Here is a 143,742-nt window from a genome sequence, read left to right on the forward strand (position 1 = left end):
CTAGGTTAGACTTCACAAGATAGTACAATATTTTCCAGGCTCCATTCTTTCCTGGGAATTTTACCATAGTCCACTATGAAAGGTTTAAAGCTTGACAGGGTTATCAGCAGTAAATCAGCTTTTAAAAAGTTAAGTAAATCAGCTGCTATCCCTAGGAGAGTGGTAAGTGTTTATGGCCTTGAGGCATCTCAAAAATGCATCACTCCGTCAGTGTGTACTGCAGTGGTGCAGCTGTTGGTGCTCGCTGTCTCCTCTGCTGGCCTCTTCTCCTTCCTGGTGCCCTTTGAACTTCCAGGGAGCTGAGAGTGCATTGACAGCCATCTGTCCTTCTTATCTTACATGCAGGAAGGTTGGCCTCTGCTTGCTGCTAGTGCAGGCTTTCAAAGCACATAAGAGTTTGCACGGTTTCAAGGTAGCTTTTCAGGGCCCATGTTGTGCATGGAGAAGCAAGGCATTGGGGGTTACTGAACACACAGAAATTACTGCCAGATGTGGGAAAAGCTGAGAACCCTGTTAAGAAAACCTTCTTCCACAGGAATCTTTGGGTGGCTACTGCTACAAAGATAGGATGCTGGATGACAAGGAATTTTGGCATGGTCCAGGAGGGGCTTGGTGTCCAAGTTGTAACAGGACAGCACTCACCTGAGGCAAAATGTAGAAATGGTGTTCTGCTTTCCTGCGCAGACAGCAATCACTAAATAGAAAGAAAAAAAAAAAAAAAAAAAAAAAGTGGGGCAGGGCCCTGATTGCCCAATAAGCCATGCCTAGTGCCCCAACCCTCTGGTGTGACTAGTGAGAGTCACTGCCAGAAACAACTGCACAAATGTAGCCAGTGGGACTCCTGAACCACACAAAGTGGTTGCGGTCACCAGCTCCCAGTTTCCCCTTGTGGCTTCACCCCAGGAGCCAGCACTGCAGGTGGTCAGATCTCCCCACCATGTCATGTTGCTCAGCACCTTGGCAGCCAAAAATCAAATGCAGAGCTAGATATCTGTTCCCTATTGTGTGGGGCTGGTATGTGGGGGAAATTATCCTCATTTTTACAGTGACCATTTGTGGAGCCACAGAGGCTATAATGAAAGGGGACATTTTATAATAAATGGAGCCCACAGCTGAAAATTGTATTTTTATGTAATTCTAAGCAAAATTTTTATATGCCAAATGGTAAAAGTTTCAACATTATCTTATGTATTATTTAGGGAAGCCTAGGGAGAGAGGGATTCACACTGTGCAGATGTTTCCTCTTAGTTCATTATTTTCTGTTAGATACTGATGTGTATGGAGTGGTAGCACTGGTTTTAAAATTGCCCTGAAACTCATTTCCTTGAAATATATAACAGAAAGTGTCTTCAGCCATATGGTAGGACTGTATCCAGAAGGTGCTGTGGACATGCTGGGGGAAAACCACATGGCAAAGTTTGTTCTATGGGTGCTGGGGAAGCAGGAGGGTTTATACCCTTCCCACCTCAGCTCCAAGCTTGACCTACGTTTCAAATGTTTCATCAGACTATTTCTCTTAGATCTGTTATCTGTTATTTGCTAGAGCAAATAAAACTCAGAGATACCACCTCACAATGATTACGTAAAACCAGCATTGATTCCCTGGCATTGATTGCCTGGCTAATTCCCTGGCTAATGATTATCCAAGATCTTTGGAGCATGGCTGAAGTTTAAACCCTGGGGGAAAGCAGGAGTTTGAGCAGACAGCGCTGGTACCAGCTGCTGGGTCTCCCTCAGGCCTTGAATCCAGCCTCCCAAAAAGCTGTGGGGCATGGGATGGCAGCAGACACTCAGCTGCTGGAAGTAGCTGAGTGGCAGGGAAGTAGCTGAGTGGCAGTGACGTGGCACTGCACAGCAAGAGAGCACAAACCCTGGGCTGGGTACCAGGGGCAGAGCTGTGACAGCTCAGGACAAACCTCCATTCCAGCTGAGTATTTTTGCCACCTTCTCTTGCTATTCACTCAAGGAAGACTGGTGCCTTCCTTGCTTCCCTAGATTTCTTTCCCTTATGAAAAGCTCTCTAAGACAGATTTACTTCATTATTGTTATTAATCCGTAAGTATTACCAATTACTTCTTTCTTGAAAATAAGACTAAAAGCAGAGCTTCCAACTAGAAGGAGTTATGTACTTACAGCATCAGCTTTCTGATGGAGCCAAATTGCATCTCCCAGGTGATGCATCTCACCTGATCTATCACACACCTGTCAGTGGCACAGCTCGTACTGATGGGCAGATTTGCCTTGTGTGCCCTGTTTTGCTATTTATCATCTTGCATTACACTTCTGTAACCAGCAAGCTTGATTTTTGCAATGCCAGAAAAGACAGGAAGCGTCTCACACCCTTTTTGAATCAGAGCCCCAGGAGAGTTACTGTCAAAATAATAGATCTGTGAATGAAAAGTTTCCTTGATATCCATTTCTTGGTTTTGTGGGAACAAGGTGGGAGAGATTAAATACAAAACCATACAAATATTTAATTTTTCATAGTCCTGGTATCTTGGAACTCCCTATACTCTGCCTTACTGGAATAAAATAGTTTTCCCTGACACAAACAAACCAAACCATTTCAGTCAGGGCTCTGTGAGAGGTTTTTCAGGCATCTCTTTAAGCAAGCAAGTAAATTACACTTACTGTCAGATGGGTAAAAAAATGCTTCAAATACCCTTTTCCAGGTGGTGCTAGTGGAATAGTAGTGGTGCTACTGGTGTAGTAGGTGAGCTTCCTGCATTTTGGATAAATAGCTGTCACCTGGGGCAGATGAAGTCCCTACTACAGCAGGTAAATAAGGTGTAACAGATCTCAAGGACCGTGTCCTGAACAAGAAGCACAGGGGTCATTCTCTCACACACTCCTGTTCTTTGAATTAATGAGCATTTAAACATTTGATACTGTGTGAAGCAAACTGTAAACAGAGTGACCTTACAGCACCCTTGATGTTATTTAGGATGCTCTTATCAAAGAAAGGGAAGATAGAATGGTACTGAACAAGGTCTCTCATGTGAAAATACCGCTTACAACTTGAATAGAGTCAACCATCATTTTAAACTCTACTAAATTTCCTGGCTCACTCTGCTTTTATTACTTCAAAAGATTAGTTCAAAATACTTGTGAGACACACAGGATTTTTTTTTTTGAAAGATAGGGTTAAAATAAGGAAAAAAGTTTAAAATTTAGCTGCCTTTTCCATTATGTTCTTCTCCTTTCAAATTCAAGAAAATTCCTGCAAACCAATGTCAAATTAAAAGAAGGTACAAGTACAATAACACCATAACAGGAGCTGGGAAAGCAGCCATAGTAAAATTTTACTTGTAAATGAATCCAGGTCAGTATAGAAGTGTAGTTGGCTGTTAAGGATTAAGGAAGTCTTTTGAAGGAGGTATCTAAATGAACATTCTGGTAAAAAAAATCATAAACTTTCAAGACATCCACTAACACACTTGTAAGATGTATTTCAGTATATCATTTTCCAAAGATCTCACCCCTTTAGTGTGATCCCTTTTTGGCAAATCACACTAATAATTTTTAGTGCAGTCTGGCATCCCACCGTACTGCTTTTGCCTGGGATAGAATTAATTTTCTTCATAGAGCACCTGTGGTGCTGCTTTTCATTTATGACCAGAACAGTGTTGCTAACACAGGGGTGTGTTAGTTATTGCTGAACAGCACTTGTAAAGTGCCAAGGCCTTTTCTGCTGCTCACATTGTCCTGTCAGCAAGCAGGATGGGGGTGGGCAAGGAAAGGACAGAGCCAGGACACTACATTCACAGGGCAAAATTCAAAGGGAAGGGCAAAATGTGACGCTGTCCCAGAGTGTCTTCACTTATTTCTCAGATATCTTATTCAGGTTTTTCACTGAGTATTTCAAGGAGTATTCTGACCTATGACAAAAGAAGAATACTTTTGAAGCACAGGAACAAAAAGGTTTTTGATGTGATGTGGTCTGAGGAGCAATAAAATAATTTGAGGTAGAAAACCTCCCAACAGTGAGCTTCTGTTTGGAGCTTCTGCTTCTCCTCAAACAAAATTTGAGGCTCTCTTACTGCATCAGCTGAAGTTTGAGATTAGCAGAAAAGGACAGTGTGGCACAATATGTGTCACAATATCGTGTGGAAGAAGAAGAGAAGCTGTTACGTTTTAAATTGTTTCTGGAAGAGAGTGTGCTGAACATACTGCTTAGTCTGAGTTTACAAAATTATCTGCTGTGTGTTAGGGAGAAATACTCTGTGAGGAATGATTGCTGCCCTGGAAGGAATTTGTACCACAAATAAATCAGCAGTTAGTACCACCAGGGTTCATTTCAGAAAGAGCCTCCTTTGGAAGGCCCTGCCCCTCAGATAACCCCTCTTTGTTTCTCTCCCACGTCTACCTTTTCCTGTGATGCTCTACAGCCAGATTAAAGGATCGATGGGAATTTAAATACTCCACAGTGCCGCCTACTCATCCAGCAGACTGGGTGGGTTTTTTGTTTCGAGGAGTTGGAGTTTGACAATATCTAAGTGCATTAAGTTTGTCTGCAGAGCATTATAGAAGAAATTCAGGCTTTCAAAGGGAGATGGAAATCTGTCTTCAGCATGTATTTTTTTGTTTACTTTGGTAACAAAATTATTTTGGGGTGGATTTTTTTTATTATGTCTGGCTCTGTCTGACACCACAGATAAGCTTCTTTATCACAGCAACAGAGGAATGGCTGACATTTTTCCTGGTGTCAGTGAAAAGAAAAGAAAAGAATTTTTTTGTTATCTTTATTACCAACAGATGACCAGCTGCTTCCCAGGAGGCACTAAAGGTGTAACACATTTCACAAAGCAGGACCATTAAATCTTTCCTTCATGGAATTACAGAATTGTTAGGGTTGTAAAGGATCTCTGGAGATCATCTACTCCAACCCCCCTGCCAAGGTGGGGTCACCTAGAGTAGGTTACACAAGAATGTGTCCAAATGAGTTTTGAATGTCTCCAGAGAGGGAGACTCCATGACTTTCCTGGGTACCTGTTCCAGTCCTCTGCCACCCTCAATGGAAAGAGGATCCTCCTCATGTTAAGGTGAAACGTCTTGAGTGTTAGTTTATGGCCATTACTCCTTGTCCTGTGTCTGGGCACTGCTTTCAGGGTCTGGCACCATCCTCTTGACACCTGTCTTTAAGATATTTATATGGATTAATGAGATCCCCTCTCAGTCTTCTCTAGACTGAACAGGTTCAGGTCCCACAACTCTCCTTGTAAGAAAGATGCTCCAGACCCCAAATCATCTTTGTGACCCTCACTGGACCCTGTCCAGTAGCTCCTTGTCTCTCTGGTACTGAGGAGCTCAGAACTGAGCACAACACTCCAGATGTGGCCTCATTTGGGCTGACTAGAGGGGGAAGATCATCTCCCTCAACCTGCTGGCCACACTCTTCCTAGTGCATCCTAGGATTCCATTGGCTCTCCTGCTGGGCAGGAAAGCTCCCGCCCCACTGCCTCGGTGGCAAAACCAACCAACAAAAACAACAACAGCAACAAGTATTTTTCCTAGAATTGGAGGAAGATGCCCAGGGGTGTGAGGAGGAGGCGAGCAGTGCCCGAGGCCACCAGGTGGCAGCCCGTGACCGCGTGTCCCCTGCGTGCCGGGGGATGCGGCAGGCGCAGCCGAGCCGGGCTGCGGGAGGGTCACACGGCGACACTCGGAGCGAGGTGCCACGGACACCTCTGCCAGGGACGGGCAGCGGAGCGGCTGCAGAGCTGCCCTCACACCACACGCCACTGTCGGCGAGACCGCTCCAGCCTCATTGCATCTGAAAGGTTTTTGGTTCGGTTGCAAACACATCGTTAGTGGCACTAAGCTGTCGCCAGCTGCGCTCGGTAAAGCCCATGGGAACAAAGGACCAGGTCCTGGGCTGCAATACAGCCTCTCTCTTCTAGTGCTTCCTTTCATGTCGGTAACAAATCCCTTCCAAATAATAACGGGGTTTTTTCCAGCTTTGTCATTGATCTCTTAAATAAGATGTTCTCTGGCAACATACCAGCACATTCCTGCTCTCAAAAGATGAATCCCTTAGGACTCTCTTACAGCATTTTTCTTTCAGAAGTTTTGACGCATGCTGTAATGAAAAGAGAAACAATACACGACCTGATTAATTAGAACTACAGCTAACAAACAGTACCCTGAGGGATCAGCACTCTAATCAAGTATTGCCAGAGCAACATCTCTATCCCCATTTCCATCACTTTTTTCTTCTCAGCTTTGCGTAGTTTTAACCTGAGATAGCTCTACCCATGTGCTAGGCTCATACAGGTGATGAGTCAAGCTACAGGAGACAAAAAAGCATCCCAGCACCTCAGTTTACTGTGTGGTTGCTTCTGTATGGCTATCACTCTAAGTCAAAAGGAACAACCTATCAGTGGCATCTTTAGAAAGGGACCTATTATGGATGTGTTGGGGGTTTTTTATCAGCAAAAATTAGGAAGCGGTTGATAAAAAATATTGCACAACACAGCAGAGGATGTCCCCTCAGAAAAAGAAAAATCTTATGTGCTTTGCAATAGGGCATGTTTTCCACCCATTTTCTCTGTCCATTCTTTATAGTTTTTCCACAGAAATCAGTTTTTCTTTTATCAGCGCTTCTTTCTTTTTCCACCTCACTATTCCGGAAGATTTGTAAAAGGAAACTAAACTTGACCTAGGGTCAAGACTAGACCCTTTTTGCCATGAAGGCACCATTGTGTTTGCTTTATCAGGATTCTCTTGGTAGTCTCCTCAACATCTAGGCAGGGACACCATGAGAGGGTCCAGAAATTTCTTTTCCTTGTGAGCAGAGCTCAGCCTGGCATGAGAGGCAAGTGTCAGTCTAATGTTTCTGTAAATCACATCAGTCATATAGGGGAACTTTTGTAATTACAAGGTGAGGGATAAATTAGTCATCCTGTCATAACTGAATACTCTGGCAAACAGCAAGGCTGACATAGTCCTAGTAATTTATTTTTCATGGGTACAAGCAATTTAGTGTTTGATATCTCTGGTTAAAGTTGGAGTTTAGACAGCAGATGACTAACCACAAAAACAGCAGGATGTCTGTAGGAATGAAAAGAGAATGCTCTCTATTTTTGAAAAGTATTTTTCTTCCTTCCAAAATGACTTCCGAAGAAAGGGCCCTACCAGATACTTCCCTTTTTTTTTTTCCCCCCCAAAAGCAGGCTGCTCATGGGGTCAGCAATCACAAGCTATATATCACTGCTCAGAAGTACAAGCTGGTTTATCTGCCTGCTCACTTCTCTGGTTTCCACCATCTCCACATGGCAAGCTCTTCCAGGCCCTTACTTCTGGAGTGATCCATGGGCCATGGTCCATGATGAAGTCAATGCTACCTCTTCAGACTGAAATTCAAAAAGCCATGTCTCAGATCCTCATTGATTCAGATGAAGAAAGAAAGGAAGTAACATCCTGTCCTCATCCAGGGTGCTGTGGACCCTGGGCAAACCTCAAGGGCAGCAAATACCACCTGCAGTTTGCCAATTCTCTTCTTTGAGTCTGAAGGAGACCCATAATATACATGGGAAAAATCTGTTCTGGTGTAGGAGCCACAAAGTGAATGTTTACCCTGTCTTTGAACAGCTGACTCATCCCAGCAAGAGGAATTCCATTTTTTAACCCACTGCTCTAGGCAGTAGCTACCCTGCTCCGGCCACTGAGCTAAAACTGATCACAGTGAGCATGGTGTCCTGTTTGGAAACAACACAGTTACCTCCAAAGAGAAATTGCATGCAAAGCTACAGCAGAATGGGTTGTCAGGAGAATTACACAAGCTCTTGAGAATAAAAGGACAGTGTGTATTCATTCCTTCTAAAATTTGAGACCAAAAAAACCCAGTGTCTCCTTTGCAAAAGAGCTCTGTAAAACAGGATGTCCAGCAAACCGAGTCTTGAGTAGGCATAGGGGTAGCGCATGTTTAATGTCAGTTACAGTTTAAAATACAGAGACTGACTCAGAAAATATTATTTCAGCCTTGTTTGTTCTTGAGTTGCTGCTTCCCTTGGAGACTTGAGCCTAAGACTTTGAAAACACCAGTCCCCTGTAAAGCAGGTATATTGAACTGCCAACAGATTTGCTTTTCGATACATTGCTGCTTTCTGTTTATGTGTTTTATTTGTATGACAGTCTGGGGCCATCACCACCTGAAAGTGTATCCTCTCTCCCTGCACGCAGCCTTCCCTTCTGTTGTTTTTGCAGCTCTTGTTTCTCACCATCCCTCCATGCCATTTCTTCCTTTCACTTGAATTTACACCAGGTGATTCCTCCAACCATCCCCCTTCCCTGCTCCTGTTAAATGCTTAGTTCATGTTTCCTCCTGCTTGGTTACAGACATGGGTCCCCACACAGCTCTGCCCTTCTTCTGTCTCCTGTTCCTTGCATGGTTCTCCCTGGTGCAGCTTTTCTACTTAAAATAATCATTTTTTTTTCCTACAAAGGAGGCCTTTGCTCCTCACACTTGTACTATGAATGTACATGCTGTGTATTACCACCTTCTCCTCACAGCTGACAAACTACATCTCCTTCCCACACTTCTCCTTCCCTTTCTGTCTGCATTCCCAACATTAGCCAGATATGCTGTTTCCTGATTTTTCTGTGCCCTTTCCACTGTGTTCCCCTCAAAATCCACTCTAAACAATTTCTGCCAGAGGTTCACCCGTAACATTTAATAATTACCTCAGCCACTCACTCAGGCTTGTCTTCCTCCACTTTTTGATGCTGCTTGGCCACTTTTGCCTGAGGCAGTGGAACGTATTATCTTGGAAAAGAGAGAAAAAAAATAGGGAATTTATTAGTGGAGGAAGCAAATGGCTAACCTCTGAAGGTTCAGAACTCTTTAAACCATTTTATATGCTCTTCCTGCTTTCTCCCAAAATAAATCATTCCAAAAGACTAGAGTAGGACTTTAGTTTCTGAGACCCACCCTGAGAGCAGAGACCCTTGGGGTACTCTTGCAGGCAGAGCCACCCCAGGGTGCAGAGGCTAAGTGTGGAAAAGAAAGGCCAGTTTATCAGAATCCTGATCAGACCCTGAGGATAAAAATCTCTGGAGGGGTGAGGCTGAGGTAGGAGCGCGGAAGCTAAAGCTCAGTTCTCAAGTAACTGAAATGTATAATTACACACGAGCACTGAATAGAGGCTTCTGTTAATCTGTGATCCAATAATCTTCTTTCATTGCCACTTAGCAACAGAATTACAAACTGAGGATGGAAAGCCAGGTTGACTTAAAATTCCTCTCTTTGCTGGGCAGAGATGAAAAAAGGTCCCTCTCCAAGCAGGCACAAAAGGTTTCCCAGCTACTGGGAATTGTGCCTTTCAGCACAATATAAGTACAGACACCTGAATTTCAAGTTGCCCAAAGAACAGCTCAGTTGGGCGAATAACATGGTCAATAAGAATTAGTAACTTTTACTCACAGAAACACAAGATTAATCCAGACACACATGTCCACAAACTCCATTAAAATCATACATCTTCAGAAGGGGGAATGTGGAAGAAAAGACTGTTGGGCCAAAACTGCTGCACTGGAAATTACTCTTAACTGGTGGGTCAAACAGCAATCATCATATTTTTGGGAGATTCACAGTGTCACAGAGATGCTCAGGAGAGGTGCAGGAGGGTGGTAATCTTTTGCAATGATCCCTACCCACTGGAGCCACTGGACCTCATTGTCCTTTCTTTGAGAGGCATTTTGCACCCAACAGAGTGCCAGCGTACCTGAGGCCTCTCATAGGTTTGGCTATTTTCATAAACATCAGAAAAGAGGTAAATTGAAGTGCCTGCCACCATGCTCTTTTTTCTCAGCCTCTTCTTTCCATTTCCTTCTTACCTTTTTTTTTTTTTTCCCTTCTTTTTCTTACCTTTTTTCTTTTCCTGTTCTTGACTACAGAGTTGAGCAGTCAGATAAGACATCATCTTTCACAGTGCTGCTGTGAGTCTGGGACAGAGAGAGAACTCAAAGACATGCTAAAAGCTGCTTAACAACAAGGCTCAGCCACATCTTGGAGTGTCTGGTGAGACTGCATGGCCTGCTTGGCATTCAGCAGATTCTTCCCATAGTCCAACTTGGATGCCTTTTCCTTTGCATGTGTCATGATCCCCAGAGACAAGACTCCTATGAGGACAGCTTCCTTCCACCTTGAGCAATTTGTTCCCTGTACTGTGGAGAGGATGGGCTCCCATCCCAGTAGTGCTGCCCAGCAGCAGAGGAGAGAGGGGAGGTATTCCAGCCAAAGGGCAACAGACCCAAGGGTGCTGTTAAAATTAAAGTTTAAATTAATATTTACATTTTAAAAGGATTGAATTTGCTTTGCTGGGTTTATCTTCAGCCAAGGACATGGCTTTCTTTTGTTTGTTTTCTTTTTACAGTACTGTTTTGCTCTGAAACTGAGCAGCCAAGACCTGCCTTTGCAGACCCATGCACCCTGTTTAAGAGAGGCTCTTTGTACCACAACATGGCTCTGCTCCAGATTGCCGTAGTTCTTCATTCCTGACCAAACAAAACACAGTGGCAGGGGTCTGTCCAAGGGCCCTGCAGAGCTCCATGGCTGCTGGGTACCCTGCCATGGGCCACAGGACTGTGTCCCCTCAGGAAAGTGTTGGTCAGCAGGAAAAGAGGAAGAGCAGAATAGGGCACTCTGTTACCTCTTCTCTACTGTTTTGGGTGGCTGTGTGCATGAAACAGGCAGAAGAGTTCTGGCTTTCAAAAGAGCCCAGGGGGTGATTTCTCAAGGCAATCACACCTGTGCTGGTAGATGTTACAAGAGAGCTTAAGGACTGGTGCAAGAAATAAATCCACCATCCACAAGCCAGCTGGATGTACACAGCACACAGTTTTCCTTGCACTTCAGGCAGAGGAGGTAAAGTCTCATAAGCCATGTGTAACTCAGTGCTTTCCTGCACTGAGATCTCCCCAACTTCTGCATGGCAACTCTGGGTGTAAAAAAAAGGCAAATTGCTCAACAGAAAGGACTAGCAATTGCAACCTTCCTCACATAATGGCACAAAGAAAGAGCAAAATTAGTATGTGTTCCTCTTGTCATGTGACTTTCTGTACTTTGTGGAGAAACTTCAATATACTCATCAAGCTGATACTAATAAAAGATCTGCAGTTCTCTCTATAGTCAAATATTCCCCAGATAATAGTTGTGAGCTAGAGTTATTTGCTGGTTTTTCCCACCTCAAGCTATGCTGCTTTCTTCATTTTTCAAAGACTAAACTAACTACTTGCTGAGTATCATCTTTAAAGAAAAAGCTAAAATTTACTTTTTTACTTTTTCCTTGCCACCAGGAGCCCAGTAGGTAATGATGTCAAGCTCATTGGAAATCATCAGTACAAAGCAGTAGCCAACAGTGTTGTGAAGGACAGAGGGAATCTTTTAAATTGCAAGAAGGAGAGCAGAATAAAGAAAGACATTCAGAGTGCATGAGTTTTTTTGTCCTCTATTGAGGGAGAATGCTAGTTAGCAAGAGTGGATAAAGATTTTGATCTGACCTTTCAAAGCCTTTTGAAGCATCCAAGCAATTCTAAGGACTTGTCTATTTGGCCATATTTGAGAGTTTGTTAAGGTAGAATGGGAACATAAAGTGTGGCAACAGCTCAGCTAGGTGTGGACAAGCTGCTGGCCTCGATGCCTTCTCTGGCCTGCATGAGAGGGATTAAAATTCTTTTGACTCGCGCTTAGAGGAGAAAAGCAGAGAGATGAAGGGGATTAAATGAATTTAGTTTACAGTACATATTTACCTAAGCTGGTTTCCAGTGACTCCAATATTATGGGCTGTGATGCACTTCCAGGAAGACATGAGATGCTGTGCACTGCTTCATGTAGTAGTGAAGGGACCATAGTGCTGCCCTACAAACAGGGAGGCACTATCTGGCCCCCAGGATCAGATGTGGCTCCCAGATCAGCTCTGCATGAAGGCTGGGGTACGAGGACCAGGAGTGGTCTGCTCTGGGAACTACTTTTAGAAGGGCAATACAGCAATGACAATTCATACTTGACCTCCACACCTCATGAGAGTGAGGAATGGCAATAATTCCCCAATAGCTCCATACTCGTCCAGCACTGTGGATCACTCCCCTTGCAGAGTGTTTTTTTTTTTTTTTTTTTTAATGCTTAAAATCACTATGTGGACTCCAGGTTTGTAAAGCAAGCTGTGGGGAGTCAGAAACTCAAACTTCCTCCCTCTTGGACCTGAGTACAGGCAATAATCATTTTTCCTAACTCTAGCAGTGACATAACTGGCTGCTGTAAGCCAGCTACTGGACCCCTGGACACTACAAACTGCATGACACATAGAGATCTGTTGGATAAGATGGTGGTTGTTCTGCTTGAGTTTGTCTTAAAGACACAACAGCCTCTGCTTTGCTACGATTATTGACAAATGCAGAAAAAGTTGTGAACAGTCCAGAGACTGAACAGTTTCTCAGCAGTGGTATGTGGGGGCTTATATACTATGCAGGCGAAGAAAGAGAAGCTAAAGGCTCCCCAGAAAGAATACACAAACACAAGGCAGGGATAAAATGCACTTCGACTGCAAAAAGCAGATTCTGTAATAGCTATGACTGTAGGTCTAGAACAATAGTAGATACAGCTAAGTTGTAGGCTCAGCTGATATTTATTTTATTTTTCTGGTACAGGAGGTGTTCTGAACCTAGTTCAGAGATAGTGAGAAAAGAAATTGCTATTTTTATCTGCAGCAAGTGTTGCATTGACTTATTCACAAGTTTGCACTCTATAAACCTGAACATATATCTGTTACATGATTGGAATTCAGTCTCCCAGTTGGCAGCAGGTAAAGGGGGATATAACCACAGAGGCTTCATCATGGAAAAGTATACACACGTTGCCTTTGTCCATCCATTTAAGCAGCAACCTGTGTTTGCCACAGCAGTTCATGCAGAAAGCACACTGGAGAGTTTGTGAATTTACATACACAAGCAGGATTTTTCCTTTACAATATACCAAGGAATAACAGCAAGTTAATCTGTTGACTCGTGTACCCCACTGCATTTCAAAGTGTGTGAATCATTTTTGTCTGTAGAGCTCAGTGTATGGATAACATGCTGAGAAGCACTACCTGAAAGCTTCTCCTGTTTTGTTTAGCATGCCTTCACCCAGTATTTCCTAGCTGGTTCACAGAGCTAGCTTTCACTTCTGCTACAGGCAGAACTAGCAAGAGCTTTTGGCTCAGAAAGCTAAAAAAACTATGACCAGTGGCTTGTCTAAAATAGCTATTAACACTTTTCCTTTGCTGGTTCCACATTACAAAAGTGTCTAGCCCTTGGGCTTTTCTCCCAGAAATACTGTAGTATACTCTATTCTTGTCTTTAAAATTTGAAGAAGAACAAAAAGAAAAAAAATAAATAAGTAAGGAAAGACAGATGTTATTAATGCATTGTACATCGGGTCATGATCTGTTCTGTCCCTTACCTTTTGAAATACTTTTTTCTTTTTATCCCTTACAAGATACAAGGCTGTTTCCTCTCAGATCCATTTTCATGAGGCACTCATTGGGTTTTGTCACTGTTACACTGGTAAATGTGCTTGGAAGCTGATTCCAAAGTTCAGTGAAGCCTGTGGTGGATATAGGAACTCTGTTTATAAGATAAAATGATTAGTATAGCATTTCCTCAGAGCTTTTGGCAGGAAGCAGGCACCAGTTCAATTAATAAAAAGAAAGGCATAAATGTGTCACTGTCACTGTCACTGTCACTTGGTAACTTCCCACTCAAGAACATGCCCGGGGAATTTTATTGCAGGGCAGATGGGGATCTTATTACAAGGTGGGACAGATGGACAGGAGGAAGATGTGGTCTGCATGGCCCAGGACACATGACAGAATGCAAAGACACCCACAGGCACACCAGCCATAGTTCACATGGAAGCTGCATCCATGTGAGTCCATGTGGTGATCTACCTGTATCTACAATGATCTCCACTAAACAGAGACTTGAGTAATTCAAAAGACATTAACCAATGGCTAATTTGGCCCTGTGCAAATTTGCAGAAGCTTTTCAAGACCCTGCTCAGGTGGCCCTGCATGATGGAAAAACAGGCATTTCCTCACACCTATTTGTATTTAGGTACCAGAATGAAGTGCCCTAGACTCAGCATTTTACAATCTTAAAGAGCAAGATGATGAACAAAGTACATAGCTGCAATAGCTTAGCAAATATATATAACCTAAGAAAAGATTATAATTTAACCCTACAGAACCTCTTTTGGTCATTATTGCTAGAGGAAGATTTTGATTGTCATGCGTGCTCTAATTAATCATTTGATATCTGCAGTCTTCTGAGAACAAATGGATAATCTATGGAAATTCACTTAAAAATATAATACACTCCCAAAAGAGCCTAGCCAAGACCCAAGGAAAGTAGTGACCTGTGTTAAGGTTTCTTTTTGCTATTGAAACATTTGCATCGTGCTGTAGATTTATTGTGTATGTCTTCCTGTAAGAATGGCACAAAAGCTAAATTTAAAATATAAACCAATTTCACTAATAAATAGATTGACCTTTAAAAACATTGATCTCATGACAAGTTCCAGCATCTTTCAAACACAGGAAATATTAAGTCTGGCACAAGGATATTCAGTTAGCTTTGTGCATTAACTGAATTAGTTTTTTTTTTTTAATCACTTGTCTAGACTGATAGATTAGTATGTAGACATGCATACATATTAAAGTTGAATAACAGAAGTTTGTTTTTGAGAGCTCACAAGACCTATAGGGGTAGCTAATGAAGAAGTAATGATCAGTGCCCAGTGACCTTGGAGTTTAAACACTTCAGAGCCTGCTGAGTAGGTGCCAGGTTAATTCACACATTACAAATGCCCTAAAGCAAGAATCATCTATTCATATGTTTCTTTTTTTGGACTTTGAGCTATGTCCCAGGATGCTCCTTGGACACAACCTTGGAAATGATAAAAAACTGTGATTTTATACCTCAAGACCAACCTGACCCATCTGTCTTCAAAATTGTTTGCTAACAGTATCCACCTCTTCACTTTTGAAGTAACTGGTTTTGATTTAAGATACAAATTAAGGATATTTTTCTTATTTTTCTGCATAAGATCAGTAGTGTTTCCTTACTTCCAAATAAATAGGCAGTGTTAATCCTGTGAAAATCTGATAATGACCATTAAAACTCAAAATACAGACATATCCCTCAGCAGAAATGAAAATTAAAAAGGCTGATAAATATGCAAACACCATGCATACCTGGAATGCCACCATTTTTAATACCATTCTTTACAGACTGAAATTCAAGCTCAAACATGAACCACCCTGAGCACATTTATTAATTAGAAAAGCATTATCCCTGGCTTTGCAGAGAGGGGGAATGTTATATAATTAGCAAATAGTGAAGGAACAGAAAATTTCTCACTGGCTTCAAGCAGTTACTGCATTGAACACACTCTTTAAGTGCCAGAGCTCTGCCACAGCAACTCAGCTGGCAGATACCTGAAGTAAAACTCACAGAGTTCTTGACTCTTTTTTCACTTAGAAAATTTAGGTGAACTCCTTTGAAAGGTAAATCTCAGTTTTTTTCCTGTAAGCCCCTATGGAATGTTACTCCAGAGAAGTGAAAAAAGGTGTCACATTCAGGTCTCTATATTATAGAAAGGATTTTTTCAGAGCCCAGGAATTCATTAATTCTTCAAACAGGGAGTTTGGGAATTCTATCCAGATTACTAAATGGCTTACCATCTTTCAGACCCTTTCATTCCAATGTCACAGGAGAAGCTTACAGGTTTTTATGGTCGAAGTCAGGTATTCCAGCCTGTCTGAGCATTTTGCTATGTAGAAGCAATTGGCTTTCTAAATAAAGTCAAATAGAAGGGAATGCTGCAGAGAATAAGGAGATTATCTGTGTAAAACAAGCCTAAGTGTGTGAGACTACACAGAAGAGAGAGAAAAATACTGTAGCATAGTGGGAAAAATCCTTGACATAAACAAGAGTATTAGCCATAGGACATGTTTGCTCTTGACCTGAACACTGTAATTCTTCCAAGAAGGGAACACACTTTCATTAGAAATAGGCATTAATCCTAATTCTTCAGAGATGAACTTCAATTGATTTGGAATTCAGATAAGCCTCAAAGCATTCACATATTTGAAGATTATCTAAATTTTTCCGTAACTGGGGGTCTCACGCTTGTTGGCTTCCATAAAGCTGAGGTTACTGGGAACACCAGGGACTCTTGGCCATTCTCTTCTCCAGCACCCTAATAACCCTGTATACTGGGTGAGCACCCCTTCTTCTGGGTTTCATGAGTCACCTAGATCCCAGATGCTTGCACTATATAGCCTCATACTACCTCTGTTTTAGCAATGTTACCCTACAGCTTCTTCCACACCAGGATTTCTAAATATCTTTTCTGTTGAGTTTTCAGTAACTTAATTTACTCTTTTCTTACAAAAGGGCATTTATGCTACTGCTCTGTGCTAAGGCTCTGTGTTGCACCACTTTTCCTGTCACATGTATCCTGCTAGCAGTCTCCTGGAGCTGCCCTCTTTTCTGCTCTTCATGGTAGCTTCCTTCCTCCTTCAGAAGGCCCAGAGTTTGCCAGCCCCACTTACATCTCAGAGCTCAGCCCCTTTTCATTTCACCTTCTCTTATTTTTTATCTGGGATAAGTTATTCTGTATGTAAGTTTCAGAATCCCATTGCACAGTAAATGTTTAAGAACATTTAACAACAGACAGACAATAGTCAATCAGCACCTGCTGGGTGCTCAGCAGTTACCCATGCTCTTTCTTCTTTTCTGTCCCACAGTCATGTTTTGATTCTCTACCAAGGGAGAACCATTCTTCTCCGCCAGCTGTTCCAAATCCCTGAACCTTCACATGCATTTTGTGGAAAATATTACTACAATGTGGTACTAAGTTGAAGCTGATAATAGAAGGGGGGAGATCAACATAGCATTGCTTCACTAGGCTATAGTAATTTTAAATTAGATTCACATGGATTTTAATAGAATTCTGTATAAATTCTGGATGCTTCATGATCAGAGATACAGTAGATACTCTTTTTTTGCCATCTCACTGAGTCCACCTGTATGTTAGAACTTATAGAAATGATCTAGTTGTGTGAAAAATGTGTGAATGGACATTCACAAACACACAAAATCTTATTTCCACTCAAACTGGTGTCCCTGCTGGTAGTCAAAGAATCCCTGTCTGGGTTATGTATGGGATGCTGAGAGTTGAAAAAAACAGCAAATGAAGGACAAGGAATAAAAATCGTATTTGGGTTAGAATTTTTCATGTTCATTATTCACTCTAAGAAGCAGCTGCCAAAAGGTCAATCAAAGTTTTAAAACAGGGAAGCAAAATAATATGGATAGCTGAAATGTACTATCCCTGTACACCCGATTTTTCAGAAACTGCTACTTTGCAGGAAAACCTAGAAGAAAAATCATTAGGTAATTGTCACATAGGAGAGCAATTTCTCATGCATAGAGTGCCAATATAATTAACTTTTTGGTGTTATCTCCTTGCAGAACAGCTGACAGCAAAACACAAGACAGCCTACTTGCCCTAGAATACAGATCATTTCTCTTCCAGACGTACAAAGCTTCATTGCTTCGGAGAAATATTCACAAATAATGAAAACAAAATAATGAGGTAATATGCTTTTGAATAGATCTAGGAGCAGCATTTAACTTTCCTAGATCTGAATACAACCCCCAAACATTAGATTGCAGCATGGTTTGTTACTGCTGGGCACCTTGTACTGACTTTTATGTGCAGGCAAAGTGTGTGTAGAATGTTACACGTATCAGCCTGCTTTGCTGTAAGGACAAAGGGCACTTTGATCCCAGTGCAGGAGATTACTGTATTATAGATTTTTTTTCTCACAAATCGACTTTGCAAAGAGAGAAAAACTGCCTAAAGCAGCCTGAAGGCATGAAAGTCTCTGAAGAATACCATCCGTGATTTCTCTCTAAGACTTCCATCATAATCCTATTCAAGAAAACTGCTTTTTGTTAGAATACTGTGAAATCAGTAAAAAAATAAGTGCCAGGTCCTGAAAAGTGTAAACTCGGGGTTGTTTAGGACGTGAGGAAGAGGACCTGCTAAACAGGGCAGTTTCTTTGTCTCTCAACTAGCACAAGGTACGGTATGGACAGTTTATGTGATGCAGCTGAACAAAACCAGTTATACCATGTCAAGTCTCCCAGATGACTTCTCCCAGCTTAGGCTGGGGCTGAGCTCATCCCTGAAAAATCTCTGAAATGTACATTTGTACACTTACAAATGTGGAAATGTACAAATGTACATGTAACAATAACATTCCCAGCATAATAAAGATTTGGCAGCTAGAATCTTTGTCAGATTTTAACAAAAGCTACTGGTCTTTGCTGGCTGCCCTGGCTCCTTCTGGGGTACATGGTGCAAGAGAAGACTCATTTCACTTTTCTGAGACCTTTAGCTTCCCAGGGGGACATCTCTCTGGAGGTCTTTTCCCAGTGATTAAGAGGAGACCTCAGTGTCTCCCTGAAGGTTGGGCAAGATGAATCATTGCAAACTTCTGGTGGGTGACAGGTTGTGTCAGATCCCATTTAAGTTGTGTCTCAAGACAAAGACATTTGCTCCTTTCCAACAGCAGGGAGACTGATTGGAAATCCAGCACTGCTTGAGCCAGACAATGAACAAACTCCATCACCCATGTACTGAGTCTGCATCTGTATGTGGGATCTGATCCTCAGAAAGCACTGAATATACTGAGAAGAAACATAGGGCAGATGCAGAGAAAGCATTGGGGCATTATCATGAACAACCTGAGGGCAAGATAAAGAAGTTATCCTAGAACTGGTTGGATTTCTGGACGAAAAAAAAGGTCATTTGTGTTAATTTGTGGAGGGCTTTCTATGAGTGTAATCTCCCCAGGCAAGGGTCATGTTTGTTTCCATTACTTATTTTCTTTTCTCTAGTGATCCTGCAGTCCTTCCATTGACTTCAATGGCAGTGCCATGAAGCAATGGACTGACTCTAGGATTGGGCTATTTACTAAGCAAATAATCAGAATCAGCAGTTTTGGAGTCATATGGGCACCCAATAAGCAGCCTGTTTAGTTGTTGGATTGGCTATAAAATCCCAAATCCCCTCAGCTCCTGGCTGCTGGCACCAAGGCTCACTAACAGCGAGCAGAATGGCCTTTCAGTCTGCGCTCTTTGTTTTCTTAGCTGGACTGGTATTTGTCTCTGAAGCTGCACCACTGGTGAGTTTCTTTGTATTCAAACCCAATCATTACAAGAATGATAATCTAGATTTTCTAGATGACTAGCATCCTCCTCATCCATGAAATTCTGTAACCATTGGGCTTTGTCAGAATGCTATTTCTGGGGTTTTGTTATAGTAGCATCTTCAGAGTTCTTGAAACTTTTTTCTTTTCTTGCCATTTACCTACCTTTTTTAAGGTATTATGGAAGGGTCAGGGATCTAGGTGCTGTGACCTTTTATTTTCCTTTGTTTCAATCTGTTCATGACTCACATCCTCTATCCTCAATTAAGAGGCAGCTTCACCAAACAAGTGCTTTTCTAAAGCACTAAAAATATTTTTGAGGTATGACTAAGGATTCCTTATAATGTAATGAAGCCTAAGAGAGGGATATCAGCCTTAGGATGTTGTATGTATTTCTTTGTTGGTTTCCCTAGATAACACACTTTGTCTGCACTTAAAAGAATTTACTATTTTCATATTTGTAATCTCATTATAAAGGTATAACATTATACCATTTTCCTAGAGCCATTTAGAGCAAGTCCAAATATTGATCAAGCAATCAGTGTGTGTGTAATAAAGTATCAGTATAAAGCTCTAAGATACTCTGCTTAAGAAATAAATGTTTGGAAATTAGCTTTGAATGGCATTTGTCAGAGAACTTGCTTTTAAGTTAATGATAATTCTGCAATTAGAATCAATCTATTCTTTGGGAGAAGGTTTTTGCAGGCTTGGTGAACAGTTCCTATACAACTTCTCCTCCTTTTCCCAAGGTCTCCCATGGCTCTGTTGATTCCAAATGCCCTCTTATGGTGAAAGTGCTGGATGCAGTCAGAGGAAGCCCTGCATCTGATGTAACTGTTAAAGTTTTTAAACAGGCTGAAGATGGAAGCTGGCAGGACTTTGCTGTTGGGTAAGTTGTGTGGTCTTCTGGAGTCATTTTCAAGGTGCCTTGGGCAAGCAATTGAGCAGTTAACATAATGGAGATCTGATCAAAACAGAAATATGTTTTCTGACATGTACCACACTATCAGTGTTTACAGCACATGAATTCTGATCTCAAATCCATTAGATTTAAGTGGAACTCATCTGTGACTGAAATGCTAACTGCAAAAATATGTTCAGATGCTCATCTTATCTTTGTAAGGGACTAGTTTTAATGCTTTTTTTTTCTCTTAGCTTCAGTATTATCTTTCCTTTCTATAGAAAGAAAAAAAAAGCCTATTTACCAGCATTTTGTAGGTAATCCAGACTAACCTATCTTCATATGCGATGGATATAGAGCTTTATTTGCAGCAGTCACATGCAAAATCTTCTCTGTAAGCTTTGTCTGCACACATGCAAATAATAATTGCGTTATTCATCTTCTGCTGTGTACCAAATGTGCTGGTTGGAAGAAACTCCTTGACTAGAAAGTTTTAAAGAGTCCTATTGTAACACGACATAGAAGCAAAATCTCAGCAGTTTGAGGCCATTTCTCTAGCTCCGAATGTCTTTTTCTAGAGTGACAGACCAATACCAACAGATACCTAGCATCCTTACAAATACCTTAGGTTGTCACAGAGGGTCAGACAATAATACCTTCAGTCTGTGACAGGTGTATGAGTAACAGAAGAACACAGTTTACTAAAATTCAAATAGCTGAGGTATTCAGACATTTAACTTTCATTGCAAGAATTTCTTGAATCAGATTTTTAAAGAACTCAGAAGTGTCCAGTAGCAGCAGAATATTCAAGCACAGAATGATAGGCACAAGAATGGACAGGAGTCAACTGTACATTTAACTGTCTAATACTAGGATGTTTTATAGCGTGATTTACATATAAGCAGCAGGAAAAAAAAATGGGAAGACTGTAAGGAGAGATAACTTTCTCTCCATCTGAATGGTTTCTTTTTATATATTGGGAAAAAAAACCAACAAAAACAAACAAACAAACAAACAACACTTTTCCCCATTGAAAAGTAGCAAGAAAGTTTACAAGAGTGAAAAAAACAAGCAACTCCACTCCCAAGTGCTGAGTGTTAACCTAAGAATAAATTACTCCTAAAATGGATTTATATACTTTAATGAACAGAAAAACTCCATGAAAAGTGACACATTTTTTTCAAGGAAAGCAGAGGCAAGGATAACATCTTATCCCTAGTGAGAATTCCTTTCATTATTAGAAAACCAAATTATTTCAAATATTTCATCAAGTACTGTTTAACAGCTAATACAAAATACAATTTACAGAAGAATAAGAGAAATGTAATGTCATTATTAAATGGCCTCACTTCTGGGGCATAACAATGTTTTCTTGTTCAGTTTGCAACCCTGCTCTCAACAAGCCAATGGAGACAAATCCTGTAGTTCTTAGGCAACCTCTGCTGACACTTTAGGTTAGTACACTTAAGAAAATTTAATCACATCTTCTTAAACATAAATTGAGAAGATTAAGCCTAGGCAAGAGAGAACCATTTTGCTGGGGGATGGCAGCGAATGAACATTAAATGACAACTTTTATTGCAGGTAAAGATTTTGACATTTTTCTTGACTTGCATCATAACCAAGGCTGCTTTCAGTGATGCCATTGACTTTAGGTGATGACAGTTGTTTGACCCAAGTTTTCATACACAATTAAAATTTTATTCTTTTGGGGAAGCCAGAATTTCCCTGTGTTAAAACAGCTGAAAATATGAATGAAGTCTAGGAACACAATCTGTAAATACTCCTGTCAAGTGAATAACATTTTGAAGTTACAATACCTAGCAGATACATATGGGAAAGTTACATTTTGTACAAATGTCTGTTGTAGTTATGTTTTTACCATTTTGTTTTCTTATTTTTACTTTGCAAGCACACTTCATGGAATTAAGCAAATGTACTCAGCAACTGTTGAATTTGAGTAATGGTTTTAAGGGGCAGTGGGAGAGTTAGAATAGTAGGAGCTGACTTTATTAAGAGGCTTATTTCAAAATGATTCCAGCTAAAAATATGCGAGATAACTTGAGCTAACACATACCGGGGGAGGGTTTAGGGCATGGAACATGTGATTTGGATTCTATATGAGCTCCTCCTATGACTAGCTTTGATCTTCAGACTCCTCACAAGATTTTGGAAATCTAGTCTTATCATGTGGTTCAAGAGTTGCAGTCAGTGAACACAGTTTTCATGTGACCTGGGTTACAAGTCATGAAAGAAAAGACTTCTGTGTATTTGAAGTGGTTCCCCAAACCTCCTTTTTTTTTTTTTTTAAACTCCAAAATAAGAGCTTGTGTTCCTGAGATATTTCCTCATCAGTCTGCATCTGAGAGCACAGTTTATCTCAGTGCAGTATGTCCTAAGAGTTCATAAACATCATTGTAAAGACATTGTAGATTTAACCTGGCCACAATATACAACTAAGGTCTAGATAGTCAAGAAGAGGATCAGGATCACAATATGGGCTGGCACTGTAGTAGCTTTACTGGGAAAACACAGCTTTTTAATTTAACTGTCTATCTTACAGCAGATGCTGGCAGTCCACATCCTGTTAAGAATAAGGAACCATGTTATATTTAGTCCCCCACTCAGACAGAAATAAAAGTGCTGTTCAGAAGCAATCGCAGCGCTTTGCTACCAGTGCTGAGCATCCTCTGCCTTGTGCTAATCCCTTCCAGGCTCTGAATCACACACTGTACTGTTGGCTGACAGTGCAGCAGTAATGCTGAAGGGTTTCCTTGTGAGACCAGTTGCATTGAATGGCTACCACTTAATAATTAAAATAAAGAAAGTGCCATTAACTTCTGGTAGTGGGCATGCCTTTTCAAGTGAGCTCTTGTTTCCAAGTTTCCCAGCTGTTCTAGATGGTTAACATCTCACACTCTGGAGCAGTAACCCTTAGGGAAAGCTCCATTCACACTTTTCTCAAACTAAAACTAATTTGTTTTTCTGAACAAAGATTTTGAGGCAGACACAATATTTCCCTTTAATTGCTTATCTGGACTATCCAGATTATAGGCAGAAGTATGTGGATTGCTGGGTTCTCTCTTCTGCAGGATCTCAGTAATTCTGTTTCACAGCTTCAAGGACACTCACAATAAATTCTTTCTTTTTTTGTTAAAGCAATATAGATCAAACCAGGAATTACTAATTAAACTAAAAGAAAACAGATGCATACATTTTACAAACTGACTGTGATAGTTGTTTCAAATAGGACTTTGATTCTCTGCAGGTTTGATCTGCCCTGGATACACTTGACTACACTTGTATTGGACCAGTGAGATTGTGTCAGTCTTGAAAAATAAGAAAAATTAAAATTAGCATGAGATTTTCAATCCTGCTACCTCTTAATTTAAGCAAAATCTCTGTCGTTCAGTCCATTTTTATTTACCATCATTAACCAAAGACTATAAATAAGGTGAAGGAGGAGAAAGAGACTGGGAAAGAAAAGCCCAACAGCACAACTGATTCTGTCCCAGATAAACAGCATGTCACTCCTTTCTCCACTTCCTCTCCTCCTCAAGTTTGTTTTCTGCCTAGGCAGTTACTCCTTGCCATAAGACAGGAAAGCTCCACTAGTTCTCCCAGTCAAGGCTTTCTTCCTTTTTCCTTCAACTAAATCATGTGGCTATGAAGTGCTATAAATATCAAATAAATATTTTCAGCAGAAAAATACCCAAACAAAAACAAACAAACACAAAAGGTTAACAAAATCAGAAACTAAGTAAAAGGAGGGAAAAGAGATAAATGGGGTTTAGGAGATAAGTATGTAAATATTTAAACAGCTGTCATACAAAGCTTGAAAAGCCTCCTTTTCAGACAAATAGGATGCAATGCCAGCTATACTTCCTTCTTACTGCTGGAGTTTCTTCATCCACAGTTTTTTGTTCTGAGCTGAGCACATAAGCTCTGAGCTGGAAATTCCTATTGCTCATTTATATGGTACTCAGTGGAAGAGGCCCCTGCTCTTTGACCAAGGCATTGTAATTCAAATTATTAAAATCTTATGACACTAAACTGCTTTTCCAAGACATTACCACTAAAGGTCACATAAAATCACATCAGTGTATAGGCATAAACTCCAAAGCCTCAGTGCTAATAACTAGAGAACAAAATACTTTTCCAATAAAATTTCTCTTCCCTCCTTAGTTTTGAGTTTTTGTATCTTGCCTCTCATCATGACATTCCTTCTCCTAAGACAATGACCTTTGGTTCCAGAGGACATTTGGTACAAGCTAAACATGATACTAAAAGAGGGACCTTAAACCAGCCAGCTTTGATTTGTGATGTATATGGGTGAGTTGGTAGCAAGGATAGACTCTGAAATGTATGGAAACATACACTACATAGAGGGAAGGAATTATTTCAGATGATTAGGCTGCTCAATGGCTGCTAATTTGGCACCTCTGCTATTTAATATTCCACACTGACTATTTCTGTTTAGTGTCTAAATGACAGTATAAAATATTTATATAGGTATTTTATAATTACAGGAAAACCACAGAGTATGGGGAGATTCACGAGCTCACGACAGAAGAACAGTTTGTAGAGGGAAAATACATGGTGAAGTTTGAAACCAGCTCCTACTGGAAGGCGCTCGGGCTTTCTGCATTCCATGAATACGCTGATGTGAGTAGTGGCAAATAGCCTTGATAACCAGTACACACTGCCTGTGTAGTGGCATCAGGTGGAAAAAGCAAACACAGCCTTTTAATACTGAAGGAGCAGCAACACATAGTGAAGTGGTTCATTGCCACACAGCACTGGGCAAATAAAGGCAGTAAATATCCAGCTAAGCCACGGGAAGGAGCCAAATTCCCTGCAAATGCTGACACAGCTCTTTCAAAACGTAGCTGTGCCCATTCACCCACTCATACCATTAGGGAATCTTGCTTGAAAAGAGATACATTATTCAATAGTAGACAATGTTTATAAAAACAAACGAAAAAAAAAGAATGAAAAAAAAAGAGACTGCTTTCACTGATGCTGAAGGAATGGAGAGATTTGGAAACCCTAATTTTATAGGAAATAAGCTATGCTTAAAACAGAGGTATTTCACCCATATCAGTCACATGAAAATCCCTGAATTCTAATATGACATGTAATTACAGAAAAAAAACAATTATTTCTGGTGTGCTTTTTTTTTAAATTATGTTTAGTACCAAAATATACAAGTAAAAAATAAAGAATGTATTAAAAAAAATTAAAGAAATAACCATAATGAGAAAGGAAAAGTTGACTATTTTGTTGATATTGTGTACTCTATTCTACTACATTTACTTAGCACATCCAAAAATCTGTTTAAATTCTTCAGGCTTAATCTGTCATTAAATTTAAGTTTCCCAAATTTAAGTAGTCTGGAACAGCTACTGGTGGTGTAGTAGAACATTTAAAACCACAAGTTCATGGAGCTCCAGTGAAAGACTAAAACAAATGACTGAGTCCCAGGTCCATAAAGTCTGAGGTGCCATTTGGGTGAATTAGGTCAAAAAATGAAACCTCAAAAGTATTCCCTAACTATTTAGATGTCTGAAAGTTGTAAGTGCTACACCTCAGAAGGTGCTTAAAAGTGCCTGACTGAGATTGTTCCAGCTAGGCTGAAGAAGCTTTTCCTTGACATAATAGCCTATAGGCCAACAAGCTAGCCTGGGAAGTGGGCAGAGTTCAGGGACTGACTGTGTACAGGGTAACTGAAGCCTACAGTCCTCAGAAGCTTAGACTTTGGTCATAGAAGAGAACTCTCTAGTCTACTTATAGAAAGTGCCTCATGGTTTAGAAGATAGATCAAATAGTAGGCTAAGGAAAGCTGGAATTTAACCCAATACTTCCCTGGGAATTGGGTGTCCCAAGTCCCATTGGACTAATTTGAAGAGCAGCAGATTTGAATTGCCTTAGGGTAAGGGTCTCGCCTTGTTCTGGCAAATCCAGCTACTCAGTTCTTAATGTAAAAACTGACTCATCACCAGTTGTCTTAAAAGCAGGAGAGGGCACTGAAGTACAGAAAATAGCTTTGGGCTCCAGCTGCCTGCCTTGTTTGGCCACATCACACAGGAGTTGTATTTAAATTCCCTAGGTGGAATTTCACCCCGTCTTTCTTACTGGTCATTTGAGATACCTCCCCCTTAGCCTTCTCTTCCACATCACAAAGCAGTTTGCCTGGCTCAGGTGTGGGTATTTCCATCCAGCTTCACCACATCTGAGGCTCTCTGTGGACCTCGGCCCAAATCTCACAAATATCTCAGTCCCTGGCAATCACAAAGTAACAGGAAGTGTTACCCTTCAGAGGGGTAAAAGCATTGAGCAGAACCAGCAAAGTGCCCTGCAGCTGAAGTAGGATGTGCTGCCTAGCTGTTAATAAGGTAGCTTTGGCTGTATTGCTGTTCATCATGACCATGAGTTTTCCCTTTTCCAGGTGGTGTTCAATGCTAATGATTCCGGTCACCGCCACTACACCATCGCTGCTCTCCTCAGCCCTTTCTCCTACTCAACCACTGCTGTTGTCACTGATCCCCAGGAATAAACATGTGCTATCTTTTCACACTTTCCTCCACTAGAACTTTTATGGGAGTTCCACTAGGCTTTTATGGGAGGAAGGTTTTTCCTACTGCTAACGCATAAATTTTTGCTACATTAGTCGGTTTTTTTCCATTTTGTAACCTGGCAAACTTCAGATAAGTCAATAAAATATTACTTCTTTAAAACAATTTTTGACTCAATTAGTGGAATTTTATTGTTTTCTAAAGTATTATGATTTGCATTAAAGTGCAAAGGGCATCTGAAAAACTCACATGGGATGACACTTGATTTAGTTTTGTTATCTTCCTCCACTGCCTTAAGGAAGTCTCACCAAATACACTGGCTCAAAACAAGAATTCATATAGTTGTGTTACCTTAAAAAAAATACCAAATAAATGTACTCAAAATAAAAAAGTAATCTGTGCTACTCCAAGTTTACACACAGAAAATATGGTCCCACTATCAATCAGGTCACAGGGTGAATAGGTGAAATTCTGAATACCTAGCAGCAGAACAAGCAATGCAGAAACCATTTAAATAAGTATGTCCAGAAAGCTGAAAGAGTTAAAATCTGTGTACCTTTACTTAAAACTTCAGGTAAACCTCAACATGTTGATGTTTCAAGAGGAAAGTTGGCTGCTCAATCAATCTAAGAAGTACTGAAGTAATTTCAATTAGCACATTTTTAAACATCTTTGATTAAAGTAATTATTTGACATCACACAGCTGGCTACCCTGTATAGGTAGATTCCAGTTAAATCCCTAATAAGTCAAATCTATAGCCATCACTTAAAAGAAGTCCAAAAAGAGAAGCATCATCTTAATATTCTCCTCATATTTTTAGAAATAGGAAAAAGGTAAGCTTTGAGTGACTGTGATTCAAATAAAGTTGCTGATAACCTAACTAAAAACTTTGAGGGCTTTAACAGTGATTTCTGTAAACCTATGGCCTATTGTATTTACAATATCCTGAAGGAGAGGAATTGGTTTTAACTGGATTACATAAATTAGAGAGAAAGAAACTGAAATCATGCCAGCCAGAAACCTGCAGCACTCATTTGCCACTGACCTTGGAGTTTATACCCAGAGCCTGCTGGGGTGATGGCATGGCAAGTGAATTCACAAGTTACAAAAGCTTGCTTTTAATGTTTCACTGGTTACTTTTTCACAGATTTCTAGATGCTAGCATAGTTACACAACTCTTGTAAGCAGTGCAGTTTCAAAACAGCACCCATCATAAAGTATGGAGATTTCATGGGATCCTGATATTCCTGAAGTTTGAAAACGGGTGGGTTTCATTTGAAATGTGTTATGCTAAGCCCTCCAAATAGGACTTAAATTTGCCCATACAGATATACTCGGAAAAAAAAACTAAACTAAGAGAAAAAAAACTGCTCTGCTTGTAGTCATCCATCTGATGAGAGAATAAACCGAGAAAAAGAGTGTATGTACATATGTCTGACCAAATATCAGAAAGACAAAGTTGAATTTCCCTCAACTGAACCAGCATCAATGATGCTTCTGGTAGGAGTTGACTTGCAGTTAGAGGGGGAAAGTCCTGAGCTTGTACTGAATCTAAGGGACAAGAGACACAAAATACTGTCAAAATGTGCTTCGGAAGTTGGTGTGTAGGTATCTTGATGCCATGCTGAAAACCAAAAGTAATATATTTTTCTTCCTAGGGAATGAGCAAGATAACGAAGTAGGCCACAGATTATGCACCTATCTTTTATTAGAGGTGGGAAGGGGAGCAACACAGAGAGAAATCTCTTAATATATCAGCATGGGTGACTCAGTTAAACCAAGCCATAACCACAGAGAATTTCTCACTGAAATTGCTGAGTTGACATAAAATTTGTATTTCTCTCAGTTATATGAAGTCAATACAGCGTTATTCCTCAATAAAAAGAGAAAAATACAGAATAGACATTTCTTCCAAGACAATTGACACGGTAGTTGAACTAGCCAATGTTCATAATATTTCCACAGACAAGGATAGAAAAGACTTATTTTCACAGACAAGGTTCATGTTTGTATGGGTTACTTATTTTCTCATTGTTTACTAAGTAAATAGTATGAATCTACGTGTTGAAAGTCATAGGGATTTTCTGATAAGTAGCTCCATGTCAGAGGTCTTGATATAAAAATCACAGCTCCCACCATTTTCTGCTTGCTGACACAGACCTCTTAGTGGTAGGCAAAATGGCTTTTCATTCTGTATTTCTAGTTTTCTTAGCTGGCCTGGCACTTTGCTCTGAAGCTTCACCATTGGTAAGTAAGTGTCTCAGCACTGAAATCCTTCTACTGATGCAGTCCCAATTTTTTTCTTTAACTGTTTTTTATTTTGTCTAAGAAAAAAAATAGAATATTCAATTTTTTTAATTCTAATTTTGATTTTACAGTATGTACTGACTGTACTTCTCTGCTGCTGCTCTTTTCTGGTCCTTCTTTCTCTTTCTCTAGTGATTAGTGAGAGGACTTTATGGGTAGAGAAGTAGCACTTGTCATTAGACACAGCAACTACATGAAAAACAATGTAAAACAAGAAAGGAAAAACTATCATATTCACTAGACAGAAAACCTTGAGCATTCATAACATAATGAATAAGCTGTGTCACGAGGAATTTCATCTCCTGTTGCAAAACCCATGCTGGAGAAAGGCCTTCTCTAGACTTCTGCCTTACTGCTCTACCCATTACAGCTTAATCCCATGTAAGTAAAGAATAGAGCTAAATCAGGATTCTTCTTCCAGAGGGCTCATTTATCCCAGGAGAGCAAGCTAAAGACTCAGGTGCTTCATCCTGAAATTCTCCTACAACAGCCTTTTCTCTCTCTCCTCAACTACTCATTTTTCCTCTCAACTCTGATCTTTGGGAAAATAATACCTGACTAACACTGTTGAGGAATTAGACTTTCATTGAGTTCCCAGGGTGTAAAAGTCAGGAAAATCAGCAGTGGCAGTGCAGCCCTTCTTGCCAAGGCCTCACGAGTAACACCAGTGAGGAGTCCCTGCATTCCAGAAAGGGAGCATGAGGAATCTGGGCATACAGGCAGTATAGATACATGCTGATACACTGCTATGATACTAGACAGGGTTCCTGGCCCATGGAACATTCCCAGATTGTAAGAGGGCATGAAAGAGAGGGCTCTCAATTTTTAACCATCTACATCACAACTCATTTTACAATGATTAAATGGGTATCGGTGACTACTATTTTGAGATCATCCCTGATTAGCACGTTCTACAAAGCTCTATTTTCTCACTCTTCATCTGCAGAATTAGCTAAGGTCAAAGCCCTGATTCAACTCTGTTTTTGAAAAGGTAAAACATCAGGCCATAATCACTCCTTGTGATGAATATATTGGGATGAAACTATAGCTATCCTGTATTTGAAGGAAAGTTTTCCTCTCCTGTCCTTGTGTAGCTGCCAGGGTTGACAAATCTGATTCAATATGCTGTTAGGAGAGAGTCAGTATGTGGTCTTATCATGTTTACAGTAGAACTGTAACTCTGTGGCAACAGAGGTAACTCTATGGCAACAAGGTATCAGAGGTTCTCAAATCCAGAAAGCTGCGCTCAAATTGTCAGTCCAAAATACAGGGGAAGAGTTGGCAGATATTTAAACATTCCTACTACCTTTGAGGATGTAATTATTTCCTGTTGAGGCCACAATTTAGTTACAACTTCATGCTGGGGATGATGTGTAGCTAAGCCATGCCAAAGAAAAAAATAGAAATGTGGTCTCACAGCTGCAGTGCCTCCTTGGTCTACATGGCTACATGCCAAACAGCTCCTGAAGTCTTCCTTCCTGACTCTACCATATTCAGCCCCCAGAAAGCTTCAGCTTATGTTTCCTCAGTGTACAGCAATATTCTTGTGGAAAATATGGTTTCTATTGTGGATCTGAAGAATAATATTCCTTACTGTTTTATGATGCAATGTCACTTACCCTTCTTGCAACATAAAAATTCTCTCTTCCTATTGCAGGACCCTCTGGATGCCAAGCATCCTCTTTTTGTAAAAGTTGTGGATTCCGTCCGAGGAAGTCCAGCTCCAAATGTTGCAGTTAAATTATATAAAGAAGCTGCAGATGGATCTTGGGAACTGTTAAATTCAAAGTAAGTCACACTAAAATAATGAGTGAAAGATGGGAAAGGCCAAATAGTTGAAAGAGCAGTTCCACATTCTCTGAAGTGAGATGTCTCTTTTGCCCAAAGATAACATACAATTGAATTAACTTGCTGCAGACTGTCTTCTAAATGTACTGTAGTTTCAACTAAAAAAAATGGTTTATAGCGCTTTATAAATCTTATGAACACAAGAAAGTATTTTAAGCTATCCTTTAACTCAGTCATCACTTCTCTTTAGTCTCATTGCAAAAGTCTATATTACCTTTATGTACTCAGCAATGAACTGCTGCATTGTTACCAGAAGAGTCACATAGACTCTTACATTTTGAAACCAAGACTCTTGTTGAGAATTCTACCTTTATTGGCCATTTTTCATCTTTCTAAATGGATTTTCATTTCTTACAACACCACAGTTTTAAAAAGAAATAGTTTTGAACATATACCACATCATATTTGATAGCCTTCTTTTCTTCAAGATAAAAGACTTAGCCAAAAGGAGAAAATTTGGGGATAAATCTTTCTCACCTTCTCCCCCACAGAGAAGCAATCATACCTCAAATAATAAAAACAAATCTCCAGATATATAAACATTGCCATGTCTTTTGAAAAACATAATTGTAGAATTTACGATGCAGATGATTTTTTAAAATTGTCCTCTATTTTAGTATATATTAACACTTAAAAAATATAAAAAGCAATTTTTTACTTAAAGTATAGCCTGAAATTAAATTGGAAAAATTCTTAGGGGATACACAGAATGAGCATTCTTTATTCACCAAGCAATATTCCACTTCCACAATAAGCTCCTCATGATAGTTGCAAAGTCTCGCCTGAGATCTTTCCAGGGATGCCAACAGTCTATTACACCTTAAAAAATTAGTGAGAAAGGGCTCTCAAGGGCTAAAGCTGGCATAGCCCATGAATTTCAACAGTGGAATCCCGGACTCAGATGTATTTCTAGAAATTTCTGCAGAAGCTATTCATACGCCTCTTTGGCGTCACGGAGCAGTGGGCCAGCACACACAACTCTCATGTGTCCTTCAAAAATACAGGTACAGTGAAGGCCACACATCCTTGTACCATGTGGGGAAAACAATCTATTCATGTTGTCTGGCTTAAATTGCCTCACTCCCTCAAGTAAGAAGACAATTTCACACATATTGTATCACTGTAAATGCGTGAAATTTTCCAGTAAGAGGGTTCAGTTCACTTATCTTCATTTCTGAGCTTAAAGACTCTATATAAAGATACTCATAGCAGCTGGATGTTGAAGTCTTAAAAACACGTTTAACATTTGAAACAAGGACCAAAGTAACCTCAAGATAAGGTAAGCAAAAATCATGCTAATGCTAAATCAACTCTCCTGCCTTGATAATTTGTAAATAATTGAATGCTAGCAAGAGGTCCTGTAACAAATGTTCTCAATCAATGCATTTGGTATTATCTGAAAAAGCTTATTAGAGAAGGAACCTAGCAATGATCAATCTATGACAAAGAAAAAAAGAGACAATTGAACAGATATAAAACTTCTGATAACTGACTATGGAGCATTTTGTAAGATATAAATGGCATTCTAGACTTTATTTTCTAAGCTACATGGAAAAAACAAGTCCTAAGTAATGCATTACACAATTACATTATTTTTCTCTGCATGCAATTTGAATAAAATATGTTCAGAAAAGAATTGACAACTAGAACAAAAGACAGTGGTCTTTACATACCAAAATCAGGTACTGGCAGCTCTGTTATTTGTGGATAAACTACCCAATATGAAAACCCCTAGTATTATAAAATTTATTTCACAGAAAGGTGTTTCAAAAAAGAGACATGTCTGAAAGACAGCATTCAATATTGCTTCTGCACCCCCAAATGGGTTGGTGTTCAAAGATGTGTGGTTTCAAGCCAGTACTAGGGCTTTAGATAACACTGATAATATCTTCAAATCAAAAAAAAACTGCCTGCTTGTTGAGGCCAATGCAAACCACAAGGAATTCCATGAGGCTACCCTGCTAGCTGACCTATGGTCATTTCAAATAGCAGATCTCAAATTTCTAATAGTCAACTGTAAACAATATTTACACTGATAAAAGAACTCAATACATTTAATAAGAAAGAGACCCATGGAAAAATCAGGAAAGTTGACCCTACTTAGTTACACAGTGAGTGCATCATAGAGCTTCCACGTTGCTTACAACAGTGGTGAAATTTTCCCTCTGAGTGGGTTCATTTAATTGAACTCCAAGACTCTGCCAAGAATCTATGAACAATAATGCCAGTTTTTGGCTTGCCCCCAAACCATGCAGAGTTAGTGAGATGGCAGGCAGCCATCTGCTGTGGTCACTGTGGAAGCAGCAAATGCCAAGATAAGCTCTGAGGCATCCATAATACAGATGGACATAAGCCATTCCAGATCAATAGAAGTATTCATCCTATTACTTAAGCCACACACCACTCAAGTTCAATTGCTAAAATCTGCATATTTCTCGGGCTTTTAACCAAGCTATAAAAGTGTGTTCTTCTACCATTACACAGACAAACCAATGACAAAGGAGGCCTCCCAGAGCTTACAACTAAAGAACAATTTGTAGCAGGGTTATACAAGCTTGAGCTTGATACAGCCTCTTACTGGAAGAGTCTGGGCTTGAATCCCTTCTACCACCATGCTGATGTGAGTATTCCTTTTTTCCTCTACTTCAGTTGCAAAGAATAAAGATACTTAATATGTGTGGACTTCAGTTACTAACTGTGTATGTTGAATTTAATTCTCACTTTAAAATATTTTCACACTAACACTTTAAATCCAAAGTCTCAAAGCTTTGTAGGAACATAGTCATGACAGAACATAGTTACTAGCTCCCCCACAAATCTCAAAGCTCCTAGATGCATTATTTATGGAGAGGTTTTCAATCCTTCTACCTCTACTTAAGTCCATGATTGTTTTTGTGATTATTCTAAGTGTTTGAAGGACAAGTGGAGTAGTCTGTGAAGTCCCCTGGGAAAAGCATTGATTTGTCTTTTAGAGACAACATTTGTATGGCTACAAAGTTCGTAATTTAGATTTTTATAGAAACAAAAGTATGTACTACGTTCTGGATGCCTGGAGCCCCAGTTTACAACAGAAAAAAAATGTACAACATGCCTCTTTAATTCGCATGGGACAAACTGGTTAGAGAAACATGTTCCAAATCAGGTACTGCTGAAGGATTTGGGGACTGTCTCCTTCCCCTCAACAGCATTAATATTTTCCTATGACCTTCCAGTAGCAGCAGCTTTTTATTAGATTGTGACAGATCTGCTTACTGTTCCCTATCTCTATGAAGAAAAGGTGGCAAACACCTGGATGAAATTCTTTGTCTTCCTAAAACAAATGAAATATGACTTTCTTACACTAAACAATAATGAAGGTTAATGCTAGATAGCCTTGCCTTCTGTGGGAACTGAAATAAAAAAGGGAAGATTTACAGGATGCAAGCAAATTGATTGTATATCAAGATAATGGTTGACTGGAAATTAATTTAATCTACAGTGCAAGAGCCTTCTTAAAAATAAGCCTCAGTAGGGAACACATTTTGCTCAGTTCACTGGTTGTTTAATATTCATCTTTTTTATTAATGTTGAAAGGAGCACAAGCTGTGCATCACAGAATGCTATTAAACTGTCTATTTTAAAAGCTGACACCTCTCATCTCACAACACAAAATAATGTATTATGTGGAGTGAGAAATCAAAGGACAGGATGTGCTGGTCAGGGAGATGCTAATAGGGCTGTGATAAATCATTCATATGTAAGGTTATTAGCATGCTGTGGCCACATAACTAATGCAGTCCTTCTCTAACTACCAGATTTTGAATCAGAACTTAAGGAACTCATTGTTTTATACTCTGTCCTAATGATAGCTAGTGTAGCACTGTTTAATTCTGTTCCTTGAAGTACAGAGCATGGTAAGAGCAACAAAAACATTCCAACTCTTGAAAGAATGGGCAAATGGGCTTTTTTTTTTTTTTAAATAAAGAAAATCAATGGGGTTCACAGAAGACCTTCATAAGGAAACAAGAAAAAAAGTCTTGTTGCTATTTATGAATACCAACAAGGAAATGCCAATTTGGATAATAAATAAATTGAATAAAGTCTTAAATAATGTGACATTTATACATTTAATAAAGGGTATTTAACCAACAGAAAAACTGTGTTACAAGCTGTTACACTTCAGAGTGAGAATATTTCTGAAGTTTCATGTGAAGTTACATACAATGATCACAATGGCTCCATCTAGGCTTTTATCTAGAGATCACTCCTCATTTTGTCTCATATTTGTTTTTTCTTTTTACAGGTGGTGTTCACAGCTAATGATGCTGGTAATCGGCATTACAAGATTGCTGTTGTACTCAGTCCCTTCTCTTACTCAACCACAGCCGTAGTTAGTGAGCCAGTGGAATAGAAGCTGACAATAGGCATGAAAATTCAGTTGTGTAAATTAAAATTTCCATAAATGATAAGAACTTAATATCTGAATGTATCGACTGCTTTAGATTTCACAGTAAATCATTAAGTTTTTTATTCACTTTGTTAGCTTTAGGAAGAAAGTGTATTGACTTTGTTTTCAGATACTCCTTTGAATAAAAGTATTCTGCATTTCTGTATTGTCAGTATTGCCCCTCTGAGTAAAAGTTTAGGATTTGATAAAAACACATTAACCTCAGGAAAAAATGTATTGAAATTTCATTATGGGGACTCTGAGAATAAACCAGTCTTCATGATGTTGGTAAACTAAATTTCTCCTTGCAAAGGAATTGAACAAAAGCTCTATGAAAGGTGTCTCACAAAAAGCAAGCAGATAGAAAATACAATCCACCACTACCATCTCTTATGCTTTATTAATGAAGTCTACAACAGATGAAGTCACATGGGATTACTTACTCAGGGCCCCACATAATTATCAGATAAACTCACCTCTCAATTCTGATTTTGGAGACATAGAAGTGAAAGCAGGTAAAGGTGACAGCATGGTAGAACAGCATCTAAAGATGCTAAGCAGGCTACACATACTTAAAATGCCTTCTTTCCTGTTTTCCAATATATCATAACTGGTGACATTTTCAAGGACAGAGCAGAAGCCTGTGTTTCAGAAAAGTATATCACTCAAACATGCCTGAAGAAGCTTATACATGTATTTGCAGAAAATTCTGCAAATATTGTCCCAAGTTAAAGTACTCCCCAGAATTACTTGCATACCTCAAACAATCAGACATTTTCATAATAGCTGTAAAATGCAAATAAAAATAAGGATAACTAATGAATCCTGAGAAAATCAGTTTCCTATTTAATGCCAGCAGAAATATGGATGAATCCTTCTATTCCCATTCTAGTAATTCCTATATAGGGAAGAACCATTAGGGGATTCAACAGAATAGCAACCCTGTATTGGAAAAGTATGCAAAAAGGTTGAGTCACTTAGCCTAATAAAACTAAAAGGTGAAAGCCTATAAATACAAAAAAAGGGAAAACACCCTGCTACCCTAAGTCTTGATCCCATCACAGCCTAACCTGATGAATTTCGACAGGTGTGTTCTTTCTTTTTGCTGTTACTTTGGGGTACTGAGCACTAGAAAAATGAGCAATTTGTCTAGAAACAAAACACAAAGATAATATCTTTTCCACAGAATCTCAGAATAAACAAACCAACACAATCTTTAGAACATTATATTTCATAAAAGACAATGATAAAAAAGTACAAACATTTTCATGAACAACAAAAAAACCCAAAACTATGATAGTACACAGGAAATTCCCAGCATTTGTTTCAGTGCATTTTTTCATTAAGCCTATCTTACATACCTCTACAAATAAAATAATCTTAAGTACACTTCTGCTTGCTGATATGCAATGGATCCTTTTAATTTTTTTAAACAGCTGGCTCATTAGTAACCCACTACAACAATCAGTAAACATAACGATAGAAAAATAGAGTGGCAAGATCCAAGAAAAAGGACATTTTGCACTTGCTTTTCAATACACCATCTATTTGCAAAATTGACTTTATATTTCATATTCCCCTACTTAAATTTGAAATATAGAAAATGGGCTTGAGAGTATCTTAGCATATTAATCAGATTCTACTCTTAATATTTCTGTAATGCTTTTACTTGCTAATTTGCAAGACCTTCAGAATCTTGTAAAATACTCTATTCTTCTCCTTCCATGTTCACTCCTTGAAGACATCCCTTATTTGCCTTGTCAGCAATACAAAAGCCAATGTGATTGGCTTGTCTCTACATGTTTCAAGAACCATGAAATTACCAAAAGGAATGTGCACAACTCTTAGTTCTGCATTGTATTTATTTTGTTTGAAGGCACTGTCTATTTTAAAATTCACTACAGAAGAGTACTGAGTTCAAACACGTAGTATACAAATACTATTTTGATGTAATTTAAGATGGCAACTTCTAAAACTTCCCCACAAAGTGATAAAAGGTATTTAGAGAAGAGTGTTGGTCAACAATTAATAATTTAACACCCATCATTTTGGGGCACCAAAATGCAAACTTTTTTAGAACTCAGCTATATGTCACAATCCATTCACATACTGGTTTAATTCACAGTTTTCTAGGACCATACATGATCAATCACTTTAAGCTGTAAAGTTATTTTAGTTCAGCCACAGCATATGTGTAATATAGTATGTATATATGTAAGTATATATGCATATATATGCATTAGATTTTTTTTAATTGCACATAGATTTCACAGAATGCCTAAGACATGGGAACAAAAGCATGCTTCAGAAAACAGTACAGACCTACAGTACCAAAGGATGTTTCATAATTGTAGGTGTGAAATTGTAGGTAAACCTGTACTGAAATCAGAAATCACTTCAAAATTACATGAGGGATTTAAAAATTTATTCAACTGCTCTTAAAGAACTGTATTAGTCTGCTATGAAATAAGACTAATTTTATTTTGAGGATATAATTGTTCATACAGTGTATTATCTCACCTTTCTCCATATGCTTCAGAATGTTCTACACACCCAGTTATAGAAAAATCTATCAGGAGGTGAGTAAACCACTTAAGCATGCTTTTGAGGGATGTTTTCTTCACTTTATGCTTCTAGTTATTTTCATTGTATTACATCATTCCTAAAGCATATTAGATTAACTGGTAGATATTAAGGTAATTCCAGTATGGTATAAAATATCCCTTACAATTGTTCTCAGCTACTAAATGAAATAATAATATTTCTACTAAATATTTGGGATGCCTATAGCTAAGCTCATAGCGTTACTGAAGGATGACTAAGGGCAAAATTTGCTGCTGGGATGCCAAAGAAATAAAAGGTGTTTATGGCAAACAAAATAAAATATACAAAGCACCACATCATCTGTGGCAGCAATTCAGGAAACCAACATATAGTAAAGACTTAAAGTTAGGATTCTTTGTCAACACTCTTACAGAACACTCTATGGATAAACAATCCTTATTATATATACTGCTTTCCATTCTTTATGGGAGCAGAAGTCAGTCTTTGGTTCCTAAAGAGTTGAGTAACTGTGACAAACAAAACAGTTGAGTATATCTTTGTCACTATATTTGCATTAACATAGAAAATAAATGACCTGGTCCTTTTCCGTTGTATTAACAAGGGATGTAAAAAAATATTAGGAAAGATAATAATGCTTAGCAGTGGGATACTTTTAGGTAGCATAACATTACAAGCAAAAAGAAAATAAGAAGATAAGGAAAGAGGCTAGTTACTCATACATTTAACACCTATTAAAAATAGAGAAACAGACAGGACCTATCCTTAGTGGGACTGTGCAACCTCAATCTCATTGACAGTCATCGACTTGAGGATCCTCAGTGCATCATAGAAGCACTCAGCACTCTACCAGAATAGGCCCTTAAATAGCTATATTGAATAATATATTCCGAGTGGGATTTTAAAAAGCACTTGAGATTGGCCTGCTTTCTGTTCTGCTTATGTCATTAACATCCTCATCAGCAGAACAGTGAGACCAACACTGTGCTTCTGAGAATCCCACACTGCAAGCATTTGAACTATCAGAATTATGTTTTATTAGTCTCTTAAAATCTAACTTTAATATTCTTCCAATGAAGACACATTTTTGGCTCTTCTGATTTTGGAGGAATAAAAGTGCTGTTTACTAGAATTAAAAAAAAAAAAAAAAACCAAAAAAAAAAAGAGAACAATACCAAAATACTGTACGCACCCAGACACATCATTTTAGGCATTAAAATCCCTGACATTGACACTAGTGGCACACTTGGAAACAGTTAAGAGTTCCTGTAGATCATAATATGCAACAACTGCAAGATTTTCTGTAATACACATGCAATATGCATATAAATACGATTCAGATGGCAGGCAGGGTATCATACAATTTTGCTGGCAATAAATAAAATCAAAAGCTTTCTTTCTAGCAGGCTCATATAAGAATTTGATTTTTCTAAATAGATATGCAGAAGGCCTAGAGCTCAAAACTAGTATAACAGTTTACAGTCATAGCTGGCCAACAATTAATATTTCCTTCATTTCACATAAGGTATAACCTTTTTATAAGCATACTTACATTTTACACTTGTTCTTTCATGCTAATATAAACATTCCTATAGAATTCAAACAAGAACACACTCAAATACATACTGAAGCATAAAATATTGAACAATTGAAAAGCAATGTACACACGTTAATTTACATCACATATTTACAAAACACATTTTAAAAAGAAACAAAAGCATTCATTTAAATATGAGGAGGGGCAGTTTAGTATAAAAATTCCTGGAAGAGGTCTCTGTCCTTACTTCCAGAGAAGCTACAAGTCTGTTTTCTGCAGTTTATTTAGTTGAGTAGTTAAGATAGAGAGTGTGAAGAATGAAGGCTTGAACAGTAGTCTCATGCTGTAAACATCTGAGTGGTAGCTGCTGGCTTTTCTTTCAGATCAAAACGCATGGTACATACAATCACTTCTCATCCCAAATATGCATCATCAGTTGGTCAAAAAACTCTAATTCTAAGCTGTTGTTTGTTGGTTTTGTTTTGTTTTACAGTGTTTATCAGTAGCTTCCAGTGTTAAAAGTTTATTCTGGTAGGATATCTTGCCATTCCACTTCCATCAATAGTCTCTAACAGGAGCAAGTTCTGGTAGGAGATTAACAGTTATATTTTTATACAATCTACTGACAAATATTTTAGGAGTATATACTAAATTGTTCAACCCATCAATATACTGACGTTCTCTGGAATACCTCAGAAGTTTGTATCTGCAGAAGGAGTTAGGAGAAGAAATATGAGAAAGATTTGCAAGAAACAATTCGGTTGATGTTAAACATGATACTGTGACAGTAATTTAATTTTCAAGTATACCTTAAATTATGAAACTACTTTTCAGACCCTTGAAATTACCAAATAACCTACCTTAGGTTTAAAAGCAAGCTTCTCAAGATTTTTAATACAATTAGAAATGGTCACATATACAAGTTAACATTAAGACTAAATAACAAAGGAAGCATTCAATAAGTAAACATTTTGTGGTCACAAACTAAATAGATTTTCAAAGATTATTCAGTTTCTTCATGTTCTTTTGCTATAACATTCAACCAAGGAGTTCAGGGAAGATTTAGGCATCTTCACTATTCTTCATGATACATTTAAATGTCTGAAATTATTTTCGTTTCACTCTTGAGACTCCTGCATTTGCAAACATCTAAATTTGAGGTGATTAAAAAAAAAGTTCCCCTCCCCCAGATTATCCATATATATATTTTAGTTTCCTATAACAGATTTACTAATCTTTACTATGCATGTCTATAATTTTATTCATAATTCAAAACTATGAATAAAAGAGACGATATGTTCCCAAAAAAGACATCCACTGATGACAGAATTGAGAGGGAGTATTTCTAGTTACCTGAAAACACATATCATAAACCCTTTATTTTGTGCTTCACCTTCTAAATTTTATGCGTAGCTCATCTGCTGCATTCTGGTTTCTATTCCATTCCAGGTCACCCAGAACCTACTGGCCAGTTTAAGTGTTTTGTATTTTTGTAGCAAAAGAAAGGGACCCCAAAAGAAAAGGTTTAAATCAATGTATGCAGGAAATGAGAAGACCTGTATCTCAGAAAAGAATTAAATACGAGGGAAGAAAGCAATCCTTGAGGAGTTTTGAAGTCAGTTTTCAGGCAGGAGTCCTTTGCCCTAGCTGCACTGCTTCCTTTTGCAAAATATCCAAAATAGCCAACTAATGGAGCCCTGCCAGAACTAATGCCCAAACTATCATGGAACAACAACATTATGGATCAAAGGTCATGATCCATAATCTTCTGACACACAAATTTAGTCTAATTTAGTTTAGCAAAAAATATCTGAACAGCAAATATAATGTGTTTAAGAAAATACAAATTTTAGCACCAAAGAGGAAATAACACTGATAAGAACTGACTTTATTCATATGTGTGGATGCAAGAAAAGAATTTTACATCTTTAGCTGCAGTATTTGAATATTTCTTTGTTTTTCTTACCGTCCTAAAAACTGGACTTCACCTCTGTGATGATGAGGAATGGATTTGTACTTCCCTAAATCGCCTTCTGGTCTTGTTACATTGTATCCAGCATATTGAACTCTGCAGTATAACACATACACATTTGTAAAAACATCTTCTTACTACTTGTCATACAAGGTAAAGCAAAAGTGAAAAATACACATCAAATACTTTAAAGCTAAGTCTTTATGTTCATTGACATTCCCTTCCTAAAAAAAACCCACAACACTCTAAACCCAACAACTAAAATAGCTGGCAAAATAATAATAATAATTTCCTAATTAATATTTCCTGCTTGTTCCAGCATAAAAGCATGAAAATAGCAAGAAAAAAGTATAAAAACTAGCTCATCATTTAAAAGCTTTATCTTTTAAATTATAAAAGCAGACACTTTCAACAGCTCTGTTAGAACAGCTTAGACTCATTCACTGAGCAGTTGGTAATGCCATGAGAAGGGCTGTCTGCTGTCCAGTCTGGGACTATTAATATATTCACAAATTAACCTCTCTCTCAAACACTGCCCCTAAGATATGAAACTCATGTTTACACTACATGTCTGTGGGATGGTGTTTCATAATGCTAACAGTAAGAGTGGTGCAATATGCTTAGTATGGTTAGCTGTTGTTATACCTGCTGTTACAAGACCTAGCTCTTAAAAACCTACTAGTTGTCCCCAGACCAAGAAAAAATAGCATCATACTTATTCCTTCAAATGGTATATTCTGATATTTCTGAAGCAAACTCTGTAGAATTTGTCCATTTAAAACAAATTACAAAAATGTAACAAGTGACAGAAAAAAAAGCACCTAATTGGTCTCAAAGAGTGGATGGTACAGAGAGACCTAAGCACTCCAAGCTCACCTGTTCCAAAGATCATCATCTTCTCCACCCCATCCCCAAAAGGCATTTGGAAAACCATTGATCTTCTTGAACTGTTCCACTGTCAGGCCACTTACACCACCAAAGAACTCATTGTATGGAAGGCTGGAAACAAAAGACAAATACTGTATTGTTAGCTGAATTTTGATAGGTAGCCCTCTCTTTGAACAATACCTTTCCAAAAAAGCAAGACCCCCAAGGACATGATCAGAGGCTGAATGTATTCACTAAGGGAAACTGATTCACAGATTGCCAGCATTAAGTAACATACACCAGGCTGAAAAAAAGGTTTGCAGTATAGTGTCTGATTTCCATAAAAGGTGCTCCTAAAACTGTAGCTGCAATTAGTACCACACATATGAAACAAAAGTATACCAGGTATTTCAGATCGCTGATTTACACCCACAGCTGAAATGTGAAGACCTCAAACTATTTATGTTGACACTACTCAACTGAAAAAACCTCTCTAATCAACAAAAAAAAACTACAAATCAGTAATGAATCAATTAAATAATTTTAATTTATGGCTACATTCTACAGACCTGTTAAAACTTGAGAGAAGCAGTTTAACAGTACATATTAATAGTGAATGACATGCTGATTTAAAAAAAAAATCCATTTTTTAAAAGATAAACCTTTGAATCAAAAGAATCTACAGGCTTTCCTGTCAGTATGCCACAGTATTTGCTAACACATATAATTAAGAAATAAGCAGTTGGCCAACATGAACAGCCTATCCATATAACACACTATGCCCCAGACAATGTGATTTCCAGTCCTCCAGACACTGTCAATCTAAAAAAAACTTAAAACATTTAAGTATCTATATTTACTTCCATCAATATTAACTTGCATCCTTAACCCAGAAGCTGCTACAGTAAAGTAACTTTCTTTCAGAAGCAGCACACAATTTCATAAAACAAAAGTCTCTCAGGAGACCCTTCCAAATCTGGAACCTTCAAGGAGTTAAGAACATCTACAAAAAGATTTACCATTGCTTAGGACACAATTGCAATACTGAATAACTCCAGAATGAAAGGGGAAAGAAAATAGAAATAGACAATCATGTAATTTCAGATCTCTGTGGAAACACAGGATTCAACCAAATCTTAATAGCATGTGGAGAATGTTGCAATTATATTTGCCTTTCAACATGTAACTGAAAGAGCAAGTGTTTTAACCCCCCTCCTGCCTCTCAAAAAACCCCACATACACATCTCCAAAATAACCAACAAAAAAACATTGCCAACCCAAAACCAGACCACCAACCAAAACCAACTGGAATATGACAGTTAATGGGACTTTTTGAGGTTTGTTTTATTTTTTTATTTTATAAATCTGGTTTTGTTTATAGAAAATTTATCAATTTTGTAAATACTCACCTATTTAGACATTATATAAATGCTTAAAGTGCTTTATAAGTACATACAAAGATATATGAAATCTCTTATTTATTCATAGGTGCTAATTTAGTTATTTTTAAACACACATGAAATCTTTAAACATTTAACAGCTGATTGGTTGACAACCTGAAGTCCAGACACAGAGCCATGGTTTCAAGGCATTGCTTTTCATCTGTTAGCTGACCAGGTTGTCAAGTTGATTAATTTCACAAATAAAGTTCAGGATAGCAAATACATACATGTAGCAAGCAATAAGCTACAGCTTTCTGTGAAGTGATTCCAAGAATGCCATGAGATAGCAGAGTGTTAAGAAGCAAGTGACACATCATTAATGTAAACTGACAGAAGAGAAAGAGGTAAGAAAACTGCAGGTCCCACTACATTCACCAAATGTCAACAGAGACTGAGAGACAATATACAAAATGGTCTAGCAGTAAGAAATCTTCAGTTGAAAAAGCAGTACAAAACAGAAATAAAAGTGTACATTTATCAGAAAATAAAGACTGGCTTTTCTTTTGTAAAAGCCAGCACAAGTGTTTATGTAGCCAGAAAACATTTCTATTAAGTTAGGTAACTTTTTCCCCCTTGACATACAAAGGCTTCTTTTTTTGAGATCAACCTCACTGCAACAAGCACAACACTGAAAATCATAAATAATATCTTCTAATTAGTTAACATATCAAATGTAGAAATTAAATTTAAATCTTTATTTTATTAACTATTCATCTCTGTAAATAGCATACTAGGAGGCTGCATTGTTGTTTTCACCTACTGTATATATAGTGTCACAAAATTCATACTTTTAAATATTTCTGAGTATTTAAAAAATAATGTGAATAAAACTATTTACTTACATGTACATGTACTTGTCCAGCTTTGCTGCAAAATGGCGTGGCATTTCTCCACATCCATAGTAATTTCTGTCATTTTCAGGTAAGTGATCCACATCATGGAATATTATGCAGTCCCAGACAGCATCCTTCATAGCCTCTTTGAAGCCAACATTAAAGAGCATTGCACGATTAAAAGGTTGTGTACCTGTCTTCACACAGAAAACAAAGGAGACATTGTAAAAATAAGAGGAGACAAAAATTGCCGTTCTATGAGAAAAACATATTTTAACACACACACACAAAAAAATTGATAATGATGCCTCTTTTGACCAGCAGCTCATACTGGGTTGGCTGCACCCAAGGATGGGGTTTGCCCTCCTGGCTGCAAGGGCATTGCTGACTCCTGTGGGCCAGGAGTGAGCCTGGCCCCTGCTGCCAGGCAGCACCCCCAGATCCCTTTGTGCAGGGCTGCTCTCCAGGCACTCCTCTCCCAAGTTTACACTTGTGCCTGGCTTTATTCCATCCTAGGTGCAGAGTCAAACATTTTTACTTATTACATTTCATCCCATTAATCACTGCCCAGTGCTCCAATTTATCTAGAACCCTCTGCAAGGCATCCCATCCTTTAAAAGTCAAACACAACCTCCCAGCTGGATATCATCAGGAACTTGCTGATGGTGGATTCAGCTCCTGCATCCACTGAATGTAAGGCCCTGGAACTGAGCCATGAGGAACACTGCTGCTGACCTACTTTTATGCCTTGAAAACTTACAACTACAATAGATTCTAAGAGGCCATCTCATTACCTACAAAATATCAGCTTATATTTGAAGAAAAGCATCATGTATCTGGCCACTGCTCAAGCTGAGGAATGAAAACAGACCTTTCCTTTTTCCTTTGAAGGAGTAGAAGAGTAGAGTAACAATTTTTAAATTCTGGATTCATCCAAATCTTGGTAAGAATATCAAATCCCTTTTAGTAAGGAATCTTGAAAGTCACTTTTCAAGTACATGCTGTTACCTGTTCAACAACATAGAAGGCAAATTCCAGCCGCTGCTTCTGCAACATAGGTATCAGATGACGGAAAAAAATTGGAAGATGCTCATGACGATTCCGAAAAGGAATAAGGATAGCCACCTTCAGGAAAAGAAAAAGCTATGCTAATAGGTTTAACCTAATGCTATTAACCTAATGAACCTAATGCTATTATGTAAGCATTTTAAAATTTTGATTTTTCAATACAGATCATGTTTCCTGTGGCTTTTCAACTTTTACATTTAAATTGGCTCAGTGTTTTACATCATGGCTCCCCCTAGGAAAGTGTGCTGAAAATTTGCTCAAATAATTAAGAAAAAAATTTTGAGTAAAACGTAAATAAGATTTTCCTTTTATAGTCACTTGCTTCTAGTTATACTTCAAGCAACAGACTCATAGGACAAATCTGCATCCATATGATAAAATGTTTAGTTACTACAGCTAATGAACCTTTAAAAGTTCTTGATGATCCATTTCAAATTTTTCTCCTAGCTGAAGTTTCTTCTTGAGCACAGATGGCATACTACAAATACTATAAGATACTATATATGTAGCACCAAAGACTGAGTGCTTGCAATGGTTAATTATTCTTATATACCAACAAGAAAAAATAAAACAGAAAATCAGCATCTAACCTTCCACCGTGGCTTACAGTCATTTGGTTTCCAGTGTCCTCCTGGTTTAATGTCTAAATCTTTTGAAAACAGTCGTTGAATTTCATCAAAACTAATTTCACTCATATTAACATCAATAAGGCCTCCTAAAGAGAGGGGAAAAAAAATGCATATATTAATTTCAATTATGAAAATTGACCTAATGCTACAAGGAACATAATGGACAAATGGCATCAGAAATTCGTAGTTACACTACCTATAGGAAAAAAGAAACAATTTATACTATCTTCCTAATATTTAATTCTTACAGAATGAAGTTTTAGTGTTTCCAAAAACAAACCTTCCTTCAATAAAACTGATAAACAAAATACTCATCTCAAAGGACACAGAAAAACCAAAGTAATTTGAATTCTGCATCTCTTATAGAAAATTTGGGTTGCCTTTCATTTCAAGTGCCACTGTTAACAATTCTACATCATCTGCACTACTGAACCTTTACTCAAAGTCTGTGTCCCTTCCTGCTCCACTTCCACATTAAAGGAAAATGTATCATCACTACACTCAACAAACTTCCTCAATTTAGATTTTAGATGATATGCACATTTGATGTAGAGTCTTCATCCACTAATTCACCACGATTTGCTTCAAACCAATTCATAGCAGTGGGCTGGATTTGAGAATTACCATTAGTAGAACTAATGACCCCAATGGGAAAAGCATTTGCAGAAGAATAATACTCAGGAAGTTATTGAATAAAGACCACAATATGATTTGAAAAAAATCATGTCAGTACCTACTATAGGAAAATATTAACATTAGTTGACAGCTGAAAGTTGTCAGTCATTAGCTTATGCATGAGTAAAAAGTTCAAAACTGGAAATAATGATTCATAGTAAATACCCTCAAAAGCAATAGAAAGAACCAAGGCAATCTGGGGAGAAGACTAATGTAATACTCATTAACCAGAAGCTCAAGTTTTTCTTCAGCAACTACTTCACTCTAAATCATCACATAAAAATCTTGCAAGAACTTACTGACAAACACCGTAAAATATTCTTCTTATTTTTGTCTACAAAGTTAAGTATCATCGTGAGGTATGGTTTAAAGTCAGCCCAAAAATCACTCCCATTTTCTCTCATGTGTCCATATGCAAAAGATCCTATTTGTACCAAACAGATTATTTGTGTCACCAAATTGACTAGTTAGTCTTTTGAAAATACTGACAATTTTGAACATACTAGGAATAATTATCATTTTCAGAAGAAGGAAGAAGATACTGCAAGAGCTATTTTAGTTTGGGATATGATTAAATATAGTACTACTTGCAAATGAAGAAGGTAACTTTTTTTAATGTAAAATCATAGGTGGAAAATTATCAATAACAGTACACTATGGAGCTATTTCAAGAGAAGATTTAAAGAAACCCATATTTATTTATTTTAGGAAAAAAAGAAACCTGGCAGTTGCTAAAAGAACTGTACAGATAGATACTAATAAAAATAATTATTTCCAAATAAGCTTAGATTACCATAATGGTTGAGTCTGAAACTCTTCAATAACCCAAAAAATAAATGCTATGAAATATAGAATCAAGGTCAATCAACAAAGGACTAGTATATAAACGTACAAAATAAATTTAAAAAAATTAAAAACTAAATTAAAAAAATCAATTTCAACTACCAAGAGAAAGAAAAGCAAGAAGAGCCTTTCAGTTCAAATACAGAATCTAAAAGGAAAATAAAGATAAATAAAGGTCAATTACTCCACCAGAAAGGGGAGGAAATAGCACATGATGTGATTCAGATACCTCAGTATTCTGAGAAAAGTTCAGATGTGATCAGATGATTACAGAGTTTAAATTAGAAAAAAAAACCTCAAATGTTAGAACAGAATTTAGATAAATCCTTTAGATAAAAGTGCTTCTAATTCCATGGGACATGATGAAATTCCATCCAGCGTGTTTAAAAAGAAGCTATAGTAAAACCTGAAGTATTGGTACTATCAAAAGCACACAGGAGATGAGTGAATACAAATCAGCATTTTTTTCCTCTGTCACTGGTGGGGGGCAGGAGAAATAACATCTGTAAATAACATCTCTGGGCTTATTATTCACTAGTTCCATCAGTGTCTAGCAGCCTGCAACAAAACATATTTATACAACCCCCAAAATAAGAAAGTTGAGAAAGCAAAAAACATTTTGAAGAAGAAAATCAGAAAAAAAAATTATTCAACAAATGAGATAGATACAGAAACCAATAAAGTAAAATCAATTTAAAATAATAAAAGATGGTTTGTTACTGAAGGAAAAAATGAAGCATGCACAACAAAACAAGCAATACCAGGCTATGCTGCAGTATGCAGAAAGATAGTTTTACAGTTTATAATGGATTGCATATTAATATGAGCCAATGCAATGTAATTGTACAAAAATAGAAAATCTCATCCTGGAATGTATTAACTGCTGCTATGTGAAAAAAAGATAAGTTTTCCAAAACAAACTTGTTTTGTAACCAAGATTTAAGCCAGTTATGATGCTTTAGAAAGAAATCAAAGACAGTCTACAGTGTAAAAAATTCAAGAATGACAAGAGCTTTAGAAATTATGCAGTCTAGAAAGGTTGGGATTTTCAGTTTATATACAAAGGAAATGACAGACAAATTCTTGCACTGCTTCCACCTCAAAGAAGAGGTGTTTTGCTTAACAATTACAACAGCACTGCTCAGCTGGTGGGTTATAACCTGTTGTAGTGAGTCACACAAAAAAGGCAATAGCTGTTCCTATTTTAAGAGCATATGTACTTGGGAGCAAATATGACTTTACCATGCCCCTTTCATGATATAAATTTGACAAGGTGATGCAAAGAAGAAAAGTTGACTTCTATAATAACCTTAGACTAATTAAGCATGTCAAAGTACACACGATTCCAGACTCTCTTTCCTGGCTATCTCACACTTCCTACAACGTTTCATTAAATTAAAAGATCTTCAGAGATGTTTTATTTAGATTATAATTAGAAAGAGAGATGATGATTAAAATGTCATACATAGAAATCAAAAAGGGAAACACATCCCTTTGTCGAAAAGCAACTTAACCAGTAAATTAATTTTCTATCAAAATTATTATTTCTCTATTGAATTAAACAGGATAGAAGAAATACAGAGTAACTGCTAACCAAAAAAAAAAAAAAAAACAAAACACACCACCAACAAAAAAAGATGGTAAAAGGAGAGCAGCAACAAGGAGATCTATAGAGAAATTACTGGAAGAATTACTTAGTTTTGAACTAATCTGATAGAATTCCAACTACCAGATCCCTTGAAAGTGACATTAAAAATACTAATTTATATGCATTTTTCAATCAGCAAAATCAACACATCTTGTTTCTCTGATTATCCAGATTTGGCATTTGTTGAACTTTTTTATTTTTCCAAAAGTAGCTAAAAATTTTACTATTGAAATAATTTGGTTTTATTAGTTTAGATGCTCAATAATATATAAAAATGTGATTTTGAAAGTCAAACCCTATGTGTGGAGGGAAAGAGGTGGAAATAAAGATATTATCACACCATGGGGCTAATTACCACCTGGCTTAAGACAGTTTTCTGTATGATTTAGTTTCATAAGCAACAACAACTGATCTATACTTTTGGCTCCATATCTGCATATTTAAAATATAAAACAAAGTTTAGAATCTGACATTATTGAAAAGAAACACAGGTAACATGCACTGTTTCTGTTTTCTTCAACAGATAAAATCAGTTAAGATTTAAAAAAGTTATAATGGAATCTAGATTATCCTAATAAAATCCACTCATTTTCTTTGAAGAAAAATTGATCAGAATTCAATTCAGCTGCCAGATTCATTTTTTGCTATTATATGAATTTGAACTGCTATATTAGATGTTTAATTATTTGCTCATGCTGAATGACAGCCCACGGATTAAGTCAGGTGTCTAAAAGACAAGAGGTTAGAATTCTGCAATGCATCACAAATGACTTCAGAAACTATGTGAAATTTTCTCTCTTACAAATCAGTAGCTCAATTATTTGATTTAAAATTACTAAAGTTGATTAGTAAAGAGACCAAAACTTCAGTAACACATCAGTTACAGGCAAACTTCTGCTAGGCATCATTGTGCATTATCAGACGTGCTTTATTCATTAATTTCTGTTATATACTTATAGACTCCTTACAATTATCTTTTATATTAAAATAACTCTGTTTTGTTTAAAATACAATTTAATTTACTAGATAAACATTAGGTTCAGTTTAAAACTTACTCATGTAAGGCAGCTTCTCTGGACAAGGCTGGTAAGGAGAATAGGTGAAATTCTCTGGAAGATACATTGTTGTTTGAGCAACATAGTCACTAGAATTGTTTCCTTCAGGATAATCTTAAAAAGAAGAATTGATTTTTGTAAAAAGCTATGTTACCCACTGAAACTGTAACATATCATCATGCAGGTGAGAGCATTAATTTTTAGTTAACAAATTCCTAGCAGCATGATTTAAAAAGCATTTTGTTGCTCTAGAGGAATAATAATTAAATACAAGTATCATTGTTACAGCTAATACAAATATTTCCTACTGAAGTGAATGGATAAATATTAACTATTTGAACTAGACTCCAATTTCAGAGAAGTAGGATTTGTGTCTAAGTTTTCATAATCAAGCTATGTCATTAATGATTGGCTTTTTTTTAATAATAAAAAAAAGTCTTTTAAAAATTAAATAAGAAATATTCTTACCTGTGCCATTCAGTGTAGTATTTTTGTTAGTGTACAATCTTATCATGTGTCCTATTGTTTTCACATTTTCTCTCAACATTATACCACGAGCTTGCACCATAAAGAGATATGTGTTTGCTGATAAAACAAAAAGCAATTTTGAATTTGTATTAAAATAATGTATTTCCAAATTATTCTTACATACATCTACAATGCATTCAACATTTTTTACTGTGTCTGAAACCATGGTCAGTGAACAGTAATTTTTTGAGATGAAGGTCCACACAGTGAAACCTAACAGCAACAGAAAAGAATAAAATAGATTCATAACCATGGCTCTATTCAAACCCAAAAACTACAGACTGTCAATAGACATTTTATATGACGCTTTCATTTCTCTTTAACTAACAAAAAGCAACTGAGAGTGACAAGAAAATTTAGTTTACCGATAAAAACAATTTCATATGTAGACACATGTCTCCTATATAGAGCTACAAAAACATCACTGAAATATAGGACAAAAAAAGTCTAGAAAATCTTTTAGACCCACATAATGGTCCCTTTTTAATACACTGGTTAACACAACTTCCAGACAAAATGTACTGTTATTCATTCACTCCAAACAGCTGCTTTGTTATACAACTGTTACAAATCTCTGCCAATCTCAAAGTATTAATGTTTTATAATTATACATGAAATATTTATTATAGGCATCAAGGGTGAGTAAATCAACATTTTGAGTAATTAAGTGACTCACTAACAACAACAGCATGAAATAGTTCTCTGTCTCAATCATGCACCCAAAGCCCCAGATATGATCTCAAGACATTTCTTTGTATTCAACGGAAGTTAGTAAGGTAGAATTGAAGCTGCATTTATATCTGAGTGAGCAAATGTCTACCAAGAACTCAAGAGCTAAAAAAATATTGCAAAGGGAAGGACAAATTCCTTTACAGAAGGCAGCAAAGAGGGTCAAAGGGATCATCTGTCACTTCACCTACATTAAGCACCCAGTTGTATGGGGGATATTTGGCTACCTGTAACTAGTAACTACCCTAACAACAAAAAAATGCTCTGCATCTTTGGAGGAAAGAACTAAACATACCAGAGATGAAAAATAAGTAAAGAGATTAAAGAGAAATTAGAAAATAATCACAGGAACTCTATCAGATGACCCAGCACCAATGGCATGCCACAAGTAACTCCAGACCAACCAATAACTTATAGCCCGACACAGAGAGTCCAGAGCTACAGAGAGCTGTGTATAAGGGACTGGGGGCATTTCCAGAAGAAAACACAGTGATTAATTCCACTACAATAGCAAACAATACTACCAACACCTACAGAGATAAACACATCAGCATAATCTTCCAAGGAATAGTATTTTAAAGTCCTACAATAATGTCTTCATTTTTAAATAAATGAATAGGGGGTTGTCTTGGTATTCAAAGAACTCATTAAAACAAGGAATATTGACAGCTAAAAGAGAGGCTCTGAACATGCCAGGTGCCATGCATGGCATGTAATTCTCAAACCCTTGGCCAACATGACTAACTGCATGTGTTAACAAGAGTTTACATAAATGTAAAAGTTACTCAGCTGCTAGAATCCTCAAGTTGTCTCAACACTTTCTGGCCACCTAAACAGAAGCAAAACAAAACAAAAAAGGTACAACCTTGGCCTGTCAACAGGTAGGAAATCCCAGAAGAAAGATTCTTACCAGGATCCCAAGAAAACAGATAACATTCAGATTTCCTTACACAAAAACTTCTCAAAATTTTAACCCAATTCACATAAAGTAACACACTGTGGTTCCAATTGTTTCATTCCATTTGTAGTTTTCCATTCAGATACTGGGATTTTTAGGGTGTCTTTACTAAGCATTTCAAGGAATCTGTACAATTCGTGAATTCATATATGAAGCTACCTACTCAAGAAACCTTCTCTTCTTGGAATCAAAATAAAGGCAATTTGATCTGTTCCTCCAAGAACAATTATTTACCTTCAAACAAACAATTTCAAAGTTCAAGGTTTTCCTGAAAGTAAAACCATGTGTATATTTGCCTTTCAAATAGGACAAAAATTCTTAACTAACAAAAATTTTCTTTCTTCAAACTTTAATATATTTTAAATTGGTATAATCTTTTCCCCCAAATAAGTTTTTTTTTTTCTCTCATAGGTACAGCTCTTCTCTTCAATATCTTCTTATTCGAAAATAAAATAAAGTGGGTTTTTTAATATAAATCCGTTAGTAAATACTGATTTCAGAGCCAATCTCTGGAAGACTGTGTGCTTTATTCTTCTTTTTAATGTGATACCAAAAGCTAAAGTCACTTGAATTTTTAACTCTGCAGAAGGTCTATAGAGCTTTCAGCAGGTTTATGGAAGGATAATCTCAATTCACATAAACCAGGTGTGGTAAGTTGATATGGCTAACAGCTAAGTCCCCACCCAGTTATTTGCTCACTCCCCTGAAGTGAGATAGAGGAAACAACAAGAAGGGCAAAAGTCTTAGTAACCTGATATAGTAAAGAACTGAGAGTAAGAATTTTCAAACAAGTCCACAACAAAACCAAGAGGCCATGTAAATGGTCTCAATTTTTATGGGAAATGTTTTTGCAGTCCAGATAATGTAGACATAAACCTTGGAAAAGCAAGATTTTCTGCAAAAGCACCTATTTCTTCCCATTAGTGAAGTACTTACCCCTTCTGACACAGAGGACAAAACTCGAACAAACACACAAGACCTTTGTGAAAGTTAGAAAAGGCATTTGTTTCAAGAATAGACATCGTGAAAAGACAATTGAAAAAAAATCCAACCAGGTAAAGTCTGCTGCCACCTTGGCTTAAGTATGCAAGAGCTGCTCTTTCTGCCAGGAAGATTCAACCTTGTCATGTTTTTATCAAGTAATTCCTGTAGTCTACCTCCTCTCTCTTGCTGAGCTGCTTGTCAACTCACTATCCAACTCTACACAAACACATCAGGAATTAAACATTCTCCTTTCTGGGCAGTCTTTTTCCCCACTACCTGGCTCTCCAGCACAATCACAGTTACAAGGAGTACAGATCTGCTCAGTTTATTCCACTATCATTCAGCAGCTGCTTAGGTAGAAGCAGATGCTTGAGCAGCCAATTAATTAAGTCAGAAGCTAAAACATCAGGCAAAAAATCAAAGATACTAATTTAGTCCTAAAAATAAATCTCATCTACTGACACAGGTTTGTTGGCAAAGACCTGTAACAAAGATTGCAGTTCACGCATCACATCAACCAGCAGCAACAGCAACAAAGTATTCAACCCACACAGGCCAAAACAGCAACAGAGAAACAGAGCTTTTCTCCAGTGGGGTGGGGGATGACTGACTGCCCAAGGCAGCCAGGTAAAACTCCAGAAGGTTCCTGGTGTGCCCTGATGGCAACTTCCTGCCACAAGTGCCAGAGTCAGTGAGGGGAAGTGATCTGCAGAATCTCATACTTATGAAGGAGGAGGGGTTCACTGGGGATATGAAGATCAAAGGCAGCCTTGGCTGCAGAGATCATGAGATGGTGGAGTTCAGGATCCACGGGGCAGGAAGATGCAAAAGAAAGCTCACAACCCTGGACTTCAAGAGAGCAGACTTTGGCCTCTTCAAATATCTGTGTGGTGAAGTCCCATGGGATAAAGCCCTCAAGTGAAGGTAGGGGCAAGAAAGCTGGGTAATATTCAGGGATAATCTTCAATTCAGTCTTAAATCTTACGAGAGATCCATCTCAATGACTATGGAAACAGGTAAAATGAGAGGAGGCCTGCATGGATGAACAAGGACCTCCTGTGAAAAAAATCAAATGCAAAAATAATAAAGTAGCAGGAAGCAACCACAGGGAATGCAGGAGGAATACAGAAAAAAAACCTGAGTATCCAGGGATGCAGTTAGGAAATCTAAAGCCCAAATTGAACTGATTCTGGCCAGGGATGTCAAAGACAACAGGAAGCATTTCCTTAAGTACAAAGGTGACAAGAAGAAAACTCAGGATAACGTGAACCCACTGCTCAATGAGAAAGACACACAAAGATAAGTCTGCAATACTGAATGTCACCTTTTCTCAGTCTTTATTAACAAGACCAGTCTTCAGAAAGTCCAACTCCCTGAGACCAGTCTGGAGTAAGAAGTTGTACTCTTGCCCTTGGTGGAAGACTTAAGCAAACAGGCACAGGTTAAGTCCGTGGGCCCTTATGGGATGTGTCAAGTGCTAAGGGAGATAGCAGACATCATTGCACAGCCACTCCTAACCATCTTTGATTCCATCATGATGAGTGGAAGAAGTGCCTGAGGACTAGAGGAAAGCAAATGTCACTCCTATCTTCAAGAAGGAAGACCCAGAGAAGTACAGGCCAATCAGCCTCAGCTTGATCCCAGGGAAGGTGATGGAAACCATTCTTCAGGTACATAAATGAAAAGAAAATCATCAGAAACAGTCAACCAACTGGGTAACCTTCTCTGATGAAAGACAGATGAGGAAAGAACAGGGGGCATTGTCTACCAGGATTTCAGTAAGGCCTTTCACAATGTATCCCATAAGACTTTCATAGAAAAACTGTTGATGTACAGTCTGGCTAAGCAAATGGTGAGCTGGATCAAAAGCTGACTGATCAAGCCCAAAGGGTGAGGTCAGTGACCAGTGATGTAGCCCAGGGGTCAATACCAGGTTCATTCCTGTTTAACACCTTCATTAATTATCTGGATGACAGGCAGAACATAACCTCACAAAGTTTATTTATGACACAAAAATGGGGTAAGTAGCTGATATGCCAAAGGGCCATGCTGCCATCCAGAGGTACTTCAGCTGGCTGGAGAAATGTGCTGACATGAACTTCATGAAGTTCACAAGGAACAGTGCAAATTTCTGCATCTGGAGAGGAACAACCCCAGATGCCAAAATATGCTTAGGAGCATCCAAGTGGAAAGCAGCTTGACAGAAGAGGCTCGTTGGAGGTCCTGGTGGATATCAAGTAGAACACAAGCCAGCAATGTGCTGCAAAGAAGGCCTACAGCATCCTGAGATGCATTTTGAAGAATGCTGCCAGCAGGTCAAAGTGATCCTTCACAGCCTTCACTCAGCACTGTTCAAGCCACACCTGGTATAGTGTCCAGTTCTGAGCTCCACAGTGGAATAGAGAACATGGACATCCTGGAGAACATCCAACACTTGGCCATGAAGAAGACAAAGGGACTGAAGCATTGCTCCTATGAGGAATGGCTGAGAGAGCAGGGACTGTTGAGCCCAAAAGAGAAAGCTTAGGGGGTCACATTAATGTGTACAAAGGGCAGGTGTATGTATACACAATGTATATGAAGGGAAGGTGCAAAAAGGGACAGAGCCAGCTACTTTTCAGTGGTGCTCAGGGACAGAACCAGAGGCAGTGGGCACAAACTGAAACACAGGATGTTCCACCTGAACACCAGGAAATGTTCCTATACTGTGACGGGGATGGAGCACAAGTTGCTCACAATGGTTGTGGAGAATATCCTCAGAAATATTCTAAAGCCTTCTGGACACAGTCCTAGGCAACTGGCTCCAGGTGGCTCTTCAGTAGGAAGGTTGGACTAGATAATCTCCAGAGATCCCTTCCAACCTCAACTAATCTGTGATTTTTCGACTTTTGTCTTTCTGCATTTGTACCAACCATCACTGTCACAGTTCAAGGCAAAGCACAAAGTGGGAAGGCACAATTTCACATGTAACCAAAGAAAACACCTAACAATGTAAACCACCTAGAAGCAATTTTATCCATAGTCTTCTTATTTCACTGTGCATGGTTCATAATAAGTAAGAAAGAGAATTTCTGCCTCCAGAAACATAGAATCCAGGCTGTCACACAGTTTACAGGTTAATCAGATGGAAAGTGCAGTGAGGAATATAAAACAACACACACATATAGTACACCTTGGAATCAATACTATACTCAGTGTTCCATCTCAGGCAACTGCAAGTGTGAGCTCAGAGCTCATAACTAATTCAGATGAAGTTTTCCTATCAATTGATCCAGATCTGCATCGGCAGTCATGAACACACAGCCACATGTCAGTAATCAAAAGTCCTGTTTTTTATTTAAAACTCCTTCTGATAACACGCATTAGGGCATTAAAGGGATCATCCTGTATTTCAGAGGACATATTAAAAGTATCAGATGAATCATTTTTTTGTCTCGAATTTTTATAGCTCACTGGTTATTAATAGTTTTATGTGCTAGACTGTTGGGGGGGCAATGCATTAATTCCAAAAGTATAAAAAAATCCATAAAAATGGCTGAATGTTTTATATTTAAGTATTCACTTGAAGACTATTTACCCCTTTTTTTTTTTTAAAGAAAATTATATCATTCACAGATCACTCTCCATTAGGGAATCAAGCTCCTTCCAAGCAGTACAAAAATCAAAGCACTTCTCACAATACTGCATTAGTTTATCATCCCACAACTTCACAGGAAGTGAAGCACAAGGAAAAGCACAAGACTCATTTTTATATAGAAACTTAGTAAGTTATCATGCTGTACTTGTACACCAAAGCAAAGCCAAAAAAATATGCCACACACTTAGAAGAAATCAATGTAGTAAAATATGCAACAGGACAAGTGAATTTGAAACTGGGTCAGTGACTGACATTCTGAACAGGATTAGAAAGTTAGAAATGTGATTACTGTAAAAACATAGAAAAGTATTAATTATTACCGAAAACTATTTTTAAATGCCGAACAAGAGATGAATAAACTTGGAGGTCACAAATTTGATTTTAAATTGCAGCTTTTATTCTGCCAAAGCAAAACCAGAAAACCAAGGCCAAACAAACCCAAAACTTGGAAAAAAAGCATTATGTCAAGAATATTTTCAAAGCAATTAGCAAAAAGTTAACATGCCCAGACCTTAGGAAAAAAAAAAAAGAAGATGATCTATCATCAGAGCAGCTATAGCAACATTATATACTTAACTTTCCAGGGGAAAAAAAATGCTGAAATACTCAGATAGGAAATATTTCATTAACAACCCATGGATTCTGCAAGATTCAAATGCAGTAAACATGGCTTTACAGAGAATAGCTCTTGACAAATGACCATTGCCCCTGAAGTTACTCATCTGCTAGTCAACACCTGTTTTCACAGGACTTCTGAAAAGCACGTTCAATATGTTGCATAAAAATTGGTACGGATTCAAACAGGTTAACAGAAAGTTCTCCACTAGTAATTGTAAATGAGGAATCATCTCATGGGGGCATTTCTAGAACAATCCCACATGGATCTTGTCTTATCTCAAGGTTATGTGATATTGTTCTCAGCAATACTAGAATTAGAAATATGTTATTGGCAGAGTTCATGCATGGCAAATTAACACAAAAGTGTTAAAGATTAAATTCTATGATTAATCTAAATATACAGTAAATAGAAGTCAGCTGAGATTGCTTCTGAAATATCACAGTTCCAATTCTAGGAGCTAGAATATTTTCTGCAGGATAATCACTTTAGTCTGTGAAACTGATCCATTAAACAATTTAGTGGTGAAGGACAATACCCCAGGTAAGGTAAGACTGCTGTAAAGTGGTTCCTATTCAAAAATGGAAATCTACAACAAACATCAATAAATACTATTGCAAGTGTTCAACTTCCTTAGCATTGTATTTATTTTTACAGATTTGTTGTTAATCAGAAGTTGCTTTTAAAACAGATACAACAGCATAAAAAAAAAAAGAAAAAAATGTGTGCCTTGAAATATATTCTTTACTTGATTTGTTTTTCAATATCCAATAGAGGTTTTGCACTATTTGTTAAATAATAATAATAAGTGGCTAACACTAATCATTCAAATGGCGCAGGTGGACAAATCTGTATCAGCTGCAACAGAGTAGCTTCAAAATTGTTTTTTTAATACTTCAGACAACCTCCGTATACTCATTGCAACAATGGATATGCCAAATGTATGAGTTCTCTGACTGCAAATCCAGGAATTGGATAAATGTCAGTTCACTGTTAATTGGGAGACAGTAAATGAGGAGATCTCCATTTACATTGAAAAAAAAATGAATCAAAATTTCTTTCCCTAACAGTAGTTTTAAGCATGATAAAGGATACAATGTTCAATAAAATGTCTAAAATATTTGATACTGTTCTATCCTCTCAGGCTAATAGTTGGTTATACAGTAAGTTGTAGAATAATTCAATAAATGCACAATGAACTGAAGGTAAAGAAGGACAAGCACGAATCTAAGGAAGTGAACTGACTATTGCCAATACCTTGCAAAAAAAGCATCTTTTATATTTTAAAGTCCCAAAGCAATTTTTGCACTATGCTCACAAGAATCTAGCACTGGATCCCACACAAAGCATAATCATTTCATGCTGCTCCCCACAATAGGATTGCATAATTTGAATACAAAAGATTACCTAAGAGTAAGAGCTATAGAAAAGCAAGCAAAAATAGTCACTTGTAGAAATAGTCCTATTAATCAAAAGCCAGTAGATAAGCTATCTTTCACCACAGATGGATGTGGAAATCGTTAAAGCTTTGGCCCTGTTGTTAAGGCATCACAGTTCAGATAAACGTCCCCAGGGTATGCAACCTCTCCTTCTCAACCCATGAGAAGAATGCATTCAAATAACTGGCTGGCTTAAGTGAAAACTCATTTCACATGAGGCCTTATAATTACTTTGTGCTTGTGAAGTTACCTGCACACCATAAGTACCTGGTTTTTTTTCTGTTTTCTGACTAAGAACAACATCACAAAATGAATACTGATTAAAATCTTATGTAGGAAAGTTCCCTGACTAAAAACAAGTAATACCTAAGGGCTTTAGGAAAACTATAAAATAAAAATACAGAACAACCGATTCAGAAATAAATATTCATGTTTAGTCAAAGTTAATCTGTGAAAGACAGTCATGAATGACAGGACTACAATAACTGATTCAGAATCAGGTGCTAGGACTGACTGTGCCGGGCCAACATAATGGAAAAGTCTTCGCACCTCCCAGATCAAGGCAGAAAACGTACCCATGATACTGCCCGAGTTCAGTGGGTTCAAGGAGCTCAAGCGCTTAGTCCGAATGCAGAGGAACGTTAGATCACTGGAAATCAGAGATCAAGCAGAGTGTTTAAACCTCCATTTCCCCTTTGCACAAGAGAAAAAGGAAAGTCCCTATTAATCAGAAAGTAAACTACAATTTCATTGGTAAAGGATTTGATGATAATTTGTAGAAGTGACATGAAAAACCACAATGCACGCAAGAAGACCTCTGCAGCTAATGAAAGTACTCCTGCTCCAAATGAAGCCTTTAATAACAGGTGAACTTTAATAATAGAATAAAGCTGAAAGTAGCTCCCAAACAACAACCAGTTCTATAGTACAGGCATTTCCCTGCAGAAATTATGAAACAATGGGACAGACAAGTTTCATTTACTCAAGAAACTTGTAAGAGACCCATGAGAATAATTCCCTAGAAAGAAATAAAAGACAAGAACAGGGAAAGAAAAATACAAACATGAACATGTACCACACCCTGCAAAACTCATCAGTCTTTTATCAGATACTTCCACACAGCATGAGAAACAAGCAAGCTGTATTAGTCCTATTTCACTGCAGCCCTCGAGCTGCAGTAAACCTATACAGAGGCTCTATTACAAAACCCTTGGACAAGGTATTACCAGCCACCTATGATTGTGGCAAACACAGTCAACAGCATCCTGCCCTGTACTGGCAACAGCATAACCAGCACATCCATACAAGCAACTGTTGTCTCTTCAGCAGCTTGTGAAATCATATTTGGGGTACCATGTCCAGTTTGGGCATCCCAGTAAGAGCCAAACATTAATACCAGAACAAGCCCAGAGGAAACCTTCCAAAATCGAGCATATTATGTACAAGCAGAAACTAAAATTAATGAGTTTGTTCAGTCTTGAATAGAAACGGCTAAGAGGAGGATGCTTTTTTTTTTTTTTGCTGTCTACAGCAATATAGTATTCTTGTACAATGACTAAATTGAACACTTGAAAATACTCAGTGAAAAGACACAAGGCAATGAACATAAGGTGGGATATTATGATTACATATTACAATTTTGTCACAGTTGTCTGACACTGGAACAGATTTCTCAGAGAAACAGCAAAATCTTCATCCCCGGATTTATTCAAAACTCAAGTAGACACGACCCTGAGCAACTCAATCCAGTAGGATCTGCTTTCAGCAGGAGGTTGGATCAGGTGACTTCCAGGTGCCCCTGCCAATCTAAATTATTCTGTAATCAAACAGTAAGTCTTTAGAAATGCCACAACTACCACAGATGTCAGGAACAAAGAATGCCAGCACAAAGGCTCTGCCCATATTTATGGCCTCCTGAAAGCAATGATAAGCATTTATCTTGCTGATAGCATTTTCAGCACTCTTCTCCATCTCTGCACAAGTTCAAAAAGGAGCGATATCATTCTTCCTATTAGGAAAACTAGTAACAGAACAGAAAACAGATCTATATAAAATTGTGAGCTAAAACAAATAGAGATGATTCCAAGTTCCACGCCGGTTGCACAGCTGTCTTTTGGTTAAGACTGACAAAAAGTAGAAAAAGTAGAAGATTTTAATAAAAGAAGCAGAAGACCATAAGAGAGAAAACATTAGCTGTTGTTTCCTCTTCAAACTCATTTCACCCTTCAGGATTCTTAGTTACTGATGTCAAAGCAGACTGCATCTTCTTTGATCACTGCACTGTTTCATAACCAGTTCTTACTTGAACTGCATAGGTCGTTACATCCAAGGTAGACAAGCTAGAATCACAGAATAAGCTGAGTTGGAAAGGACCCATCAGGATCATCGAGTGCAACTACTGACCCTGCACAGGACCCTCCAAGAACGTCACCATGTGCCTGAGAATGTTGTCCAAACACTTCTTGAATTCTGTCAGGCCCAATGCTGTGACCTCTTCCCTGGAGAGCCTGTTCCAGTATTCAAGCACCCTCTAGCTGAAAAACTAGACTGCAATTGACTATAATATGGAGAGCTCTAAGATACTCTCCCTCCCAATCTGGCAAAGGTTCTCTGCTGCAACAAGACAGAAAGGAATAACCTAGGCATGAATAAGAGATCATTTTCTGAGATCCGTTATGTCGTCCAACGTAATTTCAGTTATATTGCTGAAACAAATGGGAAAAAGAGGAAAAAAAGAAAAAAAATTTCTCTTGCAATACTCAGATTGGTTTGGCAGTGAAATTAGACCAGCAAATGCTCTCCCTTCGTCACCCCTGCCTTGTTAATTTGTCTTATTCTCCTAATCTTTGGATCCTTTCCATGATGTAGACTCGAACCTACATATGGGGTCTGGATAGCTGTCAGAACCAGACATAGGTTATTTGCGTCCCTTTTATTACTACTTTTATCTATAACACTGAAAAAATCCCCATGTTTGTGCCAAATATTCCTGCTCTCAGCTAGCTTCTTCAGCTTTTAACTAATACATGAATATTTGCAACTTTTAGTGAAGTTTCAGAATCACAGGCTATAAATTCAAGATCAGAAATTTCAGTTTCTGCTTTTATCAGAGGAGAACAAAATGAAGTACTGTCATAAAAGTGGTCATTCTGGAGAAGCAGCATCTCTTATCTGCTTTCATTGAATACTTGCGACTATCACACAGAAGTGTCACTAAACATTTAAATGAAATTTTTAGATTTTACATATTTGAAATGTTTTTGACCATTTTTACTTACCATCCTATCCATTAAGGTTTTTCCTCTGAAACACCCACTGAATTAAACAGGAAAAATTAAAATTACAAAAATAGTTGTCTTCTCTAATTAATAGTTAGAAATCCATCTGCTCTTGTGTTTCAGCTCCTCTGACTATCAAAAGACTACCAGGGTGCTGAGGTAGAGTTGCAATCACCTCTACATAATCCAATTTGTGCTTACAGAAAAGGGAAAAGTAGGCACATGAACAATCCCAATATAGTGTATGAATTCTTCTCAAACATTTAAACCCTGTATTTTTTATTTTATTTGCAGTACTATATGTCTTCATCGCAAAACACAGAACCATGTCTGAAAACATGAAAATGTGGTTTTCCTCCCCTCATGTTCTAAAATACATGGAATAATAAAAGCTTCTATTTCCCAAAGAACTAACATTCCGAGAGGTCTCTTCAAAAAAACAAACAAAACAACAAAAATACCTGTAATTATGGTAATAATTGGCAATATCTGTAATATGGTAGTATGGCAATATCTGTAATTATGGTGCAAATTAAAACTTTAAAAAATTAGATAAATAATTATATACCTTAAAATAAGTAATTAAGATTTCTTTCCTCTAAACAAATTGTCAATATTTCAAGTTGACCTAAACTCTATTTGTTACAAAATTTGCAGTTTCATAAAAAAAGAAAAAAAAAAAGCAGTAACTTTATTTTCTAAATAGTTTGAGGGACAGAATGAATTTGATAGTGACCTCTTCGAGAATCCTTGCAGTGTTAAGGGCTTACATATGCACATGTCTTTTCCCTTTGAGAAGCCATTAATTGCTTGCTAAGGGGGACTCTCACTCCATTAGCCCATAAGAATTCAAAATTTCAATCTACTTTCACATCTCACAAAACCATTCTGCTGCATTACTCACTTTTTTTTCCTCTCCCACCTTCCAGTACACTGCTGCTCCATAAAACATTTGGGACTCCAACTTCTCCCTCTCTTTTCAGTTCCTCTGATTACCACAAAGAGAAGCTAGCCATGGAGGAGCTACAGTTCCCTTCAACACAATTAGAATTTTCTTCCTCTCTGACATTGTGCCTTGTAGCTTGTTGAGGAAGAAAATGTTCTGGTGAACCAAAATATCTTCAGTAGAACATATCTGTACACATAAATTATGACAGATCCCAACCATTTATGACTTAGCTGCAGAATAGCTTTCATGAAAAGCTGCTAATAGGTAAGGTGGCTGAGCTTCAATAAGCAACCTTTAGCCTTCCTCCTCTCCACACACACAATCAGCCTTGACTTAGATGCATCTATTTCATTACACTCAGTAAAAAGGTGCAAGCACAGTGAAATATTCTATTCTATCATGACATGCAAATGCCATGAGCATACTACATAAGATTATTAGATGAATCATCTGCCTGTAAACTTGGGTGTTCCTAAGTGCTTTGAAAATCTTCTGTTCTTACCGCTTACATTTTCACTATACTGCCAGGAAGCTTGTTGGTTTTTAGATAATATCTGACCTTCTTTCTCTCCATTCCACACAGTAACATTTTAAGGAGCAAATTCCTGGGAAATCAGCATTACATCTGCAGGCTGATAGGCTGAGATGTAAAACTTTCCTACTGCCCTTCACCATTTTCTATATTCTCTTCCCCAGGATCCTTCAGACCAGCACAGCAGCATTTCAAGATGGACCTAAGAAGTGCCACAGACTAGGAATAAGTTCATTATTGCAGGGTTTTGACATAAGCTGGATGAGTTCACAACACAACTGGATACAGTTAGGGCAGCACAGCATTGATCATTAGCTGGAAAGAGTTGTAATGTCACAAACTCATATAACTACCCAAGATTTTTGCATTGTTAAACTACATCTTGAAAGAGCCAACTAAAGTATTTGTGTCTGAGACAGCAAGAGAGACTAGTTTGAATAAGATTCTTTTTTTCCTCAGGGTTGATCAGATCTAATTAACCTACCTCAAGAACACTTTTGGTACATACTGTTGATTTCATTTCATTCCTGGTACAAAGGAAACTGAACACATATGTAATTCCCAATAGCTGAGCAGAAAGATGAAGTCAGAAATTAAACATCTCATCACTAAAGGCTCTGATTCTGAACAAGGTACTGCATAAGCCTTGCTTTCTTACTAAGAAAGTACCCATTGGCAAGATTTAAGTAACATAGTAAAACTACAGCTGCATACATTACATAAGATAATATAAGTTTCACTTATAAAGATGCAGAAACTGCAGTCTGCTATTTAAATCATGTATCAATTACTTGCAATTAAAGTCTACTTTATATATGTGTCCTGCACCAGCATCTCAAAGACCTAAGATGTCTAAGTGGACATCAGCATCATTCTCACTTGGAAGACTACTTCAGATCCCTTTCAGCAGGAAAACACTGGCAGACGAAGTTCAGAACTCTAACCCTATAAATATTATATATTTCCAAATATTTTTTTTGTATTTATTTGAACTAGAAGAATAATTGTCAGACTTGTCAATATTGTAGGAAGTACATAAGTAAAGGAGAACCACAGAATGATAGTTGAAATATATAGAACTATTTAAGTATAGAAGTAACAACTATGCCTTGAAAGTGTTTACAAGTTAAATAGAAGATAGTGAACAAGAGGGAGCCAAACAGCATAAAGACACAATCAATAGGAAACAATTCCTGAAGATTCAGTGGTCACATCAGTGTGGACATTCTGTAGTAATGACTGCAGAAAGAAGTTTTAAGCACTAAGGATGAAGAGAAAGATGATTGCACGTGATAAGCAAGGAGATATGCAGAAAAATGTGGCAATGTTCCATGGGGAAAAAATGGAAAACATTCCCTAATCAAGGGACACCTAACACAAGGAAATCCCACAGAGCACCATACAGGATATCACTGGCCTTAGCTCTGGGGTAATGCTAACCAGTTCTAAAAGGATCATCCACTGAGAAAAAGCCTGATGGTTTCCCAGTAACAGCAGAAGAGTGAACTAAGGAAACCAGCACATTCTTTTGGTTTGTTTTAGAAACCAACTTGCACAGTTATTTTATGAAGCTTCTTCTAAATCAACGGTTTGTCTACCTCTGAAGTTCTCCTTCAGAAGTGGAAGAGTTACCAAACTGTAAAATCTGTGAAGAGAGAGAGATCCCAATAACAGAAGTAAAAAACAAATATTCAAACTGGTTCTTCATTTTTGTTCACACGGGCTTTATTATTAATGTAGTTACTACAACCTGAAAGATTAATACATTTAAGTGACTCCAGCAGTTTTTTTGCAGTTCTTTCCCAATTCATACCACTGTAACACGACGAAACGCTGAGCCGCTTTGGTGCCTCTTTGCCAGCTGGAGAAGCAAGGGCAGCATCCACCTACCTCGCGATGGCAGATGAACCTTCTAGAGCGTTTGAAAGCAACAGAACAAAGATGCGGGATCCACGCACGTTACCGCCGCCCCCTCGACCCTTCCCGGGCGGGCGGGATCGCGTTCCGACAGCCGAGCCGCCCCGAGCCCGGCGCCGCCCGTGCCCTCCCCGCCGCGGTGACAGCCCAGGGGAGGCGGACGCGCCCCCCACCACCGCCCTCATCTCCGCTCCCCGAGGGGGCGGCTCCGGACTCACCGATCCCGGGGGCCACATAGATGAAGTAGAGGCAGGACGAGGAAAAGGAGAAGAAGAAGATGAAGGCGAGCATGGAGCGGTTGGAGACGCGCAGCGCCTTCCGCAGCAGTGGCATCCTCCCGCCGCGCCGGCCGCCGGCCGCTCCGCTCAGTCCCGGCGAGCAGCGGCGGCGCTTCCTAGGGGGAGGCGGCCCGCTCCTCCCATGGATCGGGCGGCGAGAAGGTGACGAGGGGGCGAGGGGAGCCCCCGCCCTCCTTCCCCGGGAGCGGGGCCGGCAGGGGCAGCGCCGCGGCGTGCGGAGGAGGGCGGGCGGCGGCGCTTTGTGGCCGGTCCTGCTGTCTCCTCGCGGGCGGCTGGAGCGGCGATGCCCGCCCGCCTCCGCGCTGCGCCTCCGGGCGGGCTGAACCGCCGCCGGAGGGAGGGGCCCCTTAGCGCTGCCGCGGGGCTCGGGGAACGCTCCCGCCGCTGCTCACATGCCGCCGAGCGCCGCGGCCACCCGCTCTCCCGCCTGCAGTCCCCGTACTAGCGGCGGCGGCGGCCGCAGCAGCAGCAGCATCCCCGCTGCGGGCGAGCAGAGTCACCTCCGCGCTGCGCCCGGCCCGGCCCGGCCCGGCCCCACGGCTCCCGCGCCGCCCCGCACCGGGAGGAGCCGCCCCGCACCGGGAGGAGCCGCGCGGCCGCTGCGGCGGTTGTGGCGCGCGCGAGCCCCGGCGCGGCGGCGGCACTGCGGGACTGCGGCGGGCGGGCGGGCGGGCGGGCGCGCGCGTGCCCCGCCCCCGAGCCCTCGCGGACCAATGGGAGGCGAGGGAGAAGCGAGCCCGCGGCCGCCGATTGGCTGGTGCGCGCGCACCGTTGGTATCGGCGGGTTGCGGGAGGGGGCGGGGAGCGGTGAGGCGCCTCGGCCGGGCCCCGCGTCCCGCCCCGCCCGGCGCTCCCGCTGTGCCCGGCCGGCCGGCGTGGATACCTTTTCGGTGTCCAGTCACCTCGGCCTCGTGCATAACACGGCGGGGCCAGGTTTCCTGCCCTGCCCGTGCCCACTTTCGAGTGCTGGTGCCTGTCCTTCCCCTCCCTTGTTCAGACGGCGCTGCCGCTGTGCCACGGGTGGATGTCGTTGTGCTTCCAGCTGTTTTAATGCAGAGCAGTTGGAAACGGGAGTCAGGGCTGGCAGCTTCTCTCGTATGAGGAGAGACTACAGGAGCTGGGCCTGCTTAGTCTAGAGAAAAGGTCTGAGAGTGCAACTCGCTAATGCATATGAACGTCTCAAGGGTGGCTGTCAAGAGAATCGTACCAGACTCTTCCCAGTGGTGCCCAGCAACGGGGGAAGGAGTAATGGCCATAACCTAAAACACAAGTGTCACCACAACATGTAAAAGAGGAAGAGCCTCTTTACATTGAGGGTGGCCAAGCACTGGAACAGGTGCCCAGGGAGGTCATGGAGTCTCCCTCTTCAGAGACCGATTTAAAACCCACCTGGATGCAAACTTGTGTAATCTGTTCTAGGTGACCCTGGCTTGGAAGGTGGTCCCTCCCAACGCTAACAATTATGTGATTGTGTCTTTCCCAACAGCTCTCCGTAGAGCAGAATAGGAAGCATTGCCTGAAGGTTTGGCTACATTTGTGCTTCAAGATTTGCTGAATTTAAATGTGATGATCTATGCACTCCATTACCAGTTCACTCCCAATTGGCCATTGCTTTAAAAAGGTATTTTTTGAAAGTTGGCAACAGAAGCTCCATATTGATTCTCTGCTCTTTCTTGCTTTGGCAGTGAACTTGGCTGCCACAAGTTGCTGGGTGATAGGGTTAAGCCAGTAATCGCTCTGTTCCTCTGGAGGATGCTGTCATGGATAGATGTGTGCCAAGGGGTTGGCAGCAGGCCATGTCATGTCTGGGCACACTTGATGTGGCAGCAGGATCTGTTTGCACAAGAATCCAGGTCTGTGTTGTTAGTGTGCATGGAGTTTAGTCAGACAGGGCAAAAAGAATGGAGATGCAGAATTGCCCCACTCCCTGCAATACAATTTTGTCTCAGTCCCTATACTTGAACTATGTTTTTTAAGCAATAGATATTACTAATAGCTTCATCTTGTTTCAATAATCATCAAAGAATCATGGAATATTTTGGGTTGGAAGGGACCTTGAAGACCATCTAGTTTTGACTGTCCTCCCATGGGCAGGGACACCTTTCACAGATCAGGTTGCTCAGAGCCCTGTCCAGCCTGGCCTTGAACTCTTCCAGGGATAGAGCATTCACAACTTCACTGCGCAACCTCTTCCAGGGCCTCACCACCCTCATATTAAATATTAGCTATTTCTAATATCTAATCTAAACCTGTTCTCTTCCAGTTTGAGGCCATTCCCCCTTGTCCTTTCAATACATGCTCTTCATCTGGTTTCAGTAGTAACAGAGAAATTATTTTTTTCTTGCAGCACAGCTCGTGGTCAAGTAGAGTTTATCCTTTATACTGACAGGGCAACCTTATAACTTCCTTCAGTCACAGGCAAACTGCTTCAAAACACTCTGCAGGCTAACATATCAGTATTTTTTAACCACAAATGTAAAACCTCGAGTCAGTTGATATGTAAACGTCAGGGCTAGGAATACAAAATGATTGGCTAATCAGTGAAGTAGTGATGCAATTAACCGACAGTAAAAACAAAAGCAAATGCTTACTTAGTCAAAGTCTTGCTGGATGTTGAACATTTATTTGCACAGTGGAACACAGTACACTCAATCTATAGCCACATCATTGGCTTCCCTGATTATCACTGATGCAGAGCTTAGACAAGGATTTCCCAGTAAGGGTTTTCATAGGAGGGAGAGAAATTCTGTTCCTTCAGCTCTGAAACAGAGACTTGTCAGTTATATTTTGATGGATGCTATTGCAATGGGTATCTGTGCAGGTTTTAGCTGGGGTGGAGTTAATTTTCTGCACAGTGGCCCATAGGGAATATGTTTTGGATTTGGGCTGAACACAGGGTTGATAATACAGATACACATTTGTTAATGCTGAGCAGGGCTTGCACAGAGCCAAGGCCTTTTCTGCTTTTCATACTGCCACCATGGTGAGGGGACTGGGGGTACATAGGAGGTAGGGAGGAGACAGCTGGGACAAGTGGCCCCAAATGACCAAAGAGGTATTCCAGACCACATGACATCAAGCTCAGTATACAAAGTTGAGGGAAGAAGAAGGAAGTGAGGGACATTTGGAGTGATAGTGTTTGACTTCTCAGTAACCTTTACATGATGGGTGGTGATGGGTAGGCAGGTGTTGCAGAAGCAAATTATATATATATATTGCTTGTGTGCACAGCAATTGCTTTCCCTACTAAACTGTCTATCTTAGCCCAGGAATTTTCTGACTTCCACACTTCCAATTCTCCCCTCCTTCCCCGGATCCTACTGTGGGAAAATGAGTGAACAGCTACAGTATCAGATAGAGGGACAGATTGTGTGATGTATTTTGTCACAAAATTGTTTCTGAATTGCCAGTAACAGCTATGTAACTTGATATATGTCATTTATTTTATCGAGCAGAATGCAAAACTAGCCATAGGAATACAACAATGAACAGTTATTTACATATATTATTTAAAGTTGAAGCTTAAGCTGACAGTAATATAGGACATTATCTTGGGTTTATGGAGTAAAAATATACTTTATCTTTATGTCTTGTTGCTATCTCACATTAAAGTAAATTTTATTTTATATGTAATGTGGCATTATTGCTACTTTATTTTTATGTATTAAAGCTATTGATTTACTCTGCTAACTGGAATAACTGAGAATTAATTGGCTCATTTTTCTCCCACATTCCACTTTTATTAGATTTTTGATACCGTTTTAGATCTGTTTCTATGCTGTAAATATAGGGAAGGACATTAGAAGATCAATATGATGACAACTCACAGAATTTTGTCAGATACAGAACTGAGATCCATGGTACAAGAAATCTTAAGATTTCGCCTTCATCTAAGGTCATTAAGATGACGTAACTTTTGTGTGGAGGAACATTAAGTGGTGCCCTGCACAGCACTGTCTCTGCATAAGTAAAGGCAAATGCCATGTCTCCAGCTCAACATGAATTTTGGTTTGATCACTTGGACTGTTAGGTGCACTTTTGTAAGAGTTTAAGAAACTACCGTGATGAGCATGAGACAACCTGTGGAGTAGTATATTAACTCATATATACATAGAAAGGTTTATGGAAGCATAAAAAAAAATGGGATTTTGGAAGATAGATGTATCATGTTTAATTGAATCTCTGGCAGCAGGACACTGCAGGAGCAGCAGCATGACTTAGTTATGTAGGTGACTTGGCACAGGTGTCTGCTCTGACCATAATGCTTGAAGCCTCTTCTTTAAATATTACTTTCTTTGGTAAAAAGATTACTGCACAATATGTAGATGCCTTCTTTGAATAATCAACAATATTACACTTCACTTATTATTGTAAGAAGAGGAAATTCCATTGAATGTGTATTGCTCTGCTGTGTTTCCTCTTGCAATGGAATTTCTTCAGTAGGTTCTTAAACAATTATAGGTTATTCTGGAAGAAGATGAGGACTCCTTCCTCATTCGTGTTTTCAATCTAACCATCCCAAAGTGAATTTTCTATGGATCAGCAAGCACAAAATCAAACAAGATCTCATAAGAGCAACAGCTGCAAAACCATCCATGTCTCCAAAGGTGCTATAAAAAACACATCTGTCAGTCATTTCAAAAGTTCATATATTTCTTGAAGTCCAACAAATGCTGCTGCAGAAACTGCATATGCAAAATTAACAGGTTTCCCATACTGCATGGGCACAGCTGGGCATGACAATGTTCTGTTAACAAAACCTATCTTTTGGAGAAAAGTAACAGCACTTTTTTTGGATGGGGAGGAGGGAGAGGTTTAATGATTTTTTATCTGGGTCGCTTCTGGAACCCATTTGAAAGAGTGACACCTCACGTTATTGTGGCTTTATAATTATATAATTTGTGGGCATAGAGTGCTGTAAGACATCAGGCAGGAAGGAATGCCGGAAGACCTTGAGGGAAGCAAAAGTATCTTACACTACTGCTGTCATCAAGTGAAAGAACTGAGCCTGATGCCAGCATCACTGAAGCTGTGTCAGAGACTATCCAGGGAGGTAGGTAATGGTGCATTGCTTAGATCATTTGTTAGAGCTGGCTGTTAAAAAAATACACATATGAATGTGCTGCCTATGTAATATCCAGTTTTGCAGTCTGCAATATTAAATTAAAAATTCACATTTTGTTCCCCAGGTCATCTACTGCCACATGTTCATATTATTTTTTATTGCTTGTACCCAGTCTTTGAATCAACTGTCATAAACTCTTGTTTAACTAGTTGTTTTTATCTCTTCCATAATGATGTATCTCAAGATTCTCTCCTCCACATTGCCAAATCTCACCTGGCTGCCTCCACAGTCTGTATATTTCAGGTAGAAAGGTTGCTTGTTTTTGTGACAATTTTTGTCATTTATCTGTCTAAACACTTTTTATCAGCAATAAAGTTCTAAAGTACCATATCAGTCTTGAAAATCTTGCATTTTTTTCTGTTTTACTGTGAGTTTAATCATTAATACCAACATCATTCTGTCTTCCTTACACCCTACCTATACATTCTGGAACTGTCAAGTCATGTCTATTTGCTCTCTGGTTGCTGACTGTCACTTTACCTTCACTTTTAGCTAAGCCAGCCCAACTGCCTTATTTAGGCTGTAATTGACAGCCCAAGAAGCAGAATGATTCTTTCACATTTTTTTACAAGAGCTCTTTCCTACTCACACCACCTGTCCCCCAAACAAACCCAGTGAGCTGCAGTCAAGGCACAAACCTCCTTTTGCTCCAAGCAACCTCTTTGGAGCCACAGGCAAAATTCTGTGATTGGCTTTCTCTTCACTACAGAGAATTACATGAAATATTCCCTGTGGTTTTCCTTCCTAACTCTTTTGCCATTACTGCTTCAGCTCTCTTCCTTGCCTTTTCTTTTTTCCTTAATAGTAGTAATAAAAATTGATAAGTGAGCGTAACATGGTTTCATTATTAATCCTACGTGTAGCAATTACTTTGTTGGTATTTTTTGTAAATACTTCGGTTTTTCATTTATTTGGATTTAGCAGCATGATTTTTGTTAGTCACACTTCATTATACAGGGCAGCAGCATTCCAGGATCCTGCACAATAACTTATAAGCAACCCTTCTTGTAAGGTCAACGAGGAGTTAAAATTCCTGGAGTTAAAAAGCTCAGGATAAGAAGCATGAGAAGAGGCCTGAAAATTCCAAGGAAATGCACAGACTGTGTAAGATTTTTAAAGATTAAGATTAATTATGTTTAAAGATTAAATCAAGTTTTGCCAGGGTGATCTAGACCCTGGGAAAGTTCGTGTTCTTCAGTGTGTAGCACAAATATATAAAACCCACACCAGTAAATAATGAAATATATAACACCACACTTAAGTTTTGGGCCATGTGACCTAACCTCATTACCTTCATTATAATCCCATTATTAAATCAGATGTCAGATTGGAAGTATTTTGAGAAAGTTTGATATTTTCCTTTGTACTGCATCTTCAAATCTGAAACTTATTGCACTCTCATGTGCATGGTGTGGTTCTTGGGGCTGTCATGTGCAGGGCCAGAAGTTGGACTCCGGTGATCCCTGTGAATCCCTCTGACCTCAGGATAACCTATGATTATATGGTTCTGTAATTCTCATTTTGAGATTAGGCAATTTGTAATTTTTTCTGTGTCATGAATATAACTATTTGCTATACCATACTATTGTAAGCATCTTATGTGGAAAAGACAATATCTTGCATTAGATTGTGTTCATATTCCTTTAAAACAGTGCATGCATACTTGTTTGGAATCTACGTAGCAAGAATAAGGTGCAAGTAAAAATTATTTTTATCGCTGTGTAAATCCAGTATGAAAAAGGATTGATAAAAAAGTAGTTTCGGGAAACATGGGATTTATTTCACTGTAACTTGTACAGGTGAAAAATAAATGCAACAGGAGACATAATCATCATTAACTAACATCAAATACTTTTATTATGGAAATCAGAATTTTTACGGCCTGAACCACTCACATGAGAACTAGTCTGAAACCTCTATTTGCTGCATTTGGATTAATAGCTGTTCCTTAGAACATTTTTGGAAATGGAGAGTGACTAAGAAATACTAAGAGAGGACTGCAGAATAAGCTTACACTCTTGGACTCCTTCCCTAACCTCACTTTTAAAAATGTCATTCAAGTCTTAAAAAACCGAGCACAAAACTAAATCATGCAGTTTGGGTGGTAATCACTTCAGTGGGGGAATAAATTGATAGAAGATTTTCTGGAAGGCTTGAGGACTTTTGCTTTGCTTTGTTTTTGTGGCTAAAATCTTATCCTCAGAGATGCAATTCCTTTGCATATATAAATAGAAACAATCTGGTCTCACTCATTCTACTGCAATTAGGAAAAAAGCAATCAGAGTTTGTTAAACAGACTTCAGAGAATGAAGAATCTTATGTCTTAGAAGACAGATGTTTTCTGATTAAACTTTCTGTCACAGCCTCATTTAAATTGCATAAGTCACAGATAACTTTAGCAAAGGTTACAGCTGTTGGATTTCCACTGTTTTGTTCAGTTCTCAGTAACAGCTTTGTTTAGTTCGTGAGATAGTGTTTAAATAGTTTGAACTTTCTTGAGAGCTGAAGCAATGCTTCTGTCCTCAGAAAAACTCTTCAGTGTCTTGCAAACCTAAATAATAATCTAAAGTTTTCCTGAGTCATCTTCCTACTTTTCTGCTTATGCTATGAAAAAAATAATGGAGGGCTAAAAATTAATAAGTGTGTTTTCATACATACAACCTCATTTATGCAGAGGGTCATATAGTGACAGTTGTGTAGAGATAGTGATGCTGCCATAATTGTTGTTGCTTATATTTCTGGCAACAAAAATTTCCATTTATTTGACTATCCTTTAAGTAACCATTAATTTGATCAGTTAAAAAAAAAAAAATCTGTATAAAGTGTTTTTTCCTACGATAAGCTTTTCCCAAACCTAGGAAAAAATTCTCTATGTAGGGGAAAAAAAAATGAGAAAGCAAAAATGCAAAAATCCTCCAAATTCTTCAGATCTCTTTGTCCTCAAGAGAAAAAGAGCAATACCATTTGGTCCTAACTGAATTTCCCTATATTTTGAAACAGAAATAGTGGCCTTTAATATTATCTGTTTTCTCAATCATGGGCATGAACACTTTCCCAAATATTGCTAATGCAGCTGATTTCTTAGAACAAGTAAAATTCTAAAGATTCTGTCCTGACCAAGAATTTGCTAGCCTCTCAGAATTTCAAGAAGAGACAGTAAATGTACGTTTGGCCAAAAAAAAAAAAAAAAAAAAAAAAGAAAAAGAAAAAATCAAATATTAGTGTTGCAGTTACTCCTTGGGGAAGTAAGATGTTCTGGCATGCAAGAATATTGTCTATATTGTGCCGGATACAAAAAACACCCAGACTGAAATTCTAGAAATTGTTACAAATTCCAGTGAATTTTCCAAACTGCATAAAAAGAATACTAATCTTGAAGGATTGTTGGATATTTTTTGCTCACTTTTTTGTTTTATTTTGGTTTGGTTTGGCTTTTTTTGTGTTTTTAAAAATCATATTAAGTTCTAGATTTAAAGTAGATTTTGAATCACAGTTGTTGCATCCCGGGTTGGTTCAGTTAGGGATTTTAATAATGTTAGTTAGCCGGTTCTATGTAGCCCCATTTCCCCCCCTGCGATGGTTCACTCTGGGTCACTTACCATTGGAACGTTCCCATGTCAGTTTTGTAGCCATCCCCTGTTTGTTCCTGAAACTTCTGTGTCAGTTACCCCATCCCTGTATTCCTATTTGTCCTGGAACCCTGTATCCACCCCTGCTGTGTTCCTGTTGGTTGCCATGGTCCACATCACTCCCCTGTTGCCTGTCCCCATTGGGCCAGGGGGGGCTTCCGCCCCTGTCTGCCCGCCCCCTGTATAATCCCATGCTTCCTTTGTTTCATCACCATCTTGATCATGTGGGCGCTAGGAGAGGACACTGCCCTCCACCACAGCAGTCACACGGGAATAAACTTTCTCCAGCCATGCAGGACAAGGTGTGCCTTCCTACGCCCCTTTGTCTCCTCTCAGCATAGGTTACAGAACGCGGCAAGCTCATGCGGAGGCTCAACACTAGAGCTTCCGAACCAGCGGCAGCTCCGGTCCAGCCGAAGGGGCAGAGCCTAGCCGGGCTCCAGAGCCACCCGGGACCAGGGAGATGAACACAACGCTGCACACAGTTTTAGGCTACCTCTGTTAGAGTTAGCAAAAACTGCTTCCTTCAGCGGGTAGCATTCCTTGCAGCGCGTTTCCAAGTGTGTTTATGGATTAGTGGTGATGTGGTGCATTATGCCACAAGACCTTCTTTCCAGTCTCCAGGCCATAGCATCAGTTACAAAAATTAAGGCTGAAAAAGGCAAAAATAGCCTTTGGCATAACCTACAGCAAACTGAGACTGTTTGTAGTACTATCTGAGGACCCCCAAAGCCCAACAGGTTGGGTTTTCCTGCTAGTTTGCTTCCTACCCCAAAGATAGCAAAGAACAAGTATCCTACAACACTCTAAGGCAGCCTTAGGATAGCCATCTATTCACATTATTTATTGCTGGTATTGGTACCTAAAGATCCCAGTCACAGAAGAGAACCCAAATCCTATGGTCTGTATAAATGAAAAAATGAAAAAATATATATGTAAATGAAAAAATATATATGTATAAATGTATAAATGAAAAAATGAAAATAATCTCTACATCAGGAATTTACATCTGTTTTACATTTAGCACCTGCTGATTCCATTGTAGGGATGTAGACACATGCTTGTGTGTCTACATCTTGCAAAAATGTGACTATTTTAATTTACTTCTCAATGCTGGTAATTTATCTTGATCTGAAACACAGAGACAAAAATTAAGTTCATGGAGCTCCATATACTTAATAAGAACAAGAGAAAACTGCCGTGGAAATCAGTCTGCCAAAATCTAATTAGGAGCTCTAATTGTGTATTGTTGCTCAGAGAGTTTTTCACAAGTGAAAACTTGTTAAGAGTAATTTTTTCAAGTGCCTGTGGCAAAACCAGTAATAAATATTGAAGTCTTATGGGCTGTTGTTATGAAATTATTTTTTGTGTTTTCATTATAACAAAATCACTGTCTTAAATATTTAAATTTACTTAGAAATAAATATTAAAACAAACAAAACAAAAAAAAAAAAAAACCACAAAAAGACCCCAAAAACACAATCAAACAAACAAAAATAAATCCACCAAAGCATCAACAGCATCTTGGATCTGAACATTTTCTGACCAAGTGTCTACTTTTTTCCCAAAGATCTTTTGACAGAATAAATGGTAAATATTTAATGCAAACTGAAATGAAGAGACAATGAAAAAATGCAAGGGAAATAGGTTCTTCATTTCAGAATGTTTTTGGAGAGACTTAAACAGGTAAGAAATTATATTTAAATTTAGGATTAGTGACATGGAATCAAAGGCCCATAAAGTCAGATACAGGCAATCTGGAAAATAAGTTTTGTGATAGGGAGAGGTTTTTTCATTCATAATACCTTCTATATATGTAAGTAAGAGTTCTTTCTAGCTTGCTTAGTGTCTATTTTCTAACACGTATTAGAAGAGAAATCTGAGTCTTAGTGATGGTAGAGAATAGGACTTGACAGCCTAGGAGGGCAAGATTACTTATTAAGTTACTGTGTATTACACTGAAAGACTAAATTCCTTGTCTTCTTTTTTCTATTATACTGGGGATAAATTGGTTATTTTATTTACTTTAGGGTTAGCATTTTCTTTCTCTGTCATGAGGATTTCTACAGCTACCCTTTTATAACCTTGGGTACCCTCCCCAGAGTTCCCAGCTTATTGCCTAAGCAAAAGTTTCCAGAGTTTGTCACTGAAATAAAGCAAAAATAAGGTAACAAAGGAAAAAAATAATTGCAACTCAACTTCTGTGGAAAGCAAACAAAAATTCACAGGAAAAAGTTTATATTGGAGAAACTGTGCACAAAATGATCAACCAATATTCACACAATTACTCAACATTTACATAGTCTGTCACTTAAATTTCTACTCCATTCTGTTTTCTTTGTTTTGTCTTTCTTTTCCCTATACTGTCTTTTTAGCAAATATGGACAGTGGTAAAAAATAGGTGAAAAAAAAAAATTTGAAACCACATAGTCCTGTAACAAAAAAAAAAAAATTGTTACTTTATATTGTTTGTGGTTCAACAGAAAATACTTTCTTGCTTTAATTTTCTGAAAATCATATGATCATTTTAGTTATTCTTGCATTTGGTTTAGCTTAGTTCAAAATTCCTAGCTGATGATTTTAGAGCTCCAACTAAGTCTAGAAAGAGTTTAAATGGTCCAAATGCTTTAAGAGTCAACTAAGCTATCAGATTTCCAGGGCTGTTCTCTTTATCCTAGAGGCATAGGGGATTTGCAGAAAGGGGGAGATGAAAATATCCAGAAAATATATTTGCATTCCTATTGCAGTCCTGCAGTGAATTTATGTCATTTGTGTGCACACGGGTTTCCTTGATAGATCAGGAATTAAGTCAGAAATGTATTTTTTAAGTATTTTATAAAAAGGCTTCCCTTTTTTAATAGATAAATTCATGGTTGCAGTTCTGATAAATGCACCTTCAAAAAGTATAGTTTGAAAAAGTACAACAAGAAGTGAAATAAAGATAGGCAGCTCTGTGGGTGGCTTTTGTATGAAGGAAACTAAATGGGTCAGATTACTTCATTTTGGAAACTAACAGCTAGGAGAAGGCAGTTAGTGTGTGATTATTCCTTTTTTATTTTTTTCCTCCAAATGCAGAATCTGGGAATCCTCCAAACAAATGATCAGACTGCAGGTTTAAAGCACACAAAAAGAAGTATATTTTCATGCACTGAAAAATTAAATGTTGAGAAAAATTAATCAGAGCCAGAGGAGATACATTTAATAATTACTGATATATTCAATTGTTTGGTCTGAATTTCTCATTCTAGTAACTCCCAGCCTGCTGATTGCAGAAATTGAGTCATGGAGAGGCAAGTGTATCCACCCATCTCTTGAAATAACTTCTGTGTCTGGGACAGTGCAGTGAGCTAGGCCATTTGGGGCATTTCAACATTTTGTAGCCTAAACAATCACAGCAAGATAATCAAGCAAATAAACACTCAGTTAATGGAATAGAGTTTCATGATATTTTAGCTCTGAACCAAAATCTGTGAAATATTTACTGGCTTGGGCATAATAGAGATCTTTCCACATAGAGGATCTATGTCATGAGTCTGCCACACAGATCTGGAATATGGAAAGCCCAATTTTCAGTGGAAGTTATCAGACAACCTGCTCCCAGGAGCAGAAAAGTAGGGGTGAAGTCCTACATTTTGAAGCAGGACTAAATAACGCACAGATTTTTTACTCAGTATTATTTTTGCTCTTGGAATCCATCAGCTATGCTGTGACTTCTGTGATTAGATCAGTCCTATGCTCATTTTCAAATATTTTTATTTGAAAGGATGAGCAAATAATAATCTGTATTACCCAAGATTATAATTTTTACAGTTTTACTGAATATAAATAAAGGTTAAAGACTACAGTTCAGAATGAACAATTATGTTCAGCAGACACAACAAAACTATGCATAAACAATCACTTCAAAAGATGAGGTTGTTTGTGAAAGAACACCTTGGAAAGGGAAGCTGTGGCTAAAGTTCAGGCTTGCAATCCACATGGTTTTACAGCTGAAAAAAATCCAAGCAATGTCAGTGCATTTTGTTGTTTAGAAGATGGTTTAGGTGCCAAAGCTCAAATTCATTATTACCCTCTTACTCTTGGGTCACCTTTGTGTTGAAGGACTGATCCTTCTTCCAAGTCTATGTGTATACCCAAGTCTGCATGGCAGAGTGATGCAGAGAAAGAAAAGTGGCATCTGTTTTTTCTAAAGAATGGAGAGCAGCAGAAGAAAACCTCCAAATCCCTGTTACAAAAGAGTTTGTCCCTCTCCACTTCCAATTCTCTTCTTTTGTCTATTATGAAAAAAAACTGATGTTTAGACCTGCCTCTTCAATTAATACCCTTTCTTGACACTCTGGCAATTCTTTCCTATAGATTGGCAGGTCTGCTCAATCACCTTAGTGAGAGCCATGCACAGTAATAGGTACCTACAGGTTCTGGGTATCAGTTCTGCTAAGGTGATGCAGAGGCAATCATCTTTTGCTTGAGTCTGAGGAAGTACAATGACTTTTCAGACAAAACTGTCATTAGTTTTTCAAACTTCCACAAAATAACAGAGGAATTTACGATACCTAATACAGAAATTCCAATGATACAGTGGCATTAAGTATTTACATTATTGAAATTAAAAATTAAATTTAAAAAATAATAGTTTTTCAATGCCTACTTTTTAATTCAGGAGGATCTTCTGACTCTTTGGATAGTATGTTTTTGTTTGTGCTTAGGATTTCTGGTTAGAATAGTGTGCTGTAAGGTGGTTGCTCTACCAGCATCACAACGATAGACAAGAAAAGACCTTCCTCCCTTTACTCATCCTGCTTGTTCATTAGTCTTGACCATGTTTCCAAACCTTTATTAAGATACCTATTGCTATGAAAACCTCTATATACTGCTATCTCTCTTTAAAAACAGGACTGAATTACACTAATGGGGAAATGAAAAGGTTGTCACTGAAATAAACTGACAATAAGAGAGGGGTTTTTTCTTTATAATTTTTGGAATTATCAGCCCTCAAATTTCACTTGTAATGCATTTAGATTTCCTTACAAGGGTACAAAATGAGCATGTCAGCCTTGCTGGTGATTTAAATTTCATCTATTCTGCTCCAGATGGCCTGTCCAGGCAAGAGAAGGACAGATGGCTTCAGACATTTCAGAAAGAGAGCAGATTTTTTCCTGCATGTGCTTTTGCTTTCTGAATTTTCTTTTTCCTGGAAACAATTTTTGTTGCTGCAGGAGCAGTTAGGTGATAGTGAGTGTTCATTCAGTCCATTGCCTTTATAGAGGACAGACTTTAGGTCTCAGATAATGGTTGAAATGTCTAGAAACATCTCAGTCTCTCAGATTCAGTTTTTTGTTCTCTGACACGATTATATTCCAGTCATTAAAAGGCACATGTGAGAGTGGAAGAAACAAACATATTGATCTCAGATTATTATCTTTTTCCTTTTAAATCCTACTCCCCAATTAACTTTTTCCTGCTAGGAATGCAGTCTTATCTGTGGCAGAGAACTCAGAGAGGCTACTACTTCTAAAAGTTATCCTTTAATTCTTAATCATAAAAATTTTCAGAACTAAGAAGGGCTTAAGGGTTTCTCTTTAATGATTTCATCACCACCCCCCCAAAAAGTAAAAAAAATAACCAATATTTTTCTTTATATTTTATTAAAATAAATCCCAGGCAGAATTCAACTATGTTTTGGTTTTTTTTTTTCTGTTAATAAGCAATGAAATCTGGACTTGTATGCCCAATAAGCAAACCTGTAGTGCTGTGAAACTGTGAAAATCAAAGTTTGAATTACAACTGTCACATCTTCATGATTCAACAAAGCTTTCAATCTGTTCCTCAGACACTAATTATAGGGTAATTAGTTAATCCTTGAATGGGTAATTTAGCCTTCACTGGGTCCTTTTGCAGGACACCAGATTCTGGCCTGTAAAATGAATATCATTTCATTGCTGCAACACACATGGAGATGGGCACAGCATTAAGTTACATTTCTACATGCTTTATTAGATGTTGTTTAGCTGTCATTTCCTAAATTATTCCTAAATGTTAAGTGTTGAATTATTTTCTGAAAACATTGCATTTTGGGACATTTCCTAGACATATGGCGTTAGCATTCCTGACAGGAAACCAGAAACCACTGTCGAGAATTTCTTGGCTGCTGTGCAGTGTCAGAGTTCCAGTAACACAAAGATCAATCAGCCTATTCAGCAGATTATAGAAGACAAACAAATTCACTCTTTAGCAAGGGTCAATATTTGCCTCAGTTTGTAAAATAATAAAATGTCATAGGGTCTGAACAGAAGGTAATAACCTTTAAAAATTAAAAGAGGGTAGGAGCAAAATTAATAATCTTTATTACAGAATGCTTCCCAGTGAGAAAGAACAAAACCTATGATAGAGACTACATATTTTAGGAAGATAAAAGGGAAAAAAAAGGTATTGTGGAGCAAAATAAAGGTGGATTCTGAAATAGAATCTTGTTAACATACTGCTGCATTTTCCAGTGGAGTTAAAAAGAGCATTTATCCACAAAGATAAATATGATATCCAGTTTTCAATCTGTGGAAAGAGACTGTGTTCTTAGATTGAAATATTGCATAAGTACACAACCAGCAAAAATATAGAAAATAAAGCCTTCTTTTTACTGGAGAGCTGAAAATAGAATAGAAGGAGAGAGAAGTACCTCATTTCTCCAGGTTGCTAAAGCTAAAGCTAGAAATTATTTAGTAGTGAATAATCAATGTGAAACCAGCAGTGTGTCTGCATTACCTTATGCCATGTAGGTCAACAGGAGAGACAGAGAGAGAGAGAGAGAAGTATTGAATTTAAAGATTATTTTCATTCAGCTTGCACAAATGCGGATCATATATATGTTATTTGTCTCTTCCATGAACAGGGAAACGAAGTTTCGTATTTCTCAGTTTAGAATCTTGAAATATTTTAAATATCTAACTTAGAATGAATAAGTAGTCTTCAAAAAATGTTTTGGAGTTTTTTCTCTGCACACTGGAAAGCCCAGACAACTTATTGAAACATTAGGAATTTAATTGTATCTTCAGGGTTTAAGATTTTTACATCTGAAATTTTTACTTTTTTAATAAATGGCCAGAGAATATTAGACCCTTCTGAAAAACTAAGGTAAGGATGAAAGGAAACTAAAATTGGCCAAAATAACTTTTATGTGTAATAGTTGGCAATGGCTGCACAATGACTGAAGTTCATTGTAAAGCCAGTCCTATCAATAGAATGAGGATTTTCTTTCACAGCATCTTCTTCTGATCCCAACATCTCCATTGTTTGCTTTCAGACAGCATTTGCCACCTATTCCCATACTGCAGAATCATCTCTAAAAGCATGTTTTATTTGCCACGTGTATTTGGTTCCATATCAATTTAATGTCGCAGAGATCCTGTGAAAAAACATTGAGCTCGTTGTCAGAAGTCACTTTTCACAGTCTCAATACACTCTTTAATAAACTACAAGGTGACTAAAGCATAAAAAACACACTTAGAGCACTCTATGGCAGTTATTTGCAGCAAGCCTCAGTTGTTAATGACTCAACACAAAATGTAATTTTGATTCCACGTATTAATGAACCATTGTAACCCAGGTAACTCATTCTAATTACTCTCTTGCTAGAACAGAAATTTCAGTCTTTAATAGAAAGGTGGTGTTATGAGTAACAAACCAACGTAAAAATTAACTATTAATTCCAATAACAGATAACTGACCTAAAAGTTTGGACCATCTAATTTATTTATCCTTTTCTAGTCTGTCCTTATTATAATCCATACAAAAAAAGCCCCCAAAATTATTAAGAGATAATGGATACATTATCGGTTAAAATTGCATTTTCTTATTTTATTAAATAAGATATAGGCCAGATTTTTTTCTTTGAAAATCTTAAATACATGGTTTGGATGGTTAGAGTCCTTTGAAATATTGTAATTTATTTAGACAGTGGGAAAGGATGTCATTTGAATTCAATTACAAAAGAATGATGCAGGTTACCTTGTAGGCTGACTGAAAAATTATACCTCATAAATATTTATTAGAATCATGTTGCTAATCCATGTATCCTTATGCAACTTTTAGAACACTTACCTTATTTGCCATTGGGTTGTCATTGCATTAAAATGTGCTTCTACATCCACCCACATATATATTTGTTTTTAGCAAAAATCAAGAAAGTAACTGGAGATACTGTGTACACTGAGAAGTAAGCAAGTGATAAAACTCCTAGGTTAACCCCAAATCTATAAGTCTGGTTTTTTGTACTTCACAATGTTAAGAAAGTAAAAGACCAATTTCTCAGGCTTATCATATTTATTACATTATTATTAAAAGGAAATTGAATTCTCATTGCAATAGTAATTTTCATATGCAATGCGGGAAATAGAATTTGTCTTGAAGAAATTTTTGTGTAATGTGAAGGACCTTATTGATGCCTTTCGGTGTCAAAGGGAAGTTAAATAAGTCCCAAATATTGTAACCTTCTTTTTCCTTTCAGAAAAGAATGATACAATACTTTACTGTGTTTTCTCTTGTCTATCTTTTAATTTTTTTTAAAAAAACCCTTTTCTGCACCATTCAGAGGGAGGAAAATCTCCCAAAAATTGTTCAGCAAAATCCTGTCATGAAGAAAACACCATTTTAAAAAGCTGAAAACCAAAGCAATGCTATTTTTATTTTACAAATAGAAAAGGCAGAGCAGATCAGAAATATATGAAGTATTCAAAAATTAGCCCACACATAAATTCATTCTTCCTTTTTGTTGCTTTAAAAAAATGCTACCAACTGACAAAATACATTGTTCTCGGTGCTGTACAATCCCCTTTTCAAATAAATGGGGCTTGCTCCTTTTTCCTAAAAAAAATATATTGGAGGAAATTCCCTAAATACAAATAATTTGGTTATCCAATAATTTATTTCTGGATTTGATTGTTCCAAAACAAAGATGTTCCATGTTGTGTGTGAGCTCTTTAAATGTAAAAGCAATAGTACTAAAAATTAATTCCCTACTTTTCAGGTAATTGTTGTACTTTTCTGAAAGGTGAGACTATTTTTTTTTTTTTTTTGAAAAGTTGCTGCATGCTTGAGTTTGATAAGGATTGAGTTTATCTCAGCTTCAAAGAGGACACAGGTAAACTTTTAATTTTAAAGTAGGTAAGGTGTATGCCCAAATGCGGAAAGTGTGGCAAAAAGCTCTGGACACTTTCTTTGGCAGGTGAATTCCTGTGAAAAAAACTCACATGACATTGTGGCACTGGGACTAGAGATGGAGAAAAGCACTGGTTCAAGTAGGCACAACGTTTTTTTCAGACTTTTGTTGTTAAATGAAGCTGTTAAAAGGTAGTGAGGGTGCAGTGTTTAACCTGAGCCCCAGCACTACTGAAGTGTGTAACACAACAGGTACAAGAGAGGAGATTTCAAAATGGCACATAAACTTTGATGGCCAAGGTAATGAACAGCAAAAACACTGGTTATTATATGAAAGTGGAATGTGCAATTAATGTTCCAGTGGCAATTCCAATAATTGAGAAAATCCCTCTGTGATTTTAAGGCACAGTGCCAGATGTGCTAATACCTTTCTTGTCTAGAAGTTAATCTGGGATGTTGCTTGCATGTTGTCCAAAACTTGGCTATGAGGCACTGAAAATCTTCTCATTTAGGCAACCTGGGTTCCCTGGATTCAAAGTTTAGAGTGTTGGTTGTTTTGAAGTTGTAAAATTTGTGAGGAGCCAACAGTCCTCCAAAACAATCCATAAACTCCTTCAAGTTCAAGGTCCCCAGTATTGCCCCAGGCAATGGGGTGGGTGAGTCTGTGAATAGTTCAGAAGATCACTGAAGTCATAAACCTGTTTTTCACTCAGTTTAACCAGTTATTCAGATTAACCCTGTAACAAAAATGTAACACTAGCATTTCTAGCATTTTCCACCTATGAAAGAGATCAGATAACTCTTCTCTAATCATCCATGGAAATTCTGAGAACAACAATACCATTTCACTATCACATGTGTTTAGTTTGGTTACCTTTCCTGCAAATTCAGGAAGAACAAAAAAATTATTCTGCCTGCTTAGAAGATTGATCATTACTTGTAAAGGGACTTGTCAGCCACTCGTTCAAGACATTTTTACAAAGGTATTGCACATAGGAAAAGATGACACACTGGTTACACAACTGGGGCATTAGGAAAATTAGGGGCTTTTAACATGCTTGCTTGAGGGTATTTTCAAATTAGTGAAATAAATAGAGAATTAAGTTCCATAAAAAGATATATTCCCACTCTTTTGTAATTTCCAAGTGTCAATCAGCAAAAGGAACTGTGGAAAAGTAATAATAACTCCCTCCAAGTGAAGTGGATATATTTAACCTCTGAAGCAAAGTCCGTTTCAGCTGACTTTGGGAAGGGAACCAGGTTCTGTTACACAGATTGCTTGCACAATCTTCCTCCTCTCACAGTGGCCAGTGAGCAATTAGTCCACATGTGGAATAAAAAGGAAGTTTTGCACGAGCTGATTGGTATATGAACAAACACACCCCCACATATTAGGAAGAGGAAAATCAATTCACGTCAAAGACTGATCAAATGCAGCCTTGAAATAAAACAGAAAATTAAGTTTTTTAACTGACAAATTTTATAAGATGCATTTTAAGACAGTCACACAGTGCAAGCTCTTAAACATAAATGTATATGCTCATTTTCTTATAGGGAACTTAAAACTTCAGTGTCTTCTGAGCTTGAACAGTCACTCAGGAGGAGTATATCTCATAGTAATCAACCCTCAATATGTATGAGACAAAAAATAAACTTCAGCTACAGCTGCCCATCTGGAACAAGAGTTGTTCCTTAGGATTATCTCTTAGAGCAGAGCAGCAGTTCACTACAGAGAAAATTTTCTATAAAAATCAATTCCAGCTAAACAAAATTTTTTATTTTCTGTGTTTTTCTGCATCTTTCTAGGTTTATATGACTTCTCTTGCCATCTCAACACTACTCCAGCAATTAAATCAGCACAGGGCACTTATTTTACTGCAAGCGAGACAGGCAGAAAAGTTCCACTTTCTAGAAAAGTGGTGTGTTTTTGCAAAAGCTGCTTTTCTCCATTCAGCTACTTCACCTTGTTCTCAGCCTCAGCTTTTTCAAGGTTTTATATTTCTTTTGAGGAGGAAAGGGGTAGCCAGGGCTATTTTTAGAAGCACTGATTCACAGTCTTTTGTGTTTCCCTATTCCCATCAGGGTGAGTGCTGGTTATTAGTGGAGTACAATGTCTGGCATACACCACAACAATGTTCAGTCTTTCAGCATCACCTGAAATTTCCCTAGAAATTTTCTAGAACAAAAAGACACATATTTTTAATTAGAATATTGTAGTTTCTTTTTGAAGAATTAGACTCATAATTTGGAGCTTATTTTAAATAAGTATTTAGTATGTTCTCTTCTTCCAGGTTACAGACATTATAATTTGTGTCTGAAAGGACTCTCCTGATCACTTGCATGGAGAAGGAGATCATATGAGTTAGCTTTCTCAATAACCTCAATCAGTGTGAAAACAGCAGAAGAGGAAAGAAATAGGCACTGAAGCAGAACTTATTTCTTGGTCTGCAGTATTCATTAATAATTTGAGTCATTTTTGTTCTCAACCAGTTGAGTAGAATACATTTTATTTGGCTTACGGCACAAAACTCTCTCTCTGAATTTCACTTACACTTAATTTATAACTGCTAGGCCAGGTTCTTTCACATTCATCTTGTGCTGGGAAGCTCCATTAATTTCTATGGAATTACTTCCAATTCCAAAGAAAAGAAGAATACATCCTCCCTTCGTTTCCTCTCCATTAAAGCAGGGAGTGAGCTGGAGATGTACTCCTGCTCATGCTCTGCAGGGAAACATCTTCCAATTCCATCTGACATATGAGGGCAGATATGAGATATCAGAAGAAGTGCAAGGCGTTGCTTGCTTTACTAAAAGTGCATTTCTCTTGGCCATGGAAAGTGGGAATATTACATTTAGAACAGTTCACTCCACTTAGCAAAACAAGGGAATTTAGCCTGACCTCCATTACATCCCTAGTACACAAGAGAATCAATATTTCCCAGATGAAGTTTGCTCATTTAGTATCTGTCACCTGTCAAAGGCAGTACAAGAGCTAATTCCATTTCAGGAAAGCCGCCAGCTCCAGTGATTCTTTTTAAGTAGCTAGCCCACAGATCTTGATTATATCTAAATGATACAGCCTTGCACAAGGATTGCTCTTAGTCATTATATGGAAATACAGCACGTTCGATTCCCAGTCACTTTGGATCCCACTATTTTTCAATAAAACCAGTCTGACTTAAAAATCACATATGGAGAGATGAACACACTTCATGGACAGTGACAGGTTCTACATCTGTATTTCAGTTAAGAAATGCCACAACATACCTAGACAGATTAAAGGAGAAAAAAAAGAGGAGATAAATTATACTTCTTATTTATTTGTTGTACCTACAGGTATAAACACAGTCAGAAACCCTGAATTACAGCCACAGAAAATCTGTCCAAAACCATGTTTGTGCATGGATCGAGAATGGAAAACAAGAAGGATCTCTGGAAGCAACTCAGTGTGGTTCTGATTAGAGTATACCTGTAGGTAACTGACAAATCTGCATATGCTGGCTGAAATTAATGGAGACAAATGTTTTCTAAGAAGATTCAGTTACAGTATTTTCACTTGACATGGGAACTAGAAAATCACATATTACTTGCTTAAAACTGTTTTGAGATGCTGAACATAAAGTACAGCCTAGCATGTGATGCTTATTACCTTATTTCACTTTTTGTGCAAGTTTTCAAACAGCTCCCACCTGAGTTAAAAAAGTGAAAAGTCATGATTTAAGACAGCTGCAGCTAGGCAACTTGCCTGCCTGTAAAGCAGAATAGCTTTGCAGTACTGTGGTGGTAAGGAGTTGATCTTGTTCTCCTGTAAAATATGAAGAATTTGCAAATCTTTTTAATATATATAAGCCCAGGATATTATCAATCTTTTACTTTAGTGCAATGTTCTTGCAATAAACATTTTCCATGGTCAGAAAATAAAAATTATTCAGGTCATTAATTTCCTTTCAGCTTATTAAAAAAAAAATCTAGCAATGTAAGAAGACCAAAATATACAATAAAACAGTGCTTGACATGAACTGTCAGAAAAATTTCCAATAAAGTCCTACATTTACTCCAGAGTTTGGTTAAAGGAAGTAAATACTCCTAATGAATTATCTGCAGGCAACTGGGACAAACCCACTCACTTGCTTTGCTTTTTGCGGCAGTCAAAACCCCCTAATTTTAGCTTTCTACACCCACACACAGTCTAGCTGATTTCAGCAAGGCACTGCAGAGAGCAGAGACCCACACAGTATGCCAGCACTAGACTATCAACTCAGGATTTATTAACATGAACCTCCTGGATTATATTCTAATCTCTTCAGACCTCAGTAACTCAGTAATTTGTATCTGTCTGAGAAAAACAAACAAACATAAAATTAAAACAGATAAATATAGAATCTCTTCTATTATAAGTCACATTTGCATGTTTTCTAGTAACTACTCTCAGAATCCTTTTTAAAAAAGTGTATTATCACTCTCTATAAGTACCTGCAGGGAGTCTTTATAAGTACTTGTAGTGAGGTGGGGGGTCAGCCTCTTGTCTCAAGTCACAAGCAATAGAATGAGAGGGAAAGGCCTCAAGTTGCACCAAGTTTAGAACTAGATATTTCCTCACTGAAAGGGTGGTCAAGCATCGGAGCAGGCTGTCCAGGGAAGTGTTGGAGCCACCATTCCTGTAGGTATTTAAAAGATGTGTGCATGTGGCACTTGGAGGCATGGTTTAGTGGTGGACTTGGCAGTGCTGGGTTAGTGGTTGGACTCAATCATCTTAGAGGTCTTTTGTAACCTAAATAATCCTATAATTCTGTGATTAACTCCAGCATTCTTTCTAAAGAAGGGATCATGGCTGAAATAAAGAATCAGTTCTCTCTGGCTGCTGAAGACTTGTCAGAGTTCACAAGCTTAAAGAAAGCTTTGGCGCTGTCTGTATTCCTAGATTCCCCCCTTCCCACGCCTACACCTCACCCTGTGTTGCTGCAACACCACACAGGGTTGCAGCCCCCAGCTGCTCTCACCTAGCAAGGTGCAGCAGATGGGTGATGTCCCAGAGCAGTCCTGCCTGTTAGGGGAAACAGGTCAGCGCTCTGAGTTAAGGGGGCAATACACGCAGCTGATGTATTGCACTCCAAGGGGCCTTGGCACATTCCCAAGTGTGATCTGTGCTGCAGGTGTTTCCCCATCTCGTTTTGATGCCATCATCACATGATTGAAATTGGGTAAAAGTCAAGTTTCTTCATATGCTCTTGCTTGTACTGTAGAAAAGGATTAGTTGAGGAACCAGAAAACTTCACTAATTCCTCTAGACACAGTAACAACACAGCACACTTTTTGTCAGTGCAGTTTCTAGACATGGTAATTAGCCAGAGATTAATTCCTCAAAAGACATTATACCAATTGCACACATATCCAAGTGTAATTTTTATTTAAAACATTTCTTACTGTAAAATGGAGTGTGATAAACTGTTGGGTTGGTTATCAGCACAATGCTGAGCGCTGCAGGGAGCTGAAGGATCAGCCTGTCATGCAATTAGGTGGGTGGTTGAACAAAATGTTGTGGTGTTCTTTTGCCTCTGTGTTTTCATAGTGTTACTCTACTAATTTCTTTGTGTTTGTTGCCCAAATGAAAGCCCTACAGGAGCCAACCAGTGCATGCAAATACCCAGCTGAAAATGCATTTTAGCATTTGTGTAGACATATTGGGCATAGTTGCAGAACAAACTGTTTGGTAAGCAACATGTAGTAAATATTAAAAAAAGCTTTACAGAAACTCTTGATTTCATCAGTATCCATATCATGAAGTATATCCCATGGGAAGCATTCCATTAAGTTCAGCTTTAGGTTTGCAGAACAGAAACTTATCTAGGATGTTTTCACTGAACTTTTAAGGGGTCTTCTGCCCATGCCTTTAACACAGAACACTATTTTTTCTCTGAATGCCCGTCAGATCAGACCCTTACTATCTGACACTGACATTTTCTGACTTTTTCTGTGACTGGTTCCCTTGCAAGAAATGCTCACACAAAGTGAATCAAACCAAACATTAAAATACACACAATAACAATATAGTCTTTCCAGGCTTCCAGTTCAAATCTCATTTTCTCTGTTCCTGCCTACTAATTTGTAAATTCTTTGTCTCTCATACATTGCAGTGTTCAATGCCGTCAATTAGGAAATTAATAAGGGTGAAAAAAATTCTTGTGTGCACTGACTGTGCAGAATGCCCTCTATCTGAAGCACATATTGTCTCCCCAGCCTTGCTGTATATAAGTGTATCCTGTTGTTCAATATATCTATTCCTGGTAGCCCTACATTTTAAAACTCTCCCTCCTCCATAGGTGGGAATTTGAGGTATAGAAATAATAGAGGTTGGATCTGCCAAAGGAACTTAATATCATTCTGTTCCAGCAGCCCTACCAGGATGTAAACATGATGGGAATTTAGAATCTCAATTCACTCATTGCCTAACCCTAAAACAAATAAAGTCCCTAAATAATTAATTTTGCACTTTGAAGGTCAATAGATATGTAACCAAGTTTTCCTGAGGATGCCCTAAATCATCCAACCCTTTCCAGTGCCACGTTGCTAGGATCTTGACACAAAATGGGGGTTAGAAACAGAATGTTTCTCCAAGGTTTTTTATGGTTGTGTTCCACAAATTGCTTCCAGATACATCTAACCAGAAAGTGCTGGGAACAGTGAGGATAGTCTTGGTTGCTGAACCACATCAGATGCAAAGCTGCAGGAAATCCAATACCAAAAAAACCTGCAGCAACTGGTAATATCTCCACATCTTAAACAAATAATAAGACATTGAAATTTATCACGGGACAAGAGCAATGATGCATTATCAAAAGACTTCGATACACATTTCACCCACTAAGAAAGATCCCAGGTAAAATCTACATGCTATAGAGTTTACCAATTTCAGGGCAAAGTACTAAACTTTAGTTTAGTTATTTTAGCAACATCACGTGCAGCTGTATAGTTAAGTGCTTCCAAGTTTGAAGTTAGAACAACATTACCTGAAATTATGATAAACTTTCTGGGGAACACAAAACCAGTCCTCATGGTCTTCTATAACTTCAGTATATTTTCCTATGCATTATAAATTTATCCCCAAGACATTTTTAATATGAGTCAGAGTACAAGTACTCTATGAATCAGAAAACAGCACCTCTCTTGCATATTCTTTCCCTTGTACTGTCATGAGCACTAAAATGTGTAACAGTGACCTTTAGATTATCATGACTGACATTTGTACCTCACTTGTTCCAGTTCTTTACAGATTGAGACAGATATATGTGTAATAATTCTATGTCCCTAGTATTCTCACAGATTGTTTTGAAAAACTGCAATTAGAGAGTTAACTTTCCTTTTGAAATGAAGCTCACTGTCAGAGGAAAGCTCTGGCTCTGGCAGGTATCCTATCCTATAAAGCATTCTCCTTATTTAGGAACACTGGTCTGATGTGTGAGGAAGAAAAGAATCTTAATCTAATGACTGTATTCACAGTTTTCAGTGAAAAGAGCACCGTTCAATGTTTTTCAGGCAATTATATACTTAATGAAATTATATATTTAATGAAAATAATAAAAATTAACAATAAGGTTAAAAACTACTTTTAGTCTCCACTTTTAGCCGCAGAAATTACTTTTTATCTCACTACCATTCCATTTGTCTCTAAAATTTCCATTTCATAAGAGGTTGTAGTTGTAGTATCAGACATGGAAAAAAAATATGTGCATCTTGTTAGGCTTGATCAAATATGTGACTATTGAAAGAGCATAAGGTATCTTTTGAACTCTTTCCCTGTTGTGCTGTGCTCTGTGAGTCAGTAGCTGGACTATGTTGAATGGAAGAAGGCTGCTGATTATCAGTCCAAAGGGATATTTTGGGCTTCTGTCAAACCTTTTTCACAGTTCAGGTGAATTTACATTTCTGATCAGGCACATATTTTAAAGGGCTTTTAACATTTTTTTTGCTGGATTTGTTCCATACAAAAGAAAAATTATTATTTCCTGAAGAATAAATTCAGATTGAAGAGTGGGATGCAATCATAATTTTGAATTCCTAGGATCACAGAAACACAAAGTCTTTTTATTGTATTTCCCCCTTAAATTAATGCACTGTTTGTCTTTAACCCGAATTTAACTTGATTTTCTTTCAAGTTTTACTGTCTCTGGATAGATTTACTGTTCGTTATATTTATGTCTTTCATTAGGGGGCAGCAAATAAAGAATCAGAATATTAAATTAATTATTTGTTTCTATTTTTATAATTCATGGAGCCTTGGATCCTGAACTAGTCACTAGATGTCATTCTAACACACCAAATATTTTCTTTGAAACTAGGCAGTGTTCTACTACACATATTACCTGTCTCTTGAATTTCCATTTAAAGGTGAATGCTTACTTTATTGCAATCCCTATTCATTGCAGCTTCAACTCATCAATTGTTTCAATGTTCTGACCACAAAAAAAAAAAAATCTGCTGGATTGTTTGAGCTAAATGATTAATAGTATCAGCAATTCTTGCATTACATTGATTTGTCATTTGAGACTTATTGAATAATCAGCCAGTTCAAAAGATTTCAAAGATTTCATTAATTCTAGTATTTTTGAATGTTGCTGAGTTCAAAAGATTTCAAAGATTTCATTAATTCTAGTATTTTTGAATGTTGTCTAAAATTCAAATTGAAAATGTATTACTCATTTTCATTTCATTATATCAGCTGACCCAGGAAAGAGCAATATTATGCAGCTGTAGTGACCATTTTGCTGTTTGAGTGAGTGGTCAAGGAAACAGCGCTCTTACACAATATTTTTTGGTGAAAATTATAATCAATCTCTTTTCAAAATATGCCTGTCAGAGGAATTAAACATCCTTATGTCGTGCTATCATTCTGCAGTAGAGGAAGACTGGCCACTGCCAAGGGGATAATAGCAAGGCATTCTGGAGCTTTAACTCGCTGTATGCTGCTGTGTCCTTTTGTCCTTTGATCCCTCTGATTGTTGGTGTTTCTAAATGAGTGTCGTGACTAAAACATGAACCTTACTGAAGGAGCTCAGTGTGTACCCAGATCCAAGACTGAAGAGAATGAAGACAGGGACAAGGTCAGACTGTTGTTCTAATCTTTGCCTTTATTTTCTAATGTTCTTGTTCTTCCTTTCACTCCTCATTCACTTGAAGTCCCAGTGGTATGAGATGGCTATTTTCCAGCTAGATCAATTCTGAATGTTGATTCAATGTTGAAACATTACTGTAAGCTCCTACATGTCTGGATATTCTTATCAGGAGCTTATGTATTTGCTAAAGAAATTTCCACCTTTGGTTGTTCAGTGCCCTTTATGGTAGATTGCCCCTTGCCCTCCCACCCAGTAAAAGAAAGTGTGTGAATTCCCAACTCATGATGACCAAAGTCAGTTACTTTAAATCAAGTAATCAATGAAAGAGGTTTCTATAAACCCAGCTGGTTTTGATTAAGGTAATCTAGGCTGGGTTCCTAGAAGCTTTTCAGTAGAGAGGTGGGGAGTAGTACAGGAAAGCAAAGAACAGCTGAAAGTAATAAAGGCTCCATCTAATATGAATCAAGAAGGGAGCATCCACTGACAGAAAATGTAGAGTTAAAAAAAAAAGAGCTTTCAGAGAAAACTTTAATATAAAAATATTTGTAGATTTCAATTTAATTTAGAGAAATCCAGCTTGCTACATGTACAAAAAATGAACCAAATTAAACACAGTGAGAAATTCACACATTAAGAGCTTGTTTCTTTCTTCATATTTTGTTCCTGGTCAATCTTATGACAGATTAAATCTTCCTTCTGATGATTCATGGACCACTGTAGGAGAAAAGAGTAGCAAAAATGCTAAGCTACAGGTAGAGTCTCATGAAAAATTGTTCCTATGAAATTAATTTGTAAGGTATTATATTACATATTGGTCTACAAGTGAACATAATTTTTACCTATTGAAGACCAAAGCAATTAATTTTAAAATATATAATGAATAATATATAATAAAGGCAAAGAAGATTATGCTTCATTGAGTTTTATTTAGTTTATTATTATGTTTTATTAAGTTCATATGGAATTTTTGAAGCAGTGCAATTTTTTAACTGACAGTTTAGGTAGATCTCTCTCTCTCTCTCTCTCTCTGTCTGTCTCTCTGTCTCTGTCTCTCTCTCTCTATATATACACACAGATATGTTTCATAGCACATTGCATACCTACAGTGTGACATCTGATGATTTACAGCTACCCAGAAGGTCCATTAAATTAGTTTGCTGCAGAAAAATGTTTACACTGAAAGTTACTTATTTTCTTTAGTGGAAAACCTGTTAGCAAACTAAAAGCTTTGAATTTCTATCCAGTTCTTAATTTGTGCAACCAGTCCTTTCCCAGGAGAATTATATTGTTGAGAGCATATTGTTGATACAAGATAAAGGAGAGGGAATGGGCAAATACTTTTGCAATAAGGAAAAGTGTACTCTTAGTCAAATCATATTCTATATGGAAACTAAACACTTGTCGTTTAATCATTATTTTTATACTAGAAATAAGCACAAATTTACCTTTGAGAGCACCTAACTGGTAGATATCACTAGTAGATTTGTCTCAAACCAGAGAGGTGCAATGCAATTCATGCATGCAGCTAATTCTTCATTTCAATAATTTCTGTTTAAAATATTGTTGGACACAGAGTTCTCCCAGACTACTTGTACAGTGTTGAAAAGTTGATTCTAGGATTGAAAAATGGAGTATGATGTTTACTTTTATCTTCACTTCTGTGAATTTCCTCCAGTGGGTGTGGGGTAAGTGCTGCAGTTCTGAAACAGCATGACAGTAATGTATAATCCTGCCGAACCTCTGGAAGATGCATTGTTAATTTTTCCTTCTTGATGTGGCACTCAGTGGAAGAGGGTGTCTCCATACCTTCTGGAACAGGTCATACCTTCTTTGAGCAGGTCAAAGGGGGAGCTGGGGTTAACCTTAAAGCCACATTATGATTTTTGTTGTATATGCAGAAAATAGACTGGCCAGGAATAGACCGTGCCCAGTTCTGCATTAAATTGTCTTAGCTGATTCACTGGAATATTTATCGGTTGTAACTGGAAGAGTTATAAAAATGAGATTCTGTTACATAAAAGTATTTCTCATGCTGTTTGCAAAGAGGACAGAAGAACAGAAAGTCTGAATGCAAGGACTGAAAAGAAGTAAAATGAGTCCCTCAGATATGGTGAAATGCTCTTGTTTTCCAGCCTTTCAGTGAGGAAACACAGAGCCTTTGTCCTAACCTGAATGGTTCTTCCTAATACAGTTTGAAGTAATCCAACCTGTCTTAAATTACTCTTTAAAGTTATAGCTGCTCTTTGATGTACCTTCCATAATCTCATTGAAAAAAATCCTGGGATTAAATTATGCTCCTAGCAGCAGTTTTCAGAAGCTAAACAGGAATAAAAGAGATGGATTGCCTATTTTTGCAATGAAAGATTGCAGAATTGTTGCGTAGTTTTACATTTTTATTTTTTGCCCTTTGTCAATTTAATGTTGACAGCAAAATCATTATGCCCTGGACACTTCAATCTCAGCAATTTATAGAATGTATGTCAGAAATACTGCATGGTGAATTTACAAAATCCATCACTACAGAGACAATAATTATTTCAAGAAATAGTCATGACAGATTGTCGGAGAAAAAGCTTCATTTTTTTTGTGGAAGATGAACTCTGTTAGTGTAATTCAGGACTTGATCTAATAAATAATAATAAATGTAGAAGCCTACAAATATATTTTTCTTTCCACCGACATATAGTCAAAACTAAGGCCACAAATGAAATTCTGACATATACATGAGATCCTTCAATATGTTCAGATTTCTCTGATTTGAGCCATTTTACATCCCTGTTTGATGCTTGTAATTTAGCTGTATCCACACAGTTGTGTTGGGAAGATAGAAAACTTTTTAGAAAAACATAGATTTTTTCCCCCATTTAGCTCTTCTATCTCTTGAAGAACTGCAAGCAGCTATGCCTTGCACTGTGCAATGTGCAAAGACAGTGACATTATTTTATGGGCCAGCTGACAGAAGTCTGAGGTTTAGTCCAACACCATCCAGTCTGAGCACTGTGGAGAGAAGAAATATTTCTCTCCTCTCCTGGCAGATATAACCATGTCACTAGAGTCCTCATACTGAGAACAGAAATTCAGGCCTTTATCATAGGCAAAATGTTTCTCATTTTGTCAATGCTAGTCAGATAAAGTGAAGCTTTTATTTTTGTGACATGTGATTTAAAGGCTTGGGTCAGGGCCTGAGGGAGACTATAGAGTATAAATCAGTTTTCACTGATTTATCTTACATAAAGTGTGTGTGAATGCATTTATGTGAAAGCTTTAGGACTTTTCCTCCTGTGCAAGTGAGATCCAGTCAAGTCTCTTGAGCTACATGTATATTTGCCAAAATTCTTGTTACTTATACTTAATGAGCCCCTGAAAAGATGCCTGGTTCTAGTAACTCACCTCGGAGTACCCTGTGCTGTTTTTAAATTACCTTGAGCCCTGTTGTCAATGATCATTATACAATTGTTGCAGCCCCAGGGACTGGGGTTCACTTGAGTATCAGGAATCTGAACTAGACTGTGTCTTCATTTTATTAACTCACAGTTTTAAATATACCCTGGTTGAACATGAGGAGATTGAAAAAGAAATGCTAAGAGGAAATTGCAAGATGGTCCAAGATAGCAAGGACAGGGAGGATGTTTAGCTCATACTTTGGCTTTAGCACAAAGATTTCTTCACGAAGTTTCTAGCATCCATTAAATTATCACCTAGACAGTCATTCACCTTTTTTTTTTTCTTTCTTTTATAAGAAACTAAACACTGCAGTTCAGTCCACTCCTTTGTGTCCTCCTGGAAGTCCCTCTTATCTTCCTTTCTCCACTCCACTCTGTTTCCTCCCTCAATTCCTGTCTCATGAAGCATGAAGAGCTTTGAGTATCCCCTGTCTCACCATATAATTAACCTCCATCCCCCAAGCTCCATCAGGTGGATATGCCCCACTACACACACATTGGACAGTCCCTTCTTTCCTATGTAGCCTTCTGCAACACTGTATTTTATTTGAGCTAGTTCTGGAGGGCAATCTATACGTTCACCTATTTTCTTTCAAGTGATTATTTGCAGCAACTCAGTTAAAGAAGGCATAGACTAGCTACTCAGTGTTTTTTTTTTTTTTTTTTTCTTTTCACAGAATAGGAGGGAAAAGTAATATGGACTATTCCTAATGGAGATTACTGCTCAAGGTTATGCAGGCATAAAGGACCCAGCCTTCACATCACAACAGAAAAGTGAGGTTCACTCCAGGAGTGTTCTGGTGCTGGCCTTCTGCCCTAGTACAGGCCATATGACAAATGGAGGAAGAACCATAGGAAAAAAATGCAGCACTTGTTAGCTGGGCAAAGGAGGAAAACTTACTTAATAATTGGGAAAGTGCCTCTGAAGGCAAGTATCATCCATTTTGCTTTTATCGTGTGTAAAAATGATCCCTGTCATAACAAATAGATAGAAAGAACCTTCACAGTCCAGCTACATTCCTTTGCAAAGCATTTGCCTTCTATTTTCCTAAGAACTTGGATGAGGAACTAGCTTGAGCACTGGTAGAAGGAAAAGGAGCGAAGCAATTTACCCAATGGTAATCTTTAGCCATTTAAAGCCTTGAGCTGCTTTAATTCTGCACTAAATTGTCTCTGGCAACAGTCAGTCCTGTTTGTGTTCAAAGCTTAGCTTTCCACTGCTTCAGCTGGAGGAAAGCATTTGCTCTCTGTCACTAGGTTGTGTTGCTTCATCTTGGTGGTGTCCACAGAGCACCAAATTGTTCAACTCTGTAAGTCCAAAGTACTTTAACCTCATCTCTTGGGTTTTGCACTGAAACTGGCTCCAGGTGCCTACACAGCCTGTTACAGCTGAAAGGTTCCTCACTGCTTTTGGCAGGGAGGTTTTTTCCCAGCTAAGAGCAATACCTGAAAAAAGTGAAGACAGGCTCGGTGTGTCCAAAAAATATGTCTGGTGCATAAAGAAAACATCCCTAAAGGAAGTCTCAACTCTCTCCCCACATCTTGTGGCGTCTTCGCACATTCAGGCAGAAACTCTGGCCAAAGAACAGAGCCTGCAGCACCTGAGTGCAAAAGCAGGGCTTTAGGCATTGAGCCATCTGCCTTCTGTTCTACTGAGAGTGGCAAAAAAAGTGAAAATATACATTTATTCTGCAAAAACTGATTTAAATTTTTAAAAATCCAGAAAGCTGAAAACTGATGTCTTCGGTTCATGGGTGTGTGACTCAAAATTAATTGCTAAATCTGCTATACAATAAGATCAGTTAATTAGGGCTCTCTGGTTCCTTGCATACTAGAGGACACGATCATCTGACTTTGCTGTTTGTATATTGCAGTGTACTGAAAATAGAAAATAAAAGTTACACATGACAAAGTATTGATTAATTGTCTCCAAAAAACAAAAAGACAAAACAGCATTAACCAATTATACAAATCTTTTAAAAACAAACCCGTGGAAACAGCATTTCCTTCTGTTACAGCTTCGTTTGGAACAGCAGGCTGTGCTCCTGAATTAATTTTACAGCTGAGACACAGCTAATCCACAAATAAGCCTGTTACAGTTGGTGGGCATAACAAAAGAAATGCTTGCCAATAGGCACACATGACATCTGGAGCTTGAAGGCATATTTAAGGGGAAAAGTATTTTTGGTAATACATTAAAACTTTAGAAGTATGACCTCAGAGAAAAATGTATCCACAAATATCCATAACTGCTATAGATTGTCATGAAGAGCACATGCTCACAGGGCATCCTCAAATATGAGAAAAACTATTTTTAATATTCCCATACAAAATTATGTATAAAAAAGTGGAAACTCACACTTTTCTTATTCTTGAAATTAATTTCTTCTACAGAGAGGACTAAAATGTTAGACTAAATTTAATTTTAATATGCCATTACTGAAACCTATTTTTGAGATATTAAATATTGAAGCACAGAAGAATTTATATTTGAACAGGATTTATAATACAGGTGAGATCCTAGCCCTTTTGAAGCCATTAGCCTATCTGTTATGATTTCTAAGGAGACCAGAATATTATTCTGAAAATTCATGTAAAACTTAAATCTGATAACTGTAAAAGAAATTTACTCTAGAACCCCTACCAGTATTTTGTTTTCAAGGAATTTGTAAACTTCAGGAGTTTCACTCATGAAAAAGAAAAAAGTAGGCTCATTCATATAATCTCCCTATCCCATAGAACTGATGCTAGCCAAGAGAGTAACCTCACTTCCCATGTGTTGGCACTCAGCACACACAGGCAATGTCAGGTTTATTAAACATCCATAGGCCAACACAAAGCCCAACCCTTAGGCGCAGCCATGAGGAAGAAATGAGAGGTTGGTGGGAAGGCAAACTATGTCTGTCGCCCATCTCCTGTATGCAATGCTCTCCTAATTAAAATGACATTCAGGCAAACACTTGAGCAAGTGCTAATTTAGGTAATGACTTTAATAGAATGGTTCTCATGCTTAAACATCATATGAATAATGAAGTGCTTTAAGATGTAAATCTGTCACTTGCAGAAAAACATACAAGGGGCTTTTAAAAAGCTAGTTGTTTGCATTTTCTCAAGAAAAAAAAGATTTCTGTGTTCATCAAACTATAGAGGGTTATAGATTGGCACAAAATATGCATTCTTAGTATATACAACTAAATTCAGTGGCTAATTATAGTCCCATTAAGACCATGTGTTCCACATCGTTTGAGGAAAAATATAAAAGGATACCAGTAACGTGAAATTTAATGGCAAGAACGAAATTCCGAGTTTATATGGGAATGTATTGCTAATAAGGGCTTTAATGTGAATAAATTGATGCTTTAATGGCAATTAATGTGTGTATTGTTAAAACTTAACTGCATGTAAAGGAGCAACTATAACGTAAAATGTACTGGCCTTTGCCAAGCAGTCTGGAAAATGCACTGCCTAGTCAAAGTCATGAGAAAGCTGTGCAAAATATTTTGTTATCATATCAAGAGTTGTTATCATATCAACAAAATATTTTGTTATCATATCATATCATATCAAGGTTAGCATTATTGCTATTAAAACCAGTATAAGTGGCAGGGCTTGATACCCCATTTGTATTGTTTTGCCATTTCTATCCCTACAACTCACAGAAATTTTTAGCAAGCTCAAGTTTTAAAAATCCAGCCCTGAATGTTTACAGAGAAGTTTGCATTAGATTTGCAGATGCTCTGCCAATAGCATTTGTGCAAGAAAATATTTTAATGATGCTAACACATTTGGTCTTGGCTTAAGATATTGGCAAGTTCAATTTCAACATATTTGACTCCTTGTTACCTCTGTGGCTTTCCAATAGAGGTGATCCATCTTCTGTTTTTAGCTTCTTGAGCAGCACTGGAGTGCTGTAACAGCCAGTCAATCTCTGATATCTCCAATGAAAGGGTTTCTTTATCAAGAACCTGTTAAAACAGAGCTATAAAAAGTAGGTGTGCCAGCTCTGGAAATCCCTGATGCAAAACCTGCTGTGACATCTTTGCAAAAAAAAACCTCCCATTTTTTGGTTCTGATTTCAGGTTTGAGTGTGAATGGTATAGGGTGCCAGTATTTTCTCAGGAGAGCATTAATTGTTCTCTGGGCTGAATTAATTAGCTGGCAATAACCATGCAGCAAGAGGGTTATAATTTTAGACAAACATATGCAATTGGGACTCTTCAATGTATTCTGTCTTTTGACATTTACTTATCTCTTCCTAATGCAGAAAATGCATACAGGTAAAATGCCTGGAATTAATGGTGAGACTGGAGCAGCAACGGCATTCTGTGTGGCCAAGCTGAGGTGAATCCATGCTGGTAACCCATGGTGAAGCAAGCACTTCAGAAGAGCTAGTTTCTCAAAGTTGATGGAAACATTTCTCCCACACTTAAGATGGTCACACATTCAAGCAATAATGTGAACCACTGTACATCAATGCCAAAGCAGGCTGGCACCCTGTATGGTGTTTAACTCCCAAAGTAGGAGAAGCTTTGCGAAGAAAGAAATCCTTTAACCAAAGAAACCCTCTCATCCTTTGTGTGCAGCTCTTCTTTTTATCCTCAAGCAGTTTGTGTGTTTAAAGTAGTTCTTTCCTCTGTTCTATCATGGATGAGAAGAACAAGACCATGATTCCCTTTGTGAACTCTCTGAGCTGTCTGCTCAGTATCAAGATGAAGAGCTCATCTGCACAATAGAAGCAGGCTTTTCAAGCTCTAGTTAGAGACAAGTTCCCAGCATGGAAGCAGCCAAAATCATGCTCCTGGGGAGAATTTCAAGATAGTCTTGTCAGTTGATTCACAGATCCAGCCTTCAGCTATGAGAACACACAGAGCAGTGCAGTGCAGTCCAGAGTGAACCTGTGCAGTCCCTCACTGCAAGGTACTTTTGCTGTGGTTAGATCTCCCAGCAACCACATAACATGACCCAGCAGACTGTGAAGGGTTAATAGAGATACTCCATTTTAAAAGCTAGGATAGAAGGCATTCACATATCTCTAAAGGCCTATGTGTACCATAAACCAGGGTGAGCTTAGTCTGTATGGCAGCAACCATCCAGTGCAAAGAAGCCAAAGAACAGTTTAGGATTCATATCTGGAGACTCACATATTTGATTTTAAAAGCGCATTAACAGCATCTCAGCTATATATTCAATATTAGCAGTCTAACAAAAGCTGGCTAATGTATAAAGTTCAAATAAAAAACCAAAAAGTTGTGACATAGTCAAAATTGTGTCCATCTCTTTAAAGCTGATAATCACATTTTCTCAGTGTATCACTAGCTTTCTATTGAAAGACTTCACACCTATCTTTCCTGAATTGAAAAAGTCAGCACTGTTATGAAAAAAAAAGATAAAATATATTTGATGCATCATACCAGCAGTTTTGTTTGAGATTTTTTTATTTCTGCAGAAATACTTCTTTTCAAGTAGGAGGTGCCATTGATAAACATCTTGCTGAGTTCCAGCCCTAATATTTTTTGAAAAAAACCTTTATGATGTTATCTGAAATGCACTTCAAGATATTTGAATCCAGACATGCATAGTAGTTTATTTACAAATTTTAAAATTTTACAGAGACGTCTCATCAATTCAATTATTTTGACAATGGGAAAACCTGGATATGAGAAAAAAAATACTGATCTCTAGATGGTTTGGTTTTTTTTTATTTTCATGCACTAAACTATAAAAATCTTCTCTGCTCAGTGCAACAGGAGCCTCTATATTATTGGTAAGTAAAAATTAAATTTTTGGTTAACTTACCAAACAGTTGGTGGAAACTCGAAGTAATAAATATATATATATAAATTATCATCTCTCTGTTCATAATCTACAAAGGACAACTCTTATACATCACGTGTAATCTCTAAATGCCTCATCATAAAAAAAAATTTACTCATCCTGCTTCATTGAAACAGGATCATCAGCATCTCCAGTTTCTTTTGCTGCACAAAGTAGAAGGATTTTGCTATTCTCTTTTGCTGATGATCTCTTTTTCAGAGGTCAGGAGTCCTGCCTTGCAGTCTTAAATTGTGATGCTTTCAGAACTATTTCAGTCAATTTTTCAAACACACTAAAAAACCCACAAATTTCACTATCAGCACATAGCTAAAAAAAATCTCATTTATAGAGCATTAGCCAGGTAACTGACAAAAGACATTGACATGCACCTTACAATGTCTCAGCATTAAACAGCAGATTGAAGAACTCTATTAAAACAGATGGCTTGTGTCACCAAAACCTCCCGGTCATCTGAGGCATCAAAGTGTAGCAGAATGCCTCAAATTACTCAGGAGAGTGAAAGAAAATGGGGAAATAGGTAAAACCATGGGAGAAAAGTACTGCATGCAGTATTACACACTGTAATATTTTATTACATTAATAGACCCTCTTGTGGTTATCAGCTAATTTCATTAAAAGATATTTTAAGATATAAAAAAGCATTAATATGATAATATTATATAATTAAAATTAATATCAAATAATACATAATAATCATAAAATAGTAGATGCCTCTTCTTTTTTGTGGCTGGCCTCTTCTCCAAGCAACTCTCAGTTTGCACAAGCAGCTTCAGTCTCAAGGACATCTTTGTCTTTTCTTACTTTCTAAGTTAACTGTTGGAGCTTCTACTTGTCAAGAGTGGAACACATTGCTAGAGGTCATCGAGTTTCTCCCCTGAGGAAGTCAAGTGCTTTTGTTTCTCTTGCAGTTTTCTCAAAAGGAGAGTCTTCTACCCAGGCAAGCTGTTTCCTCAATGTATGAAGTGCCAACCCACCCCAGACTCAGCTTCAGATGGCAGAAGTCTGTAGGAACTCAGAAACCTTTCTCCTTCATGGAAAAGTAGTTAGGCTTCCAACATTGTTCACTACAGGAACTGCTTTCAGATCTTCAGAGCACAGAGCAGACATAAACTCCTCTGCTTACCCCTGTTAGAAGTAAAACACATCACAGTAACCAGACCCTCTATTTATAGCAATAAAGTTCAATAGCATGCAAAGACTGAGAGGAAACAGAATGAAGACTTTGTTCATCTGTTGCAGCAAGAGTGGATTTTGGCATTTTTGTTTGAAAAAATGCATAGACCAAATTTCAGATAAAGACAGTAAGTACATAAATAGTGCTTTTCTGAGTCAAAACTAAGTAGCACACTCTGTTCAGTGAAGTAATTGTAGTATTATAAATGTCCCTAAAACTACAGATTTAAAGACAGAATTCTGTTTGCTATTCATTATGTTAATCCTTCAATTTTCTTTATTGAAGTTCATATTCTGAATCTTATGCCTTTTCATATTATTTGGGAGTTCACTGTAGGAGGAAAAAGTCAATCCATTAAAGTCATTTGCATATCAGAATAGTTGACTGAACACAAGACTCAAACACTGAATTTTAAACTAGAAGAAAATAAAATATACCAGCAGGTACTGAGCTAAATCCAAGTTTAGCTTTGGCCACTACTGAGAAATATTTATCATAAACAAATGTATGATTATTTGCCTGCAAGAACTTTTATTTCCTACTACTTGGAGCGTAGCAAGTATTCTTGAGCAAGACATTATTTTCATTTCAGAGCCTCGTATTTTGTTTTGTTTAGGATTATTACAGAGTTTATAATTTAATTCCATGTCTCATCATCAGTTAAAAGTAAACTGTGCAGAAGCTCTAGGAAAAAGAAAATATGTAGGATTCACATTTCACTTTTTGTTCATCCACAATATCAATGCCTGTGTAGACACCCTCAAGGGGGATCATTCTAAGGTTTCCTTGTTTTAAATTAACTTGTGGTTGTGCATCACATTAGTTTAATTAATTAAAGTGCCAGTAAGTCAAACAGCTGTAACGGGTAATTATGCAATTATACATAATTACTTCACTGAGATGAGTTATAATGTGAGCATTCTTATTAAGCTTGAAAGTCAGGAGGAAAACAGTGTGTGCAAGCACTGTTCTCATAATAGCCAGCCATAAGCTGTCTCCACATTCACTGTCCATAACATGGCACTTAGGTCAGGAGTTGCATCTGAGTTGCATTGAAGAACTTACCCTTTGGCAAGGAAGTAGATCCATATTGATTCTTGATTCATGAATGAATTGCAGCCCTACAAGGAGGCAGAGACAAGGAAATGAGTATGTGTTTCATGATCCCATGTCCTAAAAAGCTCAGTGGAATTTCTAAAGAGTTATGCTAGTAATTTCAGTCTGTTAGATAGGCATTCAGCTCCAGAGAATCAAGAATTGCACTTCTTGGATAAGAGAATATGTACAAGTATCTTTTCCCCATTCACTTTTTCCTACTGCGACATGAAATTTGAAAAAAAAAAAAAAAAAAAAAAAAGGAATTATTTCTCTGGCACTTTTCCTAGAAGATGGTCATTCCTGAGCTAGACAGAGTCAAAATGAAAAAAACAAAAATAATCTCCATTTTGGTGCCTCTTTTGTGAAAGAATGGAAAGTGTAAAGAATTTATACTACCTTCTGTCAACAGAAATTCAATTAAGACTATCAGTCAAATACTGCTGAATTCAAGTATTTCTCATGTGTATAAGTGTTTTGGGACTGGCTTAATTGTTCTACTCATCCCAGAAACCACTGTGGACTAACAAGAAACAGTGAAAGTCTCAGCATGCTAAGAAAAGGCACTGCATAAAACTCTGCCATTGAACAGCTGATTCAGAGTCCTAAAAATATTTAGTTTTTGTCATTTTAATAAGGAGCATAAGGCTGTTCTTCCTAAATAATTCAATTTCCATTCAGGAAAACCAAAACCTCTCCTTACATGGGAGACACAGAAGGTGGTTTGCAACTAAGTCAATTCTTCGAAACATGAGTTTATCACAGAAGCTCATTTTATTGGGTAACAGATTTAAAACTAACCAAAGGAAATTATTTTTTCCTACAGGATTCCCTACTACAACATATTGCTTCTGCTGATGCAGTGTCCCAGAGGGACTGGGCAAATTCGTGGAAGAAGAATCCATCAAGAGTTGTGAAAGTTTGATATAAATCTGTGATATAATCCTCTGTCTTATGAAGTGCTTTAGAGACAGAGAAATGGAAACAGACTGGAAAAGCAGAATTATGTGTGGATAGATAGATAGATAGATAGATAGATAGATAGATAGATAGATAGAGGTATATAGATATGCCTTACCATGTTATTTTCAAAGTATCTTCTCCTGAACACTGTCAATAACATAGTACTTCGGTCAGGAGTTGCATCTGAGTTGCACTGAAGAACTCTTACCCTTTGGCAAGGGAGTGACTCCCTGCAGTCCCAGTGCTTTTTGCCTCAATTAAGTTCTCTAGTTTTTCTCTTTTTCTTTACTTAGTTCTAGATCACAGTGCAGTCTGAAAAGGGGAGGGGGAAAGTGGGGATGCACCATCAGGCAAGACTTGAGATGATGGCTGAAGTGAAGTTAGAAGTGTCTTCCTGCTCTGACTTGATGTCAATGAGTATCTCAAGTGTGAAGAGGGAATTTGAGATCTCCACAAGTTTACAAAATGCAAGTGGAAGAATAATAGTCTTCTTCCTGTGTGTGGATACTTCCTCTGCTCCCAAGCCAGAGCAGGAGGCCAGGATGTGTACATTGGTACACTGGAAGAGTGGGCTGAGCTCTGCAATAAACTGTGCTACAACACTAGCTTGAGGTTGAGGAGCCAGAGGACTGGTCAGCTCAAGTTACAGGTGGCAACCAAAGACAGACTATTTTGCAGTCCAGTGGAAATTCTGTGGCATGACAGGAGGGTCAAGAACATTTTTCCTCACAAATTTGTTTTCCTGAGGATTGCAGTGGTATTTTGCATTCATACTGTAACAACTGACAAGAAATTACCATTACAAAACAATCTCTAAATTAAATCTTGCTGTGCTGGAAAGTGTATTTTTACATAGAAATCAGTTTTCCAGAGGAGAAAGAAGAAGAGTTGTGTAGAATATGCCCCCTTCCACTGAACTGTTGAGACTGGAAGGCACCTCTGAGGTCCTAGAGCCCAATCTTCTTTCAAACAGGATCAATTTCTAAGTTGTGAGCAGGTTGTGAGCTCACACCTCATCCAGTCCAGTGTTTAATGTTTCCAAGGGCAGAGATTCCAGGGACCTTCTGCTTAACCTTTTTCAGTGCTGAGTCACTTTCAGAGGGAGTAATTTTCTTCCTTACATCCACCAGGAATTACTCTTGTTCCTTGCTACAATGTGTGCTCATTGATTTTTGTCCTTTCATTGTATACTTTCAAGAAGAGCTTGTCTTCCCTATAATCCCTCCCTAGATCAGTGATGGCTGCCCTCCTTAACCTTCTTTTTTCTAGAATGAACAACCCTGTGGCGATAGCATAGCACAGCACAGCTTGAGATTATAAACCTTGCCTGGAGTTAGCAGCTCAGGCTCAGCACCAGGGTGTCACAAGCAGTGGCATTACAGCTTAGAGCTGCTCGTGGTGCAGTCTGCAGGCAGAGCAGGTTTATACCAGCCTGCAGCCTCTCAGGTCAGCAAAGCTGTAAGGATGCTACTGAGTTTCTCCTGAGTATTTAATCTGGTGGCAGTCACTAGAACAGAGCACAGTAATAACCAGCTTTATCTGCTGAGCAGCATTAGCAGGGAGTCAGAGTCTAAGCTGCTGGAACTGAGCCCAGACACTCAACTCCAGTAATGCAGCTTCAGTTTAAAAGGATCTGCCATGAATCTTCGTGACACCGGAGAGAACAAAGAATCCATTATTATTACAGAGCTGTATTCCTGTAGCAGTTGGATCCCCCCATCTTAGGTGAAGACCAAGCAAGCACAGAACAAAAGGTTCATCCCTTGTCAAACACCTTGCAAATACTGTATATTCTAAAAGCTATTGCTGTAACTGAGTACAAAAAATAGAAATTCAAATTCCTTGAAGAGAGAGGTCAACACTTTATAAAATATTGAAACAGATGTGCCAAGAGTACCTTGACAACATCGCAAAACAAGTTATGATTATCAAAGAGATTAGTTGGGTGTTTTTATTGCTAACAAAAAAGGTTATCACTGCTGCAGAACAAAGCTGAAAGGATCCCTCCAATTTGTAATTGTTTCTAACACAACAATTAGGCAGAATATGACATTCATCACCTTTTATTTAATGATAGACTAATTAGATTCCATCTAACCTTAAACTTCAGTAGCAGCAAATTGCGTCTCTTGATTTTTCTGTCATGTCTTTAATCGTATCTCTGCTGGAGGATTTTCTTGGTATTAGAGGTGCTAGGTATGATTCTGATCACACATTTTATGTCCAAGTACTTCATTCAGTGGAAATACTTCCATACTGTGCTCTGGCATTCTTGATAGAGCTTTGGGAACTTGAGACTTGCTAGTTTTCTAAAACTTTTGTGGTATTAAGGTGGAATTAAATTCTGAGGAATGGAGATAGGAAGATGTACTAGACTGTTGGCTTGTGTAGCTAACATTTTCCATGAAACTGTGGAAGAGAGCATGCACTGGTGGGGAAAAAAAACCCTCACTATTCTGATTTGAATTTCATGTAGTAAAATGAAGTAAGGCAGCACAGTTTCTTCACCTGCCCTCTTTCTGAATCAGTCACTATGTATATATTCGATAATTGTGGCAGGCAGTTTGCTGCCTAAGATAGCACTGCACCTCTCAGAAGAAAACTTTGCAAGATTTTCTGTTGGTCAAGTATAGGCCAGGAGGAGCTCTGTGTAACCACTGGGGCATTCTGACAGGACTAACTTGACCTGCCTGAAGTGTGCTTGTGCACATATTAACACTTTGGTTAGCAGTAAAGCACTATTAGGTCATTCTGTCAGCTTTAGCTGAAACAAAGACTGCAGTTTTGTCTCTGCAAGTTTAAAGAGAGCATCTCAGCCTACCATCTCTGCCAGCTCCCACTTGATTGATGGTGGGATAGACTCTGTATTTCAGGATGAGTGACAGCGTAGGAAGTCATTACATGCATGAGTTCTTGCTCTAGGAGTTTGGTTGGAGGCTTAGTCACAGTGTGTTAATTCTGGCAGGCATGATTATTAACAACAACACATCTTAAGAACTGGCTTCCTAGTATAATACAGTGACAAAATCATGAAGCAGCTGTGTCACACATAGTGGTTGCACACAGATCTCAAATACTTCATCCACTCTTTAACTGCAGAGCATCAAAATCAGCAGCACATGAAAAGTACTTCACATGAAGGTGTGGACCAAGCAACACCTCCATCCTGTGAACCTTCTCTCACTCATCCTTTCACTTCTCCTCCTTGGTGATTTGAATCAGTAAATTAATTTCACTTTAGAAATGCTGGAATTAAAATCTGACTTGCTATTTCAAATGTAAATAGAAGTCCAAGAGACAGAAAAGACATAGAGCCTATAAGTCCAAGAGACAGAAAAGCATTTCCATCATGCTTTCAGGTATCTGAACACCCATATGCATTTTATTTCTCAGAAATATATCCATGCATACATGCAAAAAATCTTATCTTTCCCAGCTCTAGGATTTCTATATTTCCTATTTATTGTATTATTACTACACTATTGCACCTGGGCTGGACTCAGGATTTCACTGCTCAGATTTCTTTAAGAAAACATCACTTTGTAAAGTTGGCATGCAGGTTTCTATCCTCCTTCCATCCTCAGCAGAACAGTGCATGCAGTAGTCAGCTGGAGTTCACTTCTGCTCACACCTTGAGCTTCAGGCAGATGAACCACACCTGCAGAGATGCAATTTTCTCATGTTCACTGTTCCAAAATTGTAAAAAGCCGTTCTTAAATGGTGTGGTCCTCTTCCTGACAATGTTGTCTGCAAAAGTAGCATCATTTGAGTGTAAAACTAGAAGGAAAGAAACACTTGGGAGATTAATACAACTACAGTTGCCTAAATATTCCCCAGGCAAAGTAGCCTGATTGGCTCAAATTTTTAGTAATTACTAAGAGATGCAGCCAAATATTTAAGACAAAAGGACATTATATATTTCTTCTGCTGAGACAGAAAGAGTGTTCACCATAATCTCTGACTTCTTTCCTCTTGGAACAGATTTCAGGGCACCTTCCCCACACTTTTACCAGAATTTCCTCCAGGTAGGAGAAGTAACGTCTCAGAGCAGCACAGTGAAACCTGACAGCCCTCATTGCATCAGAACCTGTACTACAGGTTCTGCTAGTACTGCAAGGAAAGTACTTTATTGCCTCACTTTTTTTATGCACTGAATATCCAAAAGGCTGACTGAGACGTTCGATTCCTGTTTGGTGAAAGGACACCCCCATCCTGTTTCAGATATCAACACCTCACTTACATGCCAGAAACCTTTCCTCTCCTTGCTCATTTCCTGCAGCCCAGAGAAGCCCCCAAGACCCTAGAGAGATTGGTGTTATAATAGATGTTGTCCCTGCCTCTAGAAGCAAACCTCAGACTTAAATCTTTATTAATTTGTTGATCTGCTCAAAATGTGTTACTGTGTTTATAGGCTACAGGACACTGGGGAAATCAGTCCTAAATACTCCATTTTGCAAATATGGACAGTTTATTTTGTAATACTATGGAATCATATTCCAGAGCCTCTGTGAAGCCTTGTACTTGATCAGAGACTGGTGTCTCCCAAGCAATTCCCCAGCGGGCTCTGTCCTAAAAATTATGTTGAATATTTTTGAGTAATTTCAAGTTTTAAAGAGCATTTTAAAACTACCTTTTTTGTCTTCAGTGTAAATGACAGACAACACTGACAAGTGATGAAGGGATAGCAGTGTTTTGCTGTAACTCTGAGAACTCCGTGCCCTCTATATGATACCCAGCATGACAAAGGCTGTGGCAGTAAAATCAGAGTATGTCCCTTGCTCCCAGGCACGTGTACTCCATCACAACACTTGCCTGTGAATGGATAACTTCCTGCAGGTTTGTCCTTGTGTCTAGGTAGATTTTCAGATTATTAATGAATTGATTATCTTTGATATCTTCTCAGGCTTGAGTTTGTAGTCCAAGTATTATGCTACCAATATCCACTAAAGAATGTTTAAATTGAGGTAATTTTTGTAGACTCTTTATGGCAAAATATTGAGAAGTGAAAGAGCGGTACAAATACAGCTGATAGATGTAATTTCACCTGATTTACAAATAGACACTTCTTGACATTAAGGAAAGGTGTCTGTTACTTCAAATCAGGAATATATTTATTCTGGGGCAACAAATAGCAGCCCAGTCATCAAAGAATCATAGGACAGTCTGGGAAGTTGCTACCTTAAATCTAATAAGAAAAGGGAGGCAAGTTTGTGAGGAAATGTGCACAGTTTAGTCACATAATGGAATAATCACACATTAAAACTGGAATGTGCTATTCATTAAAGCAAAAGTGACTTTGTACAAGTTTGACAAATACTCTACATGTATACTCAAGGTTTTATTTTATAGCTGAGCTAACACACATAATAGGTCTTGAGGGGTGGTTTAGTGAGGGGTTTTTTGATCTCTTAGGGAATCTGATGGGGAAAAAAAGACAAAGGAAAAAACAGGAGGAAAATAAGCTTTCACACAAAACACCACCATCCTTTTTAATCTATTAGCAAAACTGGAAAAAATGGAGTTTGGAAAATTTTACTGTGCCAAACTGGCCTTGCTCTGACCCTTCAGCCTCGTAAAAAATCTAAGGTGAAAGGCAGGAAGAGACTTGGTTAAACTTTTCTTGTCTTTTTCAGCTTGCTATAAAAAAAAATAAAATCCTTTCTAGCCAAGCTTCCAGCTCTTGCTGGAATCTTCCAGCTCACTTGCAAGCACTCTGATTAGTTAGGAAAGATTCAGGCGAAGAACTGCCTTTTTTCCTCAAATGTGTTTCTGCTAAGTCACTCAACCTCACTGTAGGAGAGTTTCAGGAAGCTTAGTAAAATTTTTTTTCTCATGAAATAAACAGCCTTAAATAAACCTGGACAACTCTTTTCCTCTTCAGCACTCAGATGTTTTGACTTTGTTAATCCATGGGCAGCACATATAAAAGTCTGCCTTGTCCCATAGAATTTACTCTTTCCTTACACCAGGCACCGTGGTACCGTGGTAGACCATGCTGTTTTCACATTAAAAGTTCTGGTATGGAAGCAGGACCCAGCCACCCATCTTTTAAAAATTCTCTAAAATCTATATGGGACATGGTAAAGGAAAAGAATACACCCATATTTAGTTTGATAACTCTCTTGCCCATGAAAGGCTTTCTTTTACACCTGATTTTTAGAATTTTAGAATTTTTAGAAGTACCTGTGTACTGTGTCTGCTTACTATGCTTCCAGTAGTGTCTGACTCCTAGAATTTCTCACTCCTGGAACAGTGCAATGGAGCTTTAGGATGAACTGAATATTCATTTCAGATTCTGTACACCAGAAATCTCAGACAAAGGCATAGTGCAACAAATCAAATGGAGATGAAAAGATTTTCTATGTTCTTTGGCAGTTGCCACCATTTTGAAGAATTCCAATTAGATATTCTACAGTTGTATATTTCTTAAATCAAAGTACCTTATGGAATACTATCAACTTTGATTAACTCCAAGGTTAAAAGTCAGGCAGGTTACCAGCAAAAAAGTGTTTTCCAGACATCGTACTTCAACTTCTTTCCTGCCAATGTACTTGGCAGGGTAATGAACTGCTGAAGCTGGAAGCTTTCTGATCTTTTATTTCCAGGTAAACCAACCAATGAACTGCCTTGGACCTAAAGCCATCATAATTTTCTAGTTCCCAGCTCCAGGAAATATGAGCAATTTTATTTCACTGAGAATTACAGTTATTGAGAATGCATTCTGGAAAACCGACATGAAGGGTGATGAACATCCCACTTGCACCACATCTCATTTTCATCTCCAGTATGACTTTCTGTTCTTGAATAAGCCATCTGCAGGCCTGTGCATGGGGTTTGTATGATCAGGTTTTGGAAGTGAGGGAGTGGATTCTGTGAGACACAGCTAGAAGTTTTTCCCTTTTCCAATGTTGTCAGTGCCAATTGGCTCCAAAACCAACCCATAGCTGGAAAAGACTGAGCCGACCAGCAGTGGTGGTAGCAGGTAGATGGTGTCTCCTAGGAGACAGGAGAGTCAGGAAGGGGAGAAAAAAACTGCACAATTTCAGCTGGAGAAAAGAATGAGAATATACGAGAGCAACAGCTCTGCAGACACCAAGGTCAGTGCAGAAGAAGGATGAGGAGGAGGTGCTCCAGGCACCAGAGATTCATTCCCCTGCAGCCTGTGGTGCTGACCACGGTGAGGCAGCTGTGTCCCTGCAGCCCGTGGAGGATCACGTGTCTGCAGATATCCACCTGCAGCCCATGGAAGAGATCCATGCCAGAGCAGATGGATGCCCCGAGGAGACTGTGACCCCATGGGAAACCCATTCTGGAGCAGGCTCTTGGCAGGACCTGTGGATCCACAGAGAGAAGAGCCCAGGCTTGAGCAGGATTGTTGGCAGGACTTGTGACCCCACGAGGGATCCACTCACGGGGCAGTCTGTTCCTGAAATACTGCACCCTGTGAAAAGGATCCAGTCTGCAGCAGTTCATGAAGGACTGCAGTGGGAAGGAATCACACTGTAGAAGTTCACAGAGAACTGTGTCCCATGGGAGGAATCCCAAGCTGGAATAGAGGAGTATGAGGAGTCCTCCCACTGAGGAGGGAGGAGCGGCAGAGACAGCATGTAATGAACTGACCGTAGCCCCCATTCCCTGTTCCCCCTGTGCCACTGGAAGAGAGGTAAAAAAATCAAGAGTGAAGTTAAGCCTGGGAAGGAGGGAGGGATGGTGGGAAGGTGTTTTAAGATTTGGTTTTATTTGTCATTATCATACTGTGATTTGACTGATAATAAATGAAGACAATTTCCCGAAGATGAGTCGGTGTCCTGTGGCAATAACTGCTGAGTTATCTCTCCCTGTCCTTATCTCCTCCCATGAGCCTTTCATTATATTTTCTCCCTCCTGTCCTGCTGAGGAGGGGCTTTGGTGGGCACCAACCAGGGCTACCTTGCCACATCCTCTTACATTTTAATGTTAAGGATTAAGCTATGAGCTATTTCCAACTATCCAACAGAATGCTAATGAGGTAGAAAAGCTGTTTTCTTTATGTCAAAAATATATTTTAAAGTAATTGGATTTTTAAAAACACAGCAGAAAACCCATAAGAAAAAGATCTTCATTTGAAGAGCAGTCCATTAAAACCATGCTATAAGGGATCATTAACCATAAGGAAAAAGCATAATTAGCCAAAAGCAATTAGATCAAAACTCAATTCAGACTGATTGTTATGCAAATGTCCTGGACTGGAAATTATATTCATGGCCACTGACCCTTGGATGCATTAAGTTTTAGAGGATATGAAAGAATCTGTGTTTCTTTTTTGGGCAGGATGGGGAAGAAGTACAAGTTTTACCATAGAAATTAATCAGTGGCCTCTGGATTCAACTGTGGTATTTTAAAACTGTAATGCACATATTTCATAAAGATAATAAGACAATTTAACTGGGAAAGAACATCTCCTGCTGATGGCATGATATGAATTTACTTTTTTTTCAGAGTTCAGTGTAATCACAAACTCAGTGCAGGGCCAATAGCTTTCCCAACACCTTGTCACCTGTAATGCTTATACAACCTGAATATACTCAAAAGGTCAAAATATTCTGACAGGTCTTTCCATATTTGAAATACCTTCCCAGATTGACTAAAAATTCATTATTTCTTTTGAAAGCTGTATTCTTTCACACAGTGATTGTAAGTTTTGGTGGTCACATTTTTTATATGTGTTGCCTGCTTTTAAGAACGCCACTTTTGAGAATATCCTGGGAGACACTGCCAAAAATTCTACTAACTTAGATCATGGTTCATCAGTCACATTTTTCTAATTCACCAGGCCAGACTGCTTTTCAGAAAATTAGACTATTATGGTCTGTTCTTAATAAACCCATTTTATAGTCTTGCAAATAAAAATTAATAACTTGAGCAGAATCTTTGCAGTTATCAAAGTTCAAGAAAAAAAATAAAAAGAAAATAGAATGTTATGGACCATCTGCCTTTTAAGAATGCATAATATTGATTCTTTTCCAGTCTTCCAAGACCTTCTCTGTCCTCCATTAAATCTCTGTAAGTGGAGATAAGTGCTGGTGTTTTGCAGACTACATTGGCTGTTTCTTTAAATTCCCTTATAAAATGCTTTTTAATAATGCTTTGCCAAGGAATTGTAGCAGATCTCCATTAGCTAAACACACTTGAGTCTGCTCTTTAGCCTCTTGTGCACTTCTCTCCCTTTTGTAACTATTTCATTAAAATTATCCTATTGTCTTCAATTCTTGTGAAGATTGAAGCAAAGAATTGAATCTTCTAACAATCTTTGCTTCCCCTCTTACCTGTTCTTTTCTTTTTAATAAGGCCCAAGGCACCCTGCAGTGGCAGAGGGAGCCCATCAGCTTTCTCAAAGACAGATGTATGCAAAAAATGACTTTTCAGAGCAGCTGGGTTTCAGCTGCCCCACTTAGAAAAAGAGTCCACCTGGTGTAAATACACTCCCACGCTGCAGAAATAACTGCAGACTTTTCAGCCCTGCATCGTGCAGGCCATACTGTGTATGGAGTTACCATAGTTCCTCTCTGGCACCAGGCTCATGAGTTGTGCTTGCTGAACACAGAAGAAAATGTCTCCTGAATTAATTTATGCAAGATTCCTTTGTAAAACTGCAAAAAAAAAAAAATCACAGGAAAAAAATTCTAAGTTCTGAAAAACCTTAAAATTTTAAAAATTAAGTTTTCTTCTTTTGGCAATGATATGTACACAGCTTTTTATTAAATTGTCTTTTCAAAAAATACTTAAGGATTTGATTACTGATTTCTTTTGCCCTTTCCACGCTGTTAGCATTTCTTCTCTCCTCCTTTAGGAGGACAGGGAAAGGGAAATGGTCAAGCAAGAAACAGAAGGGTTAAATCTAGCTTTTGCAGCAGATCATGAGGGCAGAGGGATTTTGTCCTCAGCTAGGGTGAAGTCTCCTGGCCTTGCCAAGACAAAATTCCTCTTGCTCTCCTTGCAGATCTCATGTATTCCTTTTTAGATGTCAGCTCACCTAACAGAATGGAGGTTTTAAATCCTTTATCCATGCTGGAAAAAAAAAGACATTGTCTTCACATCTCTAACAAACCCTGAATAGTGAGTTGTATTTCCAAAAGGATTCCCTGGGGGAAAGCATGTTTTTTCTTCCTTGTAAGACTAGGTAAATTGTGAGTACACAACTAACATGGTCTTCCTTTTCTCAGTCTTGTTGAAGTTTTTAGCATTGGTGCAGTTTAGCTGCACTCAGCTGCTCTACATTTTGCATCACCTTTCTAAACAGCTGTCACCACCCCCATGCATAGTAGCCTCCACAGCTTTTTAAAATGAGGTGGCAATTTTGTTCACTCTAGAAACATGGAGAGATACACAATGTTACAACAAAAGGAAACTGCAGTTTCATAACATATGCCATAATGAGTCTATCCTATGTCAGGCAGTACAGTCTGTACAGTCAGAACTTCTTTCCTTTATTTCAGTTCTGGTTTAAAATTTTTCAGCTGAATCCAATGAATACTGATACCAGAAAGCTGGCCCCAATTACTGCATTTGGACCAATCTGCCAGTGCAATGTGTGCATGATAGAGAGAATCATGAAATCAGTTAGGTTAGAAAAGAACTTTAAGATCACTGAGCCCAACCATTAACTCAGCACTGCCAAGTCCACCACTATACCACGTCCCCAGATGCTACATCTGCATGTCTTTTAAATGCCTCCAGGGATGGTGACTCCACTACTTCTTTGGGTAGCCTGTTCCAGTGATTGATCACCCTTTCAGTGAAGAAATTTTTCCTAATATCCAATCTAATCCTCTCCTGCGCAATTTGAGGCCCTTTTGTCTCACCCTGTAACTTGTTATCTGAGAGAATAGGTCAACCCCCACCTCACTACAGCTTCCTTTAGGGTATTTGTAGAGAGCAATAATGTTTCCCCTAAGCTTCCTTTTCTCCAGGCTAAACAACCCCAGCTCCATCAGCTGCTCCTCATAAGACTTGTGCTCCAGACCCTTCACCACCTTTGCTGACCTTCTCTGGACATGTTCTGAGCAGGGAGCTGATAATTGAGACAAGCAAAATAAAATCAGCTCCCTTTCAGCTGAACTGGGCAGGGACAAGAGTGAAAAATAGGAAGGGCCTAATAGTGTACCTTCTAAGAAATCACTCTGCTTTAAGGTTTGTTTTATAAGTTGGTTTCATTGGGCTGGTCAAATTTGGTTTAGCTGGGAGTGCTGTTTGATTTATTGGGCAGGCAGTGCTCAGGTCCTTCAGCTCTCTGGCCCTGCCTCTCTACTGGAATTGCAGCCAGGACACGCTGGAGGAATACTGGTCCCCGAGTATTGAGACTGTTTAGGGCTGGCCTGACACAGAAAGATGTTTAAAAGACAAATGTGATTATTTGCAATGGGGGAACCGTGGACTGGACAGTGAATGAAAAGCAAAGTATTTTCAAGGTGTGGACTTAGATAGTATTTTAAAACAGAGTAATCATTTCTGTTGTACACCTCCGTACATCAGAGAATATGCTGACTGTGACCACAGTCCATGGAGAAGCTGTCTGTGTTCATGCATGTAGAACTGGAAAAATTGCCTGTAGAAAAAAATATCGTTTTCCTGGAGCAGCAGGTAATCAGCATTCAGCAACAGCCTGTCTCAGCATGAAGCCCGATAGGAAGCAGAGAAATAAGATAATTGAAAAGGAAAATGTTTCAGCACTCAGGACGATTTCTGCCAGTCTCTTTGAACTAAATCTCAACAACTGACTGGCAGACAGTGTCTGCCAGTGTCTCTCTGTCAATGGAATAGGTTGGTCCTGACCCTCTTCAGAAATTGAGACACATTAAACAAAAGACAACAAGACTCATCCTCATTTAATCTCACAGCTATTAATTTTATGGTGTGACTCCTCCAAATAACAGATGCGTAGCCAGAGCTGTGCCCAGATTCCAAGTGATGGGAGATGAATTTCCACCACCTTGACTCCTCCAATTACACTGACAAGGCTCCTGAAATCTCTGCTGTGGTTCTTCATCTGGAACAAAAATGCAGATGATTCTCAATAGCGTCTGTTGAGCTGAGAGGAATGAGAGGATTAATTAGTTGCAGTTCATAAAACAATGAGATGAAAATCCATGAGTAACTGCAAAGTGTAATTGGCAATAATGATGCAATCACCTCAGTGGAAGAAGGATGGGATTGGGCCCAGATATTTTACACCTGTAACAAAATATATCACTGCACTGGGATCGTGGACAGGGAGAGGTCCAGATCACCAGCTGGCTCTTCCACTTTGCTGGCTGAGGCAGCTGCCTGCTTCTCTTCAAGGCTGCCATGGGGGGCAGAGCAACTCAGCAGAAGGGCATCTCCTCTACATCTCCAGGTTTTTTCCTCAAATGTCTGAGGCCAGTATTCAAGAGTGAAATTTAAACTAGTGTGTGGCCCTTTAGAATCTCATTAAGAAGAAATGCATGTTAGAATCAATTGTTTTTCACAGAAGGCTTATTTCACCAGCTTTGCAGACCTCCTCTGGACATGATCTAAGTAGGGAGCTGACTTGCAATTAGTCTTTGGGATTGATGTAACCTTTAATTCTTCCCATGAAAAGACACTTGGCCCACATATTTTCAAGGAGTTCTCAATCAACTCCTTTAACTACATCAATGTAGTTTCTAGAGCAAGGAGGAGTTTAGTCTTGCATAATTTGAACTATTCAAAAATTCTGTCAATCAAGCCCCAATAACCAACTAGAACTCTATGAACATGCCAGGAAAAAATCTACTTCTGTCTCAGGTAGGTTGTTTCCAATGATGAGTTCATTTTACCCCAGAAACTATTGTTGAGAACAGCTGATCTGTGCATTTGTCTTTTTATTTCATTACATTAATTCACAAAAGCCACATATCAACTATGTACACCAAGGAGAACTGTTCATAAGTGAATGTGACTTTCACACTGTGAGATAGGTCTGCTACCCCATTTCCTTACATCAGTGTGTGATTGGTTCAATTATCACAGAATCATTGAATCAGAGAATGATTGGGGTTAGAATGGACCCTAAAGGTCATCTACATTAAACCTCCCACCATGGCATCCACTAGATCAGGTTGCCCAGAGCCCCATCCAACCTGGTCTTGAGCACTTCCAGGGACAGGGCATCCACAACTTCTCTGGGCATACTCTTTAGTGTCTTACTACCTTCTGAGTAAATTATTTCTTCCTAACATCTAATCTAAATCTCTCCTCTTTTTGTTTATAAGCATTTTCCTATCACAATCTTTCCACATAAAACATGCTACATGTGGCAGGTGTCAAAACACAACTCCACAAGTTCTAGCCTTTGATTTTCTACTGTGGAGTGATACAGTGGAGTGAGGCAGCAATTCCCTGTGCATCACTACATGATAAGACATGGGGAGGACAACAGGCATGCTGGATTACATCCAAGTGCTCTCATAATTTTGCCCTAGACTTAGCTGCTCATTGAAGCAAAGAGACATATTGCCTAATTTTAGGCTCAACCTATAATACACAGGTGTTAAGACTTCAGAAACAGTGATCTGAGACTTTACAGACCACAAGGAGATCTGGCATAAGATTGGGTGGCTGGTTAAGGGACTATGTGAAGATGCGACTTACAAAAATATGTGTAGAACTCACATAAAGGCATTAAAAATTTAGTTGTTATGGAAACTATTAGAAAAAGCACTAACTCATTACAGTTCATAGCAGGTAGAAAAAAAGGTTTAGAATCCAAAATCCCTTAATGTTAGTAAGAAGATGATTTAAATAAACTGTTAACGCTGTTATGTCTTTATCATAGAAATAGAGAGAAGAACAGCTTCAATTCTGTGAGTTACCTATTCATAACTAGACATAATCATGGAAATTCCTAACAAAGGGGCCATCAAGCATCCTGCTGTTGCTCTGCAGTATGAATAAAAAAGCAATGATTCTTCCCATATCTTTCAAGCCAGCCAGATTTTAATTTTAATTATTTATATTTCCACTCACAGATCTCACTGATCAGAAGAATCCCTGTGGTCCTCTTTGTCATATAGGGGTAAAAGAAAAATGCTATCACAGTACACACTGCATCCCCTATGCACTCAGTAACTGTTTGGAAGGGGAAGTTTGACTTATAGAGTTTGCCAAGCATAAATCATTACCTCAAATCTTAAAATTCATATAAATGTAGCCATATAGCCATATAACAATTTCCTAAGGTAAGACAAGGAGTCACCCTCGCCCTGCCTCTTAGCCTAGGCAGTATTCAATCATAGCTTGTGGACAGTATGATTTGGCTGAGAGGAATTTCCAAAAAACTTTTAAACTTATCCTTTGCATGTAGGCAAATCTTCTATACAAAAACCTTCTTCAAAGTATCTCATGGGGAAAAACACAATTACAAGTGAAAAAAAATTCTTTGTGTCTGTAAAACAAGCACAAGATATAGTCCACGTACCAAATATAATGGTAGATGATACCACTCAGAAATTTACAGGCAAAAATCTCTCTTGGGGCATTATGATTGAGCTGGAATTTGAGGAAAACCTTGTGGTTTATAAGGAAAGCTTCACAATAAAAACCACAAGTTACAGAGGATATTTTTACATTACCGGTAAATAGAAAAAGAAAATACATGTTCTACACTTGCAGCATTAAGTTGTCTTTGTAGTAGATTAAGTTAGATCTTTGGCTGGTGTATGTCAGTTCACTCATGTAGACTGGAACAAACCATGGCTCTTGGCACAGGCTGATTCAGCTGCTTCAACACAGACATTTATTGGAGGATGTATTGAAGAAGACAGGGTGAATTCAGCTTGTTGCCACATTTGAGTAAATGATGCTTTACAGGACAGAACCACTGGTAAGAACATCCCTGGTGCAGTGACACTCAACCAGTCACCCAGGCACAAAGAGGCAGCAGTACCCTGCTGTCAAGCCTTCCAGAAAAAAATCTAATTACTTGTTTCCATGAAAAAAGTGGAAACCATGTGCACATTAAAATCTTTCATGGCTTCCCTCTTAGGATTACAGTAAGTTTCTTTAGTAAGAATGCATAATGCTAGTGGAAGACAGATCTTATCAAATGATACATTTTGAAAACAAATTGAAAAACAGGAAACACTTGATCATTAAATTGTTTATTAAAAAAATTACTACAACAGGAATATCACTGTCTGACTTCTATTTCTAACGTTTAAATGTCTGACTTGTGGAGTTTCACATGTTTTCAAGGGAAAATTACTCATTTCCTCATAAAAAAACCCATATATGCCATTGTGTACATGTATTCTCAAACTATCCTTATAAATACTGTAACTGTACATGCAACATCCTCTGAGTATTGTGACGTCCTATCCTTAAGAGGAAAAGAACACCCAAGATCCATAAATACCCATCACTGAAAAGGAGCAACAAAAGTCAGAGGGTCTGCAAAAACTGAAAAATTTCATTTGGGAGGGATGAATGAATGAATGAATGAATGAATGAATGAATGAATGAATGAATGAATGACCAGTCCTAGTTCCAGCATCATCCTGTTTTTTTTCACAGCATGTTCTTACCATCCAGCTATAGGTGTTTGAGATACATTAGCACCTTATCTTCTGGGCTTCTACAAGTACCTGAACTGATAAAAAAAAAAAAAAAAAAAAAAAAAAAAAAAACACCACCTTGTTTTTACACATCTTTCCTCATGCATATGTTTATTTTTGCTTGTCCAGTCCAGATTTTTCAATCTGTTCATCCACCTTATAAAAATTACAACTAGAAATACACCACTTGAATGCTTGATACATTCAACAATTCAAATTCTGAAACTACCCATGTTCTTCCATGACCCATCAGATAAAGTATTCTTTGCATCCAATCTGTTTCCAAATAACAAAATCTTCTGTCCTAAGGAGAACTACCAACACCTATTTCCAGATTCTCACTTCTGCTGTACAGGAATCAGCACACAATGCATCAGCCATTCTCCTCATTTTTAGCTCACATCTTTGCCTTAATATACTCAATAAGGTAATTTGCATTAAACTACCCATTGTAAATCTTTACTCATTATAATTAAGAGAAATTACATGAAGAAAGAGAACACATGCATTACAAAAGGCCTATTTGACTATACATTTAGTAACTGGTGCAAAGCATTATTTCAAAGTTATGTTCCAGACAGGTTTTAGCAAGTCATTTTGGCTGAAGGGATTTTTAAAGCCTTCTTATTAGTCCTACTGTGAAGTGGTCAGTGTGTCCTAATTTTTCTCAGAACAGACCACACAGTTTGGGTCCAGTATGTTCTGGCCATTATAAACAGATGCAAAGCATGCTTACTGCAAAGGTGACATCAGTGAGTGTCACCCCAAGCCTCATGAATTTTGGTATCCTCAGGAATTATCTTGGCAGGATGGACTGTTTGCATTACATAACATGAAATCCAGAACTGTAGGATGCAGTACTTAAGGTAGGGCCTCAAGAGAGTGGAGTAGAGGGGGAAAATCACCTCTCTTCACTTGTTGGCCACACTGCTTCTGATGCAGCCCAGGATGCCTCCTGGGCCACAAGCAAATCATAGGACCTTTCAAAATAATAATTTCATCCCAAACTGCAGCCTACCACTCCAGATTTAATCAGAAGCTAGAGAGCTGACTGGGCAAAATATTGTCGTTAGTAAAGAAAACAGATTTTGCATCTCAGAGACTGAGCAGAGGAATTAAGGCTGTTAAGATTCTGTTAAGTATAGTATAAAAGCATCAGCATGTACAAAGTTTAATCTTTCATCACCCTTTTTTTAGCACCAGCACAGACCAGAAGAGCACTGCAGATCTGGAGACAGTACAGGGCACTGTCACAGTGGAGGTGGGAGCAGATAAATAGGCTGCCTGGCACTGGCAGTTCTCTTGCTAGAAAGACAGTGGTGTTACCACTCATTTTCCTGCCTAAATTATGAAGACATAAAGCTTTCTCCTGCATGTGCTACTTAGCCAGGAACAGCTGGCAAACTGCTCAGAACCCTCCCAGAACCCTCCCAGCACTCCAGCCATATTAGAAAAGGGGCTAGAGCAGAAATTACCATCATTTCCAGCTACAGATCCTCAGATTTATCCTCTTTAATCTGCTGCCATTAGCTTCCTAGACATTTGCATTCCCAGTTTTCTGTGTCTGTGCCCCTAAAGCAATGAAGAGTGCAAGCTCCTTTGCATTCTAGTGACATTTATTTCTTCAACAAAATCCTTTCCATTTACTTTAAAATGCAAGGAAACAGGTATGTATCTTCTATCTGTGATGCTAGGCTGCCCCAAGGATTCAAGACTGGTTTATATCACCAGTATTTCAAATAGCAAATGGAGATTCAATATAGGTACAAATTATGAATATTGAAATATTAGAAGTCACTTTCTTACCTTGTCACAGCCCAGCATGGAGCTATAACTGCAAGCTTCTATTCAATGTCATGTTTAGTTACCAGTACAATAATTACATAGCAGGCTTGCTTTTTAATTAATAAATCTATAAACACTGAATTATCTATGCATCTGTCATGTAGCATTTACTTTCAGCAAGTTTTAATGGAAACCATGTAGATGCTTGAGATCGCTCCGTCCTTGGTACCCACATCTCAGCACATATGTCACTATTTTAGCACCTGCCTACGATTTCAGACTTGACAGCTACATGTATGTCAATTAGCTGCAAATTCCACTAAATTAGTGCAAGCTGCAGATCTTCAATCAGCTGCATTTGGAGAACATTAGGTCTCCAAATGCAGCAGCTTCAACATAACAACCAACTTCTATGTTTAAAAATTTCATATGCAGAATTATATTGTCCAGAAATATGCACAAATGTTGAGATTATATTGTAAAAGTTATATAATATATTTTCACTACACTCCACCATTACTATAATGAACTCTCTTAGGACTTGGATAACTGTTTGGTGTATCAGTATATTCACTATATTAAAGAAGATACATGAATCATCTAAATTATAAACCTTTTAAAAACCTTCACTTTCAACTGATTGTTATATACCTTTATGGAGACTCTGACATTATTGCTTAAGATTGGTGTGATTATCAGGAATATCAGAAGAATTAGCAATGTACAGAAGACAAGGAAAGGAGAGGTTTTGGTCGAGTTCAAGAAAGATACTTTTAAATTAGGTCATGCAGTTAGGTCATGTAAAACCCTGTGCTCCTATTGATCTTTTGGGAAGTGCAGAATGACTTGAGCCTGTAGGCACAGATGAGGTAAACCTGCATGCTGTCAGAGACAGTCCATCCCACACAACTGAGGCCAGCACCAGGAATAGGCAGGGAATCAGAACTTAGATGTATTCAGCATCTTTCACATCTTGGCTCAGAGTATCTCAACATACAACGGAGAACCTTGTCAGCATGCAGATGCTTGTGGTAAAAAAAAAAAAAAAACCTCAGTAAAGGATAATTCACTATAATAATAAAGTAAGTTTACAACTGAAAGTTACAAGTAAATTTTTTGCTTCTTAAGAAATAAATTGCTGAGAGCTGTTGAATAAGAAGTCTTGAGCATAAATGAGTTAGAAGGATCATGCCTTTCTGAGATTCTGTAATCTGAATCAAGAGGGTTGCATGTTGTCCTTCCTGTGAATCATATATGGTTCATCATTTGTCTCTCTGTAGAACCTTTTGCTTATCTTGGCAGCCAAATTAATTCTTATCTATAAAACAGAAAGAATATTTGCAGGGGGTGCTTAACTGTTCTCAATTTACATATGTGATATGCTTACTGCAGCAGAGCCTTAAAAGATTCTGAGTTCCTAGAGGCTACAAAGAAGGGGAAATGTGCTCTCAGAAAGTAATTAGATAAGGGTATGACAAAGCCAATAAAACTATACTTTCGTCTTTCCTTTCATTTCTAAAGGAATTGCTATGGGTGAGATTTTTCTGCTGAGAATAGAAAGTTTTTCCTACAAATTGTTTCTGACAGGCTAAGTGCATCTATTTTCAAATTCTGTAAGACTTAGTCCAAATGAATGCTTATAAGCAACAAATTAATTCCACTTATTTTTTTAATGCCTCAGGGAACTATTACAACCTCTACTTTGTTTTCTTCTGCAAAATAACAAGCCAATGAGTCAATGCATTACTAAAATAGAGAAGAGAAATAAATTAGAAAATCACAGGCTAAGCTTTGAGAGCTCATGTAATGGATTTTACTCCTCCCTTTATTCAAGAAAGAACAATATAGTAAAAACAGTGAAAACAGTAAAATACTATTACAATACTATGGTTCAGAAAAAAAATAAAAAACCTTGATTCATGTTGGTGTCTACTCCAAAGCAATTCAGTGAGCCACTTTCCAATAATTTCTTCCCCATTGAAACCTTAGAACAGACCTTTGGCAGCACTTTTTTTTACACAACATCGCATTATTTTGTTCATTTATTTTTGTTCATTTATTCTTATGCTTAGAGCTCACCATATCAGCTCAGTTTAGTGATGCTGACTTGTACAAGGTAAAGACAATTCCTCTTCAACTCTCTTGCTAAAATATGGCAAACTATTTTCATTTGTTTACTGTTTAATTTGTTAACTATCTAATTGTTACTATCCCAAATATTTTGATAGCTGTCTATTGCTTTTTAAGTGAGTCCTATGATAATGCATATCTTACAAAAAGTACACATAAATGGGCATGCCTTCTAATGTGGTCAGGAACCCACCAATTCTACAGGCTACCTGTAGATCTAAGTAGAAGCAATGCTCTAGTGCAGCATGAGCCTTTCATTGAAAATGTTTATGGCAGCTGTGTATCTTCAGAGTAATCCATCCTCCCTGCATCACCAGCTACCTTGGCTGTCTTATAGATGGGATCACTATATACATCCCAATGGATTAAATGCTTCAACTCCACTTGTCCTTCCCTATGGCCACCTACATGGGTGAAGAAGATCTAAGTTCCCTCAGGAGAGGAATTCCAATGGTAGTTTTAGGGCCAAATTTCCTCATGGGGTCATACACCTTTGGAGTGTGTCCAAAGCTGCTTTTTCTGGTCTTTCTACTTTCAGAAATCAAGGGGCACCCAGTACAATTATGAAAGCCAAGAACAAAGCCTTCCCACTGATCCAGATCACAGATGATAGTAGGAGAACATAAACATAGCACTACCCCATAGCTTGATCCCACCAGAAAAGTGCAAATTTGCTGAGAATCACCTCACCACGAGCACCATACCAAAGCCTGGGGACATAAATATGCAAGAGGGAGAAGCCAACAGGCTAAGCACTAGGCAAAGCAAGAATGATTTCCAAATTTGATTATGACAACACTGATGGTCTGGGCTTGGTAGTTTGACGTTGCTCAAGTTTTCATCACTAAGAGAGATATTTGCCGTGATTTCCCATATTGAAGAGTTTCACTGTGCATAGAAATCATTAAAGTAGACAGTTAAACATTCCACAGAACTGTAATTTGCTGACCTGTAAAGCTAAGCCATATTGCAATTGTGTCTTGTAAAATATTCCAAAGCAATTATGGCAAAGTCTGAAAAGCAACAGATAAGAGCAACTGATAGTATTATTCCTGCACTGGGATGAAAGGGATTAAAATGGTATTCATCAGGCTATGACAGAAGTCTGATGAACTTGGGATGACTAGAGGCTGTCTCACATTCTTGATCTGTCCTCCTTTACCTCTGCAATTCTTTTCCAGGCTTAAAAAAAACCCATAAACTTAAAAAAAACCCCTTAAACTTCTTCCCAAGATGCCTGGCAGCTTTGTAGGACTGGAACACCTAGAAAGCCTTGGGTTTTTATACAAGCAGCAGTAATCACTATAAATGAGCCTGTCAAATGAGAACACGTAAAAATGAAAGCAGCTTTCCCGAAAAGTCTAAAGCACAATGGAAGAGGTTTTTTCATCTGAACAATGCTCAAATAGGGATCTGAAAGCACTTCTTTCAAGATTCACTGTTATAAATATTTCTGCTACTCAAAAATAAAAGTCAATCATAAATGTGATCACCTGTGTTAAAATAAGGGAGTCTCAATTTCATATTCTGCCTAGATGAAACATATGTGTTCTTCCTTAACAAGCCTTGACAGTAACACACATTCACCAAGTTCTTTATCAGCACTCTCATACCCTTGCCAAAAACCTTACCAACTCCACCTCTAATCAATAAATATTATGAAGTCAATAGTGCAAGTTTGGCATTAAGACTATTTGTGTCTTTATGCAAATACTTGCCCTTCATGCACAGTTAGAAACAGCACACTGACCACTAATCCCCAAAGAGCTTTGAAATGCCTGCAGCAAATCACAGCACTGTTTAGCTTTACAAATAAAGCATCTGTTTAAAATGTACAAAATAAAAAAAGAGAGGCATTAAACGAGTGTAATTCTTTTTTACATCAAGAGTAGATTTACACATTGTAATGACTTACTGAGATTTAGCATCTTGTATCCTAAGTTGAGGGTCTTCTGTGAAGAGTAACCTTTATCCGATTTGATTTATGTTATCTTTCCTTCTATGCTCATAGATTTTCCCACCAGTAGTTAGCCACAGTTTTCAAGACTGCCTGTACCAGTGCATGTATAATACTTCCAGTTTCGGAGCAGTGTGACACCTACCAGTAATGTTTGTGGTAAAATTTCTAGTAATTTAAAAAAATATATATAATGAGGATTAAAAAGTCACAATCATAATGTCCATGCACAGTAACAAAACAGTTTAAGATAAATTAACCTCCATGGTGTGCAGGTCAGGGATTTTTCTCTGGAAATCATTGCATTCCAAAATTTAACAAAATCAATTTCTCCAATAAATAATATAAGGAGAATATTGTGAATTATTCAACCTTTTCCTTTTCAGCCAAATGATTCATCAGTGTTTTAAATCAGGTACTTCAGAGGTATCTCGGATTACATACACAAAGAAATACAAGTTGAATGCCGGGAGTTTTGTTCAAGGTCATACTCAAAGTCTGAATTAGAAGAAAAACTGAACACAATCCCCCAGACTAAAGCCTTCATGATTTAAATTGAATGTACTGCAGACAATTCAGAGATGGTACTTGGACAAATGTTTGATAAGATATCTTGAAATGTCTAGAGAGAACTAAGCTCTGTTTCTGAAACAGCTTAATCCCAAGGAACTTTTGGGGAAGAGGCAGTTTTCTACATCTCTGCTCACATTCATAATATTTATCTGTATTATCAATTATGCTCAGAGCATGTTTTCTCCAGAAGCTGTCAAACCCATGCATCAGTGTAGAGGTCACATGAGAACAATCATGTCCTCTGTACATATTATAATCGATTTTTATGGAACTATATAATAATAAGAAGAATATCAGTTATCTGACCTTGCAAACTCACAAGCACCAATAGCACTACACAGCTTCCATTACATTTTTAAAGGTCTTGTATTTATCATTCTAAAACAGCACAGAAATAAACACTGCAGACAGACCTTTTAACATGGGAAGTAGATTAATCATAATATTACCTGTGCTTTATTTTTCTTTTTTAGTAAAAATATTCCATTGCTAACAAACAAATAGATTAAAGTGGTCTTAAATTGAATGCTATGGTGTAGTTATGTTAATATGCTTTAGGAAAGTGATAGCCACTTAATGCAAAGGGCAAGACAGATTAAAGAAAACTGCAGGAACCTGGTAAACCTTTATGCTTACAGAGGCATTTTCATGGAGCCCCAAAGCATAGGCAGCCTCCAAGCAAGAGCTTCCATGGTCATATTTCTGGGCTTAGTCAGCCCAGAATTGTAAAAGTCCCATTTTAAGTGCCCAGGTCATTTTCTGACTTTAGCTAAGAATATAAAGCTTGGACATTACTTAATGGCCTCTTAAACTACAACAGATTGAACTCTCTCAAATTTCAGGAAGGGGGTTATTAAATTTAGGAGAGTCTGTATTTCAGGTATCCTATGTGTCAGCTTTGAACATAACTACAATGATACTATAAAGTCAAGGCAGGAGGGATATTGCTCAGCTTTTCCTAGAAAAATCTGTTGTGAATAGAATTAAAGTAATGAAAAAGAGCTTCTGTCAGCTGTGTTCATCTTGGTCTAAATACACGGTGGAACAACTTCAAAAAATGTCAGTGTTACCTCTTGCTTTCCTGCTGTGGGGCCAAACCATGAGACCTCACTGCCTCAATGCGAGTGCAGGAGCAAAATGAAGACACTGACATGTGAAAAAATGTCAATATAGCTGCTAGAGCAGATATGTAAAATCTCCCACATACAGGGTTTGACACATCACAAAATCTAAAGGCAACGACCTCAGGTGCAGCTTTCTTCTACCACAGTCAGAAAAAAGTAAAAAGTCTAGAAAAGGCCAATCCTTTTATTTGTTTTGTTTTTTCTCTTCTCACAGGTGTATTGTCTTAACCAGTATTAGAGAGATCAGCTGAAGCTGTTCTTGGCAAATGGAAGTTACCACAAAATTGTGATGATGAAAGCTCAGCAAAATCCTCCAGATATATTCTCAGGCCCTTGCTTGACATAATACATCTCCATTCTTGGTCATTTCTCACTTTCTCTTTACTTCCATTGAGTTTTTGTTTGCAAAGGGAAATCTCTTGTTTCCTGCTTGATCACTGTGAACTGCAGCTGGCTCTTGCTCCACTGACAGCAGCTCACAATGAAATGGCAGCACAGCTTTTCATGTTTGACTTGAGAGAAAGGTGGGATATGTGGAAAAAAAAAAAGGCACCTGGAGAATTTAAGACATCACATCAAACAGCTAAAGCTCACAGTTCACACAGCACTTAAATCCACTGCCTTTGAACTAACTGCTGGGTACCAACACCATATAGTGACCTTGTAGCTGCATTTCTTTCTTTCAGTGTAATAAGAGAGAGTATCTAAATTCCACTTGCTATCTTCCCTAGAGCTTCCTATAAGCTGCTTATTCTCACTGTAGCCCATCACTTGGTTCTACATAAAGTCTTCTCAGTTTCTGTAATCCAGGACACCTCCAATGAAACCACTGAGCTCCAATGAGCTCTCACCAGGAGCTCATTCAGGGAGAATTTTAAGCCTCGTGCATAAGAATTCATGACATTTTCATGTTACCATTATTTGTTCCATTCATGAAGCAAATGCGGCAGCAATGACATCAAAAGCCTCAGCTCTAGCACTTTGCTGGTGGCCAGTGCTGCAGCATGTGACTTCCTTCAAGAGACAGTAACAAAGATGGTGACAGGACATTGATCTGCTTTTTCCCAGTTTTCACTTGCCACTCTAAATGAAAATCACTTCAAGGTTGTAGCTTATTTAATTCTTTCTGTTATGGAAACTCCAGTCCTACTAGTCTACTCAGCTCCCTCTGTCATATTTCCAGCATCAGATCTCGTGTAAAAATAGTAAGGATAACTGTGTCAGCCTTCTGTGTGATATCAAAATATGAAAATAAAACCAGATATAGGAATCTTAAAGATCAAATAAATCAAACCGCATCCTGGTTGATAAAAATAAACTCAGAAAACGTCCATTAAACAACATTTTGAGAATCACCTAAGCAGTCATTTCCAATTGCTCTTATTTGCAGTGTTTGGAAATCTGCATTCTTCTGAGCACTGTAAATATTTCTTCTTATTCTTTTACAGTAAATTTTAATATAAAATTTCACTTTCTTAGGACCAGTAAAGCCATTTTAATCTTGAGTTCCCAAGCTGCTAAATCTCCAGAAACCTGCCACCTAAGCAGTTTCCAAGAACATCCCCTTTTGCAGATATTTATAATAGTTTAAGAGCTAAGTACAGTGATTAATTTTGCACATTAGAAACCAACATCACTCAGTGGATTTCATTAAAAAGATTTAAAAACAAACAAAGAAAAATTAATGCAAAAATTCTTATCACATAAGAATTCTATATCTGCTTTTTAAAAGGTGGAAAGGTTCTAAAAAATGTGCTGAATTAAATTTCAAATTTTGCTTTCAGACATTCCAAAAGGGTACCACGCTTGCTCTGGCAGCAAGGGAAGTGAAGTACTGGAAGGGGAATTGGGTACCTTGAGAACTCTTCATCACAGCTTTGCCCTTAACTTCTATCTCCTCAAAAAGGCATTCTTCAGCTTTATTGCCCATATTTCTACAGCACATGTCACATTACCTTCATTTGCAATGGCAATTTCTCTCAGGAATTCTGAAAATTCTTCAGAATGCAAGAACAGAGACTAATGTGGGCCCAAAAGTGCAGAGTTGAGCATGGCAGGGCAACATGACAGGTAGTCCTCAGAAAAGCCAAAGTTCCCCTGTTTTGGCTGGTTGTCACTGCTGGTCTTATTCACTGGATTCATACTGTAGTGTTGGTCAGGAGGAGATGGGAACAGAGACTGCCAGCAGATGAGAAAACATCACACAGTTCTGGTTTCTTTAGTTAATTGAATATTCTTACTTACCAAGGCTTCCAATTTATCCAGTGTAATTGCTAGAATATTTTTACTTTTCTTCTACTTGTTTCAAGGACTGAAACAGTAATGAGACTCCATATTTTATATAAATATCTAAATATTCTCAAGTACTTTATTTCCAGTCTCATTTGTAAGGTGGAAAAAGACACTCAAATTTTCTATTTTCCATTTAGTTGTTTGCTACAATGCCTTTGGGAAGCAGCTATTGTACTCATTTTGATTTTGAAAAAGAAAGTCCTATTTAAGAGCCCTTATTTGGTTTTGAGAATCCTTGCCAAAACAAAAGCAGATAATGAGTGACTTGAAATACAATTTACTTCCACGCTGTAATTTAATGGAACCCTACATCAAAGTAAGAGTAGGGTTTGTGGCCTGTAGGAAAAGCTGAAAGAAGGCAGTCTTCCCTCTCAACAAGAATTTAGTAATAAAGTTCAGTGTCAGGATCAGGTTCTGCCGTAGGAACCTCCTTGAAGCCAGGAAGTTCAGCGATAGGAAGTCAGTTCTGAGAAAAGGACTAAATGCCAGAGGTAAGAATAAGAGATGGAAATATGATGGCTTGTTATCCCTGCAGGAACCTATTACTTCAATTTCCTTTTTTATTGTAAGTAGGATAAATACACCAGGAATTTCTCATTTTCTGTCTGTGCTGCAGGCTCTTCTGAAGTTATTCTGCTGCTGTCACAGCACCCTCTAAGGATCACACTTGGTACTTTGAGAGACCTTTTGGTCTATTACTAATGAAACATTCTCAGCTAAGATTTCTACACAAATACAGCTGGTATTGGAAGTTAACTGCCAAATGAAAAAAGATACCTAGCCTGAAAATTACCTCCAAGCCAGCAGTTAATAACACAAGCACTGCTTTCTTCATGAATTTTTTTTACCTCTTGTACTTCGCAGCTTACAACGCTCACCTCACTCCGATATGCACGTGACCATGTACATCCTCACAGGAGGTGAAAAAACATTTCTTAATGTCTGAAATAGATGAGGGAATCTCTTCTCTGAAGTCATGCTGCCAGTCCCCCTCTTGTGACAAAGAAGTTGCATTTCTTCAAATTTACATCCTAGTCTGCCAAAGCGACGTGATCAAGTACACCAGACCAGCTAGAAAAGGAGCAAGGAGAAGAGAGGGATGACTGAAGGGGAAAAACACACTAACAAAGAGCAAACGTGATCCTGGAATGATGGGCTCCAGAACAAGCCATGCTTGCCAGCTCTGAACCAAAAAAAACCCTTTCTGACACCAGAAAGATCAAGCACTCACATGCTGGCTGCTGCTTTACAGACAGACACTGCTCCTTGCTCTCCACTCCCTGACACAGATGAACTTTCGACAGACACATTGAAGGATTTTAGTCCTTTCAGATTAGAATTACCTCAGAATGGATCCAAACTATTTCTTCAGAAGTGCTGCTTATTTCCATAACTATCCCAGTTGCCAGTGATAAACTGACAATGGATAATGAATGGGAAACACGTCCTCGCTATTGTTTCAACTTCTTCCTTGAAAAATTAGAGTGGAGTAGGGCAGCACCTTGTAGGTGCTGTTTTTCTAAGTTGGCAGGGGTAAGATTTACTTATATATAAACACTTTGGAAGCATCTTACTTTAGAAATCATATCTAGCTGCTAGGAAAAGCTGCATGTTTCTCAGACTGGGATCCTGAGTCTGGGTCAGAGGAAGAGTTTAAAGGCAGTGTTTATGTACAACCTTCAGGAAATATTACTGTTCCAAACTAACCCAGTGGTCAAGCTTGAAGGAAAGGGGAAAGTTATTCTAGGAATATGAATCATGAAAAATATGTTTCTTCAATACACAAACAGAAAGTAGACAGATATCAAGATTTGCAGAGCTACATGGTGAGACTAGACATGATTTTTTGACTCATGCCAAAGGGATTCTAAAATTACTTTAATACCACAATTCTGTTCAAAAAGTTTGCATAGTTGTTGGATTTTGCCACACAACAAAGGACAACAGCTAGAGTCTTTTCCAGGAATTTTTTAAGGCTCCAAATTCTTGCTAGTGTTTAGAATGACTCATTGGGGAAAGAAACCAAACAGAAAAGGGTAATAAACAACCATTAACCAGAAAAATAGAATTCCCAGCAATGTGCAGAGGGAAGGCTTCAAATGAAATGGATTCCTCATTCCTGAACGATACAAGACCATAACTCTGATACTGTTTTTATGAAAGAGAACTAAAATTGCCTTCTCCTTAGGGACTGGGCATGATCTTCCAGCTCAACTATACTGCCAACCAAGGAGCTGTATCACTCCTCTTCAGAAGCAAGAGAAAACACATTGTTACTTAGAATTGCCTGGTCTGTGGCTTCCCCCAGGCTTGGCAGATGATAATAAGTAGATTTCTTCAATCCTGAGCAGTTCAAATGGAAAAGAATGAGAAGGAAAAAACCTTCAGCCCTGCCACACGATTCAGAAGACTGGGCAGCATAATGTTTATTCCCCTCCACAACACTATCCTTTCCTTGGACCAAGAAATGAGAAAGTAAAAGACCCACAGTATCAGCATCAATCTTTTGCCAGGGAATCCTCTTGTTCAGAAGCAATCTTCAAATCTAAGAAGCATCTTCCAGGCTGAATATGTTGGCAAAAAGTCTTGGTTCCACTGCCATGGGACACTGACCTTATCAGGTCCAGAGCCTCTACCTCCCATTTGGCCAAGGGAAAACAGCACAAAGTGGTTTTTCTTCCTATGACAGTCAGGATCACAACCTGTAGCTGCTTAGAAAATCACAGTAGAAAGGTTCTATGTCTGACAGAAGGCTGGATTTTTGAAGAAAAATAGTGTATTTCAGTCATGAAATATCTTGGCTATCAGCGAGAATTTGCTCTTGGGAGTTGAAGGATGCCAGAAAACATATGTGCCATGCATGAATCCTGATTGCTACCAACAAGAGCAATCCTGACAGCCCTGATACTTATTTACAGCATTCCTGTATTTAAATCTGATAGGAAAAAGGCAAAACCCTCACTCTTCAACATTATATAACATAGAAAATGTTGCAGTAAAGCAGACGGGACTCAGTTTCTTCATGCAGGAAAGCTAATTCTTTATTCACAAAGCTCATATTTATAGGAAAAATCAGAAAGCACTGTGTTAGACTTATTTGGCTAACAATACACTGACTCTCAATTTATTGGTAGGTTAATGGCCAAGGTGTACATCTGTTAAATTTCTTCCTTTTTGGTTAGTTTACATATTTTGTTCTCTGATTCTTATGGGCTAGATTTCTTGTTTATTATAGGAGCAAACGGTTCTCTTACCAGAATAGTTTGTTGTGCTAATTGTTTTTATTCTTATGATTTTTCACATGGAAAGTCACAAGCTGACTGCTAGCTTAGAGTAGCAGAGCCTAAACTATATTTTATAAGGTCTTTCTTTATAATATCTCTACTTTCATGCAATAAAAAAATGCCAGCATCATTCAGCTATGAGCCATCATTGGAAACACAAAGTGTTTCAGTTGTTACTCATTTCCAAGAGATGCCACACCTACAATATCAAGAGGTGTGTTGATGACCCCCCCATTCATTCCAACATTCCTCTATAAACAGCGACACTTTTCAGTTTGGGAAGATATATACTAAAGGCTGGCCAAACGTTCCCCAATGTTATAACAGTCCCTGCATGCAGCCCAGAAAATTTACAAGTCCAGTCACATAATACTCTTTTAAGCTTCAATTTATTCTGACACAGAAACCCCTGTTTGTATAATAGTTAGTCAGAACATTATCTTTTAATGTAAAATTATTTTTTTTTTCTGTTTAAAAGAAGTGTTTCTTGTTTAATTAAAAAAGAACCTCCTTTGGTCAGCTCTGACAGCAATTCTTCTTATGCATGCCAGAAGTATCTCTCAGCAGGAGAATCAGCATCTCAAGCAAAAAGACAAAAGCTCTCAGCATGAAATTCATTCTATCCAGTACTTACTCCCCCAGTTTCTTACACCCCTTCTTAGGATCTCACACATTCACAGCCCCTTGGTTTCTCTGCAGGGGAAGATGTGCTCAGCTTGGTAGTTGAGACATAAGAGAGAGGAAAAACTTTCCACAGCTCAGTCCTCTCAAATAGTGTTGAATATTGCAGATTCTCAGGTCCCATTCGCTGTTCTTCTGTGTCTGATTAGAGGCAGATCATGTGCCCCTCTGCCCAGTTGCCAGGGCAAATGGGCTGTCTCTATTTATCAGTGTCCAGAGGAGAGGTGATCCAACACATCCCATGTTTCTTTCAAAGAACTGATGTAAGGAGACAGAGCTCATCAGCCCAAATTAGCTTTCAGCTTGCATGCAGCAAGCCATCAGCCTGAACTGATTCCTCCTCTGAGGCTCTGTCCTGCAGGAAGAACTGGAATACAGGGGAACTTGCCCTCCATGGAGCAGGACCAGGTTAAGGAACATTTGCACAAACTGAACAATCACAGGGCTATGGCCTCTGATCTGACACAACTGTGAGTGCCAAGTGAGTTGGCAGATGTTACTAAGAGGTCATGCTCTATTTCTGAAATGTCATGGTGATCAGGGTAGGTTCCCAAGGACTGAAAGAAACTCACACTGATTTCCCACTTCTTTTCTTCATTTATTTTAAAAGTGTTCTAAAGTAAAGCTAAAATAAAGCTATTCTTTCATAACAGAGAATGCAGCTTTACCATGTGTTTTTATCTCTATAGACATACATACAAATATCATATACATATATCTCCCAGGGAGGATATCTTCATCTGATAGCCATTTTAAAACATCCATTCTGTTTTTCCCTCACTTCTGTGTAAGAAAGATCCAGAAGGGCTTTGAGCCCTCCTTGAGGGCTAAGAGCACTCCTTGAAGTGTTGGCACTGATCAGAAACAAAGGTAAAGATCTTTCACTTTACAGAAAACAGATAAATAGAAAGGTATGATACGAGACCAACATGTGCCCAGGAAACTAAGATCTTTCTGCACACTCAGCTAAAACCCATGAGCAGTGCAGTGAACACTTACTTTAGTTGGAAGGTCACCACCTGCCCCATTCCACACACAAAACCTTAAAGTTTGGCATTGCCTGCTTTTTGTAGAAACAGTCCTAATTTCTGGTTGTTCAATGTGGCTCTTGCCCACAGGATGACAAAACATGGCCAGTTCTAGTTTGCTCTTCCTGATAGATACTTCTGTGGAGCATTTTTAAGAGTGCCTCATGAGGGACAATTATGAGGTCCTCTTATGGCAGTGTTGGTGTTCTACAAGGCTCAGAAATATGTTACTGTTAGAAAGTTTGTCCTAATTCTTCCTGATCCAGCTTGACTACCCAAAATAAATTATCCCCTTCCTCTTTGCAACGGCCTTGAATAATAGATAAAATGCTTTTATATTCCCCTCCCACTTCTTTCTCCTCTGAGCTAAACTTCTTTTCCAGTATTTTTCATGCTTTCCTTTTAGGCAGTATTTTCTTTAGGCTCCCAACACATTGTTTTTCTGCACTCCAGACTTCATCCTTCAGTTTACAGCCTCAAAGTTGTTGCCATGACCTCCACAGCCCATAGGCACATATCTGTGGCTCCTTCACCAGGCACAAGTTTGGAAGAAGTTCTGCTTGCTTTTTTATTCTGTTTATAAAAACTGGAATCCTTCTGCAGGCTCTGGTGGCTTTGGAAATGGATAGTTTTATAGATTTTCTATTCTTGCACCAGAAGTTTTTTCCCCTGTGTTTAACAGAGATCATTAGAAACACAGTGGGTTATAAATGTTAGTACCTCATGCCTGATCACATTGCCATCCCTCCCAGAAGTTACTCTGCTGACAGACAAACACTCCACAGAGCTCAGGGAACAGACAGAACAAATGCCTATGACTGCAACACAAAAGCCCTTTTTCTCTGAACAGCAAGGGTTTGGGTTTTGGGATTGGTTTGGTTTGTTTTCAATCCCTGTCTAAAAGGGCAATTAACTCACTGGCCCAGCTCAGTGCTCCACAACCTCAAACCAGCAGATCATAAAGGATGGTTCTCTTTAAAACTTCATTTTTAGGCATTTTGCTCACAAAAAGTAATGGTAGACATAAAATAGTGGAGCACAGCTACAAGCAAATTCCTTCTCCTTGCAGGAATTCTTCTCTAGACCTTTGATATTCACTGTGCCTTTTCTCATCTGCTACATAGTTTTGGGGTTGCAGAGGCTACAGCCACAAATAATACCAATATATTGTGGAACTCCCCATCTGTAGCTGAGTAACAGAGTCCATCTCACACAAAGTCCATCAGCCCTTCAAATGATTGCTGTCCACCAAATACTTAAGACATTCTGTTCTTTACCTCAAGCCCTTTACTTAAGTATTCAAGGATTACTTTGTCCAGCTTCTCAAAAGGACAGGTACAATACTTTCACTCAACTACATAATTTCTGCATTTGTCATTGTCCTTGCCTGTTTCTCTTAGCTGTCTCTTACTCCACCTTCTTACACACCAAATTTATTTTGCTTCTTTTTTCCAATTGGCCCCCTTTTGTACTTTAAAGACAAGTTTGAAGATTATACATTTTTTAGCCTTTCTCCTCATATTCCTTTGTAAACACTTTTTTTTAGCTGTAATATCTTGATATTACAGAACTTCCATCATGTCACAGGAAAAAATTATAAAGAACTCTCCTTGCATGACCTCTACCAGGACAGCTGTGACAGAGCCCCCAGATCATCTTCATGGCATCAGGCTTAGTCATTCACTGCCTGAAGAATCCTTTCTGTATGGAGTTTAAGTCCTTGTGACTTAAAGGAACATTTCTTATGTCTCATATGATATTTCTGTAAGCCCTGAGGTCTTGCAGGATGCTTGGAAAGGTGCTTCAAGGTTTTTCTCATAAGTAAGAGTTTCTAGAGTTCTGAGGCTTTTGAAACTTCAGTGATTCTAGATATGGTGCCATAAACATGCAGGTGCAGAAACATTACAGGGTGCTAAAGAAACCTGGCATAGACCAACATGAAACCATGTAATACATTTGCAGCAAAATTAATGCCACCTGGATTATATCTCCTCCCAGGAATTCCCACATGATGCTCTCAGGCACATGGTGTGATTCTTGGTGCTGTCCTCTGCAGGGCTAGGAGTTGGACTTTGATGATCCTTGTGGGTCCCTTCCATCTCAGAATATTCTGTGATTCTGTGACATCCATTCACTGAAGAATTACTTCCTCAGTTTTGGGGGAAGAGGAGAATAGTGAAGCAAAGAAGGGAATAGCTTAACTCTGAGTTTTGTCTCCTCAACTCATATCTTTAGCCACTTCTGCTAACTTTGTTAGGTGGCTTCCATTCATTCTGGTTTCTCTCCAAGAATAAATAATTTGCAACTCACTAATCTAAAGGAAAAATACTGTTTATAGAACATCCTTGCAGCATCCTGAACCTGTCTGAGGCCATGCAGACCCTACATGTGGTACTGAAAGCCTTTGAAACCCTCTGATGGTGGTTAGACACTTTCAGACACTCCCTATGATCTAGTTTGGAGCTCTGAGAAAACCTGCCCAAGTGTGCAGGTGTTTGGACACAGCTGCTCACATTTCCTGCCCTCACACAACAGATCTTGCCTCCCTGTGTAGGAAAAGGTTAGTACACCTTTTTATATTATATTTATACATTGCTCTAAAAAGTGGCATTATCCTTTCACCATGTGACTATTAGTGAAGAACTGAAGACGAACTGCAGAAAAATGTCAAATCCAGTTTTCTATTATCACATGGGAATAAAACCACATTTCCTGGTGTTTAAATTTCTCTTCATATGTATTTGTCTGAACTGAATTTATATTTACCATTCACAAAAAGCCAGTAGGAAATTAGCTGAGATGTGTTTAATACTTAAAAAATATGTTTTGTTTCAGGTCAAAGTACAATCAGTTTATGAGGTGCTAAAAAAATGAGGAACATATCCATCTCCTGTACCTTCACTAATCACATCTCAACTTCTCAAACAAATATTTGAAGACCCAGAGAAATAATATAAGACAGCCATAAAAATAGCACAGCCACACCTGGCAAGAAACACAGATCTATTTGTCACACTTTCAGCACAAGCTGAACCCAAAATGTCTCTGAAAATAGAAACTGTCCCCAAAAGAGCAGCATGTGATGCTGAGGCAGAGGGTGGAGGGTGGCATGTCAGTAACACCACCAACCATACAGCAACATTTTTGAGTGTACTCTAAGCCATGACACACAGGCACTGAGTTGAAATTATTGCTCCTAAATAGTAACATTTTATAATTTTCCAAAAAGTTAAAAAAAAAAAAAACTCCAATAAAAAAGCACCTCTACTTAAAACCACTGATTTTTGAACAAAAAAAAAATCCTTAATGTTCACATTTTATTCCCATCAAAATATGATAATGAAACAGAGGGGAATGCAAATCAAAGCCTTCTTGCCATTTTTTTATTCTCCCTCCATTGAAATATGCCTTTATTTTGATTTATTCCAGTTCTGTGAATCAAGAAGTCACAAAGACTCTTGATGTTGGAAGCAAAATTATGGCATAGTATACAATTCCTAATATAAGCACATCTCCCAGAAAACTTAAATCTTATTTTCAAAAGTAATGCCCACCTGGAAACTGTTCTAACTTTAACAACAAGCCTCCAAAATATCACCAGTCTCTGAATTCATAGAATAGGGGGCGAAGTAACAATATGTACTGAAATATACTCTTCCATCCCAAAACGTAACACTTTTAAAGAAAGTGGGTTTCTTAGGAAACAGAAAATGACCTTATTGTCATTTTTGACCTGCAAAATTAGTAGTCGAGGAATTTGAATTTATTTGCACTGATTATACTAAAGTAAAGCAATACTTTGATGGAATGCAAAGAGAGAATACCAGGAATCCTGAAAGTCACTGCCTCCCCTGGTTCTTAAACTGCTCCTTTGCATTTTGAAGCTCTGCTCAAAAACTTCCTGCCTCAGATTTCTGTCTGGGCCACAATACACATACTTCTACTTCTGTAATTTTTGGTTTGTTTTGCCAGTTTCATTTTGCTTTTGCAGAAGACAGTTGTCACGAACAGCAGTTTTAGAGAGGTCTGTGATTATCCATCAAAACCATCTGACCCCCAGCCTAATATTCTTTAAAGCAGTATAAAGGATAGTACAGATTTAATCTAAAAAAAAAAAACAAACATTTAGAAAACCTCTCTATTATAGGACACAAGTCTCATATGAAAGACTCTATCAGCATATTCCTTGGGTTTTGCCAGAAATATCCACCAGAGCATATCTGCTCCTAGTGGTGTTTCCTGATATTTCTACAGGAATCTGAGGGAAAAGGAGGCTAAGGCTTTTAAGCTTATCTCCTTTTCATATCCAAGATGAGGAATGATGGTTATATCTTTCCTTCTTCCATTCTGCCAAGGAACTGAGAACAGGCAATTTCAAATAGCAAACTTATACAACTTTTCAGATACCATTTCCACCCTCTTCCTTCTCTTGACTACAGGTGCAGCAACTGCTCAGAGCTCTCATTTACCCTATCACTTTGTCTTAGGTCTGGTATCAGGACAGAATAAATTTAATTGGGATTAAGTATTTATTTGGATTTTTCCCCCTTTATAGTTGACTAGTGACTGTCCCACTTGCAGATGGGATAGAGTTAATTTTTTCTTAGTAGAATGAGAATACAGACTTAAGGATATTTGTCCTTGCTCCTTAAGAAATATAGCAATCTTCAATTAATTTCATAGACACAGACACTCTATTAATCAGTGTTTTCTAAAGTCAAACAACTGCAGTAGTGTGTCAAACAGTTGTTTTGTACTATTAATGTGTAAAAGCAGAATTTTGAAATAAGAGACATTGACTTTTTTCTCCTCAGTCAGAAGCCAGTGCTGTCAGTGCTGTCATTTCTCATTTCTGTGTCTTTGGAAATGTTGCATTGAACAATGCATCCATGATACAGGTGCTGTATAAGGAACAGCAGACCTGACTGTACAATGGTAAGCAGCCACACATGACTGAACACCCCTGACAGGAATAATTACCTGTTTAACAAACTTAACTGTCTACAGCAGCATACAGGATTTTGACTAAGATAGTTGATGCAGGGAATTCATAATGAGCAGGACCAACTGTACTCACAGCAGACAATTCTATTTGGTAAACTTCCCTGATTAAGGATGTGGATAACACAGTCCTCGTTTCATTTACCACCAAAGTGTTGGAATTTAACAACTTGCTTTTAGTTACTAAGTTCCTTCTAAAGCATTTTTGCAAGCAGGAGTTTCTGGACTGCTGTCTCATCTGCCATGAGGGTCCTAATGAAGGTGTGTTGGTCTCACAGCTCATTCTGAGATTGTTCATGTGATTAGCCAAAGAGCAGGTGCTTGATCTTTTTTTTCCTATACTCTTTCTCCAGAGCTGCTTGGTGCTGCAGGGATTCCACAGGGCTGGAACCTTCCTGTCATGCTCTCCTCACTCTCACTGAGATACAGAGCACTGACAGCACAGGCAGAGCATCAACTCACAGAAAGCATGTTAGTTTCAAACCAACACAGCTAAATGCACAAGTTTTCATTTTAAAGACTCTATTCAGGGGTAAAAAAAAAAAAAAAAATAAAGCCACAAAGCAGCTGCTTCACAACTGCTTCTCATTTCCCCCAATACTTAATGAAGCCAAAGTGAGGAAGATGTTAGCACAGTGAAGAAGGTTTCCACTACGTATCTGCCCTTCCACTGTCATCCCAATGCACACATTCTTGTTAGTCTTGTGTAACAGAGACATACCACTGTGCAAAGACCTCCACTGAAAGGGTTTTAATCATCCTGGTTTTAATTGGCATTTCTCCATGCTAAGGAAATGAATGCGTTTTCATGGCAACCCTCATCAATGTCAAATTTCACACACTCAGAAATTATATTGTAAAATGCTGAAAATACCAACCAAGACTTCTGAGAAATTCTAGCCCATAGCCAGTTACATAAAAGACTGAACAAAAGTAAACTTTTCTCAGGGGGATGTTCAACACCCACGCATATTTGTCAAACTTGGCTTTCAGAGTAAAAAAAAGTCTTATCTAGTAGGAAAAAATGTGGTGGCAAGCAACAATAAATTATTCCCTATTTCCTTGCAATCTTTTACAGATCCACTATTGAAAAAGTTTTAGATATTACTCTAAAGATAGATACACTTCCAAGTGGCATTTCAATAAGTTAATAAAATATTCTGCTTTAATTTGCATCTATAACAGAACAAATAAATTTAATAGTGTTTTTAGTACATCTGAGGATACAATTAACCCAGAATGCTTAGCACTCATGTGACCTACAGATGAAGAGAGTGGATTTGAAAAGCAGCCAGAAAGAGAACATGAACCTCTAAGGCAGTGACATGCCCCCTCTGTGATCTGGAGAATAAAAGCGGTGATCCTACAGGACAGATGTTAAAATGAAAACCAGTATCGCTGTGATTCCTGAGTCTTGTCCTCTTAACCTGGCTGATGTGTTCAATCAGTTCTGTCACAGCAGGAAAACTTTCTAGGATAGTCTCCTCTTGTAGGCCTCCCACTGCTCCTCCCAAGCAGAGCCAGAAATGCTTTGAACTGCCACTGCCTTTTCCTCTCTCTGGCAGCTCCCTCCAGTTGCCTATGGCATTACAATCGGGATGGATTTTTATAGAGGTTTTTTTGGTTGTTTTTTGGGGGGTTTGTTGGTCCATTTTTAAACTTGTCTCATGGCTGCAGAACAACCATGCTTCTTGGTACAAGCAAATCATATTTTCAAGTATTTCCCTGACATTGTGAGAACTACCAGTGCATATTACAAAAATCTGATCTTTTCAAAGCATCTCCTGGGTTCAAGAGCTTAAGGTTAATTGCCACTAAAACTAAATACACTAATACAACCCTGGTGTCAGCAGCTATAAGAAGTGGAGCCGATGGCCTGAGTACACTTTTGTCCCTCCCTCTGGCATGTCCTGACAACAGCATCTACACTGACAAGTGAGGAAGAAAGCTGGGTCTATCACTGATGCTTTCATCACAAGGATAGCAAGAAATACATTGCCTGTGAATTTCAGGAAGTATTTCTGTTCTTGGTCAGAAGGGGTTCATACTTCCTCTACAGACTCCTCAATATACAGAAATACCTCCCTCATCCTAGGGCTTCAAAATACCTGGGGATCACAGGGCAGCTGTTTAATGACCATCACTAAGTTATTTCCCTCAGTAAGTAAAAATCTATAGGTACAGTCTTGTTTGGTTTTTTTTTTTTATTTTTTTTTAAAGCAGAATTTTCATCATCCTGGAGGAAACAGGGTAAGGAACTATGCCACAATAATCAGGAGGAGAACAATACATCTATGCTAACTTCCAAAGAGGAAAACCCACAGGAATAACATTTGCAAGCATCAGATGAATTGATTTATACACTGATATAGTCAATAAGCAACAATTTTTAAACTGTGTTCATTTTTCCACTTCTTCAGCTACCACTAAGCAATTAGTAGAACTCATTAACTAAGTGA

The 143,742-nt window shown here is 38.2% G+C and overlaps 3 protein-coding genes and 2 long non-coding RNA genes across 6 annotated transcripts; 4 read left to right on the forward strand and 1 right to left on the reverse strand.

Moving 5' to 3' along the window:
- Positions 1–4,786: 4,786 nt before the first annotated feature.
- On the reverse strand, positions 4,787–66,859 carry B4GALT6 (beta-1,4-galactosyltransferase 6). Of its 2 annotated transcripts, XR_008429805.1 has the most exons (13): positions 66,234–66,859; positions 50,917–51,033; positions 50,449–50,562; positions 46,189–46,313; positions 45,539–45,655; positions 44,540–44,727; positions 42,265–42,387; positions 41,383–41,484; positions 13,439–13,582; positions 8,683–8,764; positions 7,248–7,352; positions 6,002–6,079; positions 4,787–5,136 (listed from the first exon to the last, which is right to left on the reverse strand). XR_008429805.1 is itself a non-coding variant. In XM_053937550.1 (9 exons), the coding sequence occupies exons 1-9, from the start codon at positions 66,346–66,348 to the stop codon at positions 39,975–39,977; spliced, it is 1,149 nt and encodes a 382-aa protein (XP_053793525.1). In that variant the 5' UTR covers positions 66,349–66,859; the 3' UTR covers positions 36,528–39,974. The 2 variants fall into 2 exon arrangements, 1 of the variants encoding a protein (XP_053793525.1); XM_053937550.1 differs by lacking the exons at positions 4,787–5,136; positions 6,002–6,079; positions 7,248–7,352; positions 8,683–8,764; positions 13,439–13,582 and adding an exon at positions 36,528–40,122.
- Positions 19,122–26,900, forward strand: LOC128785259 (transthyretin). Its single transcript, XM_053937563.1, has 4 exons — positions 19,122–19,235; positions 20,009–20,148; positions 24,690–24,825; positions 26,609–26,900. Exons 1-4 carry the CDS (start codon positions 19,167–19,169, stop codon positions 26,714–26,716), a joined length of 453 nt encoding a protein of 150 aa, XP_053793538.1. The 5' UTR covers positions 19,122–19,166; the 3' UTR covers positions 26,717–26,900.
- LOC128785265 (transthyretin-like) lies at positions 28,850–35,347 on the forward strand. Its single transcript, XM_053937577.1, has 4 exons — positions 28,850–28,983; positions 30,701–30,831; positions 33,376–33,511; positions 35,174–35,347. The coding sequence occupies exons 1-4, from the start codon at positions 28,915–28,917 to the stop codon at positions 35,279–35,281; spliced, it is 444 nt and encodes a 147-aa protein (XP_053793552.1). The 5' UTR covers positions 28,850–28,914; the 3' UTR covers positions 35,282–35,347.
- An 8,438-nt stretch (positions 66,860–75,297) lies between the features above and the next one.
- On the forward strand, positions 75,298–78,479 carry LOC128792108 (uncharacterized). The gene is made up of 3 exons (XR_008432312.1): positions 75,298–75,370; positions 76,639–76,754; positions 78,317–78,479. It is a non-coding gene; the product is annotated as an uncharacterized LOC128792108 (long non-coding RNA).
- Positions 78,480–84,140: 5,661 nt separating this feature from the next.
- LOC128792113 (uncharacterized) lies at positions 84,141–86,704 on the forward strand. The gene is made up of 3 exons (XR_008432319.1): positions 84,141–84,201; positions 84,286–84,358; positions 86,510–86,704. It is a non-coding gene; the product is annotated as an uncharacterized LOC128792113 (long non-coding RNA).
- The last annotated feature ends 57,038 nt before the right edge of the window (positions 86,705–143,742 follow it).

This window comes from Vidua chalybeata, chromosome 1 (genome assembly GCF_026979565.1).
Source record: "Vidua chalybeata isolate OUT-0048 chromosome 1, bVidCha1 merged haplotype, whole genome shotgun sequence".
In the NCBI taxonomy this organism is placed as follows: Eukaryota; Metazoa; Chordata; class Aves; order Passeriformes; family Viduidae; genus Vidua; species Vidua chalybeata.

What these genes read in the sequence shown, in the direction of transcription:
- LOC128785259 (XM_053937563.1), top strand. Translation starts at nt 19,167, where the DNA reads ATGGCCTTTCAGTCTGCGCTCTTTGTTTTCTTAGCTGGACTGGTATTT. An exon ending in TCTCTGAAGCTGCACCACTG is followed by an intron (nt 19,236 to 20,008) that starts GTGAGTTTCTTT and finishes CCTTTTCCCAAG; the next exon opens with GTCTCCCATGGCTCTGTTGA. An exon ending in TGGCAGGACTTTGCTGTTGG is followed by an intron (nt 20,149 to 24,689) that starts GTAAGTTGTGTG and finishes TTATAATTACAG; the next exon opens with GAAAACCACAGAGTATGGGG.
- B4GALT6 (XM_053937550.1), bottom strand. Translation starts at nt 66,348, where the DNA reads ATGCCACTGCTGCGGAAGGCGCTGCGCGTCTCCAACCGCTCCATGCTC. An exon ending in CTATGTGGCCCCCGGGATCG is followed by an intron (nt 51,034 to 66,233) that starts GTGAGTCCGGAG and finishes TTGTTTTATCAG; the next exon opens with CAAACACATATCTCTTTATG. An exon ending in GATGATGATCTTTGGAACAG is followed by an intron (nt 41,485 to 42,264) that starts GTGAGCTTGGAG and finishes GTTATACTGCAG; the next exon opens with AGTTCAATATGCTGGATACA.
- LOC128785265 (XM_053937577.1), top strand. Translation starts at nt 28,915, where the DNA reads ATGGCTTTTCATTCTGTATTTCTAGTTTTCTTAGCTGGCCTGGCACTT. An exon ending in GCTCTGAAGCTTCACCATTG is followed by an intron (nt 28,984 to 30,700) that starts GTAAGTAAGTGT and finishes TTCCTATTGCAG; the next exon opens with GACCCTCTGGATGCCAAGCA. An exon ending in CCTTCTACCACCATGCTGAT is followed by an intron (nt 33,512 to 35,173) that starts GTGAGTATTCCT and finishes TTCTTTTTACAG; the next exon opens with GTGGTGTTCACAGCTAATGA.